Source organism: Trachurus japonicus, chromosome 14 (genome assembly GCF_045865225.1).
Source record: "Trachurus japonicus isolate A0001 chromosome 14, Traja_1.0".
NCBI classification, from domain to species: Eukaryota; Metazoa; Chordata; class Actinopteri; order Carangiformes; family Carangidae; genus Trachurus; species Trachurus japonicus.
Window position 1 is genome coordinate 12,372,266 of NC_140920.1, and position 117,895 is coordinate 12,490,160.

Here is a 117,895-nt window from a genome sequence, read left to right on the forward strand (position 1 = left end):
CTAATGCTAGCACAGATCAGGACAGTTCTGGGGAGGATAGCTTTGGGTGATGATGCAATTGGTGCTGTGCTCTGTGTGGGACAGCCTGTCAATATTTGTATCTGAAGACAGGTAGACAGGGATTAGGATTGTCTGCAGCTGTTGTTCAGATGAGGAGCACAGTGTGCAATCCACCATGTAAGCTGTAAATCCAACTGGTCGGGTTTCTGGAAGCAGAGAATAAATGGTGGTATGTAGTCACGTCTGTACTCACTTCAACTCCATTTGACAGCACTATTACAGTACAGTACAGCGACCGGCCCACCGACACAATCCCAGGACCAAGTTTTACACAGGCTCCTCCCAATTTACTCATCTAGTAGTACAAGTGAATTTAATGAAGGAACAGAAATACATATCTGAGCCCACAGAGTCCAATTACAAGGCTCCGCCTGCAATCAGAGCTGCAGTTCTGTCTTATAAAGACATAGCTTAATGTACTTGTCTTGGAGTGGTGTGGTAACTTCACAGGGTCTTGGGGTTTTGGTTAGATGAGAAATCAGTTTACTGTAACAAATCTGTTGCAGAAATACGTTTTTGAGCCCTCAAGAGAGCAATTTGGCCTCAGACTGCTTCACTACTTTGGACTCGGCTAAAAGCAACTGGAAAATATTTGGAACGCAGGAACTTTTTTTTAACAAAAAGCACCCAGAGTCAAAAAGGCTCATTCATTCAGTTGTTTTTGAAAAAGGCACCAACAAGCATTCATTTTATGGTGGTGCAATTATAATGCCACAAAACCAGAACACATTGATTTTCATCATTATAATTTGAGTTGAAAATTGAAGGTGTTAATATTTAAACGAGGGCTTGCGGTGGGGTTGGAGGATTGGAGCCTGCTGTATTATGAGGTGCAATATCCTAGTTTATTTGTCTGTGTGTGTGTGTTTTTGTTAGCATTTCAGTCTAAATGTAATATTCATGCAGAAAAAGACCTGAGGTGAGCCAGCTCAGGAAGAGCAGCGCTGCTCTGTAGCTGACCCTAACCTTTTACTCCTGTGGAAATGGAAAAGACAGTTTCACCTTTCAGGGTATTTTTCAGATTTGCCAGAATGTTTTATTATAAACCACAATCATAACAAAGAATAGAATAAGTGTTGAATTATGTCCAGGAAACTTTTGGACGCAGATAACACAAGCAACAGAACCGCATAGTTCATACCAAGAAATAGCTTGATAGTTTGCCATTGTAGAGTTGAAAATCTTAATATTAGCATGCAGGATATTTATATATGCAGTGCCTAGGTACACAACGTGCTGGAATAATAGATTTTCAAAGGAAATGTTGACCATTTATGGGATATTTCACTTTATAATTCTCAGGCAGGAAACTGAACTGCGTTCATTATACTGGATTCTGTTTAGCCTTTTGACACTGTACATAACAAGATGATTTTATATTTATTACACACAAGGCTACATGGACTGTTTCTCTGCAGATATTCATTATTGCTACTGTAATGGAGGAAGGAGGAGAGCTATTCACTCTCTTTTTCCCAACATGTGGTGGACAACCTTTTCAATATGATTATGTGTAACCTTGCCTTGAAGGGCTGATTTGTGACTGATGACATTTGGGAAATGACTAATTGCAACATTCAAATGGTGTGGTGGTGTATGTGCACCCCACCTGAGACTGCAGGTCCCACTCTTTGGCTCAGCTACCCTGAGGGTAAGCTAAAGGCCAGTGGTCTCCTGGCCTTTAACTCCCTGTGTGACCAATTTATTTTCATCTTTTTCACTCTAATGGCTCATGTTCCTCTGTTATGTTACCACTTGACAATGTGCCACTGACATAGAAGCTGCCAGGCCTCTCATGTAGGTCTCTTATACAGGGCATTTATATGTTAATGTTTTTCTTTATCCATACCTGCTGTATCTGACTCCAGACCTGAGCTGCTGCTTTATCCCAGAGCCAAAACCAGCTGTAGTTACTGGAAATCCCCTTAGTTAGAGAGTTTAGTTTAGCCTCTCTCTGTGCTTAAAACTGCCTCTCTTTGCACTATTGCACCAAGTAGTTTTCGACAGTTTCTTCTCACTGAACCAATTTAAACCAATCAGAGAACAATCCCAACTAAAGTGGCAGCCACTGCATTTACTACCCAGTTATTAAATTAAAAAGAAATGACTCAAATTTAATTTAAATTCAAATTTAGCTGAAACAACACCATCCGGCCAAGTCAAAAGCCTGTTTTGCTCATTGTTACTTTGTTGCATAACCTTGTTAAGTGTGGAAACCAATCATAGTCCAAAATATACAACTGCTACACACGTGTAATCTGAAAATCTGAAACCCTCGGTGCAAGATGAAAAATATTCAGGATTTTGAAATACCTCAATTTAAGTGCAAAGCAGATTCTCTTTAAGTGACTTAAAACATGATGGGCATATTTTTTGGCGATGAAAACTCCACATGACAAACCACTATCTGAGGGTGATGATGGTGGAGTTTATTGACTGCATTTAAACAACAGTGTCTCATCCAGTTTAATACCTTTATTATTCAACCTCAAAATACCCCTTAATTTCAGAAAATCATCTTTGATAGGCCTTGTATCATTCATTTCTATCATTGTGTTGAAAATCTCACTAGGTAAGATAAGGTTGTTTCCTTTGTCCTGATGCTAACCAAAGTCCTGACATCATCCTCTTTGCCTTGAGTGCACCTTTTGATGTCGGCCATCGTGAGTTCTCTTCTCATCATCACAGGAAGGACACATACCCTGATTTGCAGTCAACTTTTACAGTGACAGACAGTGAGATATCTCCATAAACACAGTTGAATTTAGCATCGCTGCAGTGAGCTCCACCTCATCACCACATTCATTATCTCTGACACCTCCTAATTCCTCGCCAACTGCCTGCATTAAGAGAATGTAATCTTCCTCAAACACAACTCCAATAAATTTGAAATCATAAATTTGTGCCCCAATTACTCCCTCCCCCCACTTCTCTTTCCTCAGCTCAAAACTTCTTCCTCAACACCACTCTCACCTCTTCCCCTTGTCCTCAAACTTGCTGCCCTCCTTGCCTGCAGGGACGTCAATGACACAGGAAAACATTGCATCTCGGAGCTGAGAAATGCTGCCTATCTCTGACAGCACCTGTTTAATTCACCGCTGCGAAGCTAATCAATGTCTTCATCACCTCCAGACTTCTTTCCTGCAACATTGGCTTCTGCTCATCCTCAATAAACCTCATTATGTTGAAAATCCTGTTGCCTGAATGATTGCATGTACATGCTCAAAAGACCGTAGTGTGCCAGTTCTTCTTCCACAGCAAGTGCAGAGTAATATTTTGGATTATGTGAAGATTCAACATTTGGTGTGTGATAATGGGGGAAAATTGAACACCAAGAATGCACGCGATGCAGTTCAGCTAGTAGGTCAGAGGAGGCATTGTCATTGGCCGCACAGCACTCAGCCACACTGTCTATATAGATCTGTCCCCTTATAAAGAGTTATTCTGGGTTGACAGCCATCAGTTTCGCCTTTTCTGTCAGTCTCTCCCCAATTCTGCCACATTTGCCCTAGCTGTCATGGCCGGCTTTTTGTCAACAGATTGCAGAGAATCTGCTGGATAAACACAGCAAAATTGAAAATGAAACCTGGCAGCTCACACACACGCATGCAGACACACACACACACACACACACATACACACAGTATCTTAGAAACCAAGGCAAACACTTGTGAATAACCTACTGTAGACAGTTGTCCTTGAAATGGGAAAAAAAGAGAAGTACAAGGGGGATGAAGGGAGACATTCATGGTGTTGAGACGAGGAGAAAATAACAGAACTGAATCTTCTTCAGAATTCTATTTTGTTGCAATCAAGACATTGGAATAATTCATGAATAGGCTGATCGCATGAATGACTGTGTAAACATGATGCAAAAATCATTAAATATAGCATGTCCAAATATGTGTTTGATTAAAGCCTATGCATATTCCAGTCTTTCAATTATTGTTTTTTTTTTTATAACCATCACCTGAGAAGCAAAATGAACAAATGAGACGATGGGCCTTTATAACTAGAATTATAACTAGAGTATTGATTTTTTTTTTTTTTTTTTTTCTGTCAGTGACGTTGATTGCAGTGGACATTACCTTCCACAGCTTGGGCTGAAATTACTCACCTACCATTTAGTCGCACCAGTCACATCACTCAAGCTTGAAGTGATAATTGGACAAAAGAAGGTAGATCACAGTGTCATAGCTGTTGACAGCTGTGTAACTGTAAAGAGGTCAGCCTCTTTGCACAAGTGGGACACACACAAAAGGTCTAATAGGTTTTTTATTGAAAGTAGTCTTTACGCCCCTTATACACCATACCATTAATGGGCAAACCCCATAAATGCAGTAACAAGATACCACCTTCAATTGCACGTGAAAACTACGCTTTTTTTTCACCACACAGAAAATATCACGTGGTACATTATTATGCTGTTTGTGAGTGTTAAGTGTTTATATTGTTTGTAATCCATGTCAGAACAGACTGGTGAATATCCTTTTGTTATAAAGAATGGAAATGAATGAACTAAATGACATAAAGTGATATAATGTTTTGTTTTAGTTACATATGTAGCCACAGCTTTCATTTGCTCTTAAATCATCTGAATAATTCAAATGTTTTACACAAGAGCAACTCACAAAGCAAGAAAATGAGTACATTTGATGGATGGATCTGTGAGTTAAACTATCTGTTGTTGGTGATTCTGGATTGAAAAGTGTTTAAAGGCCCTTGTCCGAGTCCTTTATGATTTTCTTTATCGTAAAGTATACAATATAGCCGCCTGTATACAAGGGCAAAACTGGCACTTCACTGAGAAGTATCATCCTGGCAAGGTGAAGAGCATCCTTCTACATTTGATCCTCTTCCGCTTAGCAAGATGTGTTCTGAAAGCCAACTGCAACAGTTAGAAAACACGCCAGGCGAAGAGTTGAGTTGTTTTCTAGGTTGAGTGGAGCTTTAAAAGAATTTAATTATTATGATTATGGCTGTGGCTCCTGGTCCTGGACTGGTCAGTAAACCTTCAGAGAGGAGTCATTAATCTGCAGATTCAATTAGGGTTTATACCGGACTCATTTTTATATGCTGACAGATTCAGAAGGTAACCCTGCAATAACTGTTTGTTTTTTTTTTAGCTTCTTATCAACACATATGAAGCAACATTAGCATTCATTTGGAGTCATGTTGTTTCTGGTTATTTGATGATTGTAAATCCAATATTCACTCTCCTTTCAGTTTATGGTTTTCAGTAACACCAGGGGAGAATGTCTGGCTCTTAAGCTGCTAAAGGATTTATAACTAGCCTACTGTGTTCGCCAGTGAGATGCTACAGTGGGAAAAACAATACAGCCTGTTACAGAACAACACTGATGAGGGCAGTGAAAGTTAACGACTTTAATTTTTTTTTTTGAGCAAGTATAATATATAGAACCAGCAAGGTATTGATGCAGAACAGCAAGCTAAAGGGCTTTATGGAGCTGTAGGGAACTGCATGAATTATGTCATAAATCTAATGACTTTCCCACACGTGTGCAGTGCACTCTTTCCAATCAGATCGCGACTCTGGATGGCATCACCCCTTGTCTGTGTACAACATCTATTGCATGTCTATCTTGGGTGAGGGATCCCTCCTATGTTGCTCACCCTGAGATTTTTCCCTGTTAAAAGGGTTTTCTTGGGAGTTTTTCCTCAATCAATGTGAGGGTCTAAGGGCAGAGGATGTTGTTATGATGCTATGTAAAGCCCTTTGAGACAAACCGTTTGTAAAAATGGGTTATACAAATAAAATTGCCTTGCCACATAGCCTACACATTTGTTAAAATAAGGTATTAACTCTAATCACTTTTAATAAGATATTTGTACGTTTTGCTATTGCTACAGTATAGCATTAACAGCAAGTAAAGACACATAGTGCTTAAAACTGTATGAAGAAAAAGTAAAAATGGTAAGATGTTGCAATTTATCGCAAAGACTGGGGTGCACATTTATTGTTTTGTCTTGAGATAAAAATGGCTAATGACCTGGATCAAGTATCCTGTGGTGGCAAGCACCTTGCCCTACGGCGAGGAATGAGAAACATTGCCCTTGGCTTTCAGGTGTAAGGTTGAAAAGATCAACTGGATAATGAGGTGATATGTGTTCAAATATTTTATTTATCTCCTATAATGTATTGGAAAAGGCACTTAATGTTATATTTCTAAGTGTTAACTTGTTTCTTTTTTTTTTCTAGCAATCTGTCACTGATTGCTAACGTCTTGTTCAGCCTTCAACAGTGCTCATGTCCATGTTGTCCTTTCTGTTTCTTCTTTTGCTTGGGCACAACATCTGCAGAAGTATACCATCAACAGTGTTAACTCTTACCTCCATCACCTCTTTTCTCCATTACTGACATTAAGACGCTAGCCAGCTAGCCCCGGCCCAGCTCTGCACTTTCTGATAGCGACTCACCACTCAGAGGCTGCATTATGACCTCGAAATACAGTGCAACAATGGCTGAATCCCTTGTAAAGCAACAAACACCAAACATTCAGACCAAACACTGTATTAGTCGATGAATATTTATATTATGTCCTAATGATGCATTAATATGTAGGCTACCCGTGTAATAAAGAGGACCATTAAAATTCTGATCATTTAATAATTTATACCTGTAAGCAATAAGAGGACAATGACAAGACAAACACCCAAAGTTTAATTTAAAGGTCTCATCTCAAGGGACAAGTTGAGTATGTCCCCAACCAATTTATCAGGGAATCCTGAGTCATTCCTGCAGTTGGAAGAACTCTTTCTTGCATTTAGAACAACAAGTGATCTTGTGGAAGAAATTAAGGACCACAAAGGTCACAGGAGCTACGCCCCTCACTTATCACTGCTGAGTGGAGCTGATTCACAGACTGCCTTGTTAATAAATCACAATGAGTTTAGTGTAATTACATACGTTGTCGTTTATGAGTGGGTGGGTCTCGGGATACGCGTACAGACATCGGAAGACATCTGTGAAAGACTTCCTCACTTTCAACAGCACACAGGTGCTCTGTTGATGAAGGCTCATAAGTGAGGTTAATTAAACAGCATGTCTCATCACATCCTCACAGCTTCCCTGTCTTCAGTCGTCCTCATCCACCTCACAGTCACAGAATTGGATGGGTTTACCCCTGGGACAATCTGAAAAACCTGGTGACAGTTGGAAATCAGGAGCTGACCTAAAAAAACAAGAATGAACAAACACCTTGGTGGGTGTTTTAATTATAAATAATGGAGTGAAAACAACAAACGCTGCCAATTAACTCTGCAAAATTCTCGAGAATAGCTGACATTTTGGAAAACAGCAATTTTCATTTAATTTGCCTTTTAAATATACCACATTTTACAGTGTAGACAGATAATGCTATAAACCACTGTATGTTACTACAAAGTATCTTGATCGATTAAGTTCTGTTCTTAAAATATATCAATATTTATAACATTAATCACAGCTGATTATTATTATTATTCATTATTAAGGGTATACACAGGTTTGTGTGAAAAAAAGCTTTATGGAATGATTTCTTGGCTGTATATCAGTTGCTTTAAAGTTTAAAGAAAAACCATGACCATCAGAGTTTTGTATCACATAACACGGCCAGAAAACATCACACTCACTGTATTTTTTATACTTTTTTATACGCTTTAAACTCTTGAAAGTTGAAACACTGTTGGCATGGAAAAACGGCTCAAGAGCTGTGTAGTTTTCATGGTCTGTTGTGGCTAGCAGTGCTTTTTGTTCTATCTGATATTTTGTGGTGGAAAATTCAATATTTCATGTGAAAGTGAAAAGAGGAAAGGCAATATAGATTGGGTTATAGAAGTGAGATGAAAGATTAGTTGTTGTAGTTGATTAAGGAACAGCAATATTTATTATAACAGAGAAGTTAAAGTGACATATTTGTTCCATATGTAACTTACAGACTAGGGCTGGACAATATGACCAAAGATCTATATCACAATGTACATTTTACTTTTCAGAGATAAATAAACAATAGCGTTTTTCATAATACAAAATGCCTGATAACATTCACTTTATTAGCTTACTCTTCAATGTCTCCAGTTAAAGGTTTTAAACTTTAAGGTTTTAAACCCTGCTGAAGCTACTCCCAGTTTAAGTTTCCGGGGGATTCAGGCAATTTTATGTGTTCGAAATTGCTATACACGTGAAATTAGGCTAGTAGGGAATTCCTACTCAATAATATAATAAATACGGCCCATTGTCCAGCCCTACTCCACAAGTTATTGCCAGAGTCATGGGAACATAGATTTAGATGAAGTGGACTCAGTGGAGAGAAACAATAAATGGAGCCAGTCCATGACCAGAATGTCCATCATCCCAGAGTGGGAATAAAGCAGTTAAGGTGTTAAGTAAAAACCTCCTACAGGTGAATCTGCATGCAATTCTCTCAGTACACACAACAGATAGTTCAAATCTGAATGAAAGCAGCTCAAATGAACACAGCTGAATGCACAACCACAATCAACAACTCATTTCCTCAGCCTGATGAAATGACTACCAAGACTGATTTCCTGCAGACTGAAGTTCATATAAGAATGACTTACAATAAAATTAAGTGATTGTGCTTTTATAACCAAAGTAGAACAAATAATACAAAGACAAGATGTACATCACTTATAAAACATTAACACTGTTCTATAAAAGTTGAATTTGAAGCACTTCTGTGGCAGTAAACAATTTCAACAGTTTACAAGATGGCTGGTAATGACTGAATATCAATTACAGTAAAAATAACAAGACGACTGACAAGCAAAGATCATAGGGACCGCATCAAGCAGTCACCATGGACAATATTTTTGTAGACACTCACAACCGCCATCAAATGTGCATTCATCTTACTTTGCTGAGCGACCAGAGGTTCAGGCTCCTGGAGACTGGTCACCCAAAAAGCAAATAATAAACAGTGCATCAAATTGAAGTCCACAGACTTAAACATGAGAGCACTTCTTTTTTTCTTTTTTTTCCAACATCAAATGAGAAATGTGAAGTAGAAAACGATAGCATGTGTTGTGCAGTTTTTTTTTTAAAAGTCTTTTTCCATATAGTAAAGGTCAGAGTCCTTCGTCTGAAGCAGCTGCGGGATTTTCCTTTTGTGCTCGCATTGCTTCTTAGCTTTTCAGGAACTGTGAGGAAAGACGAGTGTTATGATTTTTTCCTTGCATGTATTCAGGGAAAATATATTTAGACACTCAAGTAAAATTAAAATATCTTGGGTTTTAATTTACCTCTTCCACCTGTCCCGTAGATGCCACCTGTCCTCCCTGTTTGGTCCTTGAATCTCCACATGACATAAAGCTGGATGGATTAGGATCATCAGGTTCCCTCTGAGCGGGACCTGATGGGAAAGAGGGACGACTGTACAGAAGGACGTCCCCAAATTCTGAGGGAGAAACAAAAAAAGCAAACATTTTAATCGGCTAGACACTTCATTGCTTATTTAAAAAATGTCTTACTTTAAATAATCCACTGGGTACCTGAGTGCTGTCGGCTTTTGCTACTTCCTTTTCCTCCCAGTGGAGTCTTGTGCTTGTCCTGGCTCTCTCGATGCTCAAATGTGCCCTCCCTCACCCTATGAGTCCCAGTGCTGCCTCGTCGACCCCGGGCGTCCCCAGAGCCCATCCGAGGCAGCGTGGCTCCCCTCACTTTATAGTCACCATGGGACATTTGGCTGGAGAAATTCAGAGGCATGCAAGTGTCTGGGGACATGGAGCAGAGCAAAGAGATCCAAATGTAAGCCTCATTATGAGATACAGAGAAGTAAATCTCTAATCATCCTTAGTTTAATCTTTACCATCATTGAAGACATCTTTGGGTTGGTAGCCCTGTTGACCAGACTGGTTCTGTTTATGCCTCCTTGGTCTTTTATGTGTTATTGCAGGACTCATGTTGCTGTCTGTGGACATGGGGCTGCTGGGACGCTGGTGCCGCCGGTCTAAAATCATCACAGATTTATCACAAATAAAAAACGTTTAGAGTGTGCATAAATGTCACATTTAACAGCAAACTTACAGCTAAAGACTTTAATTATTTTAAATGCCCAGAGTTATTTATATTCAAACTCAATAATTATTTTAGTCAAATATTAACGAGTTGATTTATATTCTCGTGTTATTCTTTTCTTCCACACATATTTTCTGCCAAAGTTGAAACAGTTTAGCTGATGTGCACCAATCAGGATTTGGAAAAATCAAAATGTGATGACACCACTCCCACACACAGACCTCCACCTCCAGATTAGCAAACACTAACTCATCTAAGTTTTAACGTCTTCTGTAAAAAAGTCCTCACCTGAGTCCTCTGGGTATCTGCACATACGCAGACCCACAATATCCCTCGATGAGGCTACCGCCTGGTTGAAATCGCCGTCTGTAAAGAAGGATCCTTCTGAGGTGCTGACAACACTGGACCTGCCTGATGAGATGTTGTCCTCAGATGCTGAGCCCCAGCTGTTGACCATGGACCCTGTGACTGATCGGTCCAGATCCCCGGTGCTGGAGGCTGGGGTTTGGTCCAGCCCGTGGAAGAGCAGCTTGTGTGGAGAGGGGTGGTGCAGCTGGTGTTTGTGCTTCTGCTGGTTGTGGTGTTGGCTGTAGTGACTGTCAGGGAGCTCTGCGTCCCTCTCCTCTTCGGCCTCCTCCTCCTCCTCCTCGTCCTCTTCCTGTTCATCAGTGTCCACGCAGAGGGGTATGGAGCTGTAGGTGTGTGTTGGGGAGGAGAGCGGATGAGGCTGGCCGGTGATGTGTTGGCTAAAAAAGAAATGGTGCAGTCTTATCAATGTTGTCAAACGTCTTTGCAGGATGTTGCATCAGTTGATCTGGTTACCTGGGGTGCTCGGCTCCGCTGTGAAAACCGTTGCTCAGCTCTCCCTCTGGTGACGTCGTAGGTGGGTGACTATAGGACACTTCAGGGGGGGATGAGGCTGCCCCTCTGACTGGTGGAGTTGGACAGCTTTCTAGTCGCCCCTCTGTGTCAAAACTTATATGAAAAAAGCAACTGATTGAGGTAATGGCTAAAGGCATGATGGGTATTAGCAGCCCCAACACATTAGTCAGAGCCCATTAGACATAAATGTAAATCGCTTGCTCGTCGGACTCTGCCATTACCCAAAAAACGTACAAAGGTGAACAATAAGCTTTCTGTTTTTATTACTGGAATATACCGAATGCTTGTCTCTCTTCTGTTCACTGTAAGTAATTTCAATGATAGAAATCTTACTGTCTGACAAGCACGAATATCTAAATTGTCTAATTAGCCTGTTTAAGGAGTTGGGTGTGACAATAAGGCTGTGTTCTGACAGAAGGTTTGCAGGTGTTCCCAGCATACCTCCAATTAAACATGTGTGGGTCTGCTAACTTTATCATTATTTCATATTTTTCAGTAATTTGAACCTGGTGGGCTACACCCCGCTAATGAGCGACATAAGGTGCAGTAGCTGCAGCTTCACATGACACACTCTGCAGTGTTTCTAATTTTATCTTATTCACTGTTTTGCCAGTCAAGAGCGAATCGATTCATATATTTGGCATATTTTAGAGTATTTTGTCTGCATTTCTTTTGATTCAGAGACCCCACTTCAGCTCTAATGAATTCAAGTGCTAGAAGTGAATATGTATAATTGTGTGCGTGCAATAAACAACCATCTGTGTGTGTCTTTTTCCCCCCCTACCTCCTTTCCATGGGAAGGCTATACTCATCACAATCCCAGGCATTAGCATGAGGAGGAGACGGGGCTTCTCCCCAGCTTACTGCATTATGTTTTGGCATCTTCGGGGCCCGTGTTCCTTTCTTTTGATTTTGACTCCCTGAGAAGAAATGCAAAAAAAAAAAACGCAGCGGTAAACACAGACTTACGGTTTGCCTCATCAAAATTCATCATTGGACAGAGCAGCTGCTGGCCTTACCTGAGGTGCTGTTGCTGCCTCTGTCTGAGCTGTGATGTGAGCCTCCTGTGCCGTGATCGCGGGTCTGGTTGTAGGCGATGGTTTTGGGATGGATCATTCCTTCATTTCCTTGCAAATGATCTGAAGAATGGAGAGAAAAGCAAATTTGTAACATCTTTTTGTTTCACATAAAAAAAATAGTATGAAGCGTAGCACTGCCTACCTTTATTTAGCATGTTTTGCTCAATTATGTTGTACTGCATCTGTGCTGCCATCTCCTTTGGTATTGGAGGAGGGTTGGGGGGCTGTTTCCAGGGGGGCATGTCCAGAGGCTCTGCTATAGCACCACCAGAGGCTGCCTTACTCTTGATGCTGGCCTGAATGAGCTGGGTGGTGGCATATGGGATGGGCTCATATGTGGCTGAATCTCCTCCTGGACTTGCATAGCACAAGTTGGAGTTGTTGAATGTTTTAATCTCATTGAGTTTGTTGGAGAGATTCACATCGCTGTAAATGGCCGTCTCTGAAGAGAGCTGCCCCCCCTGTTTGTTTTCTGGATGGTTTCCATAGTTGGCTATGCAGTCAGCTGAGGAGGATGTGAAACAAAGCAGCACATGGACACATGAAGACACAACCCTTTGGCACTGCTGGAAGCCGTTTGATTTTTATCAGACACACACAGATGCACACACACAGACAAAGAGACAGCATGTGTGTCTAATAACACTGTAACCTACGACATGAACTCATTCTTGCACCAACCTGGTCGGCTGTATGTTGTCATGTTGCTGTCACTGGTGCCATTGCCATTATTGCAGCAGTTGATGCTACAGTCCTTGTGATTGGCACATGCATTAGGCCAATTGTCTGGCAGCCACAGCTGGTTTAGCGGTTCCCCCATGCTGAGGAGGCCAGGTCTGCAACAAGGAGGACCACAGGGCTGTCAGTCAAAACCTGCTGTCTTCATAAATCACCAAAGAGGAAACAGTGGGGTGGATGCAGACAGCTCATCATCTAGAGCAGGGGGACACCTCCCCCTAGTGGCTCTACAGTGCCAGTGCATTTCTTCCGCCTGCCTTCATGTAACTCAAAGGGATAAAAATATCACTCACCTGCCAGCACTGCACACAGATTCTCCTCTTTGATACGCAACTGCAAAGAGACACAGGGAAACATTAAACCTTGATGAGCTGTCAAAAAGTGGAAGTGCCAAAGGTAGAAAGTCTAAGCACAAACCTAAAGTCAAAAGTCTGCATATACTTCAACACACACTTCTATCCATAGGGCTCAGTCTGGTTTAATCTATATGAAAACAACACAAACAACTGCCTGCGTCTTTAGCAGCCTCTCTGTGTGACTACACTACTGATTTAGAAACACAGATTGATACACCACCGGTACATCTAAAATGAATAAAGATTCCCCTGTAGGATATATGATGCATTATGCATTTTCCTTTTTTAATCAAGTGAAACGAACGAGCTAGTGAGCAGGTGAGCTTGTCAAACTATCAGCATGTCGATGTTTGTGCAAATGCACATTGTTGCCTTTTTATTATAGGCAAATTTCTGCTACGCAATTCAACACATCCATATTCACAAGTTGCTTGTACTGTATAGGTTGACTTGCAACATTTCCTACTTAAGTTCCTACTTTAGAGAAGAAACAATTGGATCACTTTCCATTGTGGCCCATGCTTTACATGCAACACTTCAATACTATGTTTGTAAATCCTAAAAAACCAGTGTCTCTCAAAACTAATTCTACTTTACTCAATTTGTTGGCTGTATTCAATGTATTCTATGTTCATATGTTCAAAAAATGTATTCAAAAGGTTGTTTATCATTGTACAAACTTGGCGCAATCAGTTGTGCTTCCATACTTTCCCATTTTCACTCACTATCTTGGGCTGTTTATATGAATTAGACAAAAATTGACATGGTACATAACAGTAGCAGATCAAACATTCTGTACATACCTGTTGGTGTAAAGGTAAATGATGGGACTGTGGGGACAGATAAGAGAGAGATCAGAGATCAGTTTTATCATACTTTAGCATCACTATAACTATGTACTTGAGACTATGAGGTTTTGTTTCGTGTATCTGCTGTTTGATGGGCATCTCCTTATATAAAACTCAGTTTTGTGCAAACATTTAAATAGCCACATGTCATTTGCCTCCTGCATCTTACAGCTGCCTAAGACATTTGACATGTGTGCCCAGGTGAAGGTTAATGGGAGTGACAGGCAACCAGAGAGGGAGAGGAGAAAATAACGGTGATACGTATTATAGCAGACATAGTAATGGCAGCTTGACAGGCCTCGCCTCAAAAATCTGTGCCGTGTTGAGGAAATGACACTCTACAAATGAGCAAGTAAAGGTCAGCCTTTGAACGTCTGCATAATCGCAAATGCAAATTTGTTTCTGAAGTCTTTGTGTCAAAGGAAGATTAGACCAGAGTATTTTTCAACTCTTCATGTGCTCTGCTTATTAGACTCTGAAAATATCCCTGAATATCACTGGGATGACAACTGCTGCTCACTGAAGTAGCAGCATGGAAACAACCTTCAAACATATCTGTAAAAGTAAAAAATGTTTTGCAGTTGCACACAGAGTGTAATTTTGCAGCAAACACACATCAAACCTCCTTTTTTGAAAAAAAGTATATGCATGTCAGAGGAACACACACCCTTTCGGATGCCAGTGTATGTGCTGCTTAGGCCACTTCTCTTCTTCCGGTGACGGTAGAGCCACACGCTGAAAATCATGAGGACCAGCCAGCAGGTGGCACCAATGCCAGCAATAAAGGCGGGCTGCCTCACCACATCTGAGATCTGAGACAATGTGTCTCTCTCCTCACTGATGTCCATCATCTGGCCTGCAGAGTCTGATCAGCAAAGGAAAAACAGAGAAATTTGATATATTTTTGTGCATGAAAACAAAAGCAGTGAAGGAAATGGAAAGCTTAATGTTTCAGTGTGTTCAAAAATGTTGATGAAGCTGGAAAACTAAAGTAAACTAAAAAAAAAATCTGAATGGCTAAGAAACAGTTAGGAAGCACAACATGGCGCTTTATTCAAATTTCTACATTCACAAACATTTCAGAAGTTCAGAAGTTTTCATTGTGAGCTGCTGTCTCTGTTTTAGGCTCAGTTTGTCACAGCTTCCTCATTGAACTTGAACTCCTACCTAACTGAAAGAAAGTGACATCGCTCTTGACCCCAGGTCCAGCACCGTTGCTAGCTGCAACCTCTACGCTGTAGCGAATTCCTGGTGCCAGACTTGAGATGAGCACGGAGAAGGTGGAGCCGTCGACTGACTGGTTTACATGATAGCGACTTTCATTACCCAGGCACCAGATCTGTCAAGAGAAGGTGAGGAGGAGACAGTATGACAGCGACTGCCTGAGGGACACATCCAACATCACAAGAGGCATCAACAGTCTCACAAAGATGCAATTTACATTTTAACTGCGGTACACACAGCATTAGTACAGGAGAGGGGGGGAGCCTTCCTTTCTTACCTTGTACTCCTGAATGACTCCAACCTCTTCCAGGTCTGGAGGCGGTTTCCAAGCAATGAGGATGGCAGTTCCATTGGCATTACTCTTTGTCACTGTGACACTCTGTGGTGCTCTGCTAGGGGCTGAGGCAAAGAGACACACAGTTAACAATACAATCAATGTCTCTGGCAGCAGCACAGTGAATAGAATAGTGATAACAAAACAACGTCTGGCTGCTTGTTATCTACATATACAGATTGAAAAATATAGAAGAATTGCACCAGTGTTTTTCAAGTTCCTGTCAGCTTTTTATAGAAACACTGAACTTTAATCACTCACCTTCTTCTAATGTCTTAACCACCTTAACCTCACTGTCAGTCCCCTGGAACTCATCAAAGAAGGGGCGCACTTTGAACTCGTAGATGGATCCTCTCTTCAGCTGACCGATCACCACCCCGTCCTCCCGTGGGCTGCGAACATCCAGGACACTCCACTGCCCCTCAGGCTGGCCATGCTCAGCAGATGCTCTATAAAGCACCTTGTAACCCTGGATGTATGGGGACTGCGTCTCCACCTGATGGAGATGGATAGATAAAACACGCTGCATAAATGTCATTACATGCAACCCTGAGAACTTTTTATTATGAGCAGCAAAACAGCAGTTTAGTTCAGTTTATATATACATTTATATTGGAGGTTCATAATAATATTTGCACGTGAGTTAAAAGAACACATGTCTAGGAGGTTAGAGCTTCATCTTGTGAACACATTTTGCAGGAAGGATCTGTTGAAACTCAGTTAATTCCCTTTTGGCTTTAGGGCGATACAGATTAACATTTCCCCATATCTGTGAATTCTCACAGTAAACCGCAATATGAGGTCATTAATAGTTTCCTCTCAGGAAACTCTGTTTAAAATCAAGTCAGGAGAGGACAAATCGCTTTCCATTTAAACCACACAATTATGATAAAAGATGCCTTAAAAGATCTCTGCGGGGGCATCCAGACATAAAAAAACACATCCACAGCTATCTTTTTAGAGACCTGTCATTGACATACAGTACTGTAATCTGCTAGTCCCTCACCTAAATTATCCTGACTAAACCATCATAACTACAGCTTGTGTAGCTGTTAGGTGATGCATTGACTTCCATTCATTGTGACCAGTCGAACCCTATTGTTAACCCTCGCTTTGCCCATTAACAATACACATTTTCCCCCCTACCTAACCTTCAAATGTTAGAAATACTGTTTTGCCTCTTGGTCCTGTAAAGGTCAGTTTGTAATGGAAAAGGTCAGAAAGAGGTTAAAAAAACATGTGAACACACAAATTCTACAAATATATCATTATGCCTTAGGGAACTAATGATAAAGTGTCCTACAAAGATACACACACAAAGATAAATTCAAAACTTTGCAGTGGATTTATTCTCTGCTTATACATGCTCAGATAGAAATCCAAGGTAATTTCAAAATGAAATAAATAATTCAAACACATTTCAAGGTAGTTTTAGACTCAATAGTCCTCCTGAACTATTTAAAGCTCCATGTTTCACTGAATCTCTGTTCAAAGAATATTTGCTCAGTCATCATAGAGCTGAAAGACTAAGTGAAAACATGTCAGAGAGAATGTTGGTCTGCTCTGAAATGGCTTCTCGTAAAAACTCATAAACAGCAATGATTTTTAAGGTCTGACCTTGGCTTTTAACTTATTTGTTAATGTACAGTATGTGTTTACATTTACTGGTGAAACTGCACAGTTGACCTTTTCCCATATTTACATTTTACATTCACTATATTTAACTCTGACAACCTTGAGCATATAGTTCACATGGTATGCCCCCCCCCCCCCCTTACCATCCACTGCAGCCTGACAGTAGTAGATGACAGGACAGTTGGTGTGTGGAGGTGGATGACTACATCTCCCAGCTCCCTCTGGATGTGACGGTGATCCACTCCCTGCATGGTGGAGGTGCTGTCTATTGGTGCCACAAGGAAAGAGGACATTGAATAGCAACAGTGAACTGAAAAAGAGCTTGCAATGTCACCGGGCTGCAACAAACATGCAGTTTTTATACTTTAAGTGGCATCTGTTCAATATAGACAGAAGTTGAAATTGAGATTGAGAAACCCACACTCACCCTGTGTTCTGATGGAGTCCGAGATTGGACTGGGGTCACTGAGACCATAAGCATTCACTGCTCTCACCATAAAGAGGTAGACGGCTCCAGGCTTCAGGTTCCTCAGAACAAAGGTCTGGGTCTTCACATGCTCAGCAAGAGTCACCCACCTGCTGCCGAGTGTGTAACTACAAGAGCAGGTGAGGGTATGAAAACAAAGTGGGGAAAAAGGTGATTCATTAATAAACTTGCTAGACAAATGTGTTACATGCAGTTAAAACATGATGGATACTTCATCAGTCTAACCTAAATCCCTCGATCAGGTAAGATGTGGGTGTTGCACCAGCACTGGGGTTGGATTTCCATGACAGGGTGACGGAGGAGCGGGTGATGTCGGTCACATCAGGTTTTAACGGTGCACTGGGAATCAGGTTAGGATCTGTGGGATGACTGGACTGGACAATAACTCCAAATTCTGCCACAGAGATAGAAACAAATTCATTAAAAATTGACAACAACTTTTCAGCAGGAACCGTATTAGCAATTCTTCTAACTCTGACTCATAACCTACCTTCCACTTGCAAGTATGCTGTCCAGGAGGCCTCTCCATTTGGACTAGAGGCAACACAAGTGTAGAAGCCTGTGTCTCCCAGCTGTGCAGAGAAGGTACAGGAGTAGACATTTGTGGGTTTGCTTACCTCAGCACAGTCACTGTATCTGTTAACTACACCTGCTGTAGTGACTTCAACCCCTACCTTAGCGTAGCGAATCTCCAGTGACCCTGTGTCTGTGAGGGACATGCGGGAGTCCACTGGAGAAACCAGGACACCATCCTTCTTCCATTGGACTGCAGGAGGTGGGGGGCCTGAAGTCTGACACCCCAGGACTACTGTGCTGTCCACAGGAACAGTCTGGTTGAGTGGGCCCTGTCTAATCACAGGAGGAGGGTGGTCTGACCCAGCTATTAAAAAACACAAGCAAGGAAGTTTAAGACATATGGTTAGTTCCTGTAGACACACTGCATATACATATACATATACGTACATACTGTACCTAAAACACTGATCATTGTTCAACTTTTTGCAGAGAAGTCAAAACCCATATTAGTCTTTGTTTTTTTTAAATTAAATGTCAAAATATCTCAGAGACAACACAACTGATGGAAACTCAATGTAAGATTTGAATTTCTCTCTCTTCTCTCCAAACTATATTCAAGTTTTCTGTGGTCATCGTTAGGGAAGTGAATTATTTTTGGGGCTGGTGAAATATCATTGTCATTATATGTTCAGCCTGGATAAAATGAGGTGTATTCTATGCAATAAAAGCATTTGGATACGTTTTGGGAGGGATCTCCAGTGTTATTCCCAAGTTCATGAATTAAGCCCTGTTTGTACAAAGTGTGCGTTACTGTCTTGTCATGGAATTAGTACTTGTGAAAATTGTAAAAAGGAGCAGCATCTCACAGCCATGTGATTAGGATGCATCTGCATCTCACTGCAACTCTGTTTTATTCTGGTCAGTGACCTTATAGTACAGATGACATCTGTACTATTATTATTAAGTAACATTTAAAAAAAACAGTAAGTAGTGTCAACAGTACATTACAGAAGAGGAAATTGGGAATTGATGATCACTAAAGATCAAAGCTGAAGAGAGAGACAGAAATAAGAGCACAAAAGATGAAAAGTAGAGAAAATGAAATGCTGCCAAAAAAAGAAAGACAGATAAGATGTGAAAGATATTGGGAGGAAAATTGGTAAAGAGAGAGAACAATAGGTTTAGCTGGCTGTGCAGGCAGTGAAGGAAAAAGAAATCAACTTTTCCCCTCCAGCGGAGAGCAACTAATCGTTCATTCGGCAGTAGGTGCTGCTGAAGCCAACTCCAATCACAACGACAAAGCCCAACTAATAACAATCCCACTTAGATAACACAGCTCTCTCTCTCTCTCTCTCTCTTACATTTTAAAACCCTTTGGATGGGGGCAGGGTTCTACGTAAATAAATAAATAAATACCCTAAAAAAAAGAAAAATGGTGATGGAAACACACCTTGAAAACCGCCGGCAGCACCAGTTATTTCCATACAAATGCACCACTCCAAACAGGGATAAGAGGAGAGTGGTGGGATGGGGAGAATTTGGGGGGAGGGCAGACACAGGTACAGATGAGAGTGCAGTGCTATAAACCAATGAAAAAAACTGCATAAAACATGACCCCATTTTTTTCCCTACTTCCATTACCTGCGACAAATTTTTCACTGAGTGGACGCCCCTCATTTCCCTACTAGGTGGCCGCAGAGCATATTGCCAATAAGAGCAGCAGATTATCCATTATGACTAAAAGGGCTGCACCAAACAACTCAATGTGTAGATTCAGTAAATGTCTGTTTAACCCTGAGGCAATTATCTTCATTAATTTAATATATGTACATAGTACAAAGTTACCCAGACACATGTATTCATGATCACACAGGTCGTTTAATTGGGAGCCTGTAGACTTTCCTGGTGGTTTGTAATTACTGGTGTGGGCCTCCGAGCACATTTAAATTGCTTTTTTTTTTTTCCAAACAATTAACACAGTTATTTCATCACCTAGAATTGGGATGACAGTCCATCAGGCCGCTTTACATATAAAAGTACCTGTAAGCCATATTGTATGTCTATGCTACAGTCCTAGTTCACACAAATCTCGAATACAATAGCTCACAGATGGTTTGTATTAATGGAAACAAAATTTAAAATGGATAGTAATTATTCTATTTTCCCTTGTCTTCTTTATTCAGACTATACACATTAAGAAATGGGACACTCCTTACACGCCATGGGAACAGAGGGTTTTGATCCCAACATGTGAACAACATCCTCTGAAATCCCTCTCCTGACAGTTAGTAACCAAGGCCAACTACCACACCTGAGGGAGGCAGCTCTCACCAGTCTGCAACCTGTGCCAATTTGTAGCTTAATATACCAGCTCAGCCAAGGAAAACTGCAGCACAAAGGTAGTCTGTGTAGCCAAAAGACAAAAAACAGAGGAGCTCCAAATGTGCTGAATAAAAGCCCACCCCCCACATCTGCCCTCCATCACTCCCTCCCTTTACTCACAGTCTGTGACCTCCAGCAATGCTTTGGTAATAACACTGCCTGCGATGTTGAGAGCCTGGCAGCTGTAGAAGCCGCCATCAGAGTGCTGAACATCAGTAATGGTCAAACTGCCCATCTGGGAGACAGACAGGCGGCTATAGGGCTGTGGTGGCTGGTAAGAGAACAGGAGACTCTGGAGGGGGAGGACGACAGAGATCACAGACTTAGGAGTTCATTCATGAGAAGTGATTTAGTGCGATGACAGACTGAGGGTCAGTCTCACCTCGCTGCCCTCCCTCTGCCAGAAGATAGCTGGCTGTGGGTTGCCCGTGGCCTCGCACTGGAAAGTGACTGTCCTGCCCGCTGTCACCACCTGGTTCCTGGGGCGTATGGCGAAGGCTGGGGGCACTGAGGAAGAAGAGAGGCCCCAATTACCACACATTTTCAAAATTCCCTATTTTAGAACACATTAGTATGCATAGGAAGCTGAAGGAATAAAGCAGGCTTAGTGTGTATATAGCAAAAGCAGTTACTATTACCTTTCTTAATGAAAAATATAGAAATGTTTGTATTCATTTACCCACATGTCATGAATTACATACTGTATTGGTGGATGGATTTAAAGAGCAGATAGGACAATGACAGGGGCTCATGATTTCCTGTTGCTGTCTGATGGTGGATGACGGATGGATGGACAACTTACCAGTGTTGACTACAAAGGGAAAAACACAAAAAAGAGCAGTGAAATGAGTAATCAGGGTGCATACAGGGATATGCAACTGCACTCAAAAGTATTGACACATGTTTGAATGAGTGGGCACAATGGAAATGATACAAAAGAGCAGAAAACAGTCAGTAATATATGTACATAATCAACAATAGTCTTTCTTTTGAACTTTTTGATGTGATTAATATCCTTACACTTGTGTAATATTGGTGATTATAATTCATTGTATCTCACTATTATGCTTCTACACACAAATGTGAAGAGACGGAGGGATAAATTGAGAGAAAGAAAAAAAATATGAGTTCACACTGTGATAATACACATTTTACATTCCTGGTTAAAATTATTGGAACCCCTGAATTTCAATTACATAATTCAGAACGTCCTCAGATATAAATGCAAATAAGGCAATTTTGTATAACTGGAATATTTTCATAAAATGTCCAAGGTTACTGAACAAAAAAAACTTCAATAGTTGTATAAAAAAGAGGCATAAACACCATGGAAACATTTATTGACACTCTTCATTAAATTTCAGTTTCAGACCCTTTTGTCAACGACAATCTCGAAATGTTTCTGATAAAAGTGTCTGATGTGGTTTCTGCCACTCATCCAATGTTATGTATTGACACTCTTTCAAGTTTGCACAAGTCGATTTCAGCTTTCTCTAAAGGCTTTCAATGGGATTCAGGTGCCAATGGACTCTATTGTACGCACTTTAAAACAGTCCGTCTTTTCCTTTTCAGCCATTCTTTAGTGCTGCTGGATGTGAGCCGTGGGTTGTCCTACTCAAAGACTCAAAACCTTTGCCTCAGTCTAAGTTTTCTAATGCCGGGTAACACAAATTTGTTCTGAAATGCCTTGGTCATTTTCTGATGTCAGAATTCCTTTGATACATTCAAAGCCTCTGGTACCGGAACAAAGCAAAGCAGCCCCGCAGCATAACAGAACCACCAGCATGTTTCACCGTAGGTAGGCTGTTCTTTAGATGCCTTGTATGGTGTTTTATCACACTAACACTCACAGACTCCTCTCACTGAGTTTCCTCCCAGAGACATCTTAACAGTTTTATGGTTGGGAAAGTTCTGACATTACATTACGAACTGTGAAAACAGACATCTTTGGCAATTGCCTTGTGGTCTTATCTCCACTATGAAATTATCAGCAGTAGCGATTAATTGAATTCAGGTTATTTGCGAATAAATGTGTCCAGCATATTTTTTGTCTGTATTTTTGTACTGTGTTTCACCATTATAAAACAGTTAGTTGTTGTTCAATAACATACAGCACAGCTTATTAAATACTCAGAGTACACAACATGAGATAATTTGCATTTATTTCCCAAAAAAATTCAAAATTCGTTTTTTCTCTAGTCTGGGAATAAATTAGACTCAGACTGCATATATTTTATATATAAATATGTGTCAAGGATGTCAAAGGACAAGGCACACCATTTAGCCCCAATTACACTCAGCAGGCTTGTTGATTGTGAGGTGTGAAAAGAATATCTAATTGCTGGTTTGAGCTACATAGCCAGGCAGCCTTGAGACACATTTAGACAAAGATACAATCCTCTAATGAGGACATAAACCTGTGAGGGCCGAGGTGGGATCATTGCGTCTGGAAAGAGGGGAGAGTGGGGAACTGCAGGGTACGGTGCAGGGTTCTGCTCTGTTAAATGTGCTATACAAAGACATATTTTGAGATGGGAACAACTGTGCATCTTGACATCTGTAAACTAGATTTATAGTGAAATGAATGGCTAGCTAAGCAGCTGGTTTTGGAACTACTGTGAGAGGATGACTGCGGTTATTGCTCAACATTTTTGTGTTCAAAGAATGTTTTTAGAAACGCATATGATTTCGCATGGCGCAAGGAAGCTGGGTTTAAGCTCCCCATCTGCAAGGACATGTGTCAAGTTTAGGCAATTCAATTTATCTAAAAGTTTCTTCCAAGCGAATGCCTGATAGATTATAGATCATTTTAATGAGTGCAGAGCTGAGCAGTCTTTTCATTTCATGCCTGGAACCTGTGCAAATCTTAAAATGAGTAACCTCCTTGGCCTGCTGCAGTTGTTTCAAATGGCAACTGTTTAATATCAACCAAATGTTCTAAGTCAGTAAAAATGATTCTGTGGTTAAGACTGCAGCCATGACTGAGCTAGCCAAAGGTTAAGTAAGAGAGTTTTTTTATTCAATTATGAAACACACATACACTCAGATCGCTCTCTGTTCCTCCCATAGTACAACTACTAGCAGTTATTCCTGTCCTTCGCCATTCAAAATTAGCTTTGGTCCCCCATGACGCCTGTTTTCTCAGGTTTTTGGAGGGACAGGAAGACAATATAATTGGAACCATGTCATTTCTCAGCATGCAACCAACCCTGCCTTATCTTTAATTAAGTCCCACTGTCCTCACAGTGAGGGTGAGTGTGTTTATGTGTATGGATTTCGGCCTGTTAGTGCAACTATGAGAGGTGTCCTGCCGCTCATTTCCTGTGACTGATTTAAAAACTAAGGGTGTCATTGTGGCAGGACAACTTGGACCGAATGAATCCATTTTCACGTAAACATTTACTTTGCATGGTCTCCTCAGTTTATACACAACATTACTATGAAACCCACTGTAAACAAACTGCAGCAGTGTCTTATAGTGCTTATTATTTAGAAGTGGTGACTGCTGCAGACACCATATGACCTCCAGACCTCCAGCCAGGCAGCCAGGAAGTGAGGGAAAGAAAAAAAAAATCATAAATCACAAATACCCGTGAGATAATTTCGTCCAGCACTGCGCTGAGAGAAACAGCCTAGAGCACAATAATGAAAACTAGGTCTGGATAAAAAGCAAGGTAAAAGTCACAGCCTGCTAATTTGTGACACTATGAGACAGGATTAGTTCTCCTGTTAGGCTGGAAGCAGCTGTTTTGAAGATACTTCATCCATGAAGAAACAATCAGAAGTCCTGGAGAAAAGTGTGTAAACTCTTTACTGCATAGAAAAGAGGATGGCACTACGGTTGGAGGACATTAACTGTGAGGGTTGGGATGTACTGACCGTGTACAGTGAGCGTGGCGGATGCTTCAGACTTCCCAACCATGTTCTCCACCACGCATGTATAGGAGCCCTCATCTGAAGAGGTCACTTGGCGAACAATCAAGGTATGGTCCTCGAGGATTTCAAATCTGGAGGCAGGACGGACACACACAGTCAAGAGATGAAAGGAGAAGTTGGAACACCATGTTTGCATGGTAAATGACTGCATGTAGAGGTCCTTTGTGTATTACCTGCCCTTAGGCAGGTCAGAATCGTCTTTTCTCCAGCGGATAGTGGGAACAGGGTCTCCTTGAACCACACAGTGGAACTCCACGCTCTCATCTGCCAACACCACTACACTGCTGGGCCGCTTCACAAAGGTCGGTCGCTCTGGAGGACAGCACAATAGCTTGTATAAATATTAATATAATCATCTAGTAATTAACATCTTTTCTTTGTATAGATTATAGCATGTACAGGTCTATTCCAGAGTGAAAAACATTGAAATTGTTGTAAAACACATCTTTGTGTAATTCTTATATAATAGCCTATATAAGCTTATATATTGCCTAAGGTACAACATCTAGTAAAGTGTTCTACAGTTTTACAATATTACTTCTGAACTTACTGAAAATGTATTTAACTATCAACTTTTGACAGAAATCACTTTTCTCTGGAACATTTCATCTGTAGACTCCCACTTCGGTCTGCTCCACGATGAATAAATAAATCTGGCTATAAAATCAAGCGCATGTTGGAGATGTAATACTGTATTCTGGTGATAATCCTCAGACAGTCTCCAAAGTCATTCATTATGCACAACCTGTAGAACAATGCATCCTGACCTGTTTCTGTATTCAGCAGGATTATTCTCATAGCCTTGAACAGCTCCATGAGGCACTATACGGTATACTCCCAACCTTAACCAAGGTCATCGAACTGTGTGATACTGATAAGAGCTCTATTCTGATGGGAAATGTTAGCAACATAAAAGAGAGGGGCTGGAGAACAGAGGCTTGAAGCAGGCATTTGGGCTGGGAGCCGTCGGAGGCAGCATGGGGAGCACTTGTATTGAAAGGTTTGAGAGGCTGTAGCGCCGGATGCATCGGCGGTAGATGCTCAGCACATGTTTGGTTGGAAGCACAGCTGACAGATTGGATGGTAGTCCTGCATAATCAACGTAATTAATGGGTTATTATACCCCAGTGACAAAGACCGCACACAGCAGACTGGCAAACGAAAACCACAGAGAACTGAGAGGGTACTAACTGAGTCACGACGCACAACGCAATCACAACGCTGCAAATTTTTACCCAGCACGGTGAGTTCGGCGATCTCGCTCTCCCTCTCCCCCACCATGTTGGTCCCGACGCAGATATATTTGCCCGCGTCACTCTTCCTGGTGTTGGTGATCATCAGCTTGCCGCTGCGGATCTGAAAGACAACACAATGTTTGCACACCTGTATTTGCACAAGACCTTACTTAGCCTTGTGTGAGCTGTTTGTGTGCACGAGTCCCCGAGCGAGTGTACCGCATTCGTGATGGGTGTAAACATGAATATGAATTTTGTGTTAAATTGTGTGGCAGCTAAAGTCTCCTGTATGAATATGTCTACTTTTAATGTGTAATTCCACCCACATACAGTCACATTTTCGTAGAGTGCATTTGATGGAGAAAGAGCAAGTAATGTCATGTATGTCTGGGTGCATCTGTATGCACCTATTTATCTAAGGAACAGAATTTGTGCTGCCTTTCAAGCTACACAGAAGGTCACCCATTATAAAATTACATAATTCATATCTAGTGCTACATGAACACAGAACCCGGCGAACAAAGACATTGTGTCTTTGTAGATTCAGTCCTCAGATGTTCAGTCAGAATACTTTGCCTTTCCAAAACTTGTTAGCTTCTCTTCACTGATATCTGCGCACACACACCAGTACACACACACATACACACACACACGCACACGCACACACACACACGCACACACACACACACACACACACACACACACACACACACACACACACACACACACACACACACACACACACACACAACAAGAGGTGGTGGATATATGCTCTCCATGCTGTTTTTAGTCTTTTCATATCCTATCCACCACACGCCCCCACAGACCATGGTAGCTGTCTTTATGGTGCTTTGAATGTGAGCTACTCTATTGATAGTCTGCAGATATCCAATGTTAAAGGTGATACCGCAGCAGCAGTGAGCAGACATGAAACTGTAGTGGGGGAGCAGATCACAAAGCAAACACAAGGCCATTCACTGCATCCAAATATCTAAAACCTTCTTCCAGGCATCAACTTCAATTAAACTTTCAGCCCCACTATTGTGATTAAAGATAGTCTTGTGTGTCTCTGGCCTACTCGAAACACACACACACAGCAATGGTGTGGCTTGCCTGTAATTGCACAGCTCTGTCATTTCTTAAAAGAGGTCAGAGGTCAAGGCTGCCCACAGTGCGGCGTCCATAAAGCAGGCAGGGGATTCAGCGTCATGCAAGACAGCACCTTGCTTGGTGGGCAGTCACTGCTCACCAGCTCACAGATGGAATACATCATTAAATTGCTGCTGCAAGGATGAAACCGACAGCCTTTCATTTATTAGTCATCCTCCTTCAGGCTAACCTTCCACCACAAGAATCTCACACTATCCACCAGATAAATAACAACTAAAAGAGACCTAACTACGGCTGGCGTTCCAGATCTGCTGCAAACGATGTGGTTTTGAGAGGAAGATTTAACAAACTGTGGTGCGACTTGGTGGTTTAATGTTCTTTTCACACACAATGCCAACCACTGGTAATCACAGGGAGTAAGAGGAGAGGGGTGTTGGGAACTGATATTGCAGATTCAGCTCTTCAAGTGTTGAAAGGATTAGGTTGGGATGTTTATAGATTCACATTAGAGTCAATGCCAATGGAATCCTAGAACATACAGACATTGACAGCTCAATTAATATAAAGGATGAATTTAGCTACTTCCAAAGTTTGAAATATATGTCATACTTTTGGCATCTTAACTGCACTTGAAAGATAAGCTAATTGTATTGAATAAAACATTTTTCTAATTACATGAATGTCTGGATAGATACATTATTTGCTCTAGATTATTAATAAGCTATATTTTCATAAAATGCATATTAAATCCAGGTGAATTAAGTTTTCCAACTGAACCCTACTGTATGTAATGATATTTGTGTCTCAGTTTCACTGAGCATCCATAGGCACTTGGACGGTTCAGTCTTTGTAAATCAGTATTCCTCATGAACTGCAAATATATACTTCTCTTGTGAACTTTTAGCTGTTTGCTGTAAACACAGCTGTACTTGTAACTTTAGCAGCTGATTAAAGAGCAGACCATGAGCTTTTTTATTTCCTTCACTGACCAATCCTCATTTTTAGCAGCAACTCCATTACTAAGAAATCCAAATGTGGTTTGTCTATCCTCCATCTTGGACACTGAAACCTTAACTTTCATCCTTGCTCTCTTCAGTATATTCCTTTTTCTTCTTCACATCGCCTAACATGCCCTAAAGGCACACACAGTCTCTAGTTGCTTATTCTGTGATATACATGCATTTTTCTGTGTAAAGGCACTTCAGTGTTTGAATTAAAATCCATAAATCACACTTTTGCCTTTAAGAACCCTCTAAAAATTGTCTTTAAGAATTAAGTCACAACTTTATCTACATATCGGTATTAATAAATGATGGTCCAGCCCACAGGGGGAATCCTCAAAAAGACTGAAAGTAACTATGAATCACTTGTGGTGGACTCCTTTGGTCTTTGTACAGTAAGTGATGTCTTTGAGTGAACTCTCCTGGCAAAGACATATTTCCATATAGAAAAGATGATTAGGGAGGACAAAGACAGGCACGCACAAAGTACAAAGCAAAAAGCAGCCTTTGTATTTCCCTCAGAGGAGCCTTCCCTCAGCTCTGATCCATGCCTCTCCTTAAATCAGAGATAGCTGCTCTGTCCATCACAGTTCCCCAGAGAGGCTCTACCTGTCACTCCGCACTAACATGAGCTTTGAATCTTCTCCGGTGTGTCTCTGGGAGCATGCACAGACATTCAAATAAACAAATCAACACACACACACATACAGTACACACATGGACAAAATCATGTGAGCCGCTCAAACCTGGTTACATGCTTGAGTTAAAGGCATGAAAGACCTGTTCTTGTTTCCCTTACACATCAGGCACAAAATCAATTCAGTTTATACAAAAATATAAAAAGAAAATCGCTGCCACATGACAGCTTAATATATCAGACTAATGCCATGCTAATGCTCATATGATGACACTTTACCAGTGTCAGCTAGTTGGTGTTATCTGGTACTGTCTAGTTTTTTTGCCAGGAGTGATATAAAACAGAATTACATGCTGTTTCTTTTTCATGCATTATTTTTATGGTTGGCATTTTCTGTTTTTCTCCTGGCATTTTCACGTCTGTGTGGGCACAGATAAAGATGATGTTATTATCTAGTGTTCCTGTGACCACAAATAGATTTTGACTTAACACGCTTACTCTTCTACTACACCTCAAGATGACAGAGGTGAGAGGTAATTGGTTTTTTGGCGTTCCTAAAAGGGCAACTAAATACCAAAGATTTACAGCGAACAAATTAGTATCTTTGTTTTGTATCAACCAGTGATCAGTAATTCTGTCTTCCATGTGAGTAATAAAACATTTTGGGTGAATTAGTCATTCAAAGTCAGAAAAAGAGCTGAAACAATTGGTTGATGCATAAGTTAGCAACAGACTGATTTCTACTAAAATGAACTGAATATATTTTAGTTTATTCTCTGGGTTGGCTCTGGGAACTGGAGAGAGGCATTTGATACTCGTCTGACATTACCATCTCTACAGAAAAGATCATTTGATAAAGAAAATAAAAAATAATAATTACTTAAAGCCAAAGTCTGCATTTTGTTGGAGCTTAAAATGGCATCACTTACTGTGATGCGTTCATCTCTGTCGTCTAAATTGGTTCCATCTTTCCTCCATGAGATTGTGGGTTCTGGGTGCCCGCGGGGTGGTTGGCACTCCAGTACTGCGGGTTCACCCACTGCAACCATGACATCCACAGGGTTCTGCCTGAAGTCATCGCGTAAAACTGGAAAACAGAGAGAGAGAAAAAAAAGAAGAGAATAGAATTTAATGATGTTTGGGGATGATTAGACAATAGCAAAGCTAAATATTTGCTCATTTTGGTGCCTTCATGTGGAGTTGTAGTTATTGTGTCAATGAGAAGAGTCCATTTCCATGACTGCCTGATGTGGTATTTACAGCTTTCACAAGTGGGAACTTTATAACTCTGAGTTCAGAAGTTGTGACATAGCTCACTTGATGCTGTGTTTTAAATGTCAGAAACCAGGGAAATTGCTTTTATTCATTTTATTTTATGCCCAATCATCTATTATTTTCTTGTTCCTTGCATGGCAATGAATTACACAAAACATAACTGTCAGCACTTTTGTGTGAGAAGCAAAGCCACAATCAGTCTTATTATTAGTCACCTTGTAACAATGTTCTTCAATGTTACGAGGCGTCAACCACTTGAACAGCTGGGTATTGTGCAAATGATGTCAAACACACAACCTTACAACTTCCAACTGAAGGCAGCATAATGAAGGGTTGTTTTCTTGCTCCTCCAGTAGTTTTCTCGCTCATAGACGCTTAACCAAAACAACTTCAGTGTAGCAAGCCGTTAATATTGTATTAAACTCAGCATCTACCTAACATTAACTCATCCATTCAGTACTGTAATAATATAAGTGACAGAATCCCTCACGATCTCTCTTTGACTCCTGTGCTCAGACAGTGAGTAAGGGCTATTTAGACTGGCTGCTGAGGAGGCTGGTTGTCCCGATGGCTGACAGTAAGGCGAGAAGATAACTGCTACAGAGAACCGCAGAAAGGTGAGATCCAGACGGCTCCCCTAGCAGGCAGCAGAACGCTACCACAGCAATTTATCATCTTTCCACAATGAGGAGCACGGAAGAAGAGCTCGCATCTACAGTACTCCAAGCAGCTCCACAGAAAAGTGTGATTTCTAGTGGTCACACGCGGTTCCTTCCTGTCTCCACCATGGACCTCATATAAAAGTCTTAACTGCACAGCCTCAAGGAGGAAAACTTGATGAGGGATTCTCATAATATAAATATAAAAATAAAAAATACATATTTTTCAAGATCAGAGCAGAGGATAAACATGATTACCAAGGAATGTTGGTGTGTAACAGAGCGAGGTGCACATCATGAATGAAAACAACCTTTTTGTCACATAAAACTGAGCAGATTCCTGCTCCTGATGAGGTGAACAACATGTGCTAATGTAGACGCCTGTGCATGAGTGACTGCTGTTAAGCATTCCCAGTCTTAAATTACATGGGGGGGCTTAGAACCTGAACAAGCCAAGGGAGCTGAGCCAACACAGAGCTAGCCGAATAGCAGAACTCAGTGGAGCTGGGTTGGGGTAAAAAGACAGGAAACAATGAGGAAAAGGCATAATCACTCCCAGATGGCGGCAACCCGTTCACCTCTGGCTACAGATTTGTACATAACGCTGGGCAAGCGGGTCCGTGATGCCTGATGAGCGGTGTGGATGTGTGAGAACAAATTGGGATGACCTTCTAATTGAACATGTTTTGGCCCCTCTATCTCTTTGAGCTCCACTCTGCTGCTCTGCCCCTGTGATCCTCAGAGCAGGGTTGCGACTGGCTGACTGCAGTTGACTGAGTGCTGATGGGAAACAGCTGTCTGACCCCCCCACCACACACACACACACACACACACACCCTCCTCCCCCCATCCCCGCCGCCGCCGCCAACACTACCATGTCACATGATAAAAGGCATTCCTCATGGGACACGAAAATATGGCTGAGGTTACTTCAGACAGGAAGAAAGTGAGACCATCACGATTGCCTGTACAGTGTGTGTGTGTGTGTTTGTGTGTGTTCATGCGTGTGTGTATGTGTTTGTGAGTGCATGTTGATTGATTGACTGATGCTATCTTATAATTCCAATAGCAATCACATTACACATCTGTTTTTACAATCTTGTAAGATCCAAATGTCTCCACAGGATCTGAAAGCCTGGAGTATTTCCTCGAGCCTCTTTGTTAAAGATTTACTTTTGGTGATAGCCTTAGTTAGTGTAAGAAATAAGGCAAGAAGAGATAAGGGTAAAAGGCAGAGAAAGCTCATGAAGGTTAGTGAAGAATTTTCTCATAAGCGTGCATGTTTATGTTTTCAAACAGGGCAAACGCTGGTGTTTGCGTGTTACACTGTTGTGCTGGGTAAGCACACAAATAATCCAGAACATATGTTTGTAAAACTGACTGTTTATATTCTCAGAAGGGAAAATATATCTGCTTATTGCGTTATAATAGGAAATTATGCATGCCCAAGTAAAAACCATACAAGCAAAAACGAATGTAGATTTCAACTATGCTAAAAACCGAAACTTTTTTTTCTCCACAATCTTCAATTCCTCCTGCTGTCTTGCATTCCTGTCTTTTCTTGTCACCTACAGAAACAATGTAATTCCTTCCTATCTGTAAACAAATCATGATGTTGCTGACATCTGTGTCTCGCCTGAAATCCCTGCAGTTAGCATTGTTCGCAAAAACCATCAGGCTTCAAAATTGGGGAGAATGGGGAACATTAGGACATTTGCTGGATACTAACATTTTCAAAATGTGGGGTGAATAATTAAATGTGGACATCCTGATATGACTGCATCCTGAATCTAAGGACGTTTGAGGAGTTGCAGAAAATCACCACAGAATCATTAGTATTTCTCCTGTATCTCTTTGTCAACTTAAAAGACCTCAGCTAAACCTTCTACTTTACTTTAATCTCATTCTACCTTCAATTATTTCCCTCTTGCATCATTTTTTAAGGCTTTGCGTGCTGTATGCTGCCTTATTCTCAAACCATACATACAAGAAAAGATAAGATAAGATGTACCTTTATTGAACTCCCTTAGAGACGATTCAATTTGACACAACAGCACAAAAGAGTAGCAGCACAAGGGGGGAATGTAATGTTATTTATAATAACAACGTGTGTAAAACTAAAAATAACTTTGTTTTAGAAGTTGTACACATGTGAAACTTGCATGATTTCATTGAATAGAAGCCATTCATAACAGTGAAACCCACCTCCACTGCTCCTGAAGCCAACCTAGCTCGCCTGTTCAGCTGGAGCTTTGCACCTTGCACTGTCTTCTTTTCTCCCTCCATCTGATCCCTCTAGATGAGAATCTCATAGCTTACTTCAAAGCATCAGCCCTTGGCCTCCCTACCCTGGATCTGACAGTGTCTGACTTTTTGTTAGTCCTCTGGAGCCTGAGCCAGAGCTTGAAAGGCCTACTGCAGCCGAGCTCCAATAATCCTCTCTGCAGAGTCCAACTGGACCAGAAATGAAGACAATCTAACACCACAGATAGGGTTGGGATGGGGCACGCACAGTAACCGTAACCTTATCACAGTGCATCATTGCACGCGACAGCCAGAGATACCTTTCATCACAACGGTCAAAACTAAGCACCTTTGTTACTTCATTTTGGATCCAAAGTGCTTTTACAGATCCAACTGTACAGCTATTTTAGTGCAGCAATCATTTTAATGTCCCAAAGTCCACATCAACACCACTGTAAGGAACCACACTGATGGTTTAATATCAGTTATAGCTCAGCTTTGCCAAAAGCAGACAACAGCTGTGCATGCCTCTGCTTCCAACTCACAAATATAGTGGAGGAATACAATTAGCAATCAGCTTATCCCAGTGTCTGTTTAAAGAGCACCGACAGATTTATTCTAGGTTTTTATGAAGAATGGAGTAAAATCCTTTGGAATTCCCACATCATTAGTTTGACGTCTTTTATGTTTTCAAACGCTTTATAATTTATCAAAACCTTCAAATGACATAAAAGGAGAACACAAATGAAAGCAGGGAAACAAGCCATGACATGTAAGCCACTGTTGGCTCTAAGAATTAAATATTAGCAATGGGATCACATTCATGCAGTCAGCAGGGTTTGAGCTTGATGAGCATAATTAGCTGTCGACAGTTTAATAAATACAGTTTTCTTTGTGAGTAAATTAAATAGAGGGAAACATCACATTGTCTATAGTCGACTGAGAGTCAGTGGAACAGTGTGAGACATAAAGCTACAACCAGCAGGAGCTTACATTAGCTTGCAGAAGCATACAGACTGGAAACACGAGGAAACTGCTAAACTATCTTTGTCCAGAGAGAATGTACTTATTAGCATTTAGCTCAAACTGAACCTAACGTCAGGTTACCTAACCCGTACGAAACTGTATAATAATACAGATAAGAATGCCTCACATGTTACCAAATGGGGTTAATGAGCTACAGTATGTGTAAATTTTGCTATTGCTTTGCTACACAGCCTCCATCACCAGCTGTTTATTTACCAGTCCAGGGAAGAATGATGCAAGTTCTACAATGTATTTCACTTTATTCAACAACAGCTGTTTCCAGTGGTGGCAAGCTAAACATTTATTCTTTTTTCTGTTGGAATGAACATGCTGACCAGCTTGCTGTGGCTTTTTGTTTCTTCTCATCACTCTGTAGCACTGACACGCTCTGAAAGTCAGTAGAAGAACCGAAGAAGTAGCACTGCACTGCTTAGAGGGTGTATTATAACCTCTTGCCTTGTAAATGCAATGATGATTGAAGCTTTCACCAAGTCTGGTTAAGTAAACAGCTGTAAATGCTAACTTTGGTGATGTAGCAGTAGCAAAACCTACAAGTGATGAGGTGTTACAGCTTTAAGCCAAAACAACCAAAAGAAGAAGAAGAAAAAAACAAGCCAATTTTCATTGGGAAAAAAAACAACAGAATTTATGTGTCTGGAAAATAAACTGTTCAGTAACCAAGACTTTAACAGGAATAGTATTTAATAGGACTATTGAGCATTATGCAAAACTATTCTCATAACACCACAATGGTCTGATATTGGAGTTCTATACAACATAAAAAAAAAAAAAGATCAGTAACTTATTCATGCATCTCATACACTGGCTTTGGTAGATGGTTCAATAGTGAATGGAAAAAAAGTGAAAAGCTAAAATGTTAAAAGGAGAAAAGCAAGGCAGAGCACCAACATTAAGTGTCTGCCCATACTCTTATTCCTTACATATTGTAGACATTTCATCAAACCGTGTCAGTGATATGTAAATACTGAAATGGAAAAAGAGAGGCAGAAGCTGGAATTATGGTTCCGTGGTACTTTGGACTGAGACCGCACTAAAATAAATTATTCCAAGAGTAAGTAGTAAAAATAAGTACTGGCATCTATTACACTGTCCAGAAGTCTTAATGTTTCCCAGTGCTTAAAAACATTAATTGTAGCTCAAATACAAACCAGCTTTCTTTAACTTAAATATCCTAGCACAAACCTGATTAAAAATAGGCATTCTACATGTATACACACAATATACAGCACTGTGTAAATGCCATAAATACCCAAAGCTAAGTTAAAAATACAGCTATAATCCAATCCCAGCAGATAAGAAATCCTTGATTTCTCTCACCATCTCTTTCCTGACCTCTTCTTACACCCTACCTCTCTGCTTCTATCTAACCCCCACCCCCATCCTCCTCCACCAGCACCTCCTCCTCGTCTTCTTCTCCTCCTTGGACTGTTGTCTGTAGAGACTGAAAGCTGCAGGAGAAACAGCTGCTCCGCAGAAAAACCAATATGTGCAGCTCACGTATACTAGCTGGTCAGATAGATCGAAAAAAGACTCACACACGCGCACATACACACACGCACGCGCAGGAGGTCCAGTGGGCCCTGTGCCTCTTTGCAAGCGCATACCAGAGCCAATAACATGATATGAACTGCAACCAAGCAAATCCAATAAAAAATGGAGGTCCCACACATACAAATTAGGATACATGCATTAGCTCAGTATCATAACTATGCCACATGAGATTTGCAGAATACACTAGCATCCAAAAGACACCACACAGTGCTTATAAAGGAAACAAAAATTCCTGGCTCGTCCTCCCCAAGCTCCCTTATTTGAATTTCATTTTCTGCAAAGAAATCATTACTCAAAAAAGTCCCAGGGCAAAAAGAATTTTTCTTTTTTTGCAGGACCATAAACCCATCTTATGTCTGGCAAGCCAATTAACTCAACACAGGAGTTCACTTAGGAGGATAAAGCTCCCTGCTGGGCCAAATTCTACTCTTAACTTGTTCTTTTCTCTTGTGCTTTTTCACCCTCAGACTGAGAAGACCCTCCTCTGTGTATATATCTCTGTTAGGCCATGCAGCTTCATACACATCTTGACATGTTAGGAATGTTAGCCTTACTTTGACCTGTGCTATCTGGATTTATATTGGACATTTTATTTACTATTATTTTGTATATGTCATCAAAAAATTTCCATTTACTTTTTTTCCCTGTTTTTCCATAGTTTTTGCCTCTTTTCTAAGTCTAAGGTATTCTGGTTTATACTATTAGGAAAATACAATGACATCCAAAATTATGGTACCTATACACTAAACATGCATAGGTACTACATTCTGACAGAGGCTTAATGTGAACCAAGATGGTGTGTGAGTGCGTGTGCAAGGATGGATGCACCGGTTCATCGGTTCTCGGATGTTCTGACACTCTAATCCTGTTGATGTACGTGCAGAACATATCACTCGTGAGGGGCAGACATTAAAACCAGCTAAAAGGATTGTGTAACCTCCATTTTAATCTCCTCCACTCATCCTATCCCTCTGCAACAGGGAAGACAGGAGAGGCAGAAAGAGGAAAAGTATAGCTGAGAAAAAGGAGAGGGCAGATATGAAAAGACAGACGGACATGAAGCAGATTAGGAGAATTAGTGAAGTGGCAGAAGAGCTGGGTGAAACAGAGGTTGAACAGCTCTGATAGGTTTAGAAAAATAGTCAGTCACACAAAAGTGCAAAAGGTTGACTCTTAGTTCCTGTTGTATTTTCAACGGCTACATTTATTTGGGTCCTCACGTAGGAAATGCAGGGGGAAAAAATTCACTGCATCAGCATTCAGCATGACGATCATGGCACTATCTGGATTTAACACTGATGGTGCAGGTTCAGAGAGCAAGCAGTGAGAGAAAAGATAGGAAACAGAGATCAAACAGGAGAAAAGCCGACATTTTCATCTTTGATACCTGCTCTATGAGTCCTTACCAGCGATGATTTCATCCTGTCAGTGGTATGCACTGGAGCACATGCTGGTATAGTATGAAACAAACCCACTGTCAAATATTGAACAATTTGAGAATCAAATGAGAAACACTGCACAGACATTATGTTCTGTTTGGTTTTAAGATTTAAGAAGCAGTGTAGACATTTTTATGAGAATTTGACCGACTTAATACTTGAGGTTGAGGAAACACAGGTTGTGTAAGTTGTTACATGTGTATGTTACACGCACATGCAATTGCTCTTTTGTTTATGGGTTACATTGTGTTTTTATTGAAAAGATTCCATGACTCATGCTCATTTAGGCTGGCCTTGAAGCGCTGGCATTCACACCACCAAATAATGCATTGCATTGAGTTCACCTGCTGGGTATCAAATAGTCTTAACATACCCAATGGTCCAAATTAAAATTACTTGACCATAGCTTAACATTGACCTCCCATTATTTCTAATAGCCTACACATAAACGAACCACTTGGCATTGTCTATTACCAGTCAGTTTTAATTTACCTTATCAGTACAGTATGTGCAACTTAAGATTATAATCATCAAGATAGTTTTATCTAATCGTAACCTAACATTTCTGTATTTTGGCAATGCTGCAAAAGTCCTCTATATCTGTGGTGTTCTCTACATGTGTACTAGTATTAATTATAGGTAATGAATTGGGTCACAGTATCTCAAATATATCTGTTGCTTCACAATGATGCAGAAATGACAGACTACATGGCTTATGATTAGTTTTCTTTTAACCAGCCTGTATGCCATTGGAGTGTGGGAGCAAATCCAACGGGTTTTACTTGTTAAATTTGGTGCCCTTAAATGGGATTGCCCCAGTATAACAGAACAAAATTAATATTAAATATTGTTTGTTATATATTTTTTTCTTCTAGCATCGAGTGAATACACATAGTCATTAAAAACAGCCAACATGCTAATCACTTTCAAGTACATTTTTAATTCATTTTACCCTGGCTTCACTATTTCATTAAGTCGAGCTTCTATTAACCAAAATAAATGAATAGCAAATAAATCAGTCTCAAGCTTCGTGAATTTAATCATTGCAAATGCATTCGAGGAAGTGTCTCCTCCCTCAGGGCACAGCATGCATGTGGAAAGCCATAGTTCTCTGGAACGTGTTTGGCAAAATAAAGTTTAAAGGTTTCGAAGGTATTCTTTGTGTTTTCTACACTGGCCAGACTGGGCATGCTCTCGTATTTGTTCTGATGATGCAAGCCATGTGTGACTGAATCTTTCTGAAGTCTAAATAAAGTGTTTATGTGCGTGGGTGGTGTCTGCTCTTGCCACCAATTATTTTGCAAGTAGCCACTGTTTTCTAGGCCATGGACTCTTTAACCCATCGCCATAAAGTCCTACAAACCTCTTCAGGTAAACAGTGTTGACTCATTAGGCCTGTCCTTTACTTTAAGCACCTGTCATAAGCTACATTAAAAAGTGTGACTGTAGAATAACAACAGTCTCCAGCTGCACAGAATCTACCCTTTAATTATTCCAAACGAAACTGGAATTCCTGCTGGTGTTAGTCATAATGGGAGGCGCAAGAGCAAACAAGGGAGAATGCAGGCTGGATGGCACTAATGAGCGACAGGCAAGGGGACAAAGAGAGGTGTATGACAGGGTGTTGACAGTAGCAGGTCGAAATAGTGGTGAAGCTCTGGCAATTCCAGGGGATTGTTGAACTCAAAGCACAATGACCTACATACTGAGATCTGTACTAACAACACATCCCCACTGGGACCTGACCTCCTGCAAGGAGATGGCTTACAATCTGGTCCTGTGGGACACAAGCCCTGCTTTATTACATTTAAGGCCTGTTCCAGGTGTGAAGCAATTCAATGAGTCAATTCAGACAATCAAGACATAAACTGGTTTGTGATTCAAATCAGAGGACTCCACCCCCCTAAAAAAAACAAGCTCTTTGCACTGTTAATTGTGACATCCATAGTCGACACCTGAATCCTTTAGATGGCAGGAAGTTTTCGCAAGTGGGATTGAGAATCGGTACAAAACCAAATCAAACCCTCTTCTTCTGAATAATGGAGAGAGCTGGAGGCAGCAGCAATGTGGCCCTTTCTCTCGGGGCAAGAGTCCCTCGCATGAAAGCAAAGTAAAGCCACACACATGCACTCACGTACGCACACACACACCACCCTTTAACCCTCTCATTAGTGTAATCCTGCATGAGAAGAGTAAATTGTCATGAATAAATCCACTTAGAAGCCAGTGAATGAAAGAGTTTCACTTTGAGATGGTTGCATTACCATTTCAATAAGCATGCCACGCTGCAAAACGTTGGCAGTGTTTGACAGAGTAATTGGGAACATTAACGAGTAGATAAAATATGGTTAGCGGAGGGAAGCCTGTATGTAAGTACGTGCATGTGAGAGTGTCAATTAATTTTTTTTATTTTTTGCAGAGACAAAAAACACATGTCTAGATTTCTCAAGGAATAATGTAAATGAATTTGGGTGAAGGAGAGAGATTGGTGAGAAAGATTTTAAGGGCTTTGTTTGTGAAAACAAAAGAAGGAGAAAGCAGACAGACAGACAGACCTTGAGACAAAATTTATTCCAGTATGCCAGGATACTAGCCCGTGGAAACCTTTGTTTGAGTAGTATGACCATAGCGAAAATCTCCTTGGGCAAGGCTGAGTTCTAAATAAGCACCCTCTGTAAACTGTAGACAAAAAAGCAAAGAGGGTCAAAATTCAGGGGATGTGCAATTACACATGGCAGACAGGGCATAAATCTGACTCTTAGTGGGCTTCTCTTTGTTTAAATGAGTATCTACCTTAATTCCTACCTGGCCTTTGTTTGTGCTGGAAGAAGTGGGTAGAAATAATAAAGAGCAAAACCCAGGAGAAGAGCTCCATGGGAGGAGTGCACCCGGGTCACAAAGAGAGGCGATGGAGTGGAGGAGGAGGATGAAGAAGAGTTGGTGGTGGTGGTGGTGGTGGGGAGGGCGATGTATTGTAACAAAGAGAAAAGTGAGCAAGACAAAGAAATACATGCCGGGGTAGGAGTAGTGAAGCAGACACAAAGAGAAACAAAGAGCCACGGTGGATGCAAGAGTGAACGAGACGATTCAGCTCTCACTGCAATGTGGTGTTTTTTTGCTTAACGGTGAGGCGGCTGCCAAAATAGGCAAAGTTACACCTTAATAAACACACATAGTATATCCATGCACGAAAATCACACCCAACACACACACTCACAGTTACAGCAATGTTCCACATACTAATGTACCCTGAGGTGCCCTAGTCCTTCCTGTGTCATCAATCTGAGAGACAACTCAGGGCCCAGGAGAGAAAGAGGCTGTGGGCAGGTATGTTAAGACTCTCCGGTATGACGGGGAAAGAAAAAAAAAAAAAACACTAAATCAAAGATAACAGACAGAATCGTAGTCTGTTTCCACACAAATATACGTATGAAACTATGGCATCTTATTTCAAGGTATATTATACTGATTGACAGCCATACATTCAGCTTTGAGATACACACCATAAACACAACAATGCTTTCATTCAACTGGGAGAAAATTACATTATTGTGATGGGGAAAGATGCTGATGGTGCAGATACTCATGAATCACATGACTTCAAGGCGTATATAGAGGCGGCACCTGACACCATACTATATATTATTTCCTCATACCTGATGGGTATACATGCAAAGATGCAGCATAAAGGTGAAAAGGATATTGAATGACTTGAGCCACTTAGTGCGTCATGTCAGGTGTTTGATGCTGATAATGGTGAGCGGACAAGCAATAACAGCACCGCATTACAGCTACTCAGAGCAGATAGTGTGATTCAGCCATGTTTGATTCATTTTGCTGTATTTCTCATTCATTTATTATTCTACAATCAGGCCTTTAGAAATAAAATATCCTCAGCTTTCTGTCCATACACCTTATCACCATTAACTTCATGGGGCTTTTATGAAAGGACATAAAAAAAGACAAATGAATGTGCAAAGTTAATCCACAAATGCAACATATGAAGTATTTTACATTGTAAAAACAGCCTAAAAGCAGTAGTTTTTGGCTCATACAATCCCTTCAAGTCATGGTGAGGCTAAGTACTGGTGATTTAAAGTATGGAACGGGAGGAGAAATCAAGTATAGCGACAAGCTTGTTTGGTTTGGACTGAGCTGCACCAGGGAGGAATGAATGAGGAGAGAAATGAATGAGGGGTGAAAGATGAAACTTTAATGATCCCTCTGGGGAAATTGGGTCATTGCAGCAGCACAGGGAAGGGTACAGATAAGAACAGAACAAATGCAAGCTGTTGTCGATAATACGATTAATTAACGAAAGATAAACATATTAAGGATAGCTAAATACGGCGTTGAACGAATGTAAATATCAGATGTATATGTTAAAATGTCAAATGACTGATGATGTCAGATGGGAGAACTTAAATGGGGAAAACAACACATGTGCAAATATCCATCATGAGATGTTTAAATGATCAAAAATTGCATGTGGAGCAAACATTGCAGAAGAAGGGAAGAAGAGAGTGAAGACAGATTGAGCAGAGGGAAGGAGGGAGGAGGGAGGGAGACCTGGAGGGATTGTGCTGAAACAGTCCCCAGCCCCTTTAATTGGTAGGAAACAAGAGGTCTCTGAATAAACACCCGCCACAAGAGAGAGCCTGGCTCATTTTTCCTCTAGTTGCACTATCCTCCATTTCTCCTGAGTAGTTTCACTGAGGCAAACTTCCAGTCATGCTCCAGTCAAATCTCTTTCTCCTCCTCCCTTTTTCTCCTCATCTTCTGTGCACTTCCCCTTCACTCGTCACCAGCCCCAGCTGTCTGTCCTCCATCCTCTCCTTTTTGTATCTGTCTGTTGCTGGGACGACAAACTAAACACCATCTCAAGATTTCCAAATATAACAACAAACTGCTCTAGGAGCAGCTCTGATCCCCTAACTCTGCACCTACCACTCTCTGTCTCTGTCTCTTATATTTTTCCTCCCTCTCTCACTGCTGGCCTGCAGTCTTCCCCTCATGTCTGCTTTTTGGTCTTCTACCTAATTATCTCACGGAGGACGAGGTAGCCCCTACCATCCCCCACACCTCTCCAGCCTCGCTACTGAGAGACCCTGATGAATAATTTCACGTTTCTCTAGCCTTCTCTTTCTCTCGTCCACAAATTGATTATTGTACAGAATGCACAGCTAAAAGAGCAGGCCACTGGGTAATTTGTCTTTCTGACGAGGAGGGTCCATGGATAGGGGGAGGGAAGAACATGGCTAAAAATGATATGCAAAAGAAGAGAGAAAAACATGATTACATGAAAAAAAAAGAAGCTATATTGGATGCATCACCCGTCTTGTCTCTGATACCTCATTCTGTTTGATGTTGTGGTCAGGGGCACAATTGGGAAGAGTGGGCATTTGCATGTGAAGATCTCCCCAGAAAAGTGGGCAAAGTGAGAGGATCGTGTCCCTGAGATGCATCTGTAATTGCATGAAGCACATTGAAAAAATAAAGCTAATCCAGAGCTCTATCATCCTCCTGTCTGCATCCCTCTCTGTGTTGTTCTGTAAATCCCTATCACAAACACTGATGCAGCCCCGTGGCTACAGCCCTGCATCTGTCACTGTTTGATTCCACACAGATCTGACTGACTGATGTGCGGCTGGACGCTGGCAGCCTCCAGGTGTTTTCAATCTCTTTGACAATGACACACCCATCGGTTGGCGTGCAATAAGACCGCAGTGATGACAGGGACAGAGGGTATCATTTGGGCACCACAGGAAAGATCACTGAGTATGTGTGCAGACACCCTGCCTTATCATTAGTGTGAGTTATTCCGTGAATAAGCTCCACTGTAATACATACACCTATCCTGAGTCAGTCCTCTGCAGCATTGTGTGACTAATCTGTCAGCATGGGAGCACATTACCAGACCAAGATGAGGTCAGTATAGTGTGCGTCACTGACAATTTTTGGTTTAGGCAAGTGCACACCTGAAATACGTTTCAGTGTCTCTAAACACAACTCAACAGTACGTTTGCTATTCTGGTGTTAAGTTTCACCACGTACCTTTGATTCTCTGCCAGTGCAAAGCTGAATCAGCTCCCCGCCACCACTCCTCACATTTCTCCGTCTTTCCCTGCATCTACAGTACTGTACACACCCTCATCACTTTTCATTCTCCCCTGTGTTTTCCTGTCTTCTAACTTCAATCTCTGCTTACTCTTATCTCCTTTGTCTCCTGGAAGCTATCGCACCATCTCTCAAGGCCTTTGCTCCTCCCTATCTGTCTTCCTTTTTTTCCCCCGTATCTCCTGCCTCAAACCTGCTGTAAAGTCTTTCAGCAGCAGCTCTAGGTTTGCCTCACTGATTTTTAGGCCCACGATTTCCTCTCTTCTCTCTCCCCTGGTCCTGTTGTGCATTCTCCACCTCCTACCCCCCCCCCACCACCGCCCCTCGAACCCTGCTAATGGATCCCATGTCAGCAGAATACCAGAGTAAACCACACAACTGCACTGTGGCTTCATGTCTGTCTCTGCCTCGACGTCTCTCTCTTCTATTTATGTAAAAAAGAGAAAGAAAAAAAATGAATAGAAAAACTGCTGGCTGAACATTACTGTAAAACTGAACCCAGTGAGATTCTACTTACTTTGCACCTCACAATGAAAAAAAAAGCATGATACTACAGGTGCATTTTCTGCCATATATGATGGAGAGGTCAGAGCAGTGTTTTTACACCCTTCTTGGTTTTATATTGCTGAAGTTTGAGTTTCCTTTGTCCGTGTAGTCATGGAAGCTATCACTAAACATGATAATTACCCACTTCTTATATGTTCCAAGAAACTGCTGTTGCTTCTGGTGAACTCAGCACTTAACTGTGCATGAGAAGATTTTTCCCCATTTTGTGCCACAACATGTATCCCTGAGGAAATTATAGGGGAAAAGTGCTTAATAAACAATCCTGTCTCCTAGAAATTATGCTACTAATTTGCAACAACAAATGTGTTGTGTTAGAAACATAATGCTGCATGGATTATATTTATCATCAACATAATATGATTAGATGCTGTTTGGCATCATCTGGACAAGTCGCAAACTGTTGTTACTGACTGTGTCCACAAAACATTCACTGATAACATCTGTCACTTCTGTCACTGTAACTGTAACGGGGCTAGCTGTTAGCATGCTAACTGCAATAGAAGACGAGTAGGGCCTAAACAACTGTTAATGCTAATGCTAGCTGTGTAGCAATAGCAAACCACCCTGGTCACACCTTCTTTTTTTTAAATTTATTATTCAACGACATCAATGTCACTTTCTGAGTATCTGTGTCCTAGACATTCGGAGACACAAAGGGCTAGTTCATTTTTAGGAATAATAAATACCGTTGGTTTTAAAACAACACATTTGTTGTGAATGGAAACCACTGCATTCAATCAAATTTATTTCATCAACTGTGTGTGTTTTTAAGTAAACCAAGATGTAGTCTGTTAAAAGCAAAAACAAAAATCATACTCTTAATAAGACAGCAAATTATACATTCCTAATCAATGCAAAACATGAGCCTTGATTACGTGTTGAAAGAAGTAATGCAAGTCCACGTTCTGATTTTACTCTTTCAAGATTCAGTTATCCTCACAAGCTTTGATGGAGCTCCTCATTACAGCAACACACTCAACCAGCGAGGAGTTTTTTTTTTCCCTCTAAAGGTGTAAGCACAAACAACAGGAAATCTAACAGTGGTGAAGCTCTTTGCCTTGTTCTTTCCTTTCGTGTAGTATTGAGCCAGCAGTGCTGTGGGCAGTGGGCTGGAACAGGCTCACAGGGACAAGTGTGAAAGACGAACGGAGAAGGAGACTGATGGGGACAAACTGTCACATCTCTGCAGGGCTCGGCACTCCACAGGTACACAGTATCACAGGCAAGTCTGGGCAGTGACAAATGGACCCAATTTCCATTTATTTATCTATCTGTTGTGTGGACCACAGAACACATGCTGGCCTGCCCCCTATAAATCTTTATCCTGTTAACACAACACCAATAAACCAAACGCATTAGCCCTCCCAAGCAGCACAGACTAATCAAGCATACCGTCACACAATGCGCAAAAAGCCCCAACACGTTCGCTGTGAAATTACTGGGGAAACACACATCAAGGGGACAATTAGAAAACCACTGCAGACAAGTGATCTCGTTCACACACACACACACACACAAACACACACACACACACACACATATATAATGTAAAACATTTGCCAAAGGATGCGCTCAGAGAATAAATATGAAGCTAAAACCACCTCATTTATAAAACAATAATACATTTCTGCCACAGAGATGGAACGAGGTTGGAGGAAAGCGATGGGGAGCGACGGGGTCGGGGGCAAAGTGAAGTACACATTTGTACCGTTTAGATTTGATAAGGCCTGGAAATTGCTGAGAGAGGCACCCACTTCTGGAGAGACAAGCAGCCCGACAGTGTGTCTCAGTGACTCCTCAGTGAGGGGCCCTCACATGACATGTCTCCTCTGCTATTAACCCAGATGACAAAAGCTTATCTGTTACAAAAACATCTACATTATCAACAGCCAATCTGTCCCAAATACATTCCTACCCTTTTTCTGCACGCCAGGCCCCTCCCTCTCCCTCTTGCAGACAAACAAACTCACTTTACAACCTGAATCACACCCCCTTGTCTCTCCCTGACATTAACACACACCCACACACAAATTCTCCCATGCTGGTTTTGTCATATTACCTGACAGATTTTTTTTTTTTGCTCACTGCCAAGCAGCCAGTGGTGTGAATGGTTGAGCCGCTGGATTTAATTAGTGCTGTGCCCATATGGATTAGGAACCAGACAGGCACACATGCAAGCTGAAAGTATGTCACATTCCCACCTGATCATCTTTTAACATTGCCCTTGGTGGCATGCATACACAGATGCACACATGAATATACACACCAGAGGGAGAGGAGGGGTTGGGTGGTTGGGTTGAGGAGGGGGACCGCACAGCTTTGTAATCAGGTGATTTCTTTGCCGTAAATTTAATTGGTTTTAGCAGCAGTGCAAAGAAACCGTTAAGGTTGGTTTGCTGCACCATGTGCACAGAGACAGCTGCTCTGATCGGCGGGAGGTAGGAGGAGGCAAAGAGAACATATTGTTAAATAGATTATTTTTAAAAACCAGCGAGCTTGATAAACAACATACTGTCAATCTGGCAACAGAGAGATGTAGATGGATTGGAGGACAGGCAGACACCATGCATGCACCATGCTCTGTCAGTATTCACTTTGGGCCACAAATTCAGAAGCTTCTCAGTGTGTAATCTGAAATTATTCTGTCCAATCATATCAACACGCGACACATAATCATATAATTGAGAAGAATCGAATGTGACATTTGGTGACATTTGGTTGTGTGATACATGGAAGTGCCACCTGGCAGATGTTTTTTTTTGTTGTTGTCTTATTTGTTAAACTATGATGACTTCCCTATCAACTCAGTAAAGGAAAACACAGTAGAGTACATATAACTCAATTCTCAGCATGCCATTAGCTGACATACTCTCATGTGGCAGCTACAGCACTGGGGCTCATGGGCTCAAGGGATCACATCTGGTTTCAAAGCAAAGTGAAATAAAATAAGTTGGATTTAATTCAAATGCGACTGCACTTTAACACCTAACAGCTGGCTCTCGCAACTTCTGCTGGGTTGTTGACCACTGAAACACAGTGCCTCACTAGTGGTAATTAATGAAAAGAAGAGAGCAGATTTCCAAGATGACATTTAACACTAATTTCCTTATAGTCACATTTTCATTTCCATTATTACCACATGTATAAAGGAAGCAAGTAGGTGGAGGGGGGGTAGATAGGATTGCCTGATCACACCACTGAAGCTCTGGTATTTGCTCAAATGACTGCCTCATCTTAAGTGTCTTGTCTGTCATCCCAAGGCCGGCCCAGAAGTCAAATCATGCACTCTGCCTCAAATTAATTTCACTGATTTATCTGTTACCTGAATAGACCATGTCATTTTCTCATTTCTGTCCAACAATACACCTAATGCACAAACCTAATGGAGTCATCGTTGATGCGTTGCAGCCTGAAAAAAAGGAGCTTTAATAGGGTAATAGGGTTTGGTTACTCTTTACCCTCACCAAGGCTACTTAAACTCAAATGTGGTATTTCGTTTCAGCTGTATAAATAGTGAATAATACGTAGCGATATATGCCACGTAATGTGATGGTGGTTAAGGCATTTTGTCCAGCTAAGCTTGGTATGAATAATAGCGTAATCCGCTGCAATTATGGACAGATAGCTTATAATTAGCTCACTGTAATCCGGCCAGCTGTCTCTGTCTTAGTAGACTCAGCAGTGTCTGGATCCAAATAGGAAGAAATGAGAGAGAGGGCAGTTAGGGATAGGGATAACCTTTTCTGGGAAGACATTTTTTGGCATTATGGACTCAAAAGAAAAGTGTCCTTCACAGTCGGAAGTGAGAGACTCTATAGGCTCCATAGAGAAAGACTTCATTCAGAGGAAGGAATTCGGGTCGAGTTGAGGTCGGTGTTAATTATCATCTCTGCCTCTGTCTGTGGTGTTACCATCTCCACATTCCATACAACAAACTCCTGATTTCTTCATTAAACCAAGGTTTTCTGTCTGGCCATGGTTGACTTCCATTTTCTTAATTTTAGCTCACTGTTTCATACGGCAGCATGTGTCCAAATTAATTGGTTTGTTGTCGGATGCACTGTTTTTTCCGCTCTGCTTGACATAAATATGCAGCTGCTTGGGGGTTTCAGTGAAAAGCGGGAGGTCAACATACCTTTGCGGTAGTCTTTGGGTAATTTACAAGGCAAGGAACAGAGATATTTACTAGGACTGAAACCCTTGATTAGACCCAGTAGGTGTCTCTGCTGAAGGTAGGCTGTGTTTAATAGCATCCATTGAAGCATACAGGCTAACATGGGCTGCAGAAGCCCCAGTGTTTGTGAGCTTGTCGTTCTGTTCACAAACCGAATGGGAATGAGTGGGTGGGCTATTAAACATGGCAGAATGTGTATACTGTAAACAATGTACAGCACATTCCCTGCTGTGTGTTCATAGGAGTGTGAAGCTTCCTGCAGTCCCCCCTCCCAGGAGCAATTTGGTACCACTCATCTAGCTGTGCTGTTGCTCAACACTACACACACACATTGTCTGGGAGGAAGCATTAATATCTATTATGGCTATGTGTCTGCTCCCAGGACATACAGGAGGATTAAACTGAAGAAACAGTGGTGCAAAAAGAACATTCCCCTGACTTCAATGACCACCCTTGCATGTTTTTGAGCTTTGACTTATGTTATTAGAAGGGAAATTCACTCAAATTACAAAAACGTTCCTAACGTAACCACAAGTGTTATCAGGCGGGAAGTTTTGGTTTTACTCACCCAGCTACTGAGATGACTGACTCTAAAGTTTCTTCTGCTAACCCAAAACAATGGAGGTGATTGGAATTTCACATGTCTTCTCTGAACAAGACGTCTCATTACGCTACATAACCCACCATTACCACTTTGTACCTTTTTTATTGCACCAACTCACTAGTGAAATAATAGCCCCTAATTTTGAGGATCGTTCAGGGTAAGAAAACTGAGGGAATAATGCTACAATTATCCAGTCGCCTTCTAATACTGTGTTGTTAAAGTGTCAGTTTACGTAAATGACAAACACACTCTTTTCCATTAGGACATGCATCTCAAATGAGCATATAACGCCTAAACTGTCTGCATGGCTTTAACACAGCGAGTAAGGAAATATCTTTTTTCTTTCCCTTGGGTCAAATGACCTTTTCATTTTCAATGATAAACTATGGTTCAAATAGATAAACCATTGGTTCCAATGGACCTCATCCAACACAAATACAGTGTTGATATCTCCTGAAGAAACACAATATAATTAACTCAAACTAGAAATTGATGGCCAGTGGAGTCAAAGGGCTAATCAAACAGATAGAATTTCATTCATATCAGCAGCTAAGCAGTGGATACTCTCTTCCTTTGCCCTCTACCCTATTTCTCCCTCTTCATCTCTTCCCAATACCCAACACTCCCTCCATCCCCCGTGGCAATGTGAGGCAGGCAACAGTATCCGCTCTATTAAGAAACCTCTAGAGATAGATGCCTTCTCAGTATGCGGCCAAGCTTGAGATGGTAAAACACATACACCCGCATACAGGCACACACACACACACTCACACACATTGGATACCTCAGGTCTGAGATAATCAATGCCAACACAGCAGCAGCAGATAGAGAGGGTATAGAGAGGCAGACCCAGGGCCAAAGTCTACACAAACATGCAAAACCCAAAGAGAAAATATACAGAGAGTGCATGAACCCAAATTATTTACAATTCTTTTGTCTGTGTGCAGTATATTTCATATCAGATCCTCATATCCTCAGACATTGTAGTTTATTTATTGCACATCGGCTTATTAAAATGATAACACATGCAGAGAAAGGGGGAACTGTGCATCTGAGATAAATAACCAAAAAGGAAAGAAAAAAAGTGAATAAATGTATGAAAACCTCTAATTAAATCCCATATAATGTCTCAGTCTGTCCCTGCTTGTTTCCTGCTTGTTTTTTTCAGAGGTACACATGCTGAAAGAAATGCATGCCAACAAAAACACCACATGGCTTTGGCTTTGTCTATTTATAAATGGCACTTTGCATGAGTGAAAGAACAGGCGACAGCGAGAGTATAAGACATCAGACTGACAGTGCTCCTACATCACATTCGCCGTCTCTGTGCTTGCTGTCAAGCAACCTCAAGGAAAAACTGTCAGACGCGCAGGTGTCCACTGGCTATTAGTGTAAAAAACTTACTCATCTGTCAGTGATAGGGATCCAGTTAGTGAACCGGCTGTCAGTTAATCAACTACTCATCTTGAGAAGCTTCACACACTTGAAGTAGCAAGAAAAAATTACATGTGTGTGTCTCTCTGAGGTAGGTGGGCGTGGATGTTTTATTGCCTGTCGACATTTTAGTGCAAGACCTTTAGCAAGACATTTCTCCTGGGAGATGTGACGCACACAAATTTGATATGGCCATGAGAAAAAGGGCTTATACCAACACTTAAGTATCAGGCGGTAAGACAGGCAGCAGATGAATGAGAGAAGTTTCACTTGATTTTAATGAGTGTCTCATTGGGGATTTGGGGTGCTCCATGCACCATGACTTAACCAGCAGAGGCAATTTATTTAAACCTTGCAAATAATGGACACAAACACTAAATACACACTGAGGAAAACGTGCAAACTTTAAATGTGTTGAAGCTGTGGCACGCCTTTGAATGTTCACGGTAGCAAATTAGACGAGGGAGGTCTGCTGCAATCCCACTGCCCGATCAATCCAATTATCAGTCCAGCTATGAATCCTGGCTCAAGTCTCTCACTCCAAATGAATTCAGGGAGCCTATAATTAGCCAGTTCAGCATGGACACCACCAGGGATAACATATAGCAGTGGAATCTGGGAAAAAAAGGCCCTTATTATCAGTCAGTGAATCTTTCATGAGAAGATGCAAAAACCTGCCAGTATCGCGTTTCGAGAAACTCAAGGTCCAAAAGTGAGACAGAGTCAATGATGGCAAGAAAAAAAAAAAGAAAAAAGAGTCTTTACTGGAATGTTCAAGTGTTCAAGGTCTGGAGAGCTTGGCAAGGAGTGCAAAGACAATCTATCAAGTGCTGAGTGGAAACAGGGAGGTATAGCTGGATGATTAGGTAAATGGGAACAGGGGTGTGCAGAGGTGGGGCTATACAGTATACTGTAGGTGGGGAGCGGGGGCAGAGGGGAGTCGCTGACTTTGCTTCCCGTTAGGGGTGCCACAAGATACCTGTATTGATTGTGATTGTGTAAAAAAAAATTATTATTGATATCGTGTTAAAAATATCTTGGTGGTGGAAGTTGGGCCTGGTCCATTGTCTGTTCACCACCTCATTTTGTTTCCTTTTCACAATTGATTGTGAGTGATTGTTATTTTTGTAAACTTCTGTATACAGTTACATATTCTCTCTCAAGCTCCTAATACTTGTATTTGAGTCAGTTTTGTTGGCAAAAATAGAGACAAAACACACAATAAACAAACTGAAGGGCTGTGATGTGATTGCATTCCCAATTCTTTTGGCCATGGTAATCATGTACTGAAAATCTGGTGTTACAGCAGCCCACTCCAGTCAATAAATCTGTCAGATGAAAATCAGACTCAGTTGCACACTCAGACCCAAAATGTACCGATGCACGGTGAGATCTGAAAGAATTTACAATATGTACATCCCAGCGAAATACTAAAACCATCAAACATCTCCAACACCATTCCATCATTTCTCTATCTACACTTAAAGATAAGAAAAACACTTGATCTCCATGCTGTTCTATCTCTCTTCCCTCATGTAATAATAATTATCATCAATACGACTGTAAAAACCTGCTGCAATCAGCCCTGCTACAATCGTTTAATAAATGAAACACTGTTTTGTTTGAAGGTGAAAATGATGTTTTTGCTTGGTATGAATTGTCTCACTGAAATATCTAAATCCACCTGTGTGATTATGTTTAAAAGCACACCCTGTGAGCACTCTGCATCCGAGGCAATTTGTGCATCAAAGTGCGAGATCACACCTGTCATTCACCTGCTGCTGTACATTATGTGACTCTTGAAAATGGAGCTGCCATCAAGCACAGCGTTTATGAGGCTGATTTTTACTCATGTCTCATGTTTTGCACCGACACAAATGTTTCATGTCATAATTTCACGTTGACTTACACATTACTCTGGTTGGTTTCTCTTCACTGTCCTTGTCTAACATTAGTGACCATGGATTTTATCTCTACTTAAAAAAAGACCTTTTTAATATTAGTAACATAGAAATCAATAGGTGACATGTTCGAATGTATATGTTTATATTCCATGTATAGTGTCCATGGGAGGGAGCTTAGCATGCACAGAGCTTAGGGATGTGATTAGAAAAGTTGTGAAAATCATATTTTGAGTTCAACAAACTATGATTTAAAAAAAATATATATTTGGATGTGGTAAATAAAATAATACAAAATGAAATCTAAATGTCAGCGTTTGAGTGGTCAAACAGACATTTCAATTCACATAATAACAGGTGGTATTTTCTCATCTTCCGATTTTCGACACTCTCTCTCTTTCTCTCTCTCTCTTTCACACAGACTCACATACACACACTTATTATTCTTGCGGTAGTCTGGTTGCTGACAGGTTGTCAAACAGTCCAAATCAGCTGTTCATCCATTCTTTGACCTCAGACCTGTTACAGAGCTGCCATGATCACAAGCCCCCAGAAACAAGCAGTGTGCCATTATCACCATTGCATCATTGCAGGGTGGTTGTGCTAAAAGTGGTGGATGGCATTCATTGTTCTAACAAAAGTAAATGAGGGCGCCAGAAAGAAGCTGATCAATTACTATGCGTAATACAGATAACATTAGCTAGGTCCCCTGCCAGTCTTAACTATGAATAAATATTAAAATGACATTAGCCTGACAGATGAGCTGTAAACTTTCATCTATCGTGCGTGTGTGTGTGTGTGTGTGTGTGTCTGCATGCACAAGTGACTCTACAGTAACAGATAGTGAAAGTTAAACATTGCAACACCACTCGAGTCTGAGACTAAACTACTTAATTTATATTGTGCACATATTTCAATGTGACATTAAAACCTAAGAATGTGCTATTACATTATTCTCCTAGAAACACATGATATCAAATTAAACCGAAATAAATGAATTTCGGCTGAATAATAGGATATTTTTCATGCTTGATTGTGATAAATTGCCAGAAGATTGCTGTTCTGAAAATGAGTTGAATCCTGGCATGCTGTGCATAACTCACATTAAAGATATGGGTGGAGAGGAGACACAGATTTATGTCCTGAACACATTTGGTAGAGAGGAGAGGCATTTATATGTGTGTAAATGGATATGAAGTCCAAGTGCTAGGTTCTATATCACTCTGAAGATCCTTTTAATTATCTCCAGTACCTCTTTTCAGTGTCTCTTGGTTCCTTTACCCCTCAGCTTTATCTTCACCGTCAGCTCCCAGTTCCTCATTTCATGCTGTCTGTATTTGCGTTCCTTTGTTATATCTCTGCAATAGCCTTGGGAAGTCTGGGAGAAACAGTAAAGGGAGTTTTCCACAGAGAAAAACACAAATTGAGAGAGGTTAGGCAAACAGGGAGGAGGGTTTTATTGGCAGAGGGAGTTTTTGCATAATGAAATATTCCATCTTTTCATATTCTGTGGCATTTGAAGATAATACCCTTTATATATTTGAGAGAATGACTGGAATGGAGAGCCTACCTGTAACCATCTAGCGTAATGGAGCCTGTACATACACAATATTCAAATGTTGGGCAGTAGTCGACTAAGAGGAAGGTTTACTGTCTCACTCTCTGTATCACATAATAAAACTAAGACCTTGAAAATTGGCCTTGATAACAGAGGGAAAAAAAGGAGTTTAGTTTGTGGGTGTGGAAGGAAGCTGCCAGCTATGCAAACAAAGAGATTGTGAATATGAATTATTACTACATCCCCACATAGCAACACGGTTAATTGGAAAAATATTGAAATTGCCTGTTTGAATTATGTTATGTCAACATCACAAAAGGCTGTTGATCAAAACATAAAAGGTAGAAAAAGAACAGATCCCTAAAGTGTCAGTGTGGTGCCACACGTCAAGTGTTCAGAACTAATTTTTCAGCTAGAAAAATAAATATTCAAATAATATAATGATAATAAATGATAAAATACCAATTTTCTTTTGAGAATACGGCAGCATCTCCATGAAAACACACGCCCTTCTTTTACAGGAGTCTGCCTTTACACACTATGTGCCTTATACACACACACACAATTTGTATATAGTGTGCATGACAGTGTTATAATGGGGAACACATCACTGGTCACCAAAGCTTTCAGTAAGCAGCGTCAACAACAGCAGCTCCATCACAAACCTGTCTGCTCATTCCAAAGTATTCCCACTGGAGAGAGATGAAGCGATGCTCCAGGAGGAGGAGGAGGAGGAAAATGGCAGAAAATAGGGGAGGCAGAACTGACAGGCAGGCAGGCACAGGAATGGTAGCAGTGCCTTGGAACTGTTCATCTCATTATTCAGCTTTCCATTGAGGAACCACTCCTCTTTCTCCCTCTCTCTCTCTCACTCTTTGTCCCCTATTTTGCAGCATGTTATAAATCACCACATCTACACCCTATTAGAGATGATACCAGTATCTTTGGTTGTGGTGGGTAAGCAGTAGGAACAATACCGCATAAACAACCCCTGTGCTGCTGCACCAGCAACTTCTCACATCTCAGAATCCAAGTGTCTGTCACTGCCTCTCTGCAGTGTAATTTCTGTGGAGTGCTGTATTGTAATACAGTATTCAGTGAAGTGTGGTATATCTCAGATTGCCCTGCAATGTTCCTCAAAATGATCAGATTTGATTCTTTTTTGTTTTGTTTTCACCAGCGGCATCATTTATTCATGGTTTGTTTTTATGTTCATGTTTACAATGTCATACTGAATCCAGATCATGCTTGTTTTCTTAACAGCATCTCAGTTCATTACTATGCAGATGATTCTTAGGTTTATCTCTCAGGTAAACTGGGCAATTTCCGCTTGGTGGCTACATGTCTTTAAATATGACAATGAGGGGCAACTAACCTGAACCAACCACCGTCTTTTCCAAACCGAGTAGCATTATGTCTAAACCTGATTCCATAAGCTTAGCTGTGTGTTAAAGGGGACCTATGCAAAATTTGCACCTTAATTAAACAGCTTTGGAGTAATTGTGATGGTTAAAGGTGTACAGAAAAGAAAACTGAATTTGAGCCCACTCTGGATCATAAAATTAATGTGATAACTCATCTTTCAGACGATGTAGGCCAAACTTTGTGTAAAATTCTATTTTTGAGTAAATCCGGGATGAAAGTGTGTATTTTTTTTTTCGCATTGGATAATGCAGGCGCACGGATTATACGTCAGCCTGTACACGATTCATCAGCCACTGATATTGGATCCGTCATCCGTCATTCAAACGTCTGAGACACGCACACACACACGGAGCTTGGGCTCGCCCCAAGCTTTGAATATCCCGCCTGCTCGATAACGACCAATCAAATTCGTTTTCCTTACTCGGGTAAACTCGTGTTGCAGCTCGTGACAACTCGGCGCGACAAACAGGACAAACGGCCATTTCTGTACACCTTTAAATGACTTGTTACGGGGAGAATGGATGCTCTCGGCCTTCAATCTAGGGTCTCTTGGCTGAAAACCAACCTTGCTGATCTTCAGCGCCTCCAACCTGGTGTCCAAGATCTTGTCTGGTGAGAAACATGGACTGATTTACGGCACTACGACACAAACACGCCCGGTAATCCGTAATCTCTTGTTAACGTTACCTACTACAGTAGACATCGCTCCACGGATTTCCTCTTCGCTGGCTTTATTGAAAACAAATGCACATGGCCGGGGGGGGGGGGGGTTGGTTGAGGAGGGTTAGCAGTGAGTTTTTACAACAGCAAAAAAAGGATCGGACTTGTATAGTTTCCTCTTAATTGACCTTTCGCAAAACCCCGCCCCCGAACGGTCATTGTCCAATCAGACATCATAGCAACCGTTACTATGTAAACAAGGTCCGTCAAGGTTACCATAACAAAAAGGCCCACTATGATGGCCTTGCAACGACAGACGACCTTGTTGTGGTAAAGGTAACTTTATCTTTTACACCTTCAATTCCTATCTGTGTTCAGTGTCTTAGTTTGAATGGCCTTTATAATTAGTATAATTTTTAAGACAAAAGAGACTCTGTACCTGTGTATAACACACAACAGAAAGACATCTGCCGTATCTGTTTTTATTTTTATTTTGCTAAACAAAAAATTAATGATGATGAAAAGATCTATTTGCTCCAAAACTGTTTAAAGACAAACAACAAACATTGCAATGCATCACTGTGCACAGCAATTTGGCTGTCTGGTATTCATTCAGAATATTTCATCATGTTTGGCAGTCACAAAAGTGTTCGTCTGCACTAGATCACATAAAAAGTTTGATTAGTTTAATGATAGTTAGATAGTAAAGTTGGCATTTTTATCATAAACCCTAACAATCATCAAACCACAATTACACAGTGCATTTGTGGGTGAGTGATCATTTTTCATTTTCACGGCCTGGAGGACAGTGATAGCTGCACTGAGATTTTTTTTTGCGCTTAACTTTTACCGACTGATAGAATACCACGCGAGGCAGACACTCAGGCAGAAAGCTTTGGGGAGACGAAAACTGACATAGGTTGAAATGAAAAACCAACATAACCTTTAACCCCCGGTAAGGAAGGCATTAACCATGAGCCCTGATATGGCTGGTGGACGCCGTTGACTGTGGTGTTACGGAATGACAGACAGAGGATGGATAAGGCTAATATCTCAGCAAATGCAAACGCATCCCTCTTCTCTCGGTGACAGCAGGATTATTCAACCATGCTGTAAAGCCCTTAATTCTTCCACACTGACAAATTCACAAGCAAAATATAGGGCGCACTAAGCATATCATAGTTTATGTCAGTACAGGCTTTTTGCAAGTTGTGACTTGATGATGGGTTTTCACTGTTAATTAATTTCAGTTGTTAAAAACACTTCTGCGGCTAAGCACATGAGTGCCGGTTACTTGGCCCTCCGGGAAGTTTCTCTTGCCATGTTACAAATCAGCAAATGGGGGAATAAAATGCATATGACATCAGAGTAACCTGACACAGCAAGCATGGAGTTTTATGGGAAGTGGATAAAATCTAGCTGCATTGCTGCTCCAAGGCTGCGGGGAAATGCAACCAAAAGATTTAGTGTCGGGGGGGAAATGGGCCGAGCCAAACGGTATCTGCCTGGCAACGATCAAGAGCCGAATACAAAGACCACAACAAAATGATACCCCAACATGATTTGGAGAGTTGGAGGCATGGGGGAAGGATGCAGAAGAAATGGAGACAGCCAAGCGTATGCATAATGTCACTCAGATACAGGCACAAAAGCACAATACAAAATATCTTTAACTGACACTTTTGTTGATTTTACTGCCCCAGTCTCTTCGGTTTCCCGCCCCTGCATCATTGTCAGCATCTTTAACAGACACAAATGTGCACACACATGATAAAGGCAGCTTTGCAACACAGTGCTGACAATTCACAATGCCTGCAAGTTTATTACCACCCATTAAAATACATTCAGCTTATTATTAATTCTTATCCTTGACAAGGTCAGGACACACCTCTGCTGCACACTGCTTTTGTCAGAGAAATGATATAAAATATCACGGTGGTTATAATTAACGGTAAAATTCACTAATCTGCCAGAGAATGTAGAGACAAGAAGGTCAGTCTTCTCTTTTTCTTCCCTACAAAAGCAGCAGTTGTTCATACATGTGTACACCACCAGGCCTGACACAATGCACACACAGGCACAAAACATCCAGATAATATTGCCACACACCCAGAAGCCATATGGTATTTGTCAGAAACTCTTGAGCACTTCCCCTCTCTTCTCTCTTCACCGTGCCGCTGCAAGCCAAACAAACTCTTTCCCTTCGTCTTGACACTCTGGCACAAATCTCGCTCTTGGAAATGCTGAGCCTAGGGGAATAAAGTGACTAAAATTGTTTAGACAATACTTGCAGCGCACTCGCCCCCAGTCTCCAGACTGTATACACAGTCCAGCTGTCCCCAGAGTGTGATACTTATTCATTGACTGATCTAACCATGGGACAACTGGGACAGAACAAGCAAGCGGAAAACAGGATGAGAAACAAGAGGCTAGCATGGCGTTCTCAGACTGTCACGGGCAATTGGAAATAAACACTGATATCTGACTGCAGCTGTGGATGAAGAGTATTTACAATATGTCAGCGCTTGTCAATCAAACATATCGCTCCGCATCCATATGCAGAGAAAATGACAACTTTTGCTGAGACATACCACTCTACTGCCACTTAGGATCTTTCATTGCGTTTATCCAGAGTGACTACAGACAGGATGCTGTCAGCGACAGTGACAGCCATTTGAAGTGAGGAGCCATTAGTTAATGGATAGGGGCAGGCAGAGGGAGAACCTGACCTCTGAATCCGCCTCTCTCTTAACTGCTCTGTGCGTCTCCTGCACCCGCTCGTTTTCCAGCATAAGATTACAATCAAAGAGGAGCAGACAGGGAGAGAGACCAGGGGTCCCACCTCTAGCTGTCAATCTCACAGTCTGACTGAGCTGCGCATATCCCATGATCCACTTCAGAGCGTGTGGTGTTACAGTGAACATGTCCGTCATGTTAATGCATTCATGTAATAATCACGTGCCATCACATGTCTTTCACTGGCTTTCCCTTTTCCAGATAGAAAGAGAAAAGAAAATTTGATACATGTCGGATGACAAAATAGAAATACTGAATGTAATGTACACATTTATGTAACCTAAAATTATGTATGCTATAATATAGCATACATAGCATATAATGTAATATGTAATGTTGTGCTTTTGGCTCTGTATAAAAAGCAGAACTAAAAAGGACTTTAATGAATTACATTCATGTACTCACTTTGTCAATATTCATCCTGAAAATTCCAGAAGTGATTCGGCATCACTCTCGTATAAAGTTGACAGAGTCTCAATGGATTGTTCGAAAAAAGAAAAAAAAAAGAGATGAAAATGGATGCAGCAGAAACAGAGACATCATCCTCTTTCCTGTCAAACCTGGCACCTCCATTCTCCATCATGCAACTCGCCCACCGACAATGTGGTCAAAAGATTCGGCTATGTTATCCTCATGGCAGCTGATGTAGCCTCAAGCTGCTACTGGCCTCAAGCAGAGATGAGGTCCAGGCTACGGAGGTCTGGTGAACTCACTTCTTTCCACACAACACTGCTAAAATGTTTTCCCATTTTCAGACTTGCTGTCTTCAGCTCCAACTAATGCTGCCTCAAGTCACATCGCTATAGAAGACTTTTATCATTTATTGGTGCAGCTCACTCAGGAGCTGCCTAACGTCTGAGCTCACACAGGGACCTGTAAACAGACCCCGAAAAAATAAAATAAATTCTTGACAGTAAATAACTTAGTTTCATGCTTTCCAGAAGATTTAGTCCAACCATCCAAATCAAAACCTGAAGATATTTACTGATGAACAGAAACCACACTGGAGAAGCTACAACTGAATTTGTTGCCGATTCACTTTCTGTCCAGTGCTTTAGTAATGCTGGCTGTTGATGTGGCTCTGCATACTAGATAATGTATGTATGTATTTCTCCCTCAAATCTTGCATGCAGCTGTGTGGGATGGACCAAATATATTGCGATGGAATCAAAATTAACTCTAAATGAACTTAAATATAGAACCAGGAGGAATCAGTGGTGTGTTTCTGCCTTTCTCTTATGCATTCATATACGTGACAAGTGGTGTGGCTGTGTAGTCGTCTCTCCCTGTGGCTCTTTACTTCATCACTGCTGTGGCCAAACCCTCAGCCCCGCCACGAGCCTCACTTTCCTCCAGCAAATGGCAGTGTCTCATTAGTTTAAGAATAACATTTATTCCTCTCCCTTACTGAACCTAAAAACAGGTCCACTATCCAATAACCTTTAGAGTACACAGGCTGTGACTTTGCCTTCACCTCAATAAAGCGCGCCATGATTGAATCAAGTGGCTGAGGTCAATAGGACATATGTTCATTTCCCAGGGTCCTCTAGGGTCCCTGCAGGGAGAAAAAAAATATGCTGAGTGTCTTCTGTGACATTTATTGGACAGGAACTAAGTTATATGTCTTTTTTTTTTTCCTCATTTCATCTCTTTCACTTTCAGAAAGGTTTCCACTACTCTGCGTGTGTGTGTGTACATGTATGTATGTGTGTGCGCCAACATGTTGTATGCGCTTATACACAGTATTTCAACCCTGTGGTCACGCTTCAGGCACCAGCACATACTACATCTGTCACTGTCTCTACCACGTCACCTCAATTTTCTGCAAACAAGTTTCACTTCTGTGCCTTGAAGGACAGACACTTCTTCCTCTCGCTCTTCTGTTCCCATCTGTCTCTGTCACTCCTTTCCTGCTCCCATCACTTTACATCTGTCAGCTCCCAAAACTGTCTTTTGTCAGCCGTCTCCCTACTTTTCATCTTCTCTCTCTTACTTACTTATTCCCATACTAAATTAGATTATGGCAGGCAGCAGTAGGAATCATTATGATATAGTGAATTCAAAATTGTTAAGGCTTTTGAAGGTTATTAATTTCCCACTGTAGCTTTCACATTTAGTTTGTCAATAAGGATCAAATGACTAAAGCGCCAACCGAGTCTTGCGCTTCGTTGTATTTCACTTCATGAGCAGTCCAAGTCTATGTAATCATTGTATTATATAAAGTGGCAATATCCATGATGATTTGAATCAACTATGACTATTTCATTTATTCTTTGACACAGGTGCAGAGCATACAGTTGAGGATTCATTGAATACACAAAGGGCATCACTACAGTATTGTCTACTATGCAAAGATTTAATTAATGCAACATGGATTTTTTAATAAATGAAATATATTCCCTGCTCAGCTTTCCCTCTAAGCATATGTGGTTGTTACTGATCGAAAAGCAAAGTGCATCCCATATTAAGTAGTTTTCCAATTGTTGTAGTGTAGAGTACATTTATATAAAACACTTGAGGGAAACTGTGTGTTCAGTCAGCTGTTCAGAAACTACAGTACGAGCCTTTTTTTTTTTAGCTTGGTGGCAAAGCATTTTTACATAATGCATAGGTTAATGTAAAAATAGTCAAACCTGAACTTTATGCTGACTGTGATAATAAGAGTTTTGATGTTGCCATGTCTGCAATTCTCAGCAGTGAGCAAGATACTGTATGAACTAATCATCACGCTGACATGCTCACAGTGACAATGCTAACATGCTGCTGTGACTATGTTAACCATGATGGTCCCCATGTTATTCTCGCATTATTAATTAGCACTAATCTATCCACAAAGTACAACACAGGCTGATGCAGAGGTCTGTTTTGCTGATATAAACCAAATCATAAAATTATTAATTTTAATCTGATAATGGCACACTGAAGAAAGTCAAGGAACACACAATTTCATGGGGGTAAAATCACTATAAATCTAATAGCTGTCAAAACATTTCCCTCAAACTACAGATGAGCGATCATCAGTCATTGTGAAGCATCATCGGGGAACCCTCAATATCTGCACAAATATTTCCTGGCAATCCCTTATTGCCCATGTTAAATTCAGTATGACTAAAGAAAAACAAACTGCACATGTACATCAGAAAACATCTCACGATATAATTCTCAGATGATCGTTCAGTACTCATAGGGTGGACTATACCCATCTTCGACCTCAGCACACAGGAACACCAGCTGTGATGTGGTTGGAAAATGTTAATGCAGATGTTGACACTGATTTGGATGTGGTGCAGGTGAGTTATTAATCTCTGAACAGAAAAATGTAATAGATCATATCCATGCAATGAATCATCTTCCCTTACAAGAAAAAGAAAAAGATTGTGAAGCACTGCATCTCAGATAGCTTTTTTGGCACATATAGTTACAGTATAATAGATTAATAGATAAATACCAATGTGCTTCTGCCATTTCCACATGTGGCACATGGTGTGACCATCATTTTACAACTGTTGATGGATTCTTACTTCAACGTCTGGAAAATCATTACCACCCTCAACTGTGCTCCATTGTTGGAGACTTGTCACATAATGTTATTGTCTGCTTGATTTTTGAGTGACAAACATAAGTGAAACATGATGATAATTTGGTGATACTGTCTGTGTGCAAGGGCTGTATGTCAAAGCACATCATTCAAGACCAGTAACTTGATGAGTATCACACAGAGGACTGAACCCAGTCACCCTTCAAGAGTACAGCTCCCTCTAGTCAAAGGAAACTTTAAGCAATTAAGACACTGCAGTAAATTAACAACTTAAACGTTAATGAGACAAGACAAATTATTTGACACGTCTATTGACAGATTAAGGTCAGTCCTGGTTTTAACATCCTCCTCCCCCTCCACAGCTTCTCCGTTCTCTCCTAAACTCCCTAACTCAGCAGCCTTTGCCAAAGGGGGTTCTGTTTTACCTTGCAGCCCCAGGGTGACCCATGAATCTGTGTGACCTCTGAGAGATGAAGCAGGGAGACATAACTCATCCAGGCAGCTTCAACAAGTACACTCTGTGTTCCCCCTCGACCTTAAAACCTGGCAGTAAATTTAGTGAACTCCCAGTAATAAACTCTCCCCCTAGAGGGCTTAGCTTCTCAGGGTAGGAGTGCTGACCCAGCATTACCATCATACCGTTTGACCATCTCTTTCATTATAATTCAAAAGGTGAAATGGAGACAAGAGGGGTATTATTATTCTAAAACCTTTGCGAAATGTCTGCCCGGGAGACCGGGCCTGGGTAGAGCGCTGCAAGCTGATGCAGCTGAGCAGACCAGGGGATCGACAGCGAAAGCTTGGGCGCTCCACACTAGTTTGTGAGTGCATGGCTACAGTTGTTAACCCCTATTATCTACACTTCCTTCTTTCAGCCCAGCCCTTCCTCTTGTTACCTTCCACTCTGATTCCGGTGTTTTTGTGACTTGCAAAAACAGTGCTCTATAGGGAGCACAGACCATCTGCACCTACCCTGTTCTGATGGCCGTAAGCCCTGACCTTTTGCTCTCTGCCCTCTCCACAAGCTTTATTCCATCACCTACAGTCACATGCACACATAGGTTTGGCTGCTGCGTGCAACCTGACAGATTCCTGCCTGAGATATACTGCACTGAAAGGGTGTTTAACTGGCAACAGCACACACTTGACACTTGCAACTCTACGATTCAGCGAGTAGACACTGTCACCTGTTAGGAACATACTCTTGTTTAAACCTGGGGACCAAAGCAGAAACACAGCTGTTGCCATGGCTGACAGGTGGGGCTGTGAATTTCCACCTGTCCCTCCACCATAAAAACGACCCATATTGGAACAAAAGTAACAAACTGAAACAGGCTTAGACATTTACATATGTTTGTGTTTTGTGTTTCAGTGTAATGGTTGAGTTGTTAAGACACCCAATGCAAGGTAAACTGTGATTATAGTAAGCATATAAATGTATTTATAACTAATACGGTAACTATCAAATTTAAACATTAGGCCTATTTTCTCAAGACATTTTACAAGAGATTATCTAAAGGTTATACTGAGCAAATATGTTTTGCACTTTTCCTTTTTCAAAAAAGATGCTAGATATCAAAATCCCTGTTATCACCATGCACATTTGGAGGCTGCCTGGAAAATCAATTACTGATGTTTCAAAGAGCTCAGAAAATGATCTGGATCTCGTTTTTTCTTAGCAAGCTGGTCGACTTCTGTGCTACGTTTAATTGCAGTCACTCGCGCTGTGGAGACTCGTGTGTGCGCATGTGTGCTGCATTGCTGTCAGTACTGTGCACATCTATGCAACGGCAGAACTTACTGGCTACTTCCAGGGACGCATTGTGACTGATCGCCTGGCCGAGATAGTTTCGGGCCACGCACACGTAGCTGCCATCGTCCGGCTTGCTCCGTCGTCCATGGATGATACGCAGGAAGAAGAGGGAGCCGCTGGGCAGCAGCATGCGGTGGGAGCGGGGGTTGTCACGGTCCGTCTCAACACGCTCCCCATCTTTGTACCATTCCACAGTGGGGGTTGGACGGCCCTCTGCCTTACAGTTGAGAGTGGCTGGTTCCCCTTTGGATACGATGAGGTCAGAGGGGTGCTCCACGATGCGGGGAGGGAAGTCTTCCTGGCGAAGACGAGACCCTGGAGGTTTAGAAGAGAGCAAAGGTGATTACACAAGGACTATAGCTGTATAATACTTACTGTACATGTCAATGTAACACACACTAACACAAAAAACACACCACAAAGAGCCGTAGTGAAATTTATCATATAATCCCCCCTTGAAATAAAGAGAAGTACTAATCGAAACAGCAGCAGCTTTAAAGGAATTGGATATGGTGCATTATTATTGGTGTGCAAGTGCCTTGTATTAAAAATAATCCAGTTTGACAACATAATTACCATCCAATCATGTGCCACTCATAAAACGTTTTGCTTTTGTTTCAGCAGATGGAACCTCATGAGGCATTGAAAATTAAAAAACAATGCTGACACGTGAAATCCCCACTAAGTTAATATCTTTAAAAACAGGTTTAGCCTCAAAACACGTATTTGAAAAGAAATGCATATACACAGTAAAAAAAAAAAGCTTCAAGGCTTAATTATTATGGGATTATAGATTTATCATTGATTCTACCAACGTGGTCATTTTACTAATTTACATATTCTTTCACACATACAGCTAATATTAAAGGGAAGCCATACACTTCCAAATATATCATGCATATTTTTACAGTACAGTTCATGAATGGACAGAGAAATACACATGTTCTGAGCAAGAGAGAAAAGATGCTCATCAGCATAAACCATACACCTCTCCTCCACTCTACTGGGTATTGTATGTGTGTGTATGCTCACTTCTGTATGTATGTGTGTAAACTTATTTATGTTACGTGCTCACCGCAGCCTCTGAAATCGTTATACCAGCCATAGAAATCCGAATCAATACCTCCAATCATACCCAAACTAACAACCACAAAATCACCTCTAATCCCTGATACACTGTTGAGATGCCAATCATGCTCTCTTCTCAGGGTCTTCTCAAAGAAAACTGTATAACAGCGAGTTCCTGTGAGGCAGAGGACAAAGAAAGCCTCCCTAATGAGATCCAGGTACACAACTCCAATGTCTCTGTACATCTTACATTCCCTGCATCTCTTTCCAACCCCCTAACACAGACAAGCATGCACACTAGCCCACCACCGCCAGCCACGTCCACACACAGAGACTCCCCACTCATTCTCTCTTCTTTTTCCTTCCATTGCTGTGTGAATGCTGGAGATTGGACAAAACAATAATGGGTGTCACTGTCACGGTTTTTGTATCAGATTAAATCCCAAACTACAACACAAAAGTACTGCTCTTAAAAGAAAACTTCTAACAAAACAATCTAGAGTGAAGAGACAGAGAGGATGGAGGAAAAGCAACATTAATGTCAGCCAAGGAACCACTGTGTACCTGTTTTATAGCCGTGGGAACACTTTCACTGTTCTTTCATGCTGTTGCAAACACTAGCTTACACAACCTTGAGCAGGCCACGCTTTAATGTGCCAATGGTCCGCTAAAGCAGATAATCACTATCGTGCTCGACAGTGATGAGCTCCTACACTCCTGCTGCAACCAATAAATCTCACACAGACAAGTGTTTACTCAGATAGAACACCTCACACACTGTGAAGTGGGTGAGAATTTGATCCACTGTGTAATGTGGTACAGTTGTGTGTGTGTGTGTTAGCACAAATCTGCAATAACTGTATTTTCCAAAAGGCTTACACAAAAAAAGTCTGGAACAATAGGCGTATGATGGGCACAAGCTTATCATTAAAAACTAAAAAGTATGCTGACGTGCATGTTTTGCACTCGAAAGCTCTAGCTATATTACCTGCGCAGCAGCAGTCAGTCTAAATGGATGTGGACTGCTGAGATAAGCCCTCCCACTGCCTGACTGTTACATTCAGTTTTTTCTTCTCTTTTCTTCCATTTGTCTCCTTTGTCTCCTTTTCCTTTAATGTCGTTAAGTGGGCAACCTAGCTAAAAGGCCGCATGCTAATGAAAAGAAAAACTCACAAAAAGCTGAATCAAGGTAATTACCCACTGGTACCTACCACATGTATTTAAAAAAAAAAAAAAAACCTACAAACCATGCAGGCTAGGATTTATTTTGCTCATGTCTCACTGCAGTGCAATACAAGGTGAACAGAACTGAATTTAATCAAGAGTCCACACTCATGGCTCAGTGATGCTGCAGCTGTGTTTTAAGCTACATGCTAATAAATACAGGTAAAATGTATCATACTCATCATCTTAGTTTAGTTAGAAAGAAAAAAAGAAGAAAGAAAAGAAAAGAAGATACTATTCATCCCACAGGGGAATTTCAGGTACAGTATCTGGCTGCTCAAAAAACACACAACAGTTATAGGCAATAAATAATTAAAATCTAGCTTGTTAGCATTGTAAAAAAAAAATAATAATAATAATGAAAAAAATTAAAGACACAAAGTACAGCTGAGGCTGATGGGAGCATCAGCTGATCTAACTACATTCAGTCATTAACTGAAATATCCAATGTGATGATGCACTGACAAGTCGATGAGGGTTCATCCACTGGGCACCATCTACACTTTGACAGCTGGCAGACATGTTCTAATACAGAGAGCAGATCTCTCTCTTTTTTTTTTACTTTTTACTTTTAATTTGTTGAATTGAAATAGAACAAGAAAGAAAGGCAGATTCAAGTCACTGTGGGTGTAATTGTAATCGTAAATATTCCATTTAAGCACAATTTTACACTCTTGTCTAGACATTCAAACCTACAACAGAACAATATAAACAAAGCAGCCAGTGTGGCCTAAGGACCCTGTTTACAGCACACATGCTGCTTTCCATGTTCTTAATTGTGTTGGGCTGATGCCTAAGGGTCCATGCAGCTCCCTAAGCTTCCTGGCATTACAGAAAGGCAATATCAGTCCGCCACAAGTGGGCCCCCAGAAGACCAGGCTTTATCTGCAAAGGGCCAGCAGCCAGTATACACTCAGTATGCAAAAACATGAACACAGATGCACAATGGAGAACATACATACACACTAAAGGTCATTTGTAGCACCTGTACCCCAACAAATATTTTTCTGTCAGTCATCCCTGAGGCAGTTATGCTGTCTTGTGAAGATCTACGGAAAAGGGGGAATGAACAGCAGCGAACACAAAAGAGAAACAAGGGTGTCTGTAGTTCTGTCTCAGTGAGACAGGAGGTAGATAGAAAGTCTCTCTTCTCCAGAACTGTGAATCTCTCAGGAGAATTAAATGAAATGTGCGGGGGGAAAAAAACATAGTAGAAAGCCATAGATTGCTGGAACAACAACCAAGACATTTTGTATTTTATTCAAGAAGCTTAGAGAATATGTGAGGCAGAAAAGAAAGCAAGAGGAAATAAATTATAGGAGAACGGCAGGAGGAAAAGAAGAGGCAATGGAGGGGGAGGCAGGGGTTTAAAAGCAACAAATCATGAGCAGTGAGATTGTAATAACACAATGTGACAAATATGAGTGTAATTTACTGCAACATTGGTGGTCTTAGATCGACCTACACCAGCGTGATTCACAGTACAATACTGTATGTATTTTCAGTGAATGAAAGGAGGCTACTATGTCTGTTTGGATACAAACCAAGGAAATATACAGAGAAAATATCAAATGTCACAATCAAATTAGCTTGCTACGCTGAAGTCACACAACCCGTCAGTTCAGTATGAAAAATAACCCGATATAAAAGGTACAACGCTTCAGACCAGCCGACACATACATGGACACACACATTCCTGAGGCGTCACTCTAGAGAGCCTTAGGTACTTTGGTTACAGTTTTCAACCCAGATTTTAACCTTCAAATTCACTTCTTAAAAATGTGCATAATTGTCTCTGTGGCTTCCCCCAAACAAGCACATACTAGAAAAGGAGTGGGTGACATTTATTAATGAAGACTTAGTACTACCCCTTTGGTGCTGCTGACAGCTGTGTGACACATTCAGCCTGCTCACTGACTCTGACACGGAGCCTGTCTGAGTCGCAGTGGTGGAAATGGTAAATCTCCACCTGTAGTACTGTGGGATTACCTGTGCTCAAGTGCCAACGCCGCTCTGGAAGCGCAGCAGTCAGGCACGGCTAATAAAGGCAGGGCGATTTTGTGGACGGCTTAAGAGTGTGCAGTAAATGGAACAGCTATGTCTTGTTAAGGCAATCCCTTTGTTTCAGTCTGTAAAAGTCATTTGGTTTTCTTTTTTTGTGACCCACATGGCCCAGACCAAGGATCAAAGTCCACACTTTTAATAGTGAGACAGAGATTTACAGAAGCTTCATAGTTCACAGCATTGCTCTTGTATAAGTCAAATGTTGGAGATATTTGTCCAAGGCTGGATCAACTAGACAGATATGAAGAGAACAAAATAAAACACAAAGAGGCTTTGCAGTCATCGATGACAAGCTGCTGGAGCAATCACCATATCACCAAAAGTACTGCAAGAAAAACAACTGTCAGAGAGGATGTTGGAGCCTCTCCACCTTTGGCCTGACATATAGTGAAAGTCTCAGTTTCACAAAAATAGTGGAATGAGTAAAAAAACATAATGATGAATGAAGCTTGCTGAATAACAAGTGAGTGCTGTCAGCATTTCCGTCCTAAAATACACTTCACAGACCCAGACTAGACAGCCGCCTGACTCTGTGCCACTTCACTATGAGCAGCATTAGTATTAGTGTGACAAGTGGGTGATATTATGCAAGTGTTTGCTGTGCATCAGCGCACAACCTTTGGTATTTTAAGCAACATCTGATTATACACATGTGTCAGCGAAACATAAGGCCAAGTTATGACTAATGTGGATGCAGAGCTAGATCAAAGGGGCTATAAGACAGACCAGCGAGCTGTTTTATACAACTGTGCAGACTCTACAACAAAAGGTTATACAAACACAAAAGATGAACTCGTGCTCAAAGTAGTGGTTATTTTAAAAACCACCCACAAATTCACCTGCAGCTAATTCTCTTCATATTGAATCATAATGAGCTAGAACTGATGACCATAGTTTTTGTAGAGAAATAAGAAACAAGAACAATAATGATTATTAGTTGTTAATTAGAGGACTTCAAAGATCTTTTTGTTTGTTTTCTATTTTATTTTTTTATGTTCATTTGTTTTAAAATCTACAGAGAGAGCCAGACTAGCTGTTCCCCCCTTGTCCAATTCTTTATGCTAAGCTAACTGTCTCCTGGCTATACTGTAGCTTCAGACTTATTGTAAATAAGTGATATTAATCTTCCCATAGCTGCCAGGGAGAAGCAAATAAGCCCATTTCTTAAAATGTCAAACTGTTCCTTTAACAAATTATAAGAAAGAAAAAAAAAGTCATTGGAAAATAAACCATTTGTGTTGCTCATCCCTTGGAGACACATACTCCAAACACACACACACACACTTATTCATTTGGAAAGTAAAACACAGGGAACCAATAAATGCCAGACATTCTTTCTCAGGCAGTATAAACTACAATTAAGTGGAACAGTTGAACACTGTCATTCACTCAAGTATGTGGGGGTAGGAATGTGTTTCTATGCCTGTGTGTGGCCAGGACAAGGTGTCCGCAACCACACTCTCGCTTACACTGTGCTACGCATATGATCTGATTAAATTGCATTTGTACAGGTGATTTTAATCACACAGACGTTATGAGATGTGTGTTTCCTTCCCTCTGTCACCGGGCCAACAACACAATGCACAATGTAGCAGCCTCCAGAGAGAAGAGTCAAGGTCATGGACGATGATAACACCTCCTGACTGCAGCAGACAGATGTGTGGGGCAAGATATGAGCTGAGTGCAAATGGAAGCATGAGGAACACGCTTAACGATATTACAACTGTTTCCATTATTGATTCAAGTGCCAACTCTGATTATGATTAATCAATTAATCATTTTTAAATGTCATAAAATACTGAAAAGTGCTCATTAAGATTCCCCACTCAAATCTCACATCTTTAAATAACTTGTATGCCTGGGTAACCTATCAAAAACTGTTGATAATATTTATCCGTCATCACATTATTAAATGTGCTCCTAATAAGACATGTGTGCAAATAGATTTTAGATTTAGATAGATATAATGTAGAAGTCACAGCCTAAATTGTTCTAATGTTTTTAGTAATGTCACAACAACACAATGCTATGAAAAAAAAAAAAAAAAAAAAACACCATTGCCATCTGTTAAATGCTCACTGGGAAGGTAACAAGCAATGAAGTCCCCAGGGCATACTCAAACCAGAACATGGTGCTGGTACACGATAAACATCTGAGCCAAGTAGGTCACCAGGACACTTTGACTGGAGAATAAATCCATCAGGTTCATGACACACAACCAATGTTTCTGGTTTGTTTTTAAAACCAAAAAACACACATTGAATAATTTTGGGGCCAAACATATTGCACCCCTTACATAGCCTACCATTATTACATCCTTAAGAATAGTAGATAAGCATACATGTCATATTCCAGACTATGCTGCTCACTGTTAATGCCTGATCATGTCAAAACATTGTCCGACTCCACATGTCGCATTTTATACACCAACTAAATCCTGTATCTGTATTCCTGTGACATATTGAAGAAGCAAATGTTGGTGGCAGATAGTCAGGAGCTTACCTCCAGCATTTGCGATGAAAAACACCTTTGGTGCACAACTGCAGGCAAAGGCCAGCAGCCGTCTGAGAGGCTTATCCTCACTCCATTAAATGTTCAGTGGAAAGTAAAGTGGTTGTATAGGCCATTGATTATCACTCAGGCAAAGCTTGAAAGTCAAACTTCCCATGAATGGAGCAGATGGTGAAGTGGTAAAGAGGTTGTTTGTTATTAAAGACAAAAAAATCCACCCTGGGTTTAACTTGTATACTAGTTGGATGAGTGATTTACTGATTTTGTGTGCAGAATGCCTTATCTTCTCATCACTTAGGAGTTACAGTGTAGTCTACAGTCATTATATAATCAGTTAAGCAGACCGCATAATGTATGTTTGACCATCTGTAGTTTATCCTCTGAGGCTTGTAAGTTATTAAACTGTTTTGCTGACTAACTAATTGAACTTATATATAAATATTATATTAGCCCCATCCTGTTTCATTGCATGTCACAAGTGCAAATCAGCATGACCTACATTTATTTTCTATATTAATTGTGCCCCTGGTAGAGACAGTCCAGATGTGAACTGACTGTCACACTGTAAAGGGAGAGAGACTCTGCCCTGAGCACTGAACCCATTTACAAAACTGAAGCCCTCTCACAGGAATAAACACACGCACATGCAAACACAGACACATGTACTGGACATGCCCATTGGACAATATCCCCAATATAAAGAAACACACACAAACTCAGGCACAGACATAAGCCAGACTTGCCTCTCAGCCCCTCTAACTCTCGATTACTGTCTCTGAAATGAGGCAGAATAAGTGGCCACAGTCCTGGATGTTTTTGGACTGCATTGACACTAAAAGCAATCATGGCATTAGCTTAATAGTCCAAAAGGACATTAATAAGAGGGTGCATTCAGCCACAGGGGATTATAGGTCAGCGCTGGGTAGATTCACTTAGATTTTGCTGCGTGTTAAGAGGAACGAGTTTCACTTTGCTCTGCAATAAACTCCACTCTGGCAGAGAAAGCAAATAGCCACTCTATGGTATTAATTCACATCTAGTTAGATTATGTTCACATCTGACTTTAAAGGAGCAGTGCACCATTTTGGGAATTGGGCGCGTTAGCGTTCATGTCGAGAGTTAGATAAGAGGATGAATATCATTCTCGTGAGTGTCTGCTAAGTGTAAAGCTAGAGCCTTGAGACTCTTGGCTAATCTTAGAATAAAGACTGGAACCACAGGGAAACAGCTCAACGAGCTGAAATCCATCGCTTCCAAAGCAGATATGTTGTAAGCGGTATCAATCTTCTCATTTAACTGTTAGGAGAGTCCTGAAGCATATTTCATAAAGAGTTGAAGCAAACTACACACACCCTCTTGTGATACTGCTGTCTGGCTATCCGAGCTGCCTGCCACCTGTTTGACTTAAGTGCTTCTTGGTAACATCTATGCACAAAGACTTCATACAAGACCATTCAGGATAAGGAACATCTACAAATGCCTCTCAGTTGACATCACTTTTCCTTCTTTTGGTGTCCTTGCAACTATAAGCTTATGTGACTTATAAGAAATTGTATTAATGAGAAGTTCATTTCTAACACTGTAGCCTGTTACTTGAATCGTGACAAATGAAAACTCGAATCTGACATTGGTTATGAAGAAATAACATTCAAATGTGTTTTGTTGTTTCAGATCTCGAGGCAGCAGTCTGACTGTTTCAAATACAACAGCGGGTGTTTGACACATTGGCAGCAGTGAAGCCAAGGAACCAAATGCAAATCTTATCAAAACACAGCTGCTGCTGCTGCTGCTGCTGCCGCTGCTGATGCCACATTGTTATGTATTGCACTTGCTGTGAAAAATGTACATTTGAAAGGCCCTTATCAGAGCTAACAAAAACCAAGTATACAGTAAACCCCTTTTTAAATAAATTCTTTTGTAGTCTGCTCATTGAGTTACAGCATACATTGTCCAATAAACCACAGACAAAAAACAAAACAAATGAGTTATCCTAATGATTACCTTGTCCTCAAATTGTCAAAATATTTCAATCAAGCATAAATACAGGAGCTCATTCTATAGCTGTAATAAAACCCATTCTGATACTATATGTGCTTGGTCTATCTGCAGGAAACAGCAATTCTTCAAGTTGCAATAAAAGTAGGCTAACACAGTAGTCCAAGATGTCAGAGTTCAGCACGGATGAGAACAGGCTTGTGGAGCTCCATAATATCCTGACCTCTTTCTTCACAGCAAACCTGCTTGTGTCAGTCACTTCCACTGGGCAAATATCACTCTAGCTATGTTCCTGACAAATTGCTTTTCGCTTCTCTTTTCCTATGAAGGACTCAAGTCTTCATGAAAACACCCCAATCCTTTCTTCCGTGAAAAGTTGACCTTTTTTTAAAGCTTTTTGGAAGCTGATTAAAACTGCTCATCTGGCAGGAATTTGAGAAATTTATCTGTATGAACACCTTTTTATTTGGCTCCATTTGTGGTGTTGCTGCTGATCACACGTTGGCTCAGGATTCTGTTGGTTGTTGACATAAAGTATATTGTTAAAGCCCCAGCTTTCTAGCTTGGTTTGCCATGTTTGTTTGGTTTGATTTGAGGACAAATGGCTCACTATGTTTTTGTTCTGTTTTTTTTAAATGAGACAAAAAATGTTTTAAAGGAACTATTTGTTAGTATAAGTACTTAATATTAACATTTAAGTGTTAGTAACTGTTTACATACTGCTCTTACTTGGAGCTTCAGCCATCATTGTATTTACAAGACAAGAGGTTACAATAAAGAACACACCCCTCTGTTCAGACTGGACACTACAGTGACTAGACGACAGGCAGTCGATCTTCAGCAGAAAAAAAGCTGTGATAGGATCATGAGAAGCTTAACAAGGGGGTTATTTTTCAAATAAAAGAAGTTCGCTGCTGGACTCCACACTTCTTCAAGACTTACAAATAGCTACTTGGAGTGGTGTTTCCAAGGTAAACTGTTATTTTGCATGTTCTAACAAATTGCGATGAGAGCACAATACTTTAGCTTCAATTTGAAAATCTTGGTAAAATCCGTGATTACCTGCTGGTTAAGAGAGATTCCATTTGAAGATTAAATGTAATTGCAATGATTTGCCTGCAAGCAACCAACAGTGACGTGAAATAAACCAGCTTTAAAATTCTAGCTGCAGTCAACGCTTGATACCAATCTCGCGTGTCACAATAAAACTGCTGTTTGAAGTGAGGAAACAGTGCAGGTACTTTGGATGATTGGAAGTAAAGCTCCCTTGGTTTCTTATTGCAGTGGAAAATCACAGGCAAAAGGAACAAAATGTGTGATAAATGACTATCTGAAGTTTCCTTTTATCTCAGTGTTCATACATACAGATTCTGAACAGGAGTTAATTATAGTAGTTCAAAACACAGCTCCCAAAGACTGCAGATGTCACAGTGCTACCTCCTCCTTTACACCTTGACTCAATGCTAAGTGCAAAAAAGTTCTACTTCCAAAGAAAGGTCTTCTGCTACACTCTAAATGTTGTTAGTCCTTGCATCAAACAAACTAAACACAAAAACTAGATTTAAGAAGATTTTCTTTCCAGAAGATAAATAATTTTTAATCCTGAGAACAAACTGAATGGACATATTTCAAGTATTCCAAGTAACTGACTTGATTAACATCTTTTGCAGCTAATGAGTCTGTATATTGAAATGCTTGAGATGCCTTCAGAGTTTGCTTTCCAACCTCAACCTCTGGTTAATGAAGGCAGCGTTAGATCGGTCCACTCCCTGTAATACATTAAGGCCAGTCCTGCGGGTGTATTGGCCCACTGATCCACCTGCTCTCTTCATCTTTCAATGAAGGCTTACACATAAGGCAAGTGAAGGGCTGGTTTAGATGTGGTCTGATCAGAGCTGTCAGAATTAATTATAATATTAGAATGAGGAGCTCCTCTTAACTCTTCTTCCAAAACGTTTGACAGAAAATCAAATTCACCTCCTTAAAGGTCACCAACTAAATCTTTCAGACCTTTATGGAAAATCTCAGTGAAAATATAGCCGACCCCACCTCTGGTCTCATCATATTCAGAATTACTTTTTTTTCTTTCATTTCAGTTTTTACCTTGGTTCAAACTTACATTTTATTACAAACTTTTGAGGTATGACAGGCTTGGCAACTAAATTCCACATTGGAAAACAGCAATGCAATGTTGTGTTATCTTATCTGTCTTATCCATTGCACTAATTATGCAGTGGTAAAGTTAATCATTGTCTTATCAGGCAATTATCTTCTACTCGGATACTCCACTCACACTCCTGTCTTATTGCAGGTTTAGATAAAGGCATCATGGTTTTATGGTTCTAAATTCAAAACAATCAAAACATTCAGCTCCAGTCATTACTCCTGCTCATCTGTGAATCCCATTCTACAGTATTACAAATGCTAGCTAATAATAAATCAGCTAATTAAAGCAATTTATGCATGTTTTGGGCTCTTCAGTGAGAGATGCTCTGGTGGGAAAACAGTTCTTTATGCTGCAGTCTTCACATAGGGGGCTTTGAACCCTGTCAGTAATGACGGGGAGAGACGAGAGACGAATGAAGGAGAAGAAAGATGAGAAGGACTGAGGAAATAGCAGAAGGATAATGTGTACTAGTGATGTGTTCTCTCACAATGCACTGTCTGCAGCATTATTTTATTAGCACAATATTCAGTTTAATAGTCACAACTATGGCCCTAATTGGTGATGTGTGAGAAAATGTGTGAAAGAAAAACATCTATCCTCTGTGTGCATCTTAGCGTGCAAGTGTGACCTACCCCGAAAAGCATATTGATACTATTGATTATTAGCCGCCTGACTGGAGAGGAGATGACTCACACAGAGCTATCCTTAAGAAGCAACTCTGAGGTCATACCATCAAAGTGACCTTTAAAGCTGTCCTTTCAAAATATTAATCCTCCCAATTACTCTCAAACGCAAGTCCTAGAGGAATATAGCACCAGTACATACCACTGCAGTACTTCAATCAGTGTTGGCACAGACAGACAAGCTGGGTCACGTGGGTGCAACAGTTTGTTTTTCTTGTTTGTTTGTTTTTCAGACACAGCAATTTCCTCAGCCCATCTTCATTATGGGAGGATGAAAAAATATGGATTTGCATATGAACCACAAAAATCATCTGTGTAATGTCTTTCTTACTACTTATGAAATCTCAATACTATGGAGAGCAGATTTATTTACAGAAGTAATTATCCAAAGTGCCTCAGCACACAGCCGTGGCAGGACACTGACCTCAGAACAGGAAACTAAGGCAAAAGAAGTACAAACAGCCCCAGAGAAAACCACAAACCCACGGGAATTTCTCATCTTAGAAGCTCATGTATCCGGATGAGCATGGTCAGTGGTTCACTGTTAAGGATCTCTTGACCGTTTCTTTTGTGAAAAAACTGGGGGTAGCACGTTGAAGGTGACAAGATTAAACAAATCAGCTTTATCTAGCCATCTGTGGTTACTCTGAAAACTTCATTTTGTTTTCCTATGTGATGTGATCTGTGACCTCAAGGATGCAACCATTTGAAACAATTTTTCTAAGTCTAATTAACGCATCATTTAATGACAATAATTTGGTTAGAACATATTTTATCTGGTTGATTAAACACACTGCTGGGGAAGATCCTTTCTGAGTTTATGTTTAGCTTTATGCTTTTACTTAATGAAATCAAGTTGTCATATTGGATTAATTACATTATCTGTTTTCGTATTATGCTTATAGTATGTTGCTATTAAATCCAAGAAGGCCATAAAACAACTGAAAATGATAACTGAATAAATTAAAAATGCTTGATTTTTCTTTTTTTTTTTAAGATGAGCAGAAAAGGACAGCAAAATAGTATAGTAGGAGGATCCTTCGGGCAAGGAACCTGCTACCTTGGCAGGGGAGTGAGATGGTTATCGATCCCTCTCAAAATGAAAAGTTGTGTGAATGTGTGTGCGGGAGTGTGAACGGCGTATCTGCGAGCCTGTGCAAAGGTGTGATGACCTGTGAACTGTGGACCCACAGGCACTTATTAAAGCTCTCAGTAGCCTCCCTTCCCCTGCGGTTGGCAACTGTGTTCGGCCTCACGGCACCTCAGGAAAACAATGAGTAAACAAGGGAAGCAATCCTGAATCACAGCTTTCAGCACATGATTTGAAAACACACATTAAAAAACCAGCTTTCACTAACACCATTACATATGCATTTATGCACATTCAGTCAGAGGCAAATAATTCAAGCAATGTCTGCAGGGGTTTGAGAGACAAGAGAGAGGCATATTCTGCCTCAGCGTTTGCTGGTGGACAAAGTTCTTATGAGCATATTTTTAGGTAACAATCATCTCAAAAACATTAATATGGGCTGACTCTGTGGATGCATTGTGGGTGAGCACAAGATAATCATCTGACTGTCAAAATACGGATATGATACAACAATGAACCTCAATGAATGAATCAGGGGCGCAGATAGGTTTTTGAAACTGGGGGGGACAAATTTAGGGTCAGGTTGATTTGGTTTTGTGTATGTCATTATGTCAATCTCCTCTCCCTTTCCTCCATCTGCCACTGGCCTTGCCGTCCCGTCTCCTTCTCTCTCTCTTTCTTCTGTCCCTCCCTCTTCTCCCTCTCTCCCTTCTGCCTCTTCAAGCTGTAGATCTAATGCACAACTAGGCCTACTGCTGCTACCCTCCAGTGGATCGCTTTCAGTTTCACCTCCCTCACTGCCATCTTCAGGAACTACCTGCAGGCCAGGACCATGACAACATTTTAACATAGCATAAACAAACATTATAACTGCTTTAAGGCATTAGCGCCATTGGCAGTAATTTAACATGGGCATACCTACAGGCTACCACAGAGGCTACCAGTCCCAGGAGCCATATCTCTACTAGAGATTATAAGATTCCATATGGATAATATGCCAATATAATGTGTTGCTATGGTGGCCAAACTTCCTGTCTGCATAAATGAGCCTGCCTGTCAACCAACATCACAGTACAAGCATTTTATTTTAATAAGCTTAAAATAATAAAATATATGTTATTTTGTGTAGTGCATTTTTGTCTATAATGGTTAGTAATGCCTACAAAGTTCAATTCTGGACTCTAAAAAATAATTAACTGTGTCTGTAAGGCGAGATAATAACAAGCTAACAGGCTCAGTCATTCAAATTCAATGGAGGTGATGTATGACAACAACACAATAATTGTGTTAAATACTGATTCACCTTAAATGGAACACATTGCGCCGAGTGTTAGTAACTAAAATAACAGTTCACGGTTTAAAATGATGACGTTAGCAATCGCTGTTGAAACTGTAACCTAACAACTTAGAGTCTAGACCATTAGGCTTGGCAATATCACGGATTCAAGCAGGCCTACACATTTCCAGAAGACCCCAGAAAGCTGCAATGGACGATTTAATTGATAATAAATAAATGCATAAAGGTTTCCCCCTCCCCTCCCCCTTGTGAAATTGGTCTCTCTTCCTCTATTCTCACTCTGTGTCTCTACTACGATTTTACTTCCACGGCGAGATTTCTTTGAACAGACAGACTACCAACAAAAATTGCAAGGTGATATGATAACGTTTATAATAACACACAGTTTACTTACAGTTGATGCTTTTTGAAAAAACGATGCAATCGTTTTCTGCTTTTTGGGTTTGGCTGGCCTCATCTTGCATGCCGTTTTGTTGTTGGTAGTTCTAGGTTATGGGGTCCTAAACTAGGAGCTGTCCCACTGATGCCTGTCATATGCGTTCTGGGTAACTATGGTAACCAGGCTTGAGACGACGCAGCCTACCCAGCTCAACAACCGAATACAGGAGTGTAATACCGTTTCTCGCCACATAGCCCATACGCGTCCAGAGAGGCGCTATTTCGCATTTTTTTCGCATTTTTTTGCATTTTATGAGATTTTTCTCTCCATAAAAGTGAGGGGGACGGATCCAAGTGAATCAGAATCTGGGGGTGTCGAGTCCCACCTGTCCCACCCTCTATCTGCGCCCCTGGAATGAATCCACAGTTGATGGATCCCAAGGATGGCTGAGATGAATTGCTTAAAAGCCTGAATGCCATTTAAAGCTAAAAACCAAAGTGTTCCAGCATTTAAAAAATATACATAAGAACTGAGAGAGCACATGGTAAATCAGCATGCAACCTTGCACCTTTCTTTAAAAAAAAGGAAAACTGCAGTTTCAGCAGATTCTAGGGGGTACATTATGAATACATTTCTTATACTCTCTATTCTGTTCCTACATGACATGTTGGTTCCAACCAAATGAGCAGCACTTAGTGGTAAGGCTCTCCTACCAAACTGGTCTCCAGTGAAGCTTATTAGTTGCCTTTTCAAAGGAAGAAAACAGGGGAAACTGACAATTTCATTCGACAAACAAAGGAATCCTCATCAGCATACAAAGATGTCTTATCAGTCCCATCATCCATAGCGAAGAGCTCCTCATTAGTAGTGCGACTCAGCTCATCACTGTCACCATCACAAAGCCTATAGGGAGTCTTGTTAGCTTAGGGGGCAACGCAGCGAGCCAGCATCCCCCCAATCAAGTCATCATTGCTTAAGGTCCAGCGTTCTGTAACAAGTGCCGGGCTGCATTTTGGCCCACGACAGTCAACCTCTTGCAGCCTTGAGTGTCAGTCGCCAAAGCAGCATCAGTAAGTACATGTGAACTCTGACCTGTGTACAACCAACTCCAGCCGGCCAGCCAGATGTCTCAGTTAAACTCTTCCCCATGGGGTTGCTGCACACACCAGTGATGGAATTAGGCTGTGTCCTGCTGGTCTGTGAGCCCCTCTTGTACTTGCTTCTCTACTAATAACACATGGAGGGGAGGGTATTTAAAGGTAAAATGTGCCTCAGAGGACCTCACTCGCTTATTGCTAAAGTAATTAGCCTAGTTATTAGCTTAGCCGATACAGTCATGGAGATATTAATACTTTACTGTGCTCTGAAAGCGCAGCAGTGACAGCCACTTAAAAAAGGAATAACAGGAAGGGCCAATCCTTTGTCTCCCAATTGTTTTACAAAGTGTTTGCAGACCATCAAACTAAACAGGTAGAATGGCGAGCCAAGACGCAGCGTCACTCTGGGGATGCATAATTAAGATCTGTGGAATGAAAAGGACAAAGCTGTCTCGACATGAGCATATGCTTTTAATGGCCATCATTTAGATTATTATGTATCATCCAATTACTGTTGGCAGATTTATTATGCAGAGATTAAACTCTCAACTACGGGGAGTTCCAGCTTCCCCTTTAGTTTCTGAGTACCATGAAGTCACTTAACAGCACAGCTTTAAGAGCTCCATGCTTTAATGATGGACCACTGTACCAAGGGAATTACTTGGTATAGGCTACATCAAACATAAATCGGGTGGAAAAAACATGTAATCATTCTGGCTGCAATTGGTTAAGTAGGGATCATTTTCAAGGATGGGCATGAAAACCTGGCAGTCACCCCAGCTATGATGTCTAAAAGTCCCTGTAATCTATCATGGGATCAGGATGTGGTACAAACATACACTCATAGGTTCAAACAGGGGCATTGCTATGTACATCGACTATACACCTTATCACCTCCCCCAGCACATGTTTTGTCTTAAATATGCAGTACTTGGCTTGGTCGGTGGGCATCATTCAGTGTCTAATCCACTGCATTGGTCATAAAGAAAGAAGTGCCTGATGTGCCATTGTCTAAATAAACAGTGAATTTGTATGTGGGCTTCCAGTGAGCATTTAGTTTTATGTCAGGGATTTTCATGTGAATCACACAGTTGTTGGGGGTAATTAACTTCTTCTTTAACTTTGAAGTTTCCCCACAGGTGCCTATGGTACATCTTCAATTTCAAATCCATGCTGTTTCATATTGGTCCAGGATCAGAGGCTTTACCGAAGAAGCAACATAACAGGACAATATTCATGACAAAAGCACAAACCTCCTTTAAACTCCCTGAATGCCTGGATCGCGAGGTTACAGAGTTTGTCAGTGTGGAAACGTAGAGACAACAAACTGGAAAATTGGTGTCATTCGTATTTTTGTGCATTTGATGTGGATAGGCAAGACTCGCTATGTTTCCTTTTTTGAGTTACCACTGAAGTTTAAGAAAAGAGTCGGTAAAAGCCTGTATTACATCCACATGTTAACACTGTACCGCTTCTCCTCAGAGAAGCTAGGAGGAGCATATGGTACATTATATTTGGTTTCTAAAATGTTATACATAAACCTTATCCTGACATCTTAAGTTTAAAGAATGGTAGCACATCCAAGAATAAGGGGGCGTGTTAGACCCACATCTTCTCAAATTGGATAAATTATTTCAGCCCTCTGTAGAAAAGAATGTTTCTCTATAGAAGTCCAGCACTAAATAAAGCCATCAGTCAGTGTCAGACACTAATGGAAGCTCGAGGGCTGAAAATATATTGTTCTTTTTTCAGTCAGTGGCCACTGGTAATGTTACTGACAGCTGTCTTTGTCTTACACAGTGAACAGGACTGGCACCAAGGGAATTTGAGGGACTTAAAAAAACATTTGGGTTTCCTTGTCTATCTAAGCCAGGTGTTGATTGACAGCTTCTTAGATTACTGTTAAATGTTATGGGAAGAATATCATTTTGTATGTTTTAGTTTAACACTAATATGTTTAAGATTTAACCCAAAAGCCATACAGTGTTTTTTTTTTAATGTCGTTTTTAATAATTGAGGGATTTATTATTATTATTATTATTCTATATGTGGTGTGCTGTTGTACCTTTTGTTTAACCACATGTATTTTTGTGGGCAGTGAATAAACTCCTCCCTCGAGGTGGAGACCTTCAAAAATCATCCAGGCTTAACTACCTTATTCTCAAATAGCTGTATTCTATGTTATCTTGGCTGAAGCTACCAAATCCTACATGGTGTAGTGTCACTATACTTTACATAACATTACATAGTATGTCTTGTAAGTCATGGTCGGAGGAGGATGCATTATGGGGCTCCTTCAAAGGTTACACCTGCAAAGTATGATGATGAACTGGGTAGGACAATGTGGCTAACATCAACTGTAAAAAAAAAAAAAAAAAAAAAGACTGAGGAACAGTATCCAGAAATCTCATAAGTCTGTTGACAGCAACACAACAAAAAACTTTTCCCTGACAATGTGACTCAGCCTCATCTGCAATTGTCAACATTTTGCTTGAGGTAATTTCCCTGGCGTGAACTTTGACCCTCCAACAGGAATACAGCACCTACTACACAACATGTAGGCTATAACACAAAGCCACCTCTGTGGCTCTGTTTCAGATTTCACATGATAAGCATCATGTCTGACAATTAATCAAATGTTAGTTTTTCAACATAAATGTCCCAGCACTTTCGCCATACTGCACACAATGCATCTTGCCTGTCGTGGGAATTCTTTTGTCCCTATTGCTCTCTTTATGGCCTTGTGTTTTTTGTTTTGTTTTTTTCCTTTTATGAATTTTGTTTTTTTTTATTTTGTATTCATTCATAGACCCAAGAACGGTTGGAAACTAGCATATTCGCTAACACCTTCACATTTACAGAAATGTGGATTCATGTGCCTTGTCCTTGTGAATAATTATGAAAACACTAGATCGCATTTTGGAGATGACACATTCTCAAGTGAAGTTACTTGATAGGTTTCAGTGTGAATTTTATTTTCTAGTTATGACTCCACTTTGCAGAATAACTCCATTGTAAATGGAGTCTTATAACATACCCTAACTGATCTATCTTGTGTAAAAGAAACAGGCTAAGTCACTGTCCCTCATTAACCTGCAGCTCAAGTGATGTACTGTACAGCAGCTGATTTTATCATATGCATAAAACAACATGCTCTAACATAAACCTCACTCCCTTTTTTCCTTTCAGACTCTTACTGTGGCAATTAATTTCCACTGCTGTGATAAGCCCTGCTTCTGAATGGCTGTTTCACTGGGCTGAGGCAATTACAGATAGATGGGTCACTTTGAGCAAAGCAGCCAGTAAGCAGCATGGGTCAGGGTGCCACATACTGATACTGCTGGCTACGCCAAGAAAAGGTGACCTGAGTACCTGCAGGGTGCCATGACAGATCAAACTTAGCACATTCATCACCTCCTCTCCCCCTCTCTCTCTCTCTGCTTCTACTTCCATTAACCCACTCTTTCTGTGTACAGAGCACGTTAGGAACTCCCATTCCTCAAAATACATGAAAACATGTTTGGGGAAAATAATTAACTCATACCTGAAGAAATCTGTAGAAATGCCAGTAGACAATAAATTGCCGTTAAGAAGGCAGGCATCATTCAAGGGCAGCTGGAAACGGTGTAAATCCAGTTAGAATCATCTAAATCGCAACTTCTGCTGCAGAGCCGATGATGGGGATCAGGGGTGGAGGAGAGTTTCTGAACTCCGCGGCAATAAAAGACAGTAATGTTCAGAACTGCTCCTCGGAGAGACAATTTCTGTTTGAAGCAAAGTTCACATCAGTCGGAGGCATCGTTTACTCGCAAAGTAATCCACTCAACGCCACTTGGATTTCTCCCACTCCTGTCGAACTCCTCACTTCTTCCGAATAAAGCTGATAACTTCGCGGAATTCATGGGTTATCTGCTGCGCGACTAGTTCCACTTGAAGGGAAAGAACGGTGAGAGCGGGGATCCAAAAGAGCACCGGCGTCCAGTTGCACTCACTTTAAAGGTTTTAAATGTGTAGTTTACGCCGGTTTAGTGGGACTGGCGCTGGTTGGATGAGGCGCCGTGCGTCTCTGCGCTCAGCGCTGCTTTGGTTTTCCTACCCAGTCAGAGGCTTTTTCTGCTGTGCAGCGGAGATTCCTGCGAGTCAGGCACCATTTAACCGCATAAGGATACATTCACAACGCGAGGCTCCACTAGCTTTTTGCACTGAGCTTGTCCCATATAAAGAAAAAGTAAAAGGAACAACCAGGCTGCAGCAGCCTAATAAATGTTAGAAAACATTCAACATTTCTGCACAGTAGAGATTTATTGTCTAGTTAGAAGATTAAATATTGCAGACCATGTGTCACAGAACCCATCCCCACAGGTCTAAGTCAAGCCATCTCCAGTTAAATGAATGACAGCAGCCTGCACTACACCATGAAACCTGGTGGCTGCACCAATTAAACACGTTATTTTAGGTGTCCATCAATACCCAGTACAGTAAGGAGAGGCTTATATGAAATTCAGATTCCCTAACCAAAAATGTATTTAATATTTTAAAGTATATCCATGCATGGTTGAAAGGGAATATCATATGACCTTGATAAATGGTTTATACTATTTTTATCCTCCTGTCAAGACAGTCAAGACAGAGGGAGGTGTACTTTCAGTGTGTCCTTATTAAGGGACCTAAAGGGAGCAGCTCAGGCAGAAAAAGTGCTGTATTCTTAATGAGCCAGTAACATGTGTCTTTATCCACACAGGGCAGCAACAGCAGCACTGTGCTTCTTCTTTCCTTGACAAAAATCAATCAGCTTTCCTCCCTGTGACCTCTCAACACACCACTGGGAAATTAGATAACATTGTAAGTATATTAGAATTGAATTAACAACCGAAGATATTATGTCTTAATATAAAACATGTAGAAGTAATAACTGCATACCCTCGACGATAATATAGTCAAAATAAGAACTATCTGAAATGAGAAAGATGAAACCACTTTATCACTGAACAAAGCTCAGACATGTCTGTTTTTGTCTGAGTAGGTCAGCACTCCCTCTGCTGGCCGTAAGGCTGAAGTACAATCTGGTGGTGAAGGCTGTAACAGCAGAACCTCATTGTTACTGTAATATAATGAAGGTTCATTCAATCCAACTGGTTTTCTCTATATCCCCTGCATTTTCAGCAGTATAATCAATTCTGTTAAAAATGGTCAGAGTTTTCGAGGATTTTTGTTTTTAACATGACTGATACTTTCACATTTCTATTTGTATGCTATTACTCCACATAACTCCAAACACCTCCTCCCCACAGCCATATAAGAATAAGCTCCAGGGCTAAATGATATACTACGAAATGAAAAAGTATATTATCCATGTGTAATTTCTTCAATAAAAAGCATGGACTTGAAAATCCCTTCCCACATCCTTCTTTTTTTAATTTTTTTATTACAAAGTAAGTAAATTTAGTATATTCAAAGAAATTCAAACTCTCTGCCTTGCTCACACACCACAGCAAAAACATGTGATGCCTCTGGTCTTTTAAGTTACATTTGAACTGAACATAGTTTACTTACTGTCCCTCTGTGCCCTCTTGCCTCAAATCCTGTAATTGGCCATTGTAGACAACTGGTGGCCCTGCTGAATGCAGTCAGCTCTATAAAGAGAGCCATCACAGCACACATCCCCTCTACTCTCTTGTTATTCCCACAAGACAACGGCACTGACATATATGTACAGTTGTTCCATGTGTATTGCCATTTCCCTCATTATTTACCCTTAGGTCTTTGCTGCATTTCGCTATTGTGTGTATTTTTCCCTAGGGAGTCTCTGTTTGTTCACATTTTGTTATGTCTTCCAAGTGAATATTGTGCCCACTGTTTGAGTCTGGCAGCCCTGTTGGCTGAGGCTGAATGGCTGCAGTGGTGCAACATATTGTCGAGGACAATATGGTCCTGGTCATGCAATAAAAACAGCTAAATCAGTTGAGTTTAATCTCACATAATTAATAGGAATAAGCTGGCTACCAGCAGAGAAGGGCTAAAGTGCAGATAGCTAGAGGGTTCATCATTAAGTTCTTGCTTTATATACATACATGGCCTCTGTATCACAACAAGTGCAGTGCACACAGCTAAATACAGGGTTTGTGATTTCTGTTGTGCATCTCACAATTGGTCACAATCCAAAGCGTCAAAATTTCCAGGAACAGATGGTGGAAAAACGGACACAAAGACACACGCGCCTTCATGGCAACACAACACATTAAATGGCAAAGGATTTTAAGGAGATGGTGCCAAACACTCAGGCCTATTTTTATTTCTTTCACTCCAAGGTAGTTCTCCAGTTGGTTCGAAGCCAGGAGAGAGAATATCTCCAAAAAGCACAAAGCCAAATCCCCCAAAAAATATTTATGAAGGAATAAATAATTTGGAATCTCCACAGAGCAACAAACCTGGCCTCAGCTGCTCCTCCATTAGTCACAGTTCTGTCCATGAAAGTACTGACAGCTTTTAAATCATTCTGTCTATACCTAATATCAGAATATCTGGCAAATGCACTGTATGAACTGTGTGGCTGTATTAATGGACAGATATGTGTGGAACACATCGCTGCCATTAGCGACTTCTCTACCTACATTATTTCCTCCATCCCGGCTTTTTATTTTCTATGCTGACTCTCCACTCTCAGTCGTTCCCTATTATTCGTGACAGCTCTTCAGGTCTGTCATTTCTCCCAACTTGTTGATATCGTTGCCCATTTGTCAGCGCCTCTCACTGCACATCACCGCAGTCGCTCAGGGTCATACAAAGTGTTGAAGCAAAATGAGAGTCAGCCTTCACATTCACAGTGCACAGCACAATGGAAAAAGCTGATGCAACAGCTCATGCCTCCGCTTCTCCTCTCTGTCTCCTTCCAAAATTGGCAAACTGGCAGCCACCCGGATGGTCTTATTAGCCGTAAAGACTCGGACATCCTTTCAACTTCTCACAATCTCACTGTCAGCCTTCTTTCCCCCTCTGGGCCACAAAGACTTTACATATGAATAAAGATGAAGGCTTTTTATCTTGAGAGGTGAAACAGGAAGATCATGAGTCAAATTTTCAACCACACGAACAACAATGGATATAAGCCAAAAGGCTCCAATTTAGATTCCATAAAAGTACAGAAAGAAAAACATTTTTATGTTGCCCATTAAACATAAAAGGCCAAAAATTATTATTATTTTATTTTCTAATTCTCTTTTGTGCTCTACAGTAACTAACTAAAATTTGCTCCAGGTGGCAGAGAGACTGTTCATCCTATAACCTGGATTTTGTGATCTTTCAACCACAGAGGCAACAGGGAGAGGAGAGCCCTTAAACATTTAGCTTTGTTCTGTCTCACTACATCCCGTGTCAGAGCCCTTACCATAAAATATCAAAGCAAAGGGGGAGAGGGCACTGAAGTGTGTTGGCTTTGGACACAGCACTTGAGGTCTACAGCTGCTGAACTAGCATTAAGTGGTATTAGAGTCTTTGTCAGCAAAAGGAAAACACAGTCTTCCTCCTGGGAACTGGATTCAACGTTGTATCTTTCAAAGGACAAATACGGAAACAGAACAACCAGGAGCGGGACATTACTGACTGCAGGCTTCGTCTGAGGCTCACTTAAGAAATTTCTCTGAAGACCTTTTTATGAGATAAAAACCCCTGACAAAAACAGAACAAATTGATATGATGAAATAGATCTTTCATTTGACTATGACAGTATTTTTTAATCTAAGTAAATGCAAGTGCATTTTTGATTTGAAGGTGTGAGTGTAGAATAGGCTACACTTTCCTAGTAGGAAATACGACAGTAACACAGGCATAGTGTGCCGTGCTGCACATTGCTGCTCCATATCAAACAGATTTGTACAAATAACATATTGGCATATGCACCGTACCTTTGTATCCCAGGCTATTGTCTTGCTCAGGCCCTTCCTCAGATGCAGTTGTCTGGGCGATGACCTCGTGTTTATCTCTGTGTTTATCAGGATCTGTTTGTATGGACAAAACAAAAGTGGGTTATGATTTTATGATTTTATTTATTTTTTGGTCAGCCTCACCCTTTGTTTTGTTCTGGTGTTAACGGGAAACGAAGGGAACAAATCTCACTAGTGATGAATGAGCACAAGGGCCAACGGTTAAAAAGCAAACAACATGTGGAGTGATCATCCTATACTTTCATACGCAGCAAAGTGGATTGCCAGATTTATAACATCATCATCATTAATTTACAGCATACTTTCAAAACCACTAAGTGTGTTGAGGATCCACAGTGATCGGTTACATGGATGAAATACAGCATTCCTAAAGATGCTGCAGAGCAGCTGCAGTGACAATGACATAAGTGGTTATGCAAATTACCTGAATACATTTTATCCTGCCCCAGTGTATAATTACCCTTTATGTCAACAAAGCATTTTATGAACTTCTTTTGGCATTGTAAAGAAAAATAAAAACTTAATTCAATTCAATTCCGATGATGACTCATCAAGTTGACGTTTGTTTAAGATTATTGTTGTTTTTAAATAGATTTATGAGATATTTCCCTTGCTAGCAGATGAATAAATATTGCTCTGGAAGCACATTATAAGAGCATCAGTGCTGTGAGATGCAATTAAATTTAATCATGAAGTCACAGAAGGGTGAGGTGTGAACGCATGAGCCACTGGAGGAATGTGATCTCTTTTGTGTAGGCAGAAACTAAACGTAATGCCACAGACTTTGGAAGCTGCAGAGTACTAATTGAAATTCAGTTGTGCAACCAGACTTTTAATTCTCATGTATGTATATTTATATAACTCCCACAATCTGAAATATTATGTCCTATTATTATTCATAAACTGAATAACAGAGCATACAGAAAGAATCACTGCTGTCCAGTATTTCACTGTTAAACACTGACAGGATGTTTGGCTGTGATGAGACTTCCATCCATGGACATAGCTCAAGTCTACCACCAGAGGGTGCCACCACCTCATCATATCCCTTGAACATACCGTAAATTAAAGAGGCAGCAATAAATAATCCAACTTTTAGCGTCAACCTGGACTTAAAGTACAGATGGCTAAGGTGTGAATGAACTAATGATTAAAATGAGATAAATACACGAATAAGATCAATATTATTGTATACTACAAATTTAAAGAGCTTATTAAAGCAGAAATTGAGTAAAAGTAAAACTACTAATTTTCTGTCTCTGAGAACCTTCTATGTTGCCCATTTGCTCTGTGTCATTGTATTGTGACATTATTGTAGCACTACAGTCTTTTGTTATTCGAAATACATGTTGGCAGGTGTGAAAACTCTGTGCTGCTGAAAGCAAAAGGCAGCTTGAGATTTTGATAATGAAAATCATAGTCAAAGTCCATTGAGTTGGTTACAGTGAAAAATGTTTGCACACTCAAAAAACATCTTGTGAAGTCTGCAGTAATGCATATTACATAATGTACAACTACACCATCACTCCCCTGTGAAACTGAAAGATGATTAAAGGATTTAGGATTAATTTAGATTCTGTGCTCTACACTTCTTAACCACAAGAGGACAGCATTGTTGCATCCACAAAGAGCTGAAGTTGCATGCTCAGGTTTCTTCTTTTCCTCACCCCTCTCTCATCCACACAAGAGGTTCTCACCTGATGAAATGTCCAGGGCATGGCCCTGCTGCAGCTGCCTGACATAAAGCAGGCTGATGAGAAGGAATGTGGTGGATGATTGCACAGCCCTCATGGTTCCTGATGGCTCACAGAGCCTTACAAAGGCCTTAATAAACCTGGGAGAGGGAGACAGATGAGATAAAATATTAGAATACACATGTGAGTGGAACTTGAGACATGCTGCATGAATAAAGAGATCAGATTTCTTTTTTTTGACATCATGCTATTGTTTTGATGAGACTTCTGAGGAAAAAAGAAGAAGAAACAATTTTGATTGACATTATTATTGTCAAAATCCCACTCAAGCCCTTGTTGTAAATGTTATTCTGTTTTCCAGTCCATGTATCTTATAATTATTGTTTCATTACACAGACATTCCACAGTGTTATGACCACAAAACAAACTCTCTCTACCCTGTTGGCGATTATGCACACCCATGCTCCTGTGTGAAATTCCACTAGAAAGAGGAGAGGCAGACAGATGGACTTTCCTCTGAAACCCATCCAGCATGCTGCCAAACTCTGAGTCTGTTTGTTTCAGTCTGATCCAATCCACACATAGGGAGCGAATGCTGATTACTATTGCCTCAGTGTTGCCTCTCCTGCCGTATTCCAGTACACGGGTGAGTTTCTACAGTACATCTGAAACATGTTCTCTATGTGCTCAATGCAAAACTGTGTATGTAGGCTGTGTTCAAGTGTGCCATCAAAATTTCATGTGCTCATACATAATCCAAGTCAAACACCATGCAAACATGATCACATTTACCTGCTGCACATCCCAACCTAAGCCCCTAAATAAATAAACACGCACGCGCACACACACACACACACACACACACCCTCACACACACAAAAAAAACCCTCTTACTCTCAAGTGGGAATGGTGATGAGATACGGTGACAGTGCCAAACGAGAGAAATAGGAGTTCTACTGATCAGCCATCTGTGGTACAAACAGCTTTGCAACTCATCCTAGCTGTCTGATGGACAGCCAGATTCCTGGGACGCTTGGCACCCTGTGGCCACTGACTCGAAGCGCCACTTTAATTGTTCTGAGAAATGCACACCAACAGCCAATATTGTAAATAGGCCAAAACTTGTGCAAAAAGAAAATGCAGTTGAACGCAGTAAGAACAAAGACAGTGGACACTTTGGGGCCTTTTCTGTATGCAAAATGGGATGACTTAGCACAGATTTAAAGTTTTGTCATTTTCGCACCAGTCGAGTGGGTTAAATTTCATAACAGAGCTTTGAAAAAAAAAAAAAAGCAGGAAATATCCAGGTTCACAGATGACATTGCCTGTTTAATTTGCAACATGTTCAGGTCCTGTCAGGTTGTTGCAGAAAAAAAAGTGAAAACTTTGAATTTCAGAGCTTTTGTATTAAAAAGGAAAAAAATAGAGAAGTATACAAGTATTTGCCATGAAACTTGAAATTCAGCTGAGGTTCCACTAATTTCTCTCGATCACTTGTGATACGATTCTAAACCTTCTGAGCCCATCTGTCTGTGGTTAACTCAGCAGAGTGGACATGATTTGGAAAGGCACACACCTGTCTCGCACAGCTGACAATATCAAAGCAAAACCCAAGCCACAAGGTCCAAGCAACTATACCTGCAGAACTGTGTTGATAACTGTGATGATGAAATCTGGGGGAGGCTATAACAAGTTCAGCATTATTGAAGTTTACCAAGAGCACAGTGACCTCCATAATTCTACAATGGAAGAAGTCGTGACATAATATGAAAATCTTAAACTGTCTTTTTGGATGCAGATAGCCTACTGTAAGTAACGTAATTTAAAGCAGACATTATTATAAACAAGCATCACTAATAGAAGGTCAACTTTACTTTTTAAACAAACTTGTCAATATTGGATGGCTCTCAGTGTGACAAGTCTTACAACTGGATTGATTACTATGAATTGGTACTATTCATATCACCCTCAAAGAAGGAGTGAGAGTTTGCATTAGCACAACTACTACCACTCACAGTCACTAGCTAAAACACTTTTTTAAAAAAAGAAAAGAAAGAAAGAAAGAAAAAAACGACAGAAAAGAAAAGTTGCTAACAGTGGTAACCACTCTGATAAGTCTGCCAATCAATCGTCTGTTTTGGTCATAAGGTCTGTGTCTGACTGAGCGAGGCTCAAACATACCCGAGTTTTTCGTCACTGAATGAAACCTCGTCATTGCAGAGTCTGTGTAAGCAATACACTGCCACAGCTAATAAAAACAAATAAAAAACACTGCAACAGCTAATGCTACAAGCTAACAAACACATACCGGTAACTAACTACACTTACTGTTCTGATCATGGATGTATTGTGCTACATCTTGCAGCTGCAGAACAAACTCCTTAAAAAGTCCAGAGTCTCGGTTTGACCAAATCTCAACATGTTGGTGCGATGTCTCCTACCACATGTCCTACCATACCTGCCGCTGTTTCACCTGTCAAGCTGACGTAAACAGCGGTGGTGGACGTAAGTGTGAACTCTCAATCCGGAAGTTAGCATGACCAGCAGGACTTTAGTGCTCCCTGCAGCGGTAATAGATTTATTTCCCTTTTCGGGGGTCGGAAACTATGCAAAACAAAACACACAAATAGTAATTACCAGAGTATTTTACATCGTTGAAAACCTGTCTGGAGAGAAACGTTGACTTTTTTTTCATAAATGTTAGCATGCTATGCTAAACTAACTAAATTGTAATGGTAAACGTGGCAACCTGATTAGCATTTAGCTCATAGCACCACTCTACCAGTAACAGCCAAACAAAGCTATTAACGTTAGATTCTTGTACTTGACGTTTGTATTTGTGGATCTGCATTATATCAATTTCGTGTGGACCTTGTAACCCAGAGCAGGCTTTGGTATTTGGCATTTGTTAATGATACAACAACAATAATAGTGAAAACAATTCTATCTTGTTGTGATTGGTGATGGAAATAACTTCCACATCAGCCTTTACAGTGTTTTATCTAGTTAAGATGCTGATGCTTCAAAAGCTATGAAAACCTCAAGCAATAATATCATACAGTGATATAATGTTCAATAACATTCATATTGAAATCTGCTGTTACAAAACTCTCATATGGATATATTACTAACGTAATGAGTGAGGAAAATTGCATTCTGTCGAGTGCTGAATATTAAATGTGGGTGGTAATAATAACATTGCATTGCCTAGTTTTTATCTAGCATGTCTTGTGTGGAATACAGGTAGGTAGGAGAGTGGCAGAAAATTGGTACAGAGCATAGACTGTGGTACAGAGGCAAAAAGGAAAAAAAAACATAATAAATCTAACATGTAATTTGAAAATATGCCAGTGGGAGAAAAACTGAGTGTTACTTTCACACTAGGAAAACTATAACCTGAAATGAAAAGAGCAGTAAGAAAGGTAGTAAAGACAAAGAAAATCATATGATAGATAAGAAGGATGGAAGAACACGTAGTCATAGTGCAGTACAGTATGGTTTGTTGTGTGAGGTAAGTTCACTGAATAGAACATTTCCATTAAACTCTGTCTGAATGAAAATAACCTGCAACCACCCACTGCGTTTCATCATACTGTCTGATGTAGATGCTGTCTAACTGTACACACATGTACAGATGAGTGCATTTCCACAGCCACTCAGAATTGCCTTTACAGAAAGAATGACAGTAAAATATCTGTTAGACTCAGTTGCACAGGCTCTGGGCTAATGGGGAAGTCTGCAGATCAAAGGAGACAGGACTGCTGATTTCCCCTTCCTACTTGTGTCTACTGGGGAATAATCACAGCATACCATCTAACATACTGTCAATAAGCCAGAACAGGAACTCTCCCTATACCACAGCAGACAGATCACATACTGTAGAAAGCACCGGAGCATGAACAGAAATGGCTTTCACCATCTCTCCACCTCATTTTTCTCCCTCCTAAGTGCAATCCTCTGTACTCATAGAGACAAACACACGCAATGCAATACTTTATACTAAGTGAACCATGTCAAAAGGTACAGAATGGATGATTAAAGTTAATGCATATATTTACTTTGTCCACAAATAACACGTAAAAGGCATATTTCAATGCACCTGTAGCATTCGCAGGAATAATATTCCTTATGGATTTTTATATGCTTAATGTACCACATCTATTTCATGTCCAAGCACTGTAAATTTAATATTGTACTGGCTATGTGATAATGTCAAACATATTAAAATCTGTATATCCTACATCTATATGCATGTTAGAGTCTGATGATTAATCAGTGGCTCTGTAGTGCAACCCCACTGGATGCTGAATGAAAGCAGGGGGTAGATCCAGGAAGTATGATTCACTGACTATTTTCTGCACAAGGACTCAAGTCTAAATCAAGGCCCTCAGTGGGAGGTATGAGGAGAAAGAGGCTTTTGCTGCTCAGACAGACAGACACTGATACAGCCTGCATAACTTACTGCCAATCAAGTAAAGAGACATACTTGAATATTATACAAGCTCGCCATCCCCTCACGTAAGACTGAAGAGTTCTTATCACCACCTGGCAGTTATCGCTGACATATGGCTATGTCTTTTGGGGAAATGGAAGGGGAGACAAATACCGGCTTTCATCACTGCCACCATAATGTATTAAGGGAGCTATCAGAGCAAGACAAAGGATATTAAAAGTATGAGAGGCAATGTCTGGAGCTCTGTCAGGGCTCACGGGTGACAAGTCATCGTCTGTTGTGTAGGCACTGTGGAGGAGGAAAAAGTAGCTTGATAGTAAATGATGGACCAGCCACAAAGACTAGTGACCTTTGGCCCAAGAGGATGAATGACCCCCATAAATCAGCATCAAAAGTTCGACAACCAAACATGCTCTTAGCCAGACTTGGTTTTCTATCTGCAGTTAATGAACATGCTTGGCAAAATACATTTTAGATAAAGATGAAATTTTGTATGTTAAGAGGAAAGGAAGATATTAATGACCGTCTGCAGCAGACCATAATTTTGTCCTTGATAAACAACTCAGGCTCACTTCAAGGCATTTACAGATTAAAGGATTTCATAGCAAATAAATCCAAACTCAAATTGACAAGTGCATTCATCCACAGTACAGTACTACAGGATATTCATCACACTTTCTCACTGCTTACTGAGAAGCAAACATCACACCTTACCTTCATTTGCCCAGACACATAAGTCAAGGGCAATGTCATATTTAGAATAAATGTTTTTGAATTTTAGAGGAATGCCAAACAAACTAAATTGACAAGATTAACTAATCCTGTAAAATATGAGTTTGTATCTATTTGAATGTAATTTTAGACTGACTGTTATTAAAGTACATCCATAGCTTAATCCCTTCAGGGTTTTCAAAACCACTGAGGGATTTTCAAAACCAGAGACCAGACAAAAAGAGACCACTGAGGGAGAAAAACCCGAAGATATTGAATTTGTAGAAATGCAAATTGTTTATATGGCCAGTACATAAATTTGGTATGCCTGTCACCATACTTTGTTCCTCTAAATTCAAATTAATAACAGATATCTTTACGGTAAAACTGAGTCATAATTTAGCTATTTCACTATTTACACTGCAAAACATTATTTTATGAATATATAGGCTATGAATGTAGATGTGACTTTAAAAGTCACAAAGTCAGAAAATATGTGGGTTATGTTAAATAATTGGAGGTATACTCTGAAACCATTGCCTGTCTGGCAGCATGCAGTCATTAAAATACATTTGTATTAGCCACAAATAACTTTCAGCACCACAGCACGTGGACAGCATCGGCTCCTGTGTGAATCAATAAGCAGGGAAGAGATTCAGTTCTTCCTCAGCCACAGCAAAAACATGTGCAATTCACTACAGTAAAATTGCTATGCATACCTCACTAATATGAATGAGCATAACTTTACAACTTACCTCTCTAGGTTATTCATCCAGTATTATTGTCCCATTTTCTCTGGTAAAGACAAATCTCTGCTGGTGTGTGTTTTAGGCATCCAAGCACCCAACAATGAGATCAGAAACAAAAAGAAAAAAAAAAGAGGATGCGTTGTAGACCTGTAAAAAAAAAAAAAATCTAAGTAAAGAAAAAAAATCAAAAGAAGGAGCCTATGCCGAAGGAAAAGCCTAAATAATCCATCTGTGATCCAGGAGACGCTATCAGATGGGGTGCATACAAATCACAAACCTACCTCTGCAGCAACCTAGGTCCAATATCCTCAGGGTCCTAAGGCTGTACTCAGACAATTTACTCTTACAGATTAAGCCTGACAACTCACACACTGAAGGACATTAGAAATTCAGTTTGTCCTTTTTTAGTCACTGGGGACAACGTGGTCTATATGTTGAAGATTATAACAAATGCTTTCATCAACCAGGGTTTAATGTAATCTACAACATTGATCAACATTGCATTGCAGAGCTATACACAACATGTATACATATTTTATATACAGTATTTTTTTTGACGGTTTTCCATATGCATTATAGCTGTAGCTATGCAACACTGTGCATTTGTTGCAATATAGGGAAATATCCCTGTGTAGTGGTTCACAATCTGCAGAAAGGTATCCCACAGGGTCTACGTTTACCTGCAGCAAAATCAGCCTGCTTCTCTGTCACTGAGTGAAACTGAAATGGCTTTTTGCCCATTTATTTTTGCCTCCTGCTCATTCCTATTCAGTTATATACAGTGGAGCGAGAAAACACCCATACATCATAGAGATAGCAAAGACAAATACATTTACAGCAGTCCACAGGTTTGAGTCCAGCTAATTTGCATGTCTGTGGAGCTGTGTCTATTTCTACTGTCTCCCACTCTACACTCCTCTCTGAAATATTCATAGGTAGTTCACCTCTGCTCACATGGAACAGTTTTTGTTTAACGATAAATAGATTTTTTTTAATTGAAAACAATGTCCACAATGACTGATGACTGTGTCTTCCTCTGTGTAATGATGCGTGTTACAAAAGGAGAATTGATCCGCGACATTGCTCAGCAGCTATTTATTCAATTCAATCTACCATATACAGCAGTGTGAGGGGCTCAATGGATTACACAAATTAGGCCAATACACAGGTGCTTTGTCGACATATTCATGTAACATTCAGTGGATCCAAACAGCACACATTATAATTTCAACACTGTTAGCACAAAGATAAAAGAGTACAAGAAGCCTCTTTTATAACTCGTCCTGTATTCAGTTTGTTAGATGATCCATCTATGTTGGGTTAACAGATCTGTGCAATATATAATAGAGCCAAATACGTATCAGAAAGGTTAAGAGCATTTATGAATTTGTGAAGCTTAACTCTTAGCTGTTTGTCTTTTGGGCATGATTACCTATCATTTGTCTGTGCTGTGAAAAAAATGATGGGTAAATATGAGGAGTCTGTTGCTGCAATGGAGGGGCATCAGGGCATGTGACCCAAAACAATTTTCTTTTCAACTGCAGGCTTATCAGCGGGACTCTTATCGAGATCCTTCATCTAACTCAGGAGCGCGGTTTTGAATTAACCTCAAGTCAATATCGTGGTCATCTATCATGCTGACGGGAGCAGACTTGTGACTGTGACATTGGACAGATAATCATCTCAATAGGAAAGTATGGCCTTCTCTGGCAAGAATGTCGCTTAACTGGACAGAATGACCAAGAAGTCAATTGTGGTTTGAATCTAAGGTGAGACACAAAACAGTAGGCTGCAGCCAATAATAAGAGAAAATGTAATTTGTATTGGTTCTTGGTTGTGAAGGAAACAACAGTCATCCTCACTATCTAGTATGTGTGTTCCTATTAATTTACTGAAACACAGTAGTTTGACGTAGAATTCTAGCTTCAACATTATATTTTTATGTCATTCCTGCTCTAACCATCTCAACTTTATGCTCAGAAACCCACTTCCATAGTCACAGCAATAATATTCCACAATACTATGCCCCATGAGTGATAGATTTGATCAGTAAACTCTGGATGAGGCCAAACATTGCAAAAAGTAGTATTCAGTAGCATTCTTTTTACATTTGCAGGATCAAATGTATGTATTCCATGAAGGAAATGGCTATTACAGATCTAAATCAATCTATTCTATCACCCATTACTTTTTAAGAGCCTGAATATCATAATAAACGGTAGTGATTGAGATACCCCCAGAGCTCACTTTTTCCTATTATCTAATCTAAACTAAAATTAAGTGCAATATGATTCCAGGGTCATGAGTCTGCACAATTTGTAATGTATGAGGTTGTATGAAAGAGAATGTGTGATTTGTACTTGTTAACCAGTGTATAAAGTTGTGTCATGGAGATCAGTCTCTGTGCACATTTGTACATTGTGGTGTGTCAGTAGGGGGCGGTATATGTTATATGTTGTGTTTGGCCTTGTGAATGGGCCTTTGTTATTTTTGATTATTATGTCCTAATATGTTCATTACCCAGGGATGCAAAAATAATTTCAGTCCCACTGACAATACTACTACAGCTCAGCTCATTAATATGTAATCATAATAATAGTGCCCGAAGTGTTTTAGTTTCGGGTAATCCACCTATAGAACCTCAAATGTGTTTCATTTTTGAATAGCAGCAGTGGGATGTATGTACTAACATCTGTGATGTTGTTGTGGCATTGGCATTGTCCTCATGTGCTTTATCTCTGGTGAGAAAGAAAAAGCAAAGTGGTTTTGGGTTGAGGTCAACCTGTTGGCCTTTAGTCCTATGTTCCATTATTGCTTGTGGTCATAATGTTTGTTTCTTTACCTCTATGGTGATAAATGTGTCACATGGACTAATGGCCAGTCAAGAGGTCTACAATGTATTTATCCTGGACACCTCGTACCATCACAGATTCATTACATCTCCACCATCACCTTGACTTACACAATCGAGAGGAAACAAATTCCTTCAGTAAGATGCTCCCTCATTTATTTGCGATTTGCACATATCAAAGGATGATAATATTACCGCCCCCCCTTTCCCTTTCCTGTCTTTGGTTGGGCTGACTGACACTTCAGCATCTACACAGTCTAGAAGCCAAACAAATCTATTTTTATGGATGGACCATTATACAAGAACTGCATGGGGAATCTGTGAGAATGCAATCCAGGTGTCATTGCCCCTTGGTAATCTCTTTCGTCTTCAGGAATTCATTTTCTCAGCAGCTTCACTTGAAAATGACATTCTGACACCATTTACATGGAAATCACTTTGCCTCTTCATCTGTAATGGTGGCCTGTGTGCAGACAGGACGTCTCTCTGAGGACTGGACTATTAATGAAAAATTGAAAGAAAGAAAGAAAGAAAGAAAGAAAGAAAGAAAGAAAGAAAGAAAGAAAGAAAGAAAGAAAAAGAAAGCCTTAAATACTGTACTTAAACATGGGTTTCTCAGAGTTAAAGAGTGAAAGTCAAGGTCAGAGCCTCGGGTATTAAAGGATGAAGAGATGGAGACAGTGAGGGAAAGCATAATGTGGGAAATTTCTGTTTCTCCACTTAAACATGTATATTTTCACTCTAGTTCTCTCTCTCTCTCCGTCTCATACACACACACGCACACACACACACACGAGAGAGAGAGAGAGAGATGCAAAGAAATTCCCCAAGAGAGGAAGCAAAATCCTAAAGAGAGAATCCAGAAAAGTACATAAGTGAGTAGGTGCTGAGAGGAATCCATATAGGTTTCAGAATTTTGTTAGGTTATAGACAGAGTGATTTGCATACAAGAACATTGGGAGAATGCATGCTATTCAGTAAGATGGATACTGGTTGAAATTAATCAATTCTCTCTCATGCTTATTACAAAGCAAACTAACAATCTGACAGTGTCTGTGAACTTCCCCAGTGTGTTTGTGGAATAAAAAACAGTATGTTATCAGTGCAATCGCAATAACCACAAATCTCAGGGTCCAAAAAAGGCCTATAGGCAATGTATTACAGCTCCATACACGGGGCATTGTTAAACCTCCGGCATTCATACATACTAACACATTCATTAGCACTACGCATACAAATAAACATAAACAACAACCTGTGCTATATTCTTTGTAAACTGGGAGAAAAAAAGTTTAAAATCCTAACAACTGGATAACTGGACAACTGGACAATTTGACTGGATGAACACTGCCACCACCTGGTGTTAAGTAGCAACACTTGATAATAGGCTCTCACAAACACGTCATTTATGGCAAATAAATACATTTCTTGCAGTGTTTGTAACATTATCCATCTATTCTTTTAACATTGCAATTCTATAGGAAAATTCATGCTGCCAACAAATTCAGCAAATATCACTTAATGGCAAAAAGCAACCTGTTGTAACCCATGTAACCAGTCGTGGCAGTCTGACAATAAGCTGGCATCAATATAATCAGAACCCTGAAACTGAAGTATCTAAATGGAATTCAGTCTTCACCGTCTGGTGCATTTCCTCCTATAATGACATGTCAAAATGTCATCCAGGAAAAAGGCCTTTAGCCTCACCTTCAACTCACTTAGTGTTAGGTGTGCAAGTCCAAGTCTGCAGCACATGCAATACAATTCAGCAGCTCTAAGCGAGTCTGAGATAGTATGAATCCACCTGGGCCACAAATGATGAAGCTTTTGAACAATTAAAAGTGATTTGAATTATTAAAACCATGCAATCAATTTTAGATTGTTCACTAAACCATACCTTCTTCCAACACAGCAAAGCAACAAAGCAAAAGTGTTGAGCGTTAGTGCGCCATGACATTGGGTCTTAGGTGAGTTCACCTTAGCTTTGACTTTAAAAGCTCCATGAAAGCTGAATAGTATGTAGAATACCTGGCTGTAAAAATATGCAATAACTAGGCTACTATAGACTGAAAGCTAATAGCCTATACATTTACAGTACACAAATGGTCACAAAAACAAACAAAACCTCTTAAATATAGGCCATTTTGCTTACTTTGCCCTGTTGCTCTGCCGTTCTGGACTGAATGCTGTGCAATAAATGCTACATGAACATTTTAGAAAGTTATCTTGAGTTATAATTATCCGTAAGCACATCTATGACAAATTGAGCATGTTAACTATCATGTGAGTTGTGAAGAGGGTGGGGTGGGGGGCACATTGCAGTACTTTGTGATCTGTAATGAGATAATGTTATTTCAATGTTTCCGAGTACCAGTAAACGCAGCACAAGATTCCGGCGTGCCATACGTGGTTGCTACATTGATAGGTGGAAAAACATGACGTCATCACGTACAGCGGGACGCCTCGGAGAAGATAAACAAAAAGGAAGGAAGCCTTCGGCCACACAGTCGCGGCAAAATCGGTTCAAAATTTAGGTCGCGAGCCACAGTTAGCGGCTACATGTGTCCTTTAATTGCATAGATAATAATTATTAGGCGTTCACAATCATGGACGAGGCATTAGTATTTCGTATGAGTGCATTTTCCGAGCAAGGAGGGAGGAAATACATGGAGGATGTTGTCGAGATAAGAATCGAGTACGAGCCGACGGCGTCGCCAGTCGAAGATTATCCAAAGTCGCAGAGGCATGGAGGACAGGAGAAAGCGGAGAATGAGCCCACCAAAGACACTGAAAACGACCCACAGGAGCACGACGCTGCTGCTGCTGCTGCTGCTGCTGCTGCCGACGAGTCCGGTCCAGCTTCTGCAATGTGGGTGGAGAGTCTATCAAATGAGGACAGTGGCAAACACAGCAGCGCACCGGTATCAGACGACACGGTCTCGGAGCATGTAGTCGACACTCGCAAATCAGTGGCGTTTTTCGCCGTGTTTGACGGTCACGGGGGCCGGGAGGCTGCGCATTTCGCACAGGAGCATCTGTGGGATCTGCTCAAGAGGCAGCGGGGGTTCTGGTCGACGGATCACAGTGAAGTGTGCGCTGCTCTTCGGAAAGGGTTCATCGCCTGTCATCATGCAATGTGGAAAGAGCTACGTAAGTCAACATCATCATCATCACCATCATCATCAGAGAGTTGAACTCAACTTGTAGCATCTGCAGCCCTGAATGTGTTCATATCGCTGCTTATTGTGTTCAAAAACAATCTGTCACATGAGTCAGTATCCCACTCAGCTGGTATGACGATGCCCAGTCCTGCGTGTGCATGTGACCACGCCACAGCAAACAGCAAACTGACATGAGCCCTGTAATGTAAGTGATGAATGTCTTCATCATAGCAGTTAGATATGAGTGCAGCCAAGGTTAAACCACTTACAGCTCCCAAACTACCACCAGTAAACACACATACAATAAAGTTCTTGTTGAGGAGGCTTAGGCTGTGATCCCACTGTTGTTAATCAAAGTGGGGGGTTGTGACAGAAATGTTGGTGCTGGGTTCACCCTCCCCTGCATCACAGGTTATACCTCTGACTGCAGTAATGCGCTGGTGGCCTTTCATTTAAGCCTAACAGACACATAATGGATTGTCCTAGGAACTAAAAAGGACAAGTTAGGATGCAATTAGAATAATGTCTCCAAGCTTGTATCACCACTTATGTCATACAGAGTACAAACAACATGAAAGAAACTAAATCGGACCTAGACTGTGATCCAGCATTTGCCCTTAAAACAACACCTGGCTTGCAGGTTGTTTGAAGCATCTTTGGGAAATTTCAGTTGCAGTAACAAGTCAGTTGACAGAAAATTTATCAGCAACTATTTGGATAAGTTCAAAATTGTTTATTACTCAGCAAAAAAATACCAACATTTGATGCTCAAAGGATTTCATAAGAGTAAATTCAATATCCTGAAATTCAGCAATTGGCCAATAATTCAACAATGAAAGAAATCTGTAGTTACACCCCTAATTTCCTCACTTTCTCAACAGACTGATGACACACCACACCAATGAAACCAGGACACTTTGGCTGTTAGTTTGACTCATTGTTCTGCTGGAGAATGAATTTGAGGCCAAAGAGATGCCTCCTTGATGGGGAACCAACCATGATAGATAAGAATGTAGACTAAACATAAAGTGTCTTATGTGTTTGCACAGCAGCACTCTTTTAGTATTCAGTCAGATTGGTGCACTGTGATAAGAAACAGAGAGTCTGAGCCTGATATAATAAAAAATATGGACAAAACCCAGAAACTCAAAAAGAGCCTTTGACAACATGCTGTAGATCACCAATGATAAGTACCAAGTATAAAAGAACTGTCCGCAACATTCAGGTACTTGAAAAAGCAGTTTGAGTGTGTTTGGTAGACCGCAACACTTGTTAAGTGTGAAGTGAAGCTAGGTCTAAAAACTGGCCTGGATAGCATGACGGTACTCTGCAGGGATATATGCTTCTGTGCTGGTATTGTGGGTCGAACCTGTTCACTCCTGCTTAATGAAAGTCAATTTTTAGAAGTAATCCTGGTTAAGTGATCGTAAGCATTATGAAACAGCACTCTAATCAGAAACCAGCAGAATTTCAATTCAGTTTTGTCTTCATCAAGTGAAACATGTTTGTCTTGCTTTACCTCTGCATTTCAGTCTAAACCACAGCATATTTTGCAATTTCAGTGCAAGTGACTGCAATGACTGCAATGTGCAGTACAGTTATAGAGGATATAAAGCCCAAACAATTGCCTGTGTTTCCACTTGAGGCAGCAAACAGCGACGCTGCTGCAAAAATGTAGTTAAGCAGGTTCAAAAGTGCACATTTGCCTCTGTTTTACGTAGAAGCTCTGCTCCAGTTATGGTTGGGTGTTTGTGAGTGTGTTAACATGCACAAACAAGAGGAGAGTCATCCAGCATTCACACCTCGATGACAGATAGGAAGGCTCCTGTCCTGACTACTTCCTGATAATCCTGTTCCTGTTATGCCCTTGATTAGTGTAATGGAAATGATAATTCCTTTATTTATAGAGTACCTTTAAAAACAGGAGTTTTAGACATAAGAGCAAAATAACACACAAGAGAACAGGCAAACAGAACCCATAAGAACCAAAGCAAGCAACACAAGAACCCAACAATATAAACAGAGACCTGGAGGACCATGATGAGATGTAAAATGGTGTGAGTGATAAAAGGAGATGAAGAGAATAAAAACAAGGTATGAGCACTAAAACAACAGAATGGGATAAAAAAGACTTAAAAACAAATGACTATGTAATGTGTGTAAGTTCAGAGAAGTTTTCATCAATCTGCCCCTCAATGTACCCCATTCACCAGTGATACTACTAAACTGTGAGTACATCAGGTCTATGAGTAACATTTCTCATTGAATCCTTTTTTATCTATTATTTTTCCCCTCACAGCGGAGTGGCCAAAGACTATTACAGGTCTGCCCAGCACATCAGGCACCACAGCCAGCGTGATTGTCATCCGTGGAGTTCACATGTACGTTGCCCATGTTGGGGACTCTGCAGTGGTGGTCGGAGTGAAGGAAAATGACTCTGATATCACACTACAGGCGCTTGAAATAACACAAGACCATAAACCTGAACTCCCCAAAGAGAAAGAAAGGATTGAACGGCTGGGTGGCAGGTGAGTTAGAAAGGACCACTTCCTCATTTTTCGTTTTTCAATTATAATGTATTGTAAGGTCAGGGATAAGGTTGGGAAACATAACTTCCAATTTTCCAGTTAGTTCAAAAACGGGTGATTAATTATTCAGTTACTCAGGTGTGTATGCTGCAGACACATAGACAAGGTTAGGTTTCCACACAAACAAACAAGCAAATAGATAAATAAGCCTAATCCAAGTAATGAGCTCAGATAATCAATTAGGTAAATAACATCACACCAAGGGTAAATGTTGTTACTTAAACATCCTTGTATTATCTTTCAGGCTTAAAAGCTTTGGATTGTAAGTAGTGGTTGAAGCTGAATCCTTTTGCTTTGTTCTTGTAATTGTAGTGTAATGAAGAAATCTGGGGTGAACCGTGTTGTGTGGAAGAGGCCCAGACTGACCCATAACGGCCCAGTGAGGAGGAGTACGGTCATCGATCAGATCCCCTTCCTGGCTGTGGCCCGCTCCCTTGGTAAAAAATACAAATTACACTTTTTTTTTCTTGGGATAAGTGTCCAAGAAATTACACTTTATGTTGTGAATTAAAATATTTTGTGTAATTATTGCTTCATAAGTGATGCATTTTGTCATTTGCCGACAGGTGATCTCTGGAGTTACGATTTCTACAGTGGGGAGTTTGTGGTTTCCCCAGAGCCTGATACCACTGTGATGACCCTTGACCCCAAACGACATCGCTACATCATCCTGGGCAGCGATGGCTTATGGAATATGATGCCACCAAAGAATGCTGTTAATATGTGTTACAGCCATGACAAAATGGTGGTATGTAACAGCAAATACACCCTATACTAATGAACTAATGCATTCTTTTGCTCTTTTACTCATCGATTCGAATGCAATGAGTGTCATTTCTTCTTCTGCTGATTTCTTAAGGGGCCGAAGGGAATGTCATGCGCCCGCAGGCTGGGATGCACAGCGCTCCTGTTTTGGAAGGAACGCATGCTCCGTGCAGACAACACGACAGTTATTGTCCTGGCACTACAGGAGCGCGGAGGACCACCCATCCCTATGCATCGAGATGAGATCGTTGTTGACATGGCAACCGGGATTGACCATGTTCCCTACCCAGGAACTCCTTTTAACACATGTGAGGTCCCAAAGGTCAGTGTGATAAGCGTTGTTGCATCCTCCCTTCATGATGTTTCATTAGACTGAACCATATGAATCATGCAGCAAAATGACAGATATTTTCCTAATGTGGAGTCGGTCGCTGACGGGCAAAGCACCTCAGGACCGCTCCGACAATGGAAAAATATACTGGATGTTTTTCTGTCTTTGTTTGTTGTTTGCTATTCACTGTATTGTCCCTTTTTATATACCCCAGTCCATTTGTTATTGTCATTTTAATACTTTCACAGTTAAAATATGATGGTTTATAGTCACCAACGGTCACACCAACGGTTTCCAACAGTTGGCCAACCGGTTCACCAAATCACTCTTTGTTTTCGGGGCCAACAGGCGGCGCATGAGGATGGCATGTTTTTTGAAGAAGATGAGATATATGGAGAAGAACATGAGGGATGGACATGCCTGGAGTGGTAGTGAGGTGACTGCTCAGTAACAACAACAAAAAAAAAGTACCAAAAGTGTCAGCAACACCAACCAATGACCTAGATTACTCATCGGCCCAACAGCCAGGCTCAACCTGTTCAACCTGATGGCAACAAATAAGTTGCCTGGACATGAATTAGATCAACTAGTAGTGGCTTTTTAATCCCATAGTACAGCTTCATCTTTCTTAATCCTTTAGAATAAATCATTAATGAAAGTGAATTAACCAATTCACAAACACAGAACATCTGTTTTGAGTCGCAGAAAGTCATCGCCATGAGCGATCTGAACTTTCCTCTCACTTCATAATTCAAAGGCTACAGACCTGAAATAGACGGTTAAGATAAAGGGAGACAGTCAGACCTTATTTACTGATGCACAGCAGAAAGCCACATTATTCCCAGGTGGAGTAGCTAATAGCTGACATCAGTCTAAAAGATATTTTTGCAGGTGTCTACCAAAGATTCACGATAATGATACTTTATTAATCCCCAGAGGGAAATTCAGGTTTTACAAAAGCAGAAGTTTCCAGTGCAGTATCAACTTGTTGTAGGTCGGGGCCTGGTATTGCAAAAACACATTTTTCTAATTGATTATTGAAGTGAAGAGGACTTGCCTACTTTCCCAATAAACTACCATTAGCATTCTACAATTAGAGCCTTTACATCATCTATATAATCCACATTATCACTTGTGCATGCAGCAAACTTGAGTCTCAGCTGTAGAGCCATTTGAACATATCTTAATCCAGTGTTGTTTTAAACTATTATTTATTTTCATAAGTTAATCCATGAGTCATTTGTGTGTGTGTCTCATTTTTAATGTTAGAGTGATGAAAGGCAAGTTGTGCTGCAAAGTTTTTCTTTACTCCTGCCAAAAAAAACAAAATATGAACATGTATAAATTAATATTTTATTGGTAATAACATGAAATAATTTGAAAGTGATGTTGAATAGTTGTGTTTATTAGTTTTTTTGTTGTTGTTTTTTTTATTTCAGAGGAGTGATGCAGTGAATGCCCCCTCCCCATTCAGAGAAACTTCCACAACCCTGGAGCAGACATTAGGGCTGTATGAAGCAGCTTTCTGTGCCACGGCACAGCTCTTACCTGACGTTATCTCGGTGAGGGCTACGCTGCCCCCCTCAGATGGTTCAGAAAAAGTTTTCGAAAAGCAAGACTCGACAGCCCAAATGGACTGTGGTACTTCTGCTCCTCCACTGAAAAGGTCTCGCCACTCTCCGTACACACCGCCCGAACTCGACGGCCCTCACCGTCGGCTCGGCCGGCCCCCCAGTAAAAGTCTGTCCCAGAAGACGCCTCTTAGCAAAGCACCAAGTGAGCAATCCCATCAGACCCGCGCTCAGAAAAGAGAAAGAAGCTCCTCCGAGGAACGCATTATCCTGTCCCAGCACCACAAGACCACTCTGTGTGTGTGCTGAACCTTGTCTTACAGCAAGTGTTTTGTTTTTGTTGCCCTGAGACCAGAATAATTTGCATCACGTCAACTTTGCTCCCGTACTAGGTGTGCCACAGGCCTGTTCCTAGATGTATACTTTTTTACAAAGTCTTTGTTTTTTGTAAATATGTAAGACATTTGAGATTTTAAATGTGTTGATGTTTTAACCTAATACCCCTTGCTTTTCTTCCTGCTCCCCCTCACTTTAAATTTTACTGTTTGGAAATTTAAAAAAAATTGAATTTTAGATTTGTTTAATCTACACAATCTATTTTCATACTTATAAGTATGTACAGTATATCCAAAATGTATTTTGAAGAAGATAAATCACTACAATCTGACATAACATTAATTCACCTGAGTTGTGATGCACTCGATCTTCCAGTTAAGATTTCTATGAGACAAATTACCTATTTTAGATTGTTTTGACCTGTTGGATGCTGTAATACATCAGTCTTTCCCTTGATTGGGGTAAATACCTCAGACCAGTTGTTTGGGGTCTTTCCTCAGTTGAAATATGCTACTATTGTTGATGGTTACTTTTCATCCTGTGTTGTTCAGTTGTTCCTTTAGAGTGTAGGGTGCAAAACAATGGAAAGAGCTTGAAAAGCAGTGGTCTGATGTTATTGTGCGGGTATTGATTTTAAGTTTGTTTTTAATTTGTTTTATGGCTAATTATGTACTGTCATGATCACAACTGTTTAAACTATTTGGTGAATCTTATGCATAGCTTGTGAGAAGATGTTAGAGGGTCAGTTCACCCCCAAAAAACACACTGCATTCTCTCAACTACCACAGTAGTATCTACCCTTATGCATATGTGTGTTTGATCTGAGTGAACCGTCCCTTTTAATGGTCCTTTTTCATACTGTCCTATTCCAAGCGCCTCCATTTATCACCAGAGTCCTTGGGCCTCTCAAGAGTTAAATCTGATTAGGAAGTGGAAGCACAAACATGGGTTTCTGGCTGTATTTGATGTCTCCATATATAGAAGCCAGGATTAATACCTGTACCTTGGTGGGAGGTGGGTATAGAGTCTGTGTTGCCCTTGAAGTTCATTTTAAAGTATCCACTTCATGATCCACGATGCACACACACACGTCTTCCACTTTGTCCTCTTATGGTTTGACCCTGTAACTTGTGTTTTAATCCTCATGTGAAACACATCATGGTATATGTACGTTGAATGCAGTAAGTGCCCGATTCTTGGTACATGGTCAAATGATGATCAAAGCGATGATGACATGAGTTCTAACTTATGCTAATATGGCAGCTCACTTACTGTTCTTGCTGATTTGTTTGCCTTATTTTTACATAAAAGTGTCATGGTTGCCTTAGCACAAATGAGTCAGAGGTGCTTTTCACATGTGTGTTTTTTTTTAATGTATGGGACCCAAACATGAGAGTATCTCTATGATGTGTCAATGTAAGCGTGGCAGTGGCCCAGCCTCAACCATTCATCATACACCTTCAGTTCTACACCGGTGTTATTTTACCATTCACTCTGCAGCATACTATTCCTGCTCCAAGTGGTTAATGTTTTTCAAGAGCAGTTTTGTTTTGTTTTTTGTACAGTAAGTCAATATGCAATAGGAGTTTGTACAGTACATTATTATGCAAAGTAATTGTTTTTCAGGAGTCTGGCATGCTCAGATCTACTCTGTATGTTGTGAAGTGTCCAGAGGTAATGGATGTTAATGAGCATGTGTGTTTTGACAATTACAATACTCGTGTCTGGCTTCATATCCACTGCAGCCAGTTTTCAGGTTTAACTATATACGTTACATGCTTTGAAAGTGACTGGATATATAGTGTCTATGTGTTGTAATAAAAGTTCTCATTTTCCATTTGGTGCTGTCATGTCTGTTCTGATATCTGTGTCCTGTATCCAGAGATTTAAACTGGTATCATGATTATAAGTGGAGACTTGAGTCATCTCTCATCTTTACTGTTGTGTAATGTTGTACTGGGAGCAATTCAGTTCCCTCCTGGTCCAGGAGATGGCGGTACTGTGAAGGGATTAACAACCATGTCTTTATCATACAGTCTATACTTATGCAGTCTATACTATACTTTACAGCAGATGGATTTATAGTGACCCCCAAGGGCCCTGGAGATGGTCCCTACCTTAAAGGAGAATAAAATATTTTCACTATAATTCAATCCATAATTCACACAATGTTAGAAAGTATATTGGCAATGGGCATCAAACACTTCTTATAATAAAATATCTAAAAACTGCGCATCTGAGAAAGGTCATTGGATACTGACAAGTGGGACCTCTGCTGACAAGTATGCACCACAACCTTGCTTCGTCGTGAAACGTGACTGAAATGGATATAAATGAAAAATATCACTGTTTTCTTTTCTTTCTTTTTTTTTCTCGTGACGTGATGTTCCTGTAACGTTTACTGTACATGGACATTTACTTGTACTGGAACACATTTCTTTGCTGTTTCTGCATCATACAGACATCAGATCTGTGATAGCGATGTCTCGACTTGAATATTTCAAGCTGACCTGCCTAACATGCAATATTCCCCTCTTACTGCAGACAGTCTGTCACTGTACATCAGCCAGTGGAGCGTCACAGTGTCCGGCACCTCTCCCTCTGCTCCCCCCCTCCTTATCTATCCTACAAATAATCATCACAGCAAACTAGTAGGGACTTGGAAAGCAAAGTGAATGTGACAAATATGCATATACTTCCAACACCCCATTTCTTACACGCCAGTGCTGTTTCCCTCATATTCATGACATTATGATGCAGTCAACAGAATCAGAAGAGGCAAGAAGAAGCAACTAACTCCAGCAAAGTATTTTGCAGGTCCACTGCAGCCTTCTACTAAGAATACCCAATACATACACTGTTGTTACAATCCAGGCTGTAAGCATTTGGACAGTTACACTTTCCTTTTTTTTTTTTTTTTTTAGGGGACCCATGGATATGACATTAAAATGACGACCTTTAATGTTAGTGGGTTTACAATTTATCTGTAAATCCCTTCACTTTCAGCCTCTAATGACTCAAAGAGCATTTACTGGGATAGTCAAGCAGACACAGACCGGTGACAAATTTAAGGAAAAACCTGAATAAATGAGTGGAGAAACAGAGGCTTCCATATGGAATTAAATATGTTAAACGTAGATACCTTATGTGGCCTTTTCCTTAATTTCTTTGACCGCTCCTCTCACTCTTTCTTCCGTCACTGCAACCTACATAACAAACATTTACATTCCCTTCTCCCCTTAGACTGTCCCATGAAATATCAATAATTAAATTACACTGATGTTCATCTGGCACCTTCACACTCTAAATGCGGGGGTGGGAGTGGGGGGGCAGGGTGGATGAGAGTGTCACAGCCTTTGGAGACATCTTCTGTCTTCTGACAGTATCAGTGGTGTTTCAACAGCCTTGCCCTCTGCCACTCTTGGGAGGCTCCAGAGTAAGTGCTACGAAGAGAAAAACTTCTCCAGATGATGGGAGGTGACGTGCCCTCCTTTTCTCCCTTGCTCTGACTCAAATGAGAATGCTAAATAAGGCAGGATTGTGATCAAAAACAATTTTCATCATCATTTTTTTCCAAATATTTCACTCTTATGAAAGATTAGACCCACAGATACTTATGATTCCTCTTTTATTATTACTTTATTTATGTGATAAATGCCCTAATGTAATTACCTGTTGCCTTTCTGGTCCTGTTTTGTGGCACTGGTCTGGTTTATGGGCATCTCGTGGTGAATCAGAATGCTTCTAGTTATGTTCATTTGCCGATCTTGACGATAACTGATGAATAGGGGGACTTGTTGCAACACAATGGCTTCCCTTGGTGGTAGGTCATGAGGTCTGGCTCCACACTGACGCCTCAAGACAGTATGGTCTGTGTTGTCAGCCAGGATCACATGGACCTTCCCGTTGGATGGAGCACTTCCACGATGTACATTTTTGATCAGACAAGAGGGGTCAGTCAATTAGACAGATGGCACCTTCGCTCCGTACACAGTCATCACCCTTGTTTTACGCTTCACGGCTCTTTCTCAAAGTCCGGCGTCTTCCTCCACAGTCTTCTTCTCTCTCTTGTGTCTTTCCATCCACTAACTTAGTCACTCTCTTGCTCATGGACAAAAACAGAATTGCCTGCAGCTCAAAGTCACCCTTTTCTGCACTTTGCAGAGCATGTGCATAGAGTGAATGTAATCTGAGAAAGCACTATGGAGTGACCTTCTTTCTTTCTTAGTATTCTGTATGTTATGTATTATTTTTAATCTTTTTAATTTCTTGTAATGGATTCTATGTATATCAGTGACTACAATAGTTAAAGGCCCCTTGCACAGATTTTACTCTAGCGAAGGAGGCCTCCAGTCATTTTTAAATTGGGTGGAGTTATGCAGGAAATAAGATGACGACACCAAATTAACTAAAAACAAAGAAAACAATGTAAGAGTGTGCCACAGTGTCTTGAAAAGGGGTCTAATGAAGCAACAGGAAGTAAAATTGATATGTAATGTGGATGATTATTGATGTAACAATGGGCAAAGACAATATATTACGTAACTCCTTAATAAAAATAAATAAATAAATAAAGATAAATTGGATTTAGGATTAATATAGTAAGGTAATTGATTTACTAATTAAGTTGATTATTCCCATTACCCACTTTACAGGCTGTGATTTAATCTTGTTAAAAAATGTTTACTGCGGTGTGGAATGTACTATACTTCCAAATTATTTTTTTGCAAATACAGTTCTACTGCTTCTCTTTGAGCAGCTGATAAAACTAGTAAAAACCAGGTGAATGTGCATATTGTATATCTGAAATAATTTTGTTCAGACTGTGCATCTATGAATGGACAAATGTTTTTGGTAAGGACAAAATGGTCAGCTGTTATGGGCAAGTTATTAGCTCTTAATCTCTTATGGCCATAGAGACTTTATTTGAGGTCTATGACAGGTCATCATCTGCAAAATGTTTAATTGTAAAAGGGAAATGTTGAATCATCTTAATTCACTACAATTAACAAGTTTTTATGATTTGATCTATTCAAATTATGTCAAGACAATGACCTTGGACTCAGTAGGTGTAATATTCAACAATGGCTGCTGTCCGATTCCCCCACCATGGAAACTGGAAATAGCTTCTGTGAGAAGAGCCATTTGCTCACAACAAATGTTGTGACACTGTTTGTTTTTTAGAGCAAGCGATGTGACCCAAGATTGTTGGAGCTGGATTTAAAGGTTTGACGAGGTTAAGATTCTTACCGTGTTTAAATCCCTTGGTTGTTTCCCCCGAAAAATCTATTTCACCTCACACACACAAGGAAGAGGTTTAAGCAGATTGAGTTGTCCAGGTGTAAGGATGGTGTTAATAATCCCTCCCTGTGTCTGGAAGAACATTTAATTGCACAAATATGGCACCTTTTGTTAATGAGGCAATATGTGTAAAAACTGAAGTAATGTGTTTTATTTTGTATTTACAAACATTAGATATTACAATTCTAAAAAGGCTTTGTGTGTAAGAGTGTTAAAAAAAAAAAAACAAAGCAAAAAATGCACGAAATCGTTTCAGCAGTCAAACCTAATGAGATTGCATGGAGAATTGTAGGCCACGATTAGCCAATCAGAGGTGACCTGCTGAGAAGTTTATGGTGTGTGAAGAGGGTAGCTAGTCTTCTTTTTGTGAGGGCAGTTTTTCTGTTCATGTGTGAGCATGACAGAAAACTGTGTTTAATCCTTGGCTAATGTGCCCTCTCAGGACATACTTGCTCTCACATGTCCATCTGATCTATCTGCCGTATAAGGCTCTTACTCTGATTCAAACCTCTAAAGCCTGGATTATAACGCCATAGAGGGTCATCACTGTGAATGAAAGGTGGGGAGTGTTATCCTGTCTGACACCCAGATGGAGACTGTTTTTTGTGAAAAGGTCTATTAGTAATCTCAGTGACCTGATTAAACTGTGTCCAGACCTTAATCTCATGAATCAGTGGAAACGTATTCTGTGTGTAAGGAAGAGGCAACAATCTTTAGTAAATTATGAATGAGTTTTTAATCACAGATCCTCTGAATTAAAAACATCTCCCTTGCCCTACATTTTACAGCAGACCCCATTGTTTGACTCCAACACTTATGATCTCTGGTGGTTTAATGCGGAGGCTTTCTAGGACTGAAAACCAAGGGCATGGGATTAAAAAAGGTCTATGAGTGTTATAAAGTTAATTTCAGGAATGGGCGGCACAGAGGTACTTTGGCTAGCACGGTCAGCAAGAGGGTTCTGGGTTTGATTCCCATGCCTGGGGCCTCCTGTTAGAGTTTACATGTCCTCTGTGATTAGACTGGTGTCGTGTTATACCCTGCACTCATTATGTCAGCTGGAATTGGTTCCAGCTCCCCTACGACCCTGCATAGATAAAGGGATAGGTGAGAAATTTTAGGGAGGTTTAGGGAGTACTAATTAATTGATTTATGTTGTGACATTTTTATCTACTGGTGACCGGCACAAATATTGTAGGGTGAAATTTAGGAGACAGTGCTCAAAAGGAAAAGAGGAAGAGAAGCAAGCAAACATCTAAATTAACTGGGCTTTTCTTCTTCTTTTTTTAAAGTGACTAATGTATCTGCCAGAGACTGTCAGGACAGACACATTAGCCAAGATAGTGGTAACCTGTGTGGAAAACCAAATACCGGATGAGACACTGACTGACTCTTCAGGAAACTGACCGACAGCTTCTGCTGCTGCACATGTGAAATGAAGCCAAAGATGACACTGTGGGTGCCTCAGAGTTGATCTGTTTTTTTGCCTCAAGAATGCCAGGTAGAGACACTTCAGAAAGTAAGTCACTGATGCTATTGTGGGAGATGTTTGAAAGAATGTTTTCTTTTCTTTTTTTCTTTTTTTTTTAAAGCCTATACAATATGTCTGTTATTGAGGTTTGGTCATTGGTGGTCTTGTCAGTGCAGGTTTGGTCACATTACAGCTGTTATATGGACAGTTGTGAGGTCAACTTGGCTGACCGACAAGTGAAAAATGTGTGTTTTAACCTAAGTGTTACTGTTTAGACTTAGTGAGTCATGGTGTTATTTAAAAAGTGACAGCTGGCATTGACGTGCCATTTTAGATCATGTCAGCCAAGGACTGTCTGTAGAGGTGTCATGATTTTTGCAGATAGAAGGAGCCAAATGCAAAATGAATAGAAAAGGGTATACCGTCCAGTAAAATGTTGACCAATTCTGATATAAAAAAAAATATAAACTGTACTGTATCTGGGATGAAAGCAAAATCAAAGCTGCAAAACTGGCAAGAAAGGCAATTGCTCTTTTGATTCCAAGTCTAAGAATCCTTCTTTAACAAATGCACAAAAGAACTCATTTTAGACACGAGTGTCTGATCTTCCTTGTTATTGCTGTTTGTCCTTTACTGTTTTTGTCATTGTGCCAAATCTGGCTATGTGCACAAACACACACACACAGACACTCACAGATGCAAAAACACAGAGGGGAGTATTGAAAAGAAACAGTTGACTCATCTCATTCCTAATTCCCTGCTGGCGATGGAGACAGCTCTCAAGTCACTGAATTTGTATCACTAGAATGTGTTGTCTTTTCAGTTTGGATTAAGGTGAGAGTGAAGGCAGGAGGATGCGCTGGAAGCCTGGGAGCTGTCCGATGCCTCCTGTGTCACTGCCAGTGTTGTCGGCTGCTTTTGACGCCAACACTTTCACGTACTCAACACAACCCCCCCTGTAAAGGAAAGCAGACCCCAGCTGTACTCCGACAAACAACACACCAACAAGTCTCCAGCTAACCTGCAAAGACTACGAAGCAACCTACACAGCCTTTTGCAGAGGGGCTCAAGTGTTGGTGACAGAGGGCCGTGACTACATGTGGACTGCCAACATGCCCTCACAGAAGACGTTGATGCAGTGGTGGATAATGCAAGATGACAAGGACAATAAATTGTGCATGTGCATGACATAAATGTTCCTAATATATACACACAAGAAAAAAAAAACAAATAAAACACAACAGAATGAGGTGGTAGGTAATTAAGAGATTTGATTATGATCATTATGTGTGATAAATGAACAGCAATGCACATGACATAAAGGGATACTTGCTCGATCAATGTTATAAAATGAGTTAAATGGTTGTGGAAGTCTTTCACTCAGCTATGTTTTCATCTTGTGGTGGTTGTTTGAGGAAAACAAATTTATGACGCATCATTTGGGAAACATGGATACAGGGGTTCTAGTCTGAGGAAGGGTTAGGGTTAGGGTTAGAAACGCTACCCTCCCTTTTTGGTGATAATAAATTATTGCTCTGGAGCTGTTGTTGGTGTGCGGACTTTCCTTTCTCTTATCATTTACATGTGTTGTCCAGCACCCAGCGTTTAGACTTGGATGTGCGTGCTTTTTCTATTTTTAAACATGGATACAAAAATCCCCAAATACCAACAGTTCATAATAGGTACTGGGGCAGAAAATCTACAATTTTCTATAGTACTTGGCTTGTTGGGAAATTTTGTACATTTTTGTGGTTCTATGTTGATCAATCAGAAGCATTTTTCCTGTCCTGCCACCGTATCCTTTGCTGTCCACTCCATCCACCCCATCTTGAAATTATTATGACTGCTCACATAGCATGAGTGTGATACGTCTAGAGACAGATGGAGAATCTGACTTGAACCCTAACCTGGATGTACAGGTGTACAAGAACAGGATTCCTGAGAAGCTCATTGCACTGAACCTGAGCCGGATTGCATACCGGCACCTTCAGAGATAAAGATGTGGTGGTGGGTTGTAGCAAGCGTTGACATGACAGCTGACAGAGGCCTGGAGAGAAACCTTTTTAAACTTTGACAGAAACACGATAATTTACAGATAGTGAAGTCAGATTGGGTCAACTGGATAAGGAAGAGCAAGACACTGAAAATAAATCTAACTCTGTCTCTCTGAGTTGACTGAATATTTTCTTTTTTCGTGTGAATCTTGAGATAATCTTGTTGGGGGTATGAGGTCGCCACTGGTCAATCCCCAGAGCACAGATGTAACCTGAAATGTGGAACAAAGCTAAGAGGGGTCATGAAAGGACATAAATTAGGTGTGACAAGACAAATAATCTGGTGTAGCACTTTCAAGTTGCTATATACGAAACGCATAGCAGTTCAATTCCTCCATGGCAATGAGCCATTCATTATCAAAACATCCTGAAATGACAAAAACTCAACTCTGAGGTCTTCTCAGTTTACTGAGCTCTTCATCCTTTAATAGTCTAGGAGCTCAGGCACTTTACAAAGACACCTAATTCTAGCCACCAGTGTCTGTGATCTTATTATATCGCAATCCAAAATAAATTGACTTGGTATACAGGATTTTTCCTTGGCTTAGTTCTCTCTATGCCCCAATAACCTGATATAATGGGGGGATCACTGGAACCCTAACTGTGATCAGCCTTTTTTAGCCTCTTATGGAACACGGTAAAGCTGTGGGATATACCTAGATGTAAAGGCTACTCAGCAAAGGGCTACAGTAACAACAACCTGCAGTGGGTAAACCAGAAAGAAACACTGAATTTCTCTGATATCAGGGCTTGTGCACTGGGGTTCAGTTGTTCCATTCATATATATATATATACATATATATATATATATATATATATATATATATATATATATATATATATATATATATATATTATGGCATGCCATATATATATATATATATATATATATATATATATATACATATATATGTGTGTGTGTGTCATATCTATCACTCAGTCACTCAACTTTAAATGCAGCAACTGACGGTTAGATGTATTTTCTTAAAGTAATACATGCTGCTGCGCTGCCTGGGCACTCAGCAACTATAACAAGTAAATGTGTGTGTCAGTGTCAAGTCAGTGTTGTTTGTATGGCAGCAGTTCACAACAGTAGTTATCTTAAGGGCAGCACTTTTCAAATCGAGTAGGTCCAGACCTTCTTGTTATAACATTGTATACAGAGACCCAACATTTCCCACCAAGCACTTGGCAACAATAACATAAAACACAAAAAACTGAACTACTGGGAGGGTTTGAAGTTAGGTGCATCGATGTTGAAAAAAAATGTACAGAATCATCACAGGGTATATAGCTTTTCTTCTGTAAAGTGAGCCGGAGTGCCGAGCAGCTACGCTGAGTTTCATGTAATATTGAGTGTTGTGGAGCCCTCTTGTCCTCTCAGGTCCCAACCACCACTGTCAAATGCCCTCAAGCATGGAGGCAGGCTTTTTTGGCTATGAAAGGTCCTTTTTGCTTTTAGAAAGAAAAAAAGACAGAAAGTGTTGAAAGTCTTATGCACAGTAGAGTCACAAACTGCTACTATGAGAGAGCTGAAAAGGAACAGAGAGATGATGCTCCAAAAAGACTTTTAGGCGAGGTGCAGTAGAGATGGGTTAAAAGGCAGCTCTACAAAAGCCTCCGTTTGGCTTCCTCTTAGGGGATTTCTGACACTTCTGGATCCCAAAAACAACCACAGGAGTGGTAGCTTTAGCGAGACAAGGGGTAAATGATTTAATAGCGAATCTAATGCAGCAAAACAACCAGAGATCTCCTGCTCCCCACAAGATAAAGGTTTAAACCTTTGCAACTTTTAATGTCTTCTGTCATATCATGACCTGTTTTATTCTCAAAAGATGTATTAACATGTTTGTGTCCAACTAAGTGTCATAATGGCTTCACCACAGCTTGTTCACATGAAATGTAGATCTAAAGCACAAACTAATATGTTTATATTTTATATTTCCAACTCTCTTAGCTGTGCAGTGTATTCATAAATACTCTAAAGTGGTTTTACATGACAAGGCTGTGCATTATAATAATGACAGTATGGAAGCAATTTGATAGTTTCAGAATTTATGCTTGAAGCTTCGAAGTTGAGAGCCACACACATATCCAGCGGTCACTGTTTAGACTGTCAGTCCCTCTGAAAGCCTGTTAAATGGATTTGTAGGAAAACACGTCTTCCTGTAAATCCAATAACTCTAAACAAACAAAGTCATAGTGGTGCGACAGTGGCTCAACAGGGAGTCAACTCTATTAAGCATTAGACTCATTGCCAACAGAAGAAGCCTGTCTGCCATACCAATGAGTCAAATGTTTAACTTGTTTAGGAAGCAAAAATATTTCTTAATTTGATTAAGTGAACACAACATGCTTTTGTTCAAGAGCCACTGGACATTTTGTAGGCAATGCCACTTTGCACTGGGACTTCACGAGGCTTTAAGATGGTTAGAATTGACTGGTGTCTCCTACAGCGTGTCTATTAGGCCCTGATTAAATTTGTGTCTATATATTTATAGTCCCTGCAGCAAGAACAGTGACTTGACCCTCTCTTTATAATTAGTTGTGTCTCTGCCTCTTTGTCATTAGATTAGGTTGGAATCCCAGACGCTCAGAGTCTGTACATGAAACACCACAACAAATGGGTTAATGCAACCCAAAATCCATAACTGCAGCATTAGGTTTATCTGGTAGATGACGCGTCCGTCCATCTCACAGGTCAGTCCATATACGCACATAAGCCACTGAATGGATTTAATGTAAATTAAAATGCTGTAAGAAACATATTGCTCTCTTCTTATTTCTTCATAAAAACTTTTGAAAAAGTAAATTACATGTAATGGCCACACCATTGCATTTGTGAGCCTCAATCTCAGTCCAAAGTCATATTTGAAGCAATTAAATTAAAATCAAGGAATTAAGAGTGTTTTATCATAATTCATATATTTGCTGGTTGACTTTTAAAGATATCACCAAAATTATGTTAATCATCCCACCTGCACCAAATAAACAGCTTACCTAGCTCATATTTCCATAACATGTACAATTGTTCCATTGTAGAAAA

General features: G+C 40.6%; 2 protein-coding genes across 5 annotated transcripts; one reads left to right on the forward strand and one right to left on the reverse strand.

Annotated features, from left to right (window-relative positions):
- Positions 1-9,124: 9,124 nt before the first annotated feature.
- Positions 9,125-88,644, reverse strand: LOC146974351 (roundabout homolog 1-like). 3 transcript variants are annotated; one of them, XM_085797551.1, is made up of 30 exons: positions 88,511-88,644; positions 86,775-86,867; positions 63,287-63,613; positions 29,426-29,583; positions 25,749-25,869; positions 24,687-24,825; positions 24,457-24,584; positions 20,960-21,084; positions 20,698-20,869; positions 18,354-18,559; positions 18,170-18,251; positions 17,905-18,073; positions 17,620-17,786; positions 17,336-17,457; positions 15,819-16,053; positions 15,501-15,622; positions 15,167-15,338; positions 14,667-14,864; positions 13,955-13,981; positions 13,089-13,128; positions 12,739-12,893; positions 12,200-12,562; positions 11,998-12,117; positions 11,763-11,898; positions 10,919-11,071; positions 10,385-10,842; positions 9,888-10,028; positions 9,571-9,792; positions 9,322-9,476; positions 9,125-9,219 (listed from the first exon to the last, which is right to left on the reverse strand). In XM_085797551.1, the coding sequence occupies exons 1-30, from the start codon at positions 88,602-88,604 to the stop codon at positions 9,205-9,207; spliced, it is 4,815 nt and encodes a 1,604-aa protein (XP_085653677.1). In that variant the 5' UTR covers positions 88,605-88,644; the 3' UTR covers positions 9,125-9,204. The 3 variants fall into 3 exon arrangements, with proteins under 3 accessions (XP_085653677.1, XP_085653679.1, XP_085653678.1); XM_085797553.1 differs by lacking the exons at positions 86,775-86,867; positions 88,511-88,644 and adding an exon at positions 82,418-83,414 and having other exon boundaries at positions 10,385-10,788; XM_085797552.1 differs by lacking the exons at positions 86,775-86,867; positions 88,511-88,644 and adding an exon at positions 82,418-83,414.
- Positions 88,645-99,719: 11,075 nt separating this feature from the next.
- Positions 99,720-107,860, forward strand: LOC146974352 (protein phosphatase 1D-like). Of its 2 annotated transcripts, XM_085797556.1 has the most exons (7): positions 99,720-100,421; positions 102,732-102,960; positions 103,333-103,457; positions 103,587-103,768; positions 103,880-104,107; positions 104,465-104,552; positions 105,556-107,860. In XM_085797556.1, the coding sequence occupies exons 1-6, from the start codon at positions 99,878-99,880 to the stop codon at positions 104,546-104,548; spliced, it is 1,392 nt and encodes a 463-aa protein (XP_085653682.1). In that variant the 5' UTR covers positions 99,720-99,877; the 3' UTR covers positions 104,549-104,552; positions 105,556-107,860. The 2 variants fall into 2 exon arrangements, with proteins under 2 accessions (XP_085653682.1, XP_085653680.1); XM_085797554.1 differs by lacking the exon at positions 104,465-104,552.
- The last annotated feature ends 10,035 nt before the right edge of the window (positions 107,861-117,895 follow it).

Coding starts and splice junctions, on each gene's coding strand:
- LOC146974351 (XM_085797551.1), bottom strand. CDS start 88,604: ATGAGGGCTGTGCAATCATCCACCACATTCCTTCTCATCAGCCTGCTT. Junction 14,865..15,166: donor TGTCACTTTCTTTCAGTTAG/GTAGGAGTTCAA, acceptor TTTGCTGATCAG/ACTCTGCAGGCCAGATGATG. Junction 12,563..12,738: donor GACAACATACAGCCGACCAG/GTTGGTGCAAGA, acceptor CATCCTCCTCAG/CTGACTGCATAGCCAACTAT.
- LOC146974352 (XM_085797554.1), top strand. CDS start 99,878: ATGGACGAGGCATTAGTATTTCGTATGAGTGCATTTTCCGAGCAAGGA. Junction 100,422..102,731: donor TGCAATGTGGAAAGAGCTAC/GTAAGTCAACAT, acceptor TTCCCCTCACAG/CGGAGTGGCCAAAGACTATT. Junction 102,961..103,332: donor ATTGAACGGCTGGGTGGCAG/GTGAGTTAGAAA, acceptor TTGTAATTGTAG/TGTAATGAAGAAATCTGGGG.